Here is a 138,817-nt window from a genome sequence, read left to right as displayed (position 1 = left end):
CAGAGATGGGCAGTATTTCTGTTACATGTATTTGAAATACGCATTTTAATTACTTCTGAGTATTTTGTCATTTGAATTACACTGGGCTGAACTACACTCCAATGTATTTATTGTTTTGCATTTTCAAAATGCTGTGATTAAATTTTTCAAAATATAAAATACTTTTCTATAGCATTTTTTTTTATAGCGGTTCAAATTTTGTGGCCCCCCTTTCACCCTGCATTGGTATCATAAGTCTGATAGCACTATGGTGTGATAAGAGCGTATGCTAAATTAATTAAATATAAATGTAGATGTAAAACTTTTGATAAATACTTTGTTGAGGGAAAATGTACTTGATACGATTGTGATATGTTGTTGTCTCACTTAGCTATCTTAATATGAATTCACATAATTGTAAGTAGCTCTGGATGAGAGTGTCTGCTAAATGACTAAAATGTAAATGCAAATGTAAAAATTAACAATTACAAAGCATGCTGAGTGTTATTCTAATAATCTCCGCCCCCCCCCCCAAACAAGGCCAACAATAATACCCAGTGTGCTTTGCAGTTCATTTTAGTATTTTAATTTTCCATTACATTTACATTTTGGTTATTTAGCAGACACTCTTCTCCAGAGTAACTTGCTCAACTAAAGTAGATAAACAACATATCACAGTCAGCAAGTAAAACGTGTCTGTAACCATTACTGATAATATTTTGGCTGTTCAGGCTGGCTACTTGGCGCATTTATTTTTGTATTTAAAAATACAAAGTACATGTAATTTAATAAAAACAATTAAAAATGTTAAGTATTGTGGAAAAGTACTTTGTAGTTTATTTTGATACATTGATCTTTATGGTGTTTCGTATTTGTATTTTTAAAATGTTTCCCATCCCTGGTCATAGCTACTACACACATCAATGCTCCAAAAATGAGTAGGGAACATAGCGATTGGGCTTCTTTGAGTGGCAAGGCTGAAACAACCGACTGCAGACGAATGGTTTTCCAACAGCAAGGCTCACTGTTTATAACGTTTATTTGTCATGTCGAAATAAACATGTATCCAAACCCCTGATCACACACTCACAAACTGTAAATATATATGTGTGTATCATTTGGGGAGATATAGATTAAAATATCATGAATTTGTACATATCCACTGTATACATATCACAGTCACATCTTTGGTCCCGTTCGTGTGGGTCTAACGGCCTCTGCCAAGTCCCCAACAACCAGATGATCCGATTTCAGGGAAGAAGGAAAGAGAGACTGTGACGCAACTTCCGCACGTGGACATTATCAAAGGCAACAACAAAGACAGTACGGTAGTTTTAGAAACTCTGTGGCGACACTCCATCTTAACTCCTGCTCCTCTACATTTACAGGATTGGTTGAACAGTGCAGAAGAGAACCTCCCCCAACAGTTTTTTTCTCCTTGTCAAGACTAGTATGTAGTTTATTTTACGCATGCTACGTTAGGTTAACGTTGGTCAAACAAAGAAAATCGAATGATTGGCAGACAAATAGTGCCTCCCACAATGCAGACGATGGCTGCAAGTTGCAGCTGGTGAGGAGCAACTGCAGAAATGTTAAATCGACTACAGTCGAAACTTCATGACCTTTGATCAAATGGTTGTTCTAAAGTTCATGCAGTTGACATGTAGGTGCAAGCTGGACAATTTTTATCCCCATAATGCAACATACGTTGAAAGGCTGTGGTCACCGACTTGACAAATGTGATCTACTCCAACGAGCCCAATGATACATACCACTAGTGGCCAAAATGCCTTATAAGCATAGGCAGAGCCATTGAGGGCTTCCACCATTTTAATGTACGTAATCAACTGGGTGGGAATTTCAACTTCATTGGCTGAACCATCCTTTAAAAAAAAAAAATATAATTTTTTAAATTTTTATTAACAACAAATCAATAAGAAAGTACATAACTGAACACAAGTATATATAGATTATAGATAATGGACAATCGAGCTAGGGGGTACAAATATCACATTACAATTACACAAGGACCTTATTAAGGGACATACATACACTTACAATTCTAACAGCTTTTTTGTTAGTAGAGTATTTAATAGTCTTAAAATACAGTTCAATTTCTTTTTGTAGGGTAAGAAAATGTGTTTTTTTGTTAGTACATTTACATTTGTGTATATGAAATTTGGCCAAAAGAATAATGAAATTAATTACATAAAAACGTTTCAGCTTATTTTTATCGTATGTAAAGAATCCAAGCAGTACATCTCTCCACAATAGTGTAAAATCTTCATAAATGTGTTCAATTATAAATCTACTGATGTCTTGCCAGTTTTCTTACATGTATACAATGCCAAAAAAGATGCAACACTGTTTCTGGGTGGTCATTACAAAAGGAGCAATTTGAATTTATGTTTTCCTTAAACTTCTTCATATAGTGGTTGGCAGGGTAATATTTATGAATAATTTTAAAGGAAACGTCCTTAATTTTGTTAACCAGTATTTATGTGTGTGGCAACATCCAAACTTTTTTCCAACAAATATTATCAATAAATCCATTCCAATAAGGCATGAAATAAGGTATAGATACAACATGCTGCTGAAACAAGGTTTGTATCGCTCTGTTGTTGAATGGGCCAAAAGAGAAACAAATCTTTCCTACTGATGAGTCAACAGGGTCAATAGAAGGTAGGCTCTGAGGGTCAGGTCTTGACACGTTCCTGAATAACAGCAACACCTGAGGGAATGGCGCCTAAAACAATTGCAAATCTTTAGGTGTTACAGGGACCTTGTAAAAAGATAAGAATTCCTTATAACTGAGTAAAAGACCCTCTGCATTTACCAGTTGGCTCACCAATAGGATATTATTTTGGAACCAATATTCTAAAAACAAATAACTATTTTTATACAATACATCCCGATTATTCCATATATAATATCTGTGTGGAGAAAAATTGTGTTTATAAATTAAGGACCATGACAAGAAAACCTGCCGATGAAAAGCATAAAGTTTCACTGGAATTTTGTCAATATTATAATTGCACAACAACATGAAGTTAAGGCCACCAAAAGTAGGGAAGACATGATGAGGAATAAAATTCCAGATAGAAGTGGGTTTTCTTAGGAATTGTTTTATCCAATTGATCTTAAAAGTATTATTTAAAGTAGTTAAGTCCAGAAAATTCAGTCCACCATTCTCATAAGTGTTCATTACAACAGCTTTCCTAATGTAATGGGTACGGTTTCTCCAAAGAAAGTTGAAAAGCATCTGGTCTATCTCCTTGCTTATTTTACTGTCAAGATATAAAGATAGAGCGCCATATGTTAGTCTAGAGATACCTTCGGCCTTGGTTATTAGGACTCTACCTTTTAAAGATAAGTCCCTCTGTAGCCATTGATTTAGCTTCTTCTGGGTATTTTTAATAAGAGGGTTAAAATTTAGTAAGCCTCTAGACTTCTGATCCTTTGTAATGGTTATGCCTAAATATGTAAGTTCTTCTTTTACTGGAATACCATAATATGAAGGTGTCACACAATCTTTGACAGCTATGAGTTCACATTTATTAATGTTAAGGTATAGACCAGATGCTTTGGAAAAGGATTGTATCACATTGATCGATATGGGAATTTGGTTAGCGCCTTTCAAAAAAAGTGTAGTATCATCAGCCAGCTGGCTTATAATAATTTCTTTACCAGCTATGGAAATACCCTGTACAGGACTATTTTTTAAAGAATTTGCAAGAAGTTGGGTGATTAATAAAAACAGATACGGGGAGATAGGACAACCTTGCCTAATTCCTCTCTTTAACTCAAATCTAGGTGAGGTGCCATATTTCAATTTGATAGAGCTGTTACCATTTGCACAGAGAGTCTTAATAGCCTTACAGAAAAAATCCCCAAAGCCAAGTCTCTCAAGGGAGTGGAAAAGAAACTGATGCTCTACTGTGTCAAATGTCTTATAAAAATCTAAAAATAATATGAAGCTATCCTCAGTTATTAGGTCTGAGTGGTCAAGTATGTCTAATACTAGTCTGACATTGTTGGCTGAACCCTCCTGTTGACATGGATTCATGTCAAAATTGGTCATCAGGAGGCATCGGCCAATCGTGGCACAGCGGTCTAAGACACTGCCTCCCAGGGCGTCACTGCAGTACCTGGTTCAAATCCAGGCTGCATCACATCTGGCCGTGATTGGGAGTCCCATAGTGCGGCGCACAATTGGCCCAGCGTCGTCCGGGGTAGACCGTCATTGTAAATAAGAATTTGTTCTTAACTGACTTGCCTAGTTAAAAAAAGGTTTAAAAAAAAAAAAAAAAAAAAATCGTGAAGAAGAAAATTGACAATGGGCGCTGCCCATGCTGTCAAAAACACTATACAAAGTTGAGTCCTCTATCTATCTCTATGGTGGGGAAACCCTTCTGAAATCCGATTCGTGATCAGCGAGGTTGATGTGACGTGTACTAATGTAAACTGTCTTGCTAGCAGCCGCCTGTTGAAAATTGTATTGATTATCAAGGTTTCCCACTCGTTTCAAAGGCTTCATTCAATGATGATGGTAAGTACATTGTCTTTGTGGTTAGGCGCCTGTCTAACCACAGCCAGGTCTAGCTACTTAACTCGTTGGTTACTGGTTAGCCTAGCTGTAACCAGCTAACTTAACGTTAACCTGTGGAAGGACTGAACAAATGTCTGATACGGGGCAGCAATCGTATTGTGTAGCTAACTAGTTATATATGTACAACTAGCTATATGTGTACAGCTATCTCGCTAACTCTATTTAAATAGGTAACGTTACTAACTAGCTACCAATGCCTTGACTGGCTGATAATCACGACCTACTCTTTCTGCCAAGAAGCCTCTCCAGTCTCTACAGGCAGGTGTGAGCTGCCCTGATATCCATTATAACTAAGTTCTACCTTATTTAGAGGTGCACTGAACTGTACTGTACACAAACTACCTGTTTCCAGAAGACTAGATCAATTAAGACGACTGGGATGGGAATCACATTTGGAGATGTGATACAGTACAATGCTGCGAAGTCGTTCAGCTCCACCGCATGGATCTGATGGGATCAGACACAGCTGGCACTTGCTGTACTTGTATTTGTTGAAATTTAGTCTAACCAGAACCCCGTGTGCAGTTTCTCTAGTGAGAGCTGAAGAAAATGTAATTGTTTAGAGTTTGTTTTTGCGAGTTGACTGTTTTCTGTAAAATGGCATAGTGGTAGAACAGGGCCATGGCTTGTGAGGTGTAGCCAGAGCCTAGGCTATATATTTGTTCCATTGGATGCCACATGTGAGGCTCTGAAGGGAGGATCATGCTGGATAATTTCGGGGAATAACTGCCTCTAGGCTTCACTTTACAGATGGCAAAACTACAGCAGTAAACCACCAGGCCACAGAAGGAGGATATGGGGGGAAAAATAATTGTTAGGCTTTGCAGGCAATGCTCCACCCAGTTAACAAATAGCAGATGAGCTAATTATTTGCGGAAGTGACTCAACATAACAGAACAATATTGAATTAAGGCAACTTTTCTTTCTTGACATTTGAGAGGACAAAGCAAGGCTACACCTTACTGTGCCTCAGGCAAAAAGAGGGCCTACCTACAAAACCAACCATAGAACAAATAAGGACCAAAATCTAGAATATGAGCGTGAGAGAGATTTGGTATCTTTTTTAATTGTCTCCCTTCTTGTGTGAAAGAGGCCAGCTAAGTGTTTTATGAGAATGGTGTAGTTAGTATCCTGAGACGGACCCCATAATCGCAGTGATCAGAGGATAGGATTACACCCTCCCCTGTCATCCAGCTGGGCCAGAGGAGACACAGGAGAAATGAATGCTGTCCTAAAGGGTGCCTTATTCTCTATACAGCACACTGCTTTTGACCAGGGCCCATAGGGTTTTGATCAAAAGTAGTGCACTGTGTAGAGAATAGGGGGCCATTTGGGAAACGGTGTAACTGCTCACAACAACTTCACTCTCACCTAATGAATAGAGTAGGGTTCGCCATGGAAATGGCCTGTTCTCCCTCACCTGCTTACACAGCCCTGCGATCCAGTTTATAATGCATTGAATGGCCCTCGGTGTGTGAAATTACCCTGATCTCTGTAATGGAGACTACCCTGTTCAGACATGGCCTATTGTGTGTGTGTGTGTGTGTGTGTGTGTGTGTGTGTGTGTGTGTGTGTGTGTGTATATGTGTGTGTGTGTGTGTGTAAGTAGGCTATGTGTTACTCTTGTTCCTTCATGTCTATTTGCTCAAGCTGGCTCTTCTCCCACTCTGTACGGTAATGCAACCCACCTCATACTTCACACCACAGGAGGTCGGTGGCACCTTAATTGGGGAGGACGGGCTCATGGTAATGGCTGGAGTGGAATGATATCAAACAGGTGGTTTCCAGGTGTTAAATGCCATTCCATTCACTCTATTCCAGCCATTATTATGAGCTGTCCTCACGTCAGCAGCTTCCACTGCTTCGTACATCCGCATTTAGTCTACCCTCCAAATGGTTATTGACATGTTTGCTCTGGCAGGAGTGGGTACGGTGGTGCCCCAGCTGGTCTGTGGGATGACTCGATGAGCGTGGCGTAGCGGCGGGGAATGGAACAGCAGAGTGACTGAGTGACGAGAATGGGTAGGAGGGGCTGCAGGCTAGCTGTCTCCACTGGTGTCTCCACTGCAGTCCTCTACGGCTCCCTGGCCCTTTTTGTCTCCATCCTGCACAACGTCTTCCTGCTGTACTATGTGGAGACCTTTGTCTCTGTTTACAAGATCGACAAGCTCTCCTTCTGGGTGGGAGAGGTGAGTGACACTTCCTGCTTTCCATGGGTTATTATAATAGCTGTATTTTGGAAGCTTTCTGCTTTAGACAGTGTGACAATGACTGATACCCTGGCTTTTTTTCTGGGTTAGGGTGTTTAATGCTAGTTTGTTCTACTAACTCCTCCCCCTGTCTCTGCCCACACAGGCAGTTTTTCTGATATGGAACAGCTTGAACGACCCTCTCTTCGGCTGGCTGAGTGACCGCTCCTTCCTCAGCTCCTCACAGTAAGACCTCGTTCTCTTTCCTCTCTTTCTCAAATCAATGGTGCCGCTTTCTCGCCCCCCCCCCCCCCCCCCCTCTCTTTTTAAATATCTTTGTCTTGCTCTCTCTCCCGCTTTCTCGCTCCCTCCCTATTTGTAACTTTCTCTCACTCTATCTTGAAAGCACGGTTGAACGCCACAGTTGGTGAAAAGTGGGAGAAGTTTGTCTTTACCGTTGTACTGAACATTTTTTCCCTTTTCACACTCTTCCATCGTAGGTCTGGCACCCATATCTCCAGCCCAGAGGTGGTACTAAAGCGGTTGGCAGCCCTCTCCCGGAATGGCCCCCTGTTCGCCATCTCGTTCCTGGCCTTTTGGGTGTCATGGGCACGGCCGGGCATCCAGTTCCTAGTGTGCTTGTGCCTGTACGACGGCTTCCTCACCGTGGTGGACCTCAACCACAACGCCCTGCTGGCCGACCTGGCCGTGTCGGCCAACGACCGCACGCGCCTCAACTTCCACAGCTCGCTGTTCAGCGCCCTGGGCTCGCTCTCCGTCTTCCTGTCCTACAGCGTCTGGGACAAGGGCGACTTCCACTCGTTCCGGCTCTTCTGCGTGACGCTGGCGGCCGTCTCGGCACTCGGTTTCGCCACCGTGTCGCGCCTGTTGACGAGGCGATTTGAGAAGGAGGCGCGTCTGAGGCAGGACGAGGCGCTGGCACTCAAAGAGTAGGTGACACGATCATTCATGTGTGCACTTGAGAAACACTCGGTTTACATTATTCACTAACGAGCAAGGGGCAACTGAACAACACCCATATTTTGTGGGTTTGCTTCCAACAACTCACCTTATGGCTTCAAATCAAGCCTTTAATCTTTCTACCCCGTGGTGCCTATGCCAGCCTTGGTCATGGATATTGCTTGCTAATGGTATTTTTAAAGAGACTGTAGTGGAATTTAATTGCGAGTTAATAACATTGCACAGTCTGCACACACTCATACAGTATATCTGTCAGGGAGATGACGGTAACACTTGCTCAGTTTACAGACTCAATCCCCTGGGTAGTGTGTGTTACACTGATTGTCCTTTCACTAATCCCCCCCATCCCCCTCTCTCAGGTTGAGCATTGTCCAGAACCCTCTGACTCAGCAGGAGAAGCCAGTCACTCTAGGAGAGTATCTAAGGCAGCTCTCCAAGCACAGAAACTTTATGTGGTTCGCCTCTATGAACCTGGTCCAGGTGTTTCACTGTCACTTCAACAGCAACTTCTTCCCTCTGTTCCTGGAGCACCTCCTCTCTGACAGCATCTCTGCCTCCACTGGCTCCATTCTGCTGGGTAAGAGACAAGCGTACTACTGCTGGTTATGTTTCATGACCAGGGAAAGGCCTCATTCATAGAATGGGCTTAGTTTCATAGCCTGGTCCCAGATCTATTTGTGCTGTCTTGCCTATTCTATTCTACGTTTGGTCTGACAATGACCATAGGAATAGGCAAAACTGCTCAAACAGATCTAGGACCAGGCTTTTCGTATTGGTGTTATTTTTTTGGGAGGATTAGTTCTTAGAATGTGAGGAAACATTATTATTATCGTTAGTAATTAATATTATTTGTCTACATACTTGTAAACTCAAAAAAAAAAAAAAAGTCCTCTCACTGTCAACTGCGTTTATTTTCAGCAAACTTAACATGTGTAAATATTTGTATGAACATAACAAGACTCCACAACTGATACATAAACTGAACAAGTTCCACAGACATGTGACTAACAGAAATGGAATAATGTGTCCCTGAACAAAGAGCGGGGTCAAAATCAAAAGTAACAGACAGTATCTTGTGTGGCCACCAGCTGCATTAAGTACTACAGTGCATCTACTCCTCATGGACTGCACAATATTTTCCTGTTCTTGCTGTGAGATGTCACCCCACTTTTCCACCAAGGCACCTGCAAGTTCCCAGACATTTTGGGGGGGAATGGCACTAGCCCTCACCCTCCGATCCAACAGGTCCCAGACGTGCTCAATGGGATTGAGATCCGGGCTCTTTGCTGGCCATGGCACAACGCTGACATTCCTGTCTTGCAGAAAATCACTCACAGAACGAGCAGTATGGCTGGTGGCATTGTCATGTTGGAGGGTCATGTCAGGTTGAGCCTGCAGGAAGGGTACCACATAAGAGAGGAGGATGTCTTCCCTGTAACGCACAGCGTTGAGATTTCCTGCAATGACAACAAGCTCAGTCCGGTGATGCACTGCCCCAGACCATGACGGACCTTCCACCTCCAAATCGATCCCGCTGCAGAGTACAGGCCTCGGTGTAACGCTCATTCCTTTGATGATAAACGCAAATCCAACCATCACCCCTCGATCAGCTGTCCGTCCTGTCTCCCTCTAGCGCTGTCTTAGGCGTCTCACAGTACAGACATTGCAATTTATTGCCCTGACCACATCTGCAGTCCTCATGCCTCCTTGCAGCATGCCTAAGGCACGTTCACGCAGATGAGCAGGGACCCTGGGCATCTTTCTTTTGGTGTTTTTCAGAGTCAGTAGAAAGGCCTCTTTGGTGCCCTAAGTTTTCATAACTGTGACCTTAAATGCCTACCATCTTTAAGTTGTTAGTGTCTTAATGACCGTTCAACAGGTGTATGTTCATTAATTGTTTATGGTTCATTGAACAAGCATGGGAAACGGTGTTTAAACCCTTTACAATGAAAATCTGTGAAGTTATTTGGATTTTTATGATTTCTTTGAAAGATAGGGTCCTGAAAAAGGGGTGTTTCTTTTTTTGCTGAGTTTATTTACTGTCCACTAACAGTTGCTCTCAACTCCTCACAGGGATCTCCTACATAGCGCCCCACCTGAACAACCTGTATTTCCTGACCCTGTGCCAGCGTTACGGGGTGTACACGGTCATCCGCTGGCTGTTCCTGGTCAAACTAGCCCTCAGTGTGGCCATGCTGCTGGCCGGGGCCGACCAGGTCTACCTGCTGTGCATCTTCATTGCCAGGTACTCACACACACAGTTTAGATATCAAGGTCATGGAAGTTATTTTCATATCAAGGATCCAGTGGGTTTTTCCAATACTTGTTTTGTGTGGCTCTGTTTGCATTGGATCTGGCTGAGTGTTGTCAGCCAAGACGACCAATCCCTTTATCAACATGAGGCTGGCAGTGGCTGGGCGCAGCCTACCACTTCTCCTCTTGGCACAGTGCCATTGTTTTCATAGTGTACTCTGAGATAAAGTCGGAGTGGGGGAGAGGCTCTTGGTTTCGGACTTCATATAAATGCCTTGACCCGTATTATTATCTTTAAACATTATTATTTTTAAACTCCCGCTCAGGAAAATCTGATGCAGAATCCACATCATTGTATATTAGCAGTTGGAAACAGTGACAACACATCAGTAACGGCTCGGAAATATCCTTTTCCCTCAGTAACCGAGTGTTTACGGAGGGCACCTGCAAGCTGTTGAACCTGGTTATCACGGACTTGGTGGACGAGGACTTTGTGGTGAACCGGCGCCAGCAGGCGGCGTCGGCGCTGCTCTTCGGCATGGTGGCCCTAGTGACCAAGCCTGGCCAGACCTTCGCCCCTCTCATCGGCACCTGGCTGCTGTGTGTCTACACAGGTATACTTTATATGGACAGTGGAGGGCAAAAGCCTGTTTTAATGAAGGCTCCTTGGTGATGGAAATGTAGAAATCCGCCACTGTGAATGAACTAGAATCAAACCAATTTCACTAACCTTACTCTAGGTGGATTCCCACAAATTCATGCCTGTTATTTATTCTAATCTGTCTATTTCTTTCCAGGCTACGATATCTTTGAGAGAAACTCCGTACAGGACTCTGCGGCAGCGCCCCCTGTCTTGGACCTAGCGAGCTCCACTGTTCCTTTGCGCCAGGGCTGTTTCTACTTGCTGGTGTTTGTGCCCATCTCATGCGCCCTGCTGCAGCTAATGGCCTGGTCCCGCTTCACCCTCCACGGCCGCAGACTGCAGGGCGTCAAGGCCCAGAGGCAGGGAGCCCAGCACAGCCACCTCATGGACGTCAAGGCTATCTGATATGAGGCCAGCTCGTCTGCACCTTCGCTCAACTGCGTAATGCTATACCACCCTCTGCCATTGGGGTCAGCAGAGAGGGACGTAGACTGGAGAACTGTCTAGCCAGGGACAAAAATATTTTGGGGGTGTGAAACATGCCTTATTTTGATATTAAGAGGACAAAGACTATATTTATGTATGAACTGATGACCAAATGATACCGCAGAGCCAAGCTCATGCCCCTCTCTGGGGTAGGGCAAAGGCACGACGCCTCCTGTTTATCCAGCGAGTAGACATCATCCTAGGTTGAGGCGTAGCCTGGTATGCATTTCTATCCCCAAAGGAACACACATAATCACTAACCTTGCTATTACAGTGTGGTTAACCAAATCGAGAGTTTGCATAGCTAGGTAAATACCCATCTTTCTGATGTGTGTGTGTGTGTGTGTGTGTGTGTGTGTGTGTGAAGGGAAATATTAAGTACTGAGAACAGGTATGTGTGTGCGGATACATGAGCATAACATCTAAATCCTGATTTGCTGATTTGCTCTTGAAATTGAAATAAGGTTTGACCATCACCATGCTATTGTCTTCATGAAGTACTTCTAGTACTAATCTGTATTTTCAAAAGTCTAACAAATGTTTTTCTATTTGTTTTACTGTGACCGGTACTAAAATAACTGCCATCGCCAATATTCAACTCCGGTGTCTCCTATGTTTTCTCACGCATGATGTTTTAACCTGACACGTGGAAGCATTTAGGTGACGATTACAAAACAAGGCCCTTAAACAACCTCTGTTTACATTTGTACCCCAGAGTCAGGAAAGAAATCCATTTTTTTTATAGACCATGAAGAGAATTGAGAAACAGATTTGACTGGAAACATGAAACTATTGCGTCATGATGACCTGATGTATGATAATCGTGGAGAATACGTTCTGTACTTTTTTTCAAAGTCATTTTTATTACTGCTGCTACATGAGTTGTCTGAGTGTTAAGGAGTCTTAAATTCCATGATCAATTTATAACTCTAAACAAAAGTATTCTCGTAATTTGTCAAATACTGAAGACACCTTCATGGAAGTGTTTGAGTGACTCAGGAATTACAGTTTCAGCACAATGGGATTTAAGTAACCAGAAGGAAAGCAGAGGTTATATCTTTCAAGACAGCCTTACAGCAGAGATGCCTGTATTTGCCAGTTGTGTTACAAAATACTGTACAATGTTTGTCTGGTTGTACAACTGCTCATTGTAGCATCTGCCATTTTCTGACCATCTTTGTGACTTATTAAAGTGATCTCACTACTTGAGCGCTTGTGGAATGTGTCTTGTTGCCCCTTTTCACATATGTTTTCTGCTCTGTCAGGACAAGTCTAGCAGCCTTGCACCAAACCCAGAAGCTCATGTCTGCCTCTGATCGACCTTCATTTCCTCAACTGGGACACGTGAAGTTTCTCACCTCAGGCCTCTTCTGGAACACTAATTACAAAATACAGAATGTTACCATGATGCATTTTTTTTTTGTACCAGGCAAAACATAGGTGCTCTCACTGCACAGCATACACAATGATGTGTAAAACAGAAATCCATGAACATGGTTTCTGCAGATATTTTGTTGCCTAGTTATGTGGATATTAATTGTGTATTTTGCTCAGATTAGTAGAGGGTTCAATGTAGCATTCTACGCTGACTGCAGGAATGTCCACTAGAGCTGTTGCCAGAGAATGTCATGTTAATTTCTCTACCATAAGCCACCTCCATTTGTTTTAGAGAATATGGCAGTACATCCAACCAGCATCACAACAGAAGACCATGTGTAACCACATCAGCCCAGGACCTCTGCATCTAGCTTATTCACCTGCGGGATCTTCTGAGACCAGCCACCCGGACAGCTGATGAAACTGGGTTTTCACAACCGAATAATTTCTGCACAAACTGTCAGAAACTGTCTCAGGGAAGGTCATCTGCGTGATCGTCGTCCTCACCAGGGTCTTGACCTGACTGCAGTTAGGTGGCGTAACCAACTTCAGTGGGCAAATGCACAATTGCATTTTATCGATGGCAATTTGAATCCACAGAGATACCGTGACGAGATCCTGAGGCCCATTTTCGTGCCATTCATTCACCACCATCACCTCATGTTTCAGCATGATAATGCACAGCCACATGTCGCAAGGATCTGTACACAATGTCAAATGTCCCAGTTCTTCCGTTGCCTGCATACTCACCAGCTATATCACCCACTGAGCATGTTTGGGATGCTCTGGATCGACATGTATGACAGCGTGTTCCAGTTCCCGCCAATATCCAGCAACTTCGCACAGCCATTGAAGAAGAGTGGAACAACATTCCACAATCAACAGCCTGATTTAGTGGATTTGGCTATTTCAGCACACCTGTTGCTGACAGGGGTATAAAATTGAGCACAGAGACATACAATTTCCATAGACAAACATTGTCAGTAGAATGGCACATACTGAAGAGCTCAGTGACTTTCAACGTAGCACCGTCATAGGATGACACTGTTCCAACAAGTCAGTTTGTCAAATTTCTGCCCTGCTAGAGCTGCCCCTGTCAACTGTAACTGCTGTTATGGTAGGCCACACAAGCTCACAGAACGGTTCCGCCGACTGCTGAAGTGCGTAGCGTGTACAAATCGTCTGTCCTCGGTTGCAACACTCACTACCGAGTTCCAAACTGCTTCTGGAAGCAACGTTGGCACAAGAACTGTTCGTCGGGAGCTTCATGAAATGCGTTTCCATGGCCGAGCAGCTGCACACAAGCCTAAGATCACCATGCGCAATGCCAAGCGTCGGCTAGAGTGGTGTAAAGCTCGCCGCCATTGGACTCTGGAGAAGCGGAAACGCGTTCTCTGGAGTGATGAATCGCTTTCACCATCTGGCAGTAATACGGAAGAATCTGGGTAAACCTGGTCAAGAACTACAGGAAACGTATGATCTCTGTAATTTCAAGCAAAGGTTTCTGTACCAAATATTAAGTTCTGCTTTTCTGATGTATCAAATACTTATGTCATGCAATAAAATGCAAATTAGTTACTTAAAAATCATACAATGTGATTTTCTAGATTCCGTCTCTCACAGTTGAAGTGTACCTATGATAAAAAATTACAGACCTCTACATGCTTTGTAAGTAGGAAAACCTGCAAAATTGGCAGTGTGTCAAATACTTGTTCTCCCCACTGTATGTGTGTATTCCCAGTCATGTGAAATCCATAGATCCTAATTAATTAATTTCAAGTGACTGATTTACTTATATGAATTGTAACTCAGTAAAATCTTAGAAATTGTTGAATGTTGCATTTATATTTTTGTTCAGTGTAAACATGTGCTGCACGGAATCATGATCAGACAGGTAGAGAAATTACATTCCTCCATAATCTCTGTCATTAAAGGTTATCATGGTAAACATTCTAAGATCTTGGTGGGGATAATTCTACTTTACCTAAGATAAAATGACCCAGTTGTTTATTTCATTTTACATTATAATTTTTCTCTTTGGAACTGAAGCTGGGTTTCAATGATACGTGGTTGATTTCAGAACCTCTGGCAGCCTCTAACGCACCGCGAAATCAGCACAAGAGTGCCACCGTTAAGCAAGTGCAAATCCAACTGCGCATGCGTTTATCGTTACCCATGATGCACTTCATGTGAAATGGTTTTTGTTTTCCACTGTAATATATTAAAACAGGCATATTTTTTTACGATCCTAATGTTATGCATTACATAGTCGTGACTGTACATGTTGAACAGGGCACGAGATGTGTTTCTGGATCGCGAGATTAGTATTACCGGAATAGGAAAAGGGAAGTCCTTGAATCCCGTCCCAATGTTACGTTGGAGTTGTCAGTAAACTCTGGTTTCTCCTCAGATCGCATAAATCTTTCGCCTTTTACTAAAGATTTCCGTGGAGAGGAACATTATGAGTATCAACAAATTTTTTGATGCCCTGCTTTACTGCGGGGCTTCCTTCAGATTGTGAAGTGTAATCTCAGACGTGTGCAGTTAGGTATTAACATTTAGGATATGAATATTTTTTGTAAACACTATATCAATAAACGAAACCTGGTGGACTCGAGGCTTGGTGGTGCATTTACAAGTTAGATGATGAGCGTATTACTTTCTGCAGCTTTGCTACTCTATTACTACTCTAATTATTTTCAGTCGCTATAATATTTATACATGTCATGTAGAGTTATTGTACAGTGCATTCGGAAAGTATTCAGACCCCATGACTGTTTCCACATTTTGTTACATTACATTCTTATTATAAAACGGATTATATAAACATTATTTGCAAATGTATAAACATTTTTTTTGTTGAAATATCGCATTTACATAAGTTTTCAGACCCTCAAGCTCTGTCAGGTTGGATGGGGAGCGTCATTCAGAGACTTGTGCTAAAGCCACTCCTGCTTTGTCTTGGCTGTGTGCTTAGGGTCGTTGTGCTGTTGGAAAGTGAACCTTCGCTCCAGTCTGAGGTCATGAGCGCACTGGAGTAGGTTTTCTTCAAGGATTTCTCTGTACTTTGCTCCGTTCATCTTTCCCTCGATCCTGACTAGTTTCCCAGTCCCTGACGCTGAAAAATATGCTGCCACCACCATGCTTCACGGTAGGGATGGTGCCAGGTTTCCTCCAGGCGTGATGCTTGGCATTCCGGCTGAAGAGTTCAATTTTGGTTTCATCAGACCAGAGAATCTGGTTTCTCATGCTCTGAAAGTTGTTCAGGTGCCTTTTGACATACTCCAAGCTGGCTATCATGTGCTTTTTACTAAGGAGTGGCTTCCATCTGGCCACTCTACCATAAAGGCCTGATTGGTGGAGTGCTGCGGAGATGGTTGTCCTTCTGGAAGGTTCTACCATCTCCACAGAGGAACTCTGGAGCTCTGTCAGAGTGACCATCAGGTTCTTGGTCACCTCACTGACCAAGGTCCTTCTCCCCTGATTGCTCAGTTTGGCCAGGAGGACTGCTCTAGGAAGAGTCTTGGTGATTCCAAACTTCTTCCATTTAAAGAATGGGTGAAAGGGGGATACCTAGTTGGTTGTCCAACTAAATGTATTCAACTGAAATCTGTCTTCCGCGTTTAACCCAACCCCTCTGAATCAGAGAGGTGCAGGGGGGCTGCCTTAATCGACATCCACGGCGCCCGGGGAACAGTGGATTAGCTGCCTTGCTCAGGGGCAGAATGATAGATTTGTACCTTGTCAGGTCGGGGATTCAATCCAGCAACCTTCCGGTTACTGGCCCAACGCACTAACCACTAGGCTACCTGCTGCCGGAGGCCACTGTGTTCTTGGGGACCGTCAATGCTGCAGAAATGTTTTGGTACCCTTCCCCAGATCTGTGCCTCGACACAATCCTTGTCTCGGAGCTCTACGGACAGCTCCTTCGACCTCATGGCTTAGTTTTTGCTCTGACATGCACTGTTAACTGTGTGACCTTATATAGACAGGTGTGTGCCTTTCCAAAGAATGTTCAATCTATTGAATTTACCACAGGTGGACTGCAATCAAGTTGTAGAAACATCTCAAGGAGGATCAATGGAAACAGGATGCACCTGAGCTCAATTTCGAGTCTTATAGCAAAGGTTCTGAATACTTATGTAAATAAGGTACTTCTGTTTTTTATTTGTAATAAATGTACAAAAATGTCTCGAAACCTGTTTTCGCTTTGTCATTATTTGGTATTGTGTGTTAATTGATGAGGAAGAAAATACATGTAATCAATTTTAGAATAAAAAAGTCAATGGGTCTGAATACTTTCTAAATGTACTGTATATTACAAGTGATGAACTTTGTTTCTTTCATATTATCATTTTTCTATTATCATTTAATTACAGAAATATATACATTAATGATTGACAGTAGGCTATTTCCTCCTCTTTGGTATAAGCCCTTTTGACAGCTTGTCTCGTAATTCAGTTTTAGTGCCAATTGCCACAACCTGATCTGTTTCACCTGTCTTTGTGATTGTCTCCACCCCCCTCCAGGTGTCACCCATCTCCCTCATTATCCCCAGGCTATTTATACCTGTGTTCTGTTTTTTACCTTTATTTAACTAGGCAAGTCTTAAGAACAAAATCTTATTTTCAATGACGACCAAGGAACAGTGGGTTAACTGCCTTGTTCAGGGGCAGAATGATAGATTTTTAGCTTGTCAGCTCGGGGATTCAATCTTGCAACCTTTCGGTTACTAGTCCAATACTCTAGCCACTAGATTACCTAGTGGCTATCTACTGTCTGTTGCCAGTTCGTTCAACAGGACAAAAAACCTACCAGCGTTTTCCCTGTGCTTCTGTCTTTCTCTAGTTCCTGTTTTCTAGCTTTCCCGGTTTTGACAATTCTGCCTGCCCTGACCCTGAGCCTGCCTGCCATTCTGTACCTTGTCACACCACCCTGGATTACTGACCTCTGCCTGCCCTGACCCTGAGCTTGCCTGCCGTTCTGTACCTTGTCACACCACCCTGGATTACTGACCTCTGCCTGCCCTGACCCTGACCCTGAGCCTGAGCCTGCCTGCCGTTCTGTACCTTTCTGACTCTGTTCTGGATTACTGACCTCTGCCTGCCATTGACCTGTCGTTTGCTTGCCCCCCAATTTTTGTAATAAACTTTTGTTACTTTGAAACTGTCTGCATCTGGGTCTTCTCCTGAGCCTTGATAGTACAAACTGGCCATGACGGACCCAGCAGATAGGACCAGCTCTGCAAAGCAGTCTCCTCCCACGGAGACACCATTGGAAGGCACGAGGAGTTGCTTCGTGGTCTTTTGGAAGGGTTCCAGTCAAATCAAATCAAATGTATTTATATAGCCCTTCTTACATCAGCTGATATCTCAAAGTGCTGTACAGAAACCCAGCCTAAAACGCCAAACAGCAAGCAATGCAGGTGTAGAAGCACGGTGGCTAGGAAAAACTCCCTAGAAAGGCCAAAACCTAGGAAGAAACCTAGAGAGGAACCAGGCTATGATGGGTGGCCAGTCCTCTTTTGGCTGTGCCGGGTGGAGATTATAACAGAACATGGCCAAGATGTTCAAATGTTCATAAATGACCGGCATGGTCAAATAATAATAATCACAGTGGTTGTCGAGGGTGAAACAAGTCAGAACCTCAGGAGTAAATGTCAGTTGGCTTTTCATAGCCGATCATTGAGAGTATCTCTACCGCTCCTGCTGTCTCTAGAGAGTTGAAAACAGCAGGTCTGGGACAGTTAGCATGTCCGGTGAACAGGTCAGGGTTCCATAGCCGCAGGCAGAACAGTTAAAACTGGAGCAGCAGCACGGCCAGGTGGACTGGGGACAGCAAGGAGTCATCATACCAGGTAGTCCTGAGTCATGGTCCTAGGTAGTCCTCCGAGAGAGAGAAAGAAAGAAAGAGTGAATTAGAGAGAGCATACTTAAATTCACACAGGACACCGGATAAGACAGGAGAAGTACTCCAGATATAACAGACTGACTCTAGCCCCCCGACACATAAACTACTGCAGCATAAATACTGGAGGCTGAGACAGGAGGGGTCAGGAGACACTGTGGCCCCATCCGATGATACCCCCGGACAGGGCCAAACAGGCAGGATATAACCCCACCCACTTTGCCAAAGCACAGCCCCCACACCACTAGAGGGGATATCTTCAACCACCAACTTACCATCCTGAGACAAGGCCACAAAGAGTATAGCCCACAAAGATTTCCGCCTCGGCACAACCCAAGGGGGGGCGCCAACCCAAACAGGAAGATCACGTCAGCGACTCAACCCACTTAAGTGACGCACCCCTCCTAGGGACGGCATGGAAGAGCACCAGTAAGCCAGTGACTCAGCCCCTGTAATAGGGTTAGAGGCAGAGAATCCCAGTGGAGAGAGGGGAACCGGCCAGGCAGAGACAGCAAGGGCGGTTCGTTGCTTTAGAGCCTTTCCGTTAACCTTCACACTCCTGGGCCAGACTATACTCAATCATATGACCTACTGAAGAGATAAGTCTTCAGTAAAGACTTGAGACCGAGTCTGTGTCTCTCACATGGGTAGGCAGACCATTCCATAAAAATGGAGCTCTATAGGATAAAGCCCTGCCTCCAGCTGCTTGCTTAGAAATTCTAGGGACAATTAGGGGGCCTGCGTCTTGTGACCGTAGCGTACGTGTAGGTATGTACGGCAGGACCAAATCAGAAAGATAGGTAGGAGCAAGCCCATGTAATGCTTTGTAGGTTAGCAGTAAAACCTTGAAATCAGCCCTTGCCTTAACAGGAAGCCAGTGTAGGGAGGCTAGCACTGGAGTAATATGATCAACTTTTTTGGTTCTAGTCAGGATTCTAGCAGACGTATTTAGCACTAACTGAAGTTTATTTAGTGCTTTATCCGGGTAGCAGGAAAGTAGAGCATTGCAGTAGTCTAACCTAGAAGTAACAAAAGCATGGATACATTTTTCTGCATCATTTTTGGACAGAAATTTTCTGATTTTTGCCATGTTATTTTTGCCATGGAAAAAAGCTGTCCTTGAAACAGTCTTGATATGTTTGTCAAAAGAGAGATCAGGGTCCAGAGTAACGCCAAGGTCCTTCACAGTTTTATTTGAGACGACTGTACAACCATCAAGATTAATTGTCAAATTCAACAGAAGATCTCTTTGTTTCTTGGGACCTAGAACAGGCATCTCTGTTTTGTCTGAGTTTGAAAGTAGAAAGGTTGCAGCCATCCACCACGTCTGAAACACAGGCTTCTAGCGACGGCAATTTTGGGGCTTCACCATGTTTCATTGAATTGTACAGCTGTGTGTCATCCGCATAGCAGTGAAAGTTACCATTATGTTTCGAATGACATCCCCAAGAGGTAAAAGTGAAAACAATAGTGGTCCTAAAACGGAACCTTGAGGAACACCGAAATGTACAGTTGATTTGTCAGAGGACAAACCATTCACAGAGACAAACTGATATCTTTCCGACAGATAAGATCTAAACCAGGCCAGAACTTGTCCGTGTAGACCAATTTGAGTTTCCAATATCTCCAAAAGAATGTGGTGATCGATGGTATCAAAAGCAGCACTAAGGTCTAGGAACACGAGGACAGATGCAGAGCCTCGGTCTGACGCCATTAAAAGGTAATTTACCACCTTCACAAGTTTAGTCTCAGTGCTATGATGGGGTCTAAAACCAGACTGAAGCATTTTGTATACATTGTTTGTCTTCAGGAAGGCAGTGAGTTGCTGCGCAACAGCTTTTTCTAACATTTTTGAGAGGAATGGAAGATTCGATATAGGCCGATAGTTTTTTATATTTTCTGGGTCAAGGTTTGGCTTTTTCAAGAGAGGCTTTATTACTTCCAATTTAGTGAGTTTGGAACACATCCGGTGGATAGAGAGCCATTTATTATGTTCAACATAGGAGGGCCAAGCACAGGAAGCAGCTCTTTCAGTAGTTTAGTTGGAATAGGGTCCAGTATGCAGCTCGAAGGTTTAGAGGCCATGATTATTTTCATCATTGTGTCAAGAGATATAGTACTAAAACACTTGAGTGTCTCTCTTGATCCTAGCTCCTGGCAGAGTTGTGCAGACTCAGGACAACTGAGCTTTGGAGGAATACGCAGATTTAAAGAGGAGTCCGTAATTTGCTTTCTAATGATCATGATCTTTTCCTCAAAGAAGTTCATGAATTTATTACTGCTGAAGTGAAAGCCATCCTCTCTTGGGGAATGCTGCTTTTTAGTTAGCTTTGCGACAGTATCAAAAAGAAATTTCGGATTGTTCTTATTTTCCTCAATTAAGTTGGAAAAATAGGATGATCGAGCAGCAGTGAGGGCTCTTCGATACTGCACGGTACTGTCTTTCCAAGCTAGTCGGAAGACTTCCAGATTGGTGTGGCGCCATTTCCGTTCCAATTTTCTGGAAGCTTGCTTCAGAGCTCGGGTATTTTCTGTATACCAGGGAGCTAGTTTCTTATGACAAATGTGTTTCGTTTTTAGGGGTGCAACTGCATCTAGGGTATTGCGCAAGGTTAAATTGAGTTCCTCAGTTAGGTGGTTAACTGATTTTTGTCCTCTGACATCCTTGGGTAGGCAGAGGGAGTCTGGAAGGGCATCAAGGAATCTTTGGGTTATCTGAGAATTTATAGCACTACTTTTGATGCTCCTTGGTTGGGGTCTGAGCAGATTATTTGTTGCGATTGCAAACGTAATAAAATCCTTGGCCGAACACCTTGACTGAGCGTTGAACACATTGCTGGAGCAATTCCGCGGGTTGTCTGTCAGGCAGCCTACCAAGGCCGTAACCTCCCAGCCCCTCAGTAACCCGGCTGTTAGCAACGCGGCCTCCCCGGTTTCCAGAGAACCCTGTTAACCTTCGCCAGAATGCTTCGCTGGAGAGTCGGAAACCTGTCGGCCGTTTCTCGCGCACTGTTCTCTCATCATTGAGCTGCAGCCCTCCTCCTTCCCCTCGGACTGCTCGAGTCGGCCGACAGCACATTGGCAGCGGAGAGTGCCTGAAACCCGTAATCGCTGTTCGACACATTCCTGTACGGATTATCGGAGGAAGTGAAGGACGAGCTAGTAGCCCGGATCTACCGACAGATTTCGACTCGCTCATTGCCTCGATCATCCGGATCGATGGGAGGCTAAGGGAACGTAGGAAGGAGAGGAGGTCCGATTCCACTCGCCCACCCAAGGATTCCACCTTACCTCCGAGGCTTCCTGGAAGTTCCCGACGTCTCCGTGGCCGAGAAGACCCAAGGCTACCCGAGTTCCCCTGAGAGTCTGTATTGCGGGACTACTGGTCATTTCGTGTCCTCCTGTCCACTAAAAGACCAGGGTCGACAGTAGGGGTGAGTACTCTGGTGGGCCATACAGAGAACTTTTCCTCTCCCCTTACTTGCAAAGACTTGTTCAATCATCTCTGTCAGAAAAGTGACTATGACCAGGAGGACCCTACTCAGTATTTACATCTTTACCATGCCCCAATTGAGAAAAACAGAGAGATGGATTCTCTACTAAGAGACTCAAATGAACAGATTGAAACAATGTCGGATGAAGAGAGCTATGGAGAAACAGAACCAACATCCAGCTACTACTGTTTCGCAGCTCAGGATGTAAGACCTGAATGGATGGAGAATGGAGGACAAAGCTCCCATAAGATCAAGTGTGTCAGGAAGTCTATGACCCAGCTGAAGTCGACCGGTCAAGGTCATGCTGGTCCTAGTTGTAAGGTGTGTTGAAAGTCTTTTAACAAAATGGGTTCATTGATTAAAACATGTGCAAGCGCATAAAGGGGATGAATAACATTTTTTTGCGGTATGTGCGGAGAAAGATTTGAGTCCACATAAAGTTTGATCAATCACTTTAAAATTCACATTGGAGCACAGTTTTGTCATGTTTGTGAATGACAATTTCAACTAGAGTACTAAAATGAAGAGACATATGAGGACTCACACAGGGGAGGATCCTTATCAGTGTGGCAAAGTGTTCAATCAGAGTGGAAATCCGCAATTGCACATGAGGAGCCACACAGGGGAGAAAGCTTTGTGTGCACAGTATGTGACGAATGTTTTAGCGACAGAAATATATTAACCAAGCATCTGACAATTCACACTATGGAACACACTAACGTCAAACCCATGAGGAGAATGCCCAAGAGGAAGAAAACATGACCGTTTCCTGTGTGGCAAAAAGGTATCTTTAGTTCCCTGATCAGTGATCTATAAATAAAGAGAGGCTGTACTCACAGTACACACACAGGGCTATGTCTTCCTTGACTATTTCTGGTGTCATCTTCTATCTAGTGCACTTTCTTTACTTGCACATGTTGGAGATACACAAACGTGTCTAAATTGGACTGTTTTTGTACATTACTTTTTGTACAACTCCTACCTGGAAGCAACCTGTCAGTGTTTTGCAGATCTGCTAAAGTTAATGTTCCATTTGTTTAGATTTAGCCTGTGGCATTCTTTATTTCCACATGTAAATTGTACATGTAATATGGAGTAGTATAGTAATAAAATTGAGAAAAAACTTGGCACATCATTGAGATGCAAAATTTGCTTGTTTACTGTCAGTGGTTGAACCCGGAGAGATTTCAACTGGTTCCCAACATCAGGATGGAATGGAAAGGGGAGATATCAGACAGCAGTTCTTGAAGTTGCTTTTTGTCCTGACTTGTTGACTGACTGAGCTCTTGTTTCCCTCTAATCTGTGAGGGCTCTGGGTCTTTCTAGTCCAGACACCCCGACTCGTGAGCCACAAGCAGCTCAGGGCGAATATCCACAGCAGCAGACCGAGTGAGTAGCTAGGGGTCTAGACAGATGGAAGGAGAAAGGATTAGACAAACAGGTCGGCTAGGCCTATTGAAAACCTATGCGTGATGTATGCTATGTATTTTAGCAAGATATGTATCTGTATTACTATTAGCTAAACGTTTGAACTGGTCTAGCTGGGTTCTTCACCTGCGGGATCGTCTGAGACCAGCCACCCAGACAGCTGATGAAACTGTGGGTTTTCACAATCGGAACGGCAGAAATGTTCTCAGAGAAGCTCATCTGCGTGCTCGTCGTCTTCACCAGGGTCTTGACCTGACTGCAGTTAGGCGGTGTAACCGACTGCCCCCCTTCGATGTTCACTGGAACGCTGGAGAAGTATGCTCTTCTCGGATGAATCCAGGTTTCAACTGAATGGGAAGACGGCGTGTATGGCGTTGTGTGGGTGAGAGATTTGCTGATGTCAACAAAGTGCCCCATGGTGGCGGTGGGGTTATGGTATGGGCAGGCATAAGCTACAAACAGCGAAAACAATTGCATTTTATCAATGGTAATTTTAAATGCACAGCGATACCGTGACGAGATCCTGAGGCCCATTGTCGTGCCATTAATTTTCTGCCATCACCTCATGTTTCAGCATGATAGTACAAGGCCACATAACGCAAGGATCTGTACACAATAACTGGAAGAAATATTTTTTCCCAGTTCTTCCATGGCCTACAGAGTCACCAGACATGTCACCCATTGAGCATGTTTGGGATGCTCTGGATTGACGTGTACGACAGCGTGTTCAGGTTCTTAACACTGACACGGTCAACTGTAAGTGCTGTTATTGTGAAGTGTAAACGTCTCGGAGCAAGTACGGCTCAGCCGTGAAGTGGTAGGCCACGCTAGCTCACAGAACGGGATCGCCGAGTGCTGAAGAGCATATGCATAGAGCCAACTGTAAAGTTTGATGGAGGAGGAATAATGATCTGGGGCTGTTTTTCATGTTTCAGTGAAGGGAAATCTTAACGCCACAGCATACAATGACATTTTAGACGATTCTGTGCTTCCAGTTTTGTGGAAACAGTTTGGGGAAGGCCCCTTTCCTATTTCATCATGACAATGCCCGTGCACAAAATGAGGTCCATACAGAAATGGTTTGTTGAGATCGGTTTGGAAGAACTTGATTGGCCTGCACAGAACCCTGATCTCAACCCCATCGAACACCTTTGGGATGAATTGGAACTCCAACTGCGAGCAAGGCCTAATTGCTCAACATCAATGCCGGACCTCACTCTTGTCGCAGAATGGAGTCAAATCCTGGCAGAAATGTTCCAACATATAGTGAAAAGCCTTCACAGAAGAGTGGAGACTGTTATAGCAGCAACGAGGGGACCAACTCCATATTAATGCCCATGATTTTGGAATGAGATGTTTGACGAGCAGGTGTCCACATACTTTTGTCCATGTGGTGTATCTGTGACCAGCAGATGCATATGTGTATTCCCAGTCATGTGAAATCCATAGATTAAGGCCTAATTAATTAATTTCACGTGACTGATTTACTTATATGAATTGTAACTCAGTAAAATCTTTGACATTTTTGAATGTTGCATTTATATTTTTGTTCAGTGTAAATATGTGCTGCACGGAATCATGATCAGACAGGTAGAGAAATAAATTCATTTCGGTTGCCTATCCTCCATAATCTCTGTCATTAAAAGTTATCATGGTAAACATTCTAACATAAACATTCTAAGATCTTGGTGGGGACACTTCGACTTTACCTAAGATAAAATGACCCAGTTGTTGTTTATTTAATTTTACATTATATTTTTTCTCTTTGGAACTAAAGCTGGGTTTCAATGATACGTGGTTGATTTCAGAACCTGACAGCCTCAAACGCACGGTGAAATCAGCACAAGAGTGCCACCTGCCGTTAAGCAAGTGAAAATCCAACTGCGCATGCGTTTGTAGTTACCCATCATGCACGTCGTGTAAAATCATTTTGTTTTCCACTGTAATATATTAAAACAGGAATATATTTTTTACTATCCTAATGTTATGCATTACATAGTTATGACTGTACACATTGAACATGGCACGAAATTTGTTTCTGGGCAGCGAGATTCGTATAGTATTACCGCAATAGGAAAAGGGAAATCCTTGAATCCCGTCCCAATGTTAGGCGTACGCTTTTTTTTCTCTTCAAGTCGCGTGAATCTTTCGCCTTTTACTAATGTGTTCCGTGGAGAGGAACAATACGAGTATCAATAACTTTTTTTGACACCTTGCTTTACTACGGGGCTTACTTTGATTTTGAAATTAAATTGCAGTAGTATTCTGTTGGGTATATTGAATATCTTAATGTAAACAATACACCAGTAAGCATTTGCACACACAGTATATAGACTATATTGATTGTATGTTTGTTAATTCCACGTGTTACTCTGTGTTGTTTGTGTCGAACTGCTTTGCTTTATCTTGGCCAGGTCGCAGTTGTAAATGAGAACTTGTTCTCAACTAGCCTACCTGGTTAAATAAAGGTGAAATAAATTACAAATTAAAAAGAGAAACCAGGTGAACACGAGGCTAGGTGGTACATTTACCAGTTAGTTGTGGGTTTAATGCACGTATTACCTTCTGCACCATTACTATATTACTACTATAATTGTTTTCAGATGCTATCACTTTTCTACATCTCATCTAGAGTAGGCCTACTTATTGTGTATTACAAGTGAAATAGTGATTGATTGATTTAATATCAACATGTTTATATTATCAATAAATTACACAATATACACCGAGTGTACGAAACAGAAAAAACGGAAATGACATACACTCGCCTTGATGTTATTGGGGGTGCACGACTTTATCGCCACCTGTTGGACTGGAGTGCGACACGGTCGGTTTAGAACTGTATGTTGATGAGGCATTGTAGGCTTTTTTTGATGCAGTATACTTTGCTGGACACTACTTCAATCTGATGAAAGCAATGAAAATTCTAAAATAATACAGTGATGGAAAAGTACCCAATTGTCATACTTGAGTAAATGCATAGATAGCTTAATAGAAAGTTAAAGTCACCCAGTAAAATACTAATTGAATAAAAGTCTAAAAGTATTTGGTTCTAAATGTACTTAATAAGTATCAAAAGTAAATATAATTGCTAAAATACACTTAAGTATCAAAAGTAAAAGTAGAAGTCATTTCAAATTCCTTATATTAAGCAAAGCAGACAGCACATTTTCTTGTTTTTAAAATTTACGGATAGCCAGGAGTATACACTCTAACACTCCGACGTGATTTACAAACGATGCATTTGTTTAGTGAGTCTGCCAGATCAGAGGCAGTATGGATGACCAGGTGTCCTCTTGATAAGTGCATGATTTGGACCATTTTCCTGTCCTGCTAAGCATTCATCACGTACAGTCGGAAGTTTACATACAATTAGGTTGGAGTCATTAACTCGTTTTTCAACCACTCCACAAATTTCTTGTTAACAAACTATAGTTTTGGCAAGTCGGTTAGGTCACCTACTTTGTGCATGACACAAGTAATTTTTCAAACAATTGTTTACAGACAGATTATTTCACCTATAATTCACTGTATCATAATTTCAGTGGGTCAGAAGTTTACATACACTAAATTGACTGTGCCTTTTAACAGCTTGGAAAATTCCAGAAAATGTCATGGCTTTAGAAGCTTCTGATAGGCTAATTGACATCATTAGAGTCAATTGGAGGTGTACCTGTGGATGTATTTGAAAGGCCTCAATCCTGTAGAAAATTTGTGGGCAGAACTGAACAAAAACATGTGCGAGCAAGGAGGCCAACAAACCTGACTCAGTTACACCAGCTCTGTCAGGAGGAATGGGCCAAAATTCACCCAATTTATTGTGGGAAGCTTGTGGAAGGTGACCCAAAACGTTTGACCCAAGTAAAACAATTTAAAGGCAATGCTACCAAATATTAATTGAGTGTATGTAAACTTCTGAAACACTGGGAATGTGATGAAAGAAATAAAAGCTCAAATAAATCATTCTATTATTCTGACATTTCACATTCTTAAAATAAAGCGGTGATTCTAACTGACCTAAGACAGGGAATTTTTACTTGGATTAAATGTCAGGAATTGTGAAAACCTGAGTTTAAATGAATTTGGCTAAGGTGCATGTAAACTTCCGACTTCAACTGTAGCTAATACTTTTGGGTGTCAGGGAAAATGTATGGAGTAAAAAGTACATAATTTTCTTTAGGAATGTAGTGAAGTAAAATAGTAAAATACAGACACTCAAAAAATGACTTAAGTAGTACTTTGAAGTATTTTTACTTAAGTACTTTACACCACTGGTAGTACAATAGTACACACTTTCTACACAAACTATTTTGGAAAATGTGAATGATGCAATGGAACTACAAAGCGAACGATAACTAGATAGTCTTTATTCTTATGTTGATCATAATATAATAATTAGCATTTATAAAATGACCACACAAATAGAGACCTTAACACCAAGAACAGTCCCCATCGGAAGCTGTCAAGACTAGAGACTTCATGCCCTATTTTTTGCTTCAACTTTTTTCTTTCTTCTTTGTCTGTATACTGCAATTCAGCTTTTAGCTGTGAATGTGTACATGTCAGTCTAAATACTAATTAAACCTTGATATGTCATAAACACATGGAGAAAAAGAGATGTAATGATATTCTGGCACCTCGTGAGTAACCATTGGAGCCCAGTGTGGCATAGTGTAACATAATTCCAGGACTCTGCTTTCAGTATGTAATTCTGCTTTACACATCGTCTTACATGATCTCGGCATCAGATATCAGGAAAGCCATCCGTTTCCTTCAGTTAACATTTAAAATAATGACATCTTCTCACAATGGTTGAATGGTAAAAGCATTCCCACACAAAATTATACATTAAATAATTATAAAGGCCATATACCCTTTGAAAGAATCATGATTTCTCTGGGAGGATAACTGGCTGAAACTATTGAATAAAAATAACTACAGGATAAACAGTCATACCAATGTGTTAAGGTGCAAGTATGAAAAATTATTTAGAATATCCTGAAACATTGAGAAGTTCAGATACGAAGCAAGAACATTAACGAACCAACAGTCACTCTACAAAGCTGCTTTTTGGTTTTGCTGAAACATAGCATTTTTTGTTATGCTAATTAACATTCTGTTATTTCGTATGGCTTATCATACTGGTAGGATACCACAATGGGTGGGGAACAAATTTCTCAAGACTATAAGCTTCTTTTCAATGTTAGCCTGGAACTGATATTTTGCAGCAAAAGGGTTTCAGGGTAAAGTGGAGAATAAATCCTAACCCAATGCATCTAATTAATGACTAGCTATTATAACTTGGGCAGAATAATGTTTCTTTATGTGGTCAGAACATATCAGATGGTGATAACATCAAGGCATTAATTAAGAAATTCCCATTCTGAATTAATGGATTTGTATCAAGATTCAAGTACTCACAAATGTTGACATTTGGCAACTAACATTCAATAATGACAATCTACGCTTTGACCCTACAGTACCTAAAATCGCCCGTTTCTTAATGTTCTGTTTGTGTCACAACTTCAGTGATGTTGGATGATGCACAATTCTACAATCAATGTAACATTACGTTTTTGAGTGTAAAAGTTAAAAATCAAAATGAAGGCACGATCTAAGTTTGAGAACGTTTTCAAGTGCAGGTGTATATATGTATCTCGTCTTGTGGAACTGGAAGCAGTTTAATATTTATTTTATGAGTGACTTGCTCCTTTGAGCTTCCCAGAAAGTTCTGTACAAATTTACAGCGAGCATTTCCTGTAAACATGAAATAACTAGGTAACAAAACACCACAAGCCCCCAAACACTGACAACGTCAATGTATAAATGTCATAGAAATTCCATCAAGGAGATTCTTGGCATCATCCTTTACTGGATTATATTGTTCCTATGATTCCTTGGCTTGGACACTCAAGACGTAGAGCTACAGAACATATCAGCTTGCTTCACCTTGTCAATCATGTCAATAGCAGAAACCTCTCTATGTTAGTGCAAGTTGACGAATAGCTCCTGGCTCTACCACCATCCAGTTCGGTTGATCACGTTTGGTCTGTGGTCGGTCCAGTCACACTTCCTAATTGCACTTGAGGTTAGTTCATGTAGAAAAAAAGAAACTAGAAGCAGGATGTCAATGTCTGTTCTTATCGTTTGTTATTTCATAGGTCTCTGCAGCTATGGGAAGCCCACTGGGTCACAAAGAGCATTCCTGCAGGGTTGCCGGTTAGTCCTGCAGATCTCTCTCGAGGTACCTCTGAAGACGCAGGCATCGTGGACAGGAAGGCGACTTGGCCTTGCAGGTTGCGTGAAACACGGCCTTACACTCTTTACACCTGTGTGGGAGACAGAGGGAGAGTATGTGAGGGGGGGGGGGGGGGTCAGTGAGTGATCCAATTTCAGTGTATTGAAGTGATAAATGGCCAGGGCCCTACCTGGTGGTAGTGTCGAACTGGAAGGGGAAGATGATGTCACTGGCGTGACAGATCTGGCAGATGAAGCCCCTCTGGGTACAAAGGTCACAGTGGTGGACGTGGTTGGAGGCAAACTGGATCAAAGTGTTCAGGTAGGCCACATACATTCCCTCCGCTATCTAAACACACACAGACACACACGAGAGAAAAAGCTAATTCAAACTTTTTACCAACATCTACTTGGTTTCTGGTGGTGTAGTTTTACAGGTAAATAATGTGCATTATTTCATTTAAAAGTGAATTGACTAACAGGGATAATTAAGTAATGACTGTATTGATACCTGTCGTAAGTCCATGACACTGTAGAGATGGCTTGATTCTAATAAGTATGTCCTTGGACCCAGTCTTGAGAGAAAAATAACAACACAATAGTTAAACAATAAAGGTTTACTGGTATGTGGAAATCATTAATCTATTGCCGTTTGGCCCAAGTCCAGATAACCTGAAGAATGACCTAGATGACCCGAGTTCTCAGGAAGCAGGATCAATATGTTAACCAGCTCACTTTGATAAACTTTCATTTTGCAATACTTAAAGATGCACTATGCAGAAATCGCTCCGGCCATTTCCTGGTTGCTAAAATTCAAATAGTTTGCTTAATTTCAGTTTGTGACAAAACAAGCAGGCATAGTTTAGAGAATCATTGTACCATCTAAACCGCTGTGAAATATATTTTCCATATCCCAAACTATTTTATTTTCAGCTGGTATTCAAAACCGAAAGTAAAAGACGCAAAAACGCAACTTAAGGGTATCATATAAATAGCGCACATAGAACAGATCTACCACTTCTTAGACTTGCTTTCAATGAGAATGACAGTTCTATAGCATACATATCTATGTGTATTTGGTCAGGTCATCCAAAAAGTGACATATTGCAGCTTTAAACAAAAAATACAAACATACAAAAGTGCATCACACCTGGTCTGGATGTTCTTGCATGCTCCGCTGCGGCAGATGAGAAGGTAGTCTCCTAGGAGACGCAGCCTCTGTCTGAGGCTCTGTGCCTGGGCCATGGCCTCGGCATGCTCCCACAGGTCAGAGTTCAAAAGGTCAAGGTTCAGCAGGGGCTCATGTTCAATCTGAGCCAGCAGCTTAAGTGCACGCCTGGAGACCTACATTTACACAACCAGGGCAAAGGATGCAAACAAGAGCATCTTAACAACAAACACAAATAATATTAAGGACAACACTACTGGTTGACATTGTGGTTCAATGTCAAAGGTAAAAGAAAAAAAGTTATGCAAGGAGGAAGTTACGGTATGTTTCCATTATGATTATGTTGGGCAAAATTATTTTTTTATTGACCATGGATATACTTTGGCACAAATAGTATGTGTGTGTGTGTGTGGTCCATAGACCCTTGAGACTCACCTCCCGAGGTGTGAGGTCCCAGTTGTGCACCATGCGGGAGGGTATGACGATGGTGTCGCCCTGGTGACAAGCGTCGCAGTAGTACTGCCCTGAGAACTCACACAGTCTGGCTTTCCCTCGGGAAACGCCCATCACCTTTGGACAACCTGCAGATAAGAGAGGAGTTAATACAGTTGAAGTCGGAACTGTACATACACCTAAGCCAAATACATTTAAAAACTCAGTTTTTTACAATTCCTGACATTTGATCCCTGTTTAAGGTCAGTTAGGATCACCACTTTATTTTAAGAATGTGAAATGTCAGAATGATAGAGATAATTATTTATTTCAGCTTTTATTTCTTTCATCACATTCCAGAAGGGTCCGAAGTTTACATACACTCAATTAGTATTTGGTAGTATTGCCTTTAAATTGTTTAACTTGGGTCAAACGTTTCGGGTAGCCTTCCACAAGCTTCCCACAATAAGTTGGGTGAATTTTGGCCCCTTCCTCCTGACAAAGCTGGTGTAACTGAGTCAGGTTTGTAGGCCTCCTTGCTCGCACACGTTTATTTCAGTTCTGCCCACACATTTTCTATAGGATTGGAGTCAGGGCTTTGTGATGGCCACTCCAATACCTTGACTTTGTTGTCCTTAAGCCATTTTGCCACAACTTTGGAAGTATGCTTGGGGTCATTGTCCATTTGAAAGACCCATTTGCGACCAAGCTTTAACTTCCTGACTGATGCCTTGAAATGTTGCTTCAATATAACCACAATTTTCCTCCTCATGATGCCATCTATTTTGTGAAGTACACCAGTCCCTCCTGCAGCAAAGCACCCCTACAACATGATGCTGCCACCCCCGTGCTTCACGGTTGGGTTGGTGTTCTTCGGCTTGCAAGCCTCCTCCTTTTTCCTCCAAACATAATGGTGGTCATTATGGCCAAACAGTTCTATTTTTGTTTCATCAGACCAGAGGAAATTTCTACAAAAAGTACGATCCTTGTCCCCATGTGCAGCTGCAAACCGTAGTCTGGCTTTTTTATGGCGGTTTTGGAGCAGTGGCTTCTTCATTGCTGAACCACCTTTCAGGTTATGTCGCTATTAGACTCGTTTGACTGTGGATATAGATGCTTTTGTACCTGTTTCCTCCAGCATCTTCACAAGATCCTTTGCTGTCATTCTGGGATTGATTTGCACTTTTCGCACCAAAGTACGTTCATCTCTAGGAGACAGAACGCGTTTCCTTCCTGAGCAGTATGACGGCTGTGTGGTCCCATGGTGTTTATACTTGCGTACCATTGTTTGTACAGATGAACGTGGTACCTTCAGGCGTTTGGAAATTGCTCCCAAGGATGAACCAGACTTGTGGAGGTGCAGTATTTCTTTTCTGAGGTCTTAGCTGATTTTTAAATTTTTTCCCATGATATTAAGCAAAGAGGCACTGAGTTTGAGGGTAGGCCTTGAAATCATCCAAGGGTACACCTCCAATTGACTCAAATGATGTCAATTAGCCTATCAGAAGCTTCTAAAGCCATGACATCATTTTCTGGAATTTTCCAAGCTGTTTAACTTCTCATGGCTGGGGGCAGTATTGAGTAGCTTGGATGAATAAGGTGCCCAGAGTAAACTGCCTGCTACTCAGTCCCAGAAGCTAAGATATGCATATTATTAGTAGATTTGGATAGAAAACACTCTGAAGTTTCTAACACTGTTTGAATGATGTCTGTGAGTATAACAGAACTCATATGGCAGGCAAAAACCCAACCAGGAAGTGGGAAATCTGAGGTTTGTAGGTTTGCCTATCTAATATACAGTGTCTTTGAGGTCATATTGCACTTCCTAATGCTTCCACTTGATGTCAACAGTCTTTAGAACCTTGTTTGATGCTTCTACTGTGAAGAATGAGGGAAGGAGAGCTCTTTGAGTCAGGTGTCTGGCATGAGCTGACCACTCGCGCTCCAGTGAGAGCGACCTGCGTTCCATTGCATTTCTGAAGACAAAGGAATTCTCCGGTTGAAACATTATTGAAGATTTATGTTAAAAACATCCTAAAGATTGATTCTATGCATTGTTTGACATGTTTCTACGAACTGTAATGGAATTTTTTGACTTTGTCTGACCTGCTCGTCATCAATTTGGATTTTGGAACTAAACACGCAAACAAAGGAAGGTATTTGGACATAAATTATGGACGTTATCGAACAAAACAAACATGTATTGTGGAACTGGGATTCCTGGGAGTGCATTCTGATGAAGATCATCAAAGGTAAGTGAATATTGATAATACTATTTCTGACTTCTGTTGACTCCACAACATGGCGGATATCTGTTATGGCTTGTTTGGGCTCTGAACTCAGATTATAGCATGGTGCGTTTTTTCCGTAAAGTGTTTCTGAAATCTGACACAGCGGTTGCATTAAGGAGAAGTTTATCTAAAGTTCCATGTATATCTTTCATCTATGTTTATTATGAGTATTTCTGTTAATTTTATGTGGCTCTCTGCAAAATCACCGGATGTTTTGGAGGCAAAACATTACTGAACATAACGCGCCAATGTAAACTAAGATTTTTGGATATAAATATGAACTTTATCGAAGAAAACATACATGTATTGTGTAACATGAAGTCCTATGAGTGTCATTTGATGAAGATCATCAAAAGGTTAGTGATTAATTTTATCTCTATTTCTGCTTTTTGTGACTCCTCTCTTTGGCTGGAAAAATGGCTGTGTTTTTCTGTGACTAGGTACTGACCTAACATAATCGTTTGGTGTGCTTTCGTCGTAAAGCCCTTTTGAAATCGGACTATGCGGCTGGATTTACAACAAGTTTATCTTTAAAATGTTGTACAATACTTGTATGTTTGAGGAATTTTAATTATGAGATTTCTGTTGTTTGAATTTGGCGCCCTGCACTTTCACTGGCTGTTGTCATATCGATCCCGTTAACGGGATCTCAGCCATAAGAAGTTAGGCACAATCAACTTAGTGTATGTAAACTTCTGACCCACTGGAATTGTGATACAGTGAATTATAAGTGAAATAATCTGTCTGTAAACAATTGTTGGAAAAATTACTTGTGTCATGCACAAAGTAGATGTCCTAACCGACTTGCCAAAACTATAGTTTGTTAACAAGAAATTTGTGGAGTGGTTGAAAAACGAGTTTTGATGACTCCAACCTAAGTGTATGTAAACTTCCGACTTCAACTGTACATACACGGTCTCTCCCATTAACGGCATGGTAAGGGTAACTTAATGGAAACTAAAGTGTTGCCTGGTTAAGGACAATTCCACGGTAACAGATTGACACAGACTAAGATTTGTCACTTTAAAAAATAATTATGATTGCAAAGTTAAACAAACCATACAACTCTATGGACAAGGTCCACTTTTAGCAATTTCCACTGAAAATTTTACAAAAAACACTTGAAAAACAGTGCAGATGCAAGTTTGGTAACAGAATGACAGTTTGTGCCGGCATCCTGTTACCAAACTTTGCATTTGCATTGTTTGCAATCCTTTGTTTTTGCTTGACTTAGATTTTAAAATGAAAAATCTGAGCATCAGTGCCACTGTTACTGTGGTATTGCCTGTATCAATCCTAAGGTTGATGAGATTTAGAGCTACCTGCACACTTGAAGCCCTGAAGGTCCAGCCCCTTCTCTGTGGGCACTGTGCATAGATGGGCCAGCAGCACCCCGTCCCCCTTCAGTCTATGCTGCACCAGTCTGTGGATGTTCCCTCCCGCCCCATGTGCCACCCCGGGGCTCTCAGGCTCCCAGTCTTCTCCACTCTCCAGGTAGGAGTCCAGGGCTCCCCTGATGAGGCCCCTCCAGACACGTGCCTCCTCAGAGCTCTTGGCCCTCAGCTTGAGCGTATCCCTGGCCGTTACGACCCTAAAGAAGGCTGGTCCACCCAGAGAAACGTCTGGGACCACGTCCCGGATGCCCTCGATTGGGTGGGAGAAGCGCAGCACCTTCTGCCCGTCTTGCATCCGGAAGCCCTTGAGAGTCTCTAAGGAGAGGGAGAAGACGAGAGGAGTCCAGTTGCGTGCCTCGGAGTCCTGGCAGAAGTACAGCACCGCTTCCTTAATGGCGTCTGACTCTGGGTCTGTGGGACGCGTCCAGTCCAGCTCCAGCTGTTGCTCCTGCTCAACCACAGTCCCCCCTCGCTCGGGACTGGTGGGTACGGAGGAGGCGGATGAAGGGGAAGATTTTGGGAATTCATCCGGGGTTACACTGCTGTCAGAGAGCTGCAGCACCTCCCACTGGTCATCGATGAGGTTAAGCGGGCGGCACTTGTTGACGGCTTCAGCGATGCGGTCCACCCAGTCCTCGGCCTCATCGCGGTTGGCCGCCCGCATGAGGAGCCTTTTCCCGGGGAAGGAAAGGTCGAAGCGGCCCTCGGCCGAGGTGACGCGGGCGTCCTCGCAACGCAGCAGGGAGCAATTGTCGCAGCAGGTACGCTCCTCTGCATTCTGGTAGAGTCGGAATTCGAAGGGCGAGAGCTCGCAGTAGTAGTCGCGCCACATGCCCACCGTGCCCCGCCGCTCCAGGTGGCCCAGCTTCAGCAGTCCGCGGAAAGGGTTGGAGAGGCCTGAAGGACAGAGAGAAAGAATGAAAGAGAAGAGGGAGAGAAAGAATGAGTTAAGTCAACAAGGATGCTATAGAAAAACTGCACAACAGATCTCTAAAGTGCGTGGGTCTAATCTGTCTATCTGTCCAGATAAAAATTTGCATGCCACCAATTTTTCTTTCTTTTTAATGACCCTAAACCGGTATAACCGGTTTTATCTGAACATGAAACCACCGGGCAAAAATGATATTCAACACTGAGGTTCAAACATACCATAAGGAGGAAGTACCAATAATTCTGTGAAGTTGTCAGCAAAAACGAGGAAGCACGATCATATACCAAAAAGGTAAGAGAATTCATTAACATTATTGGTAGGACTAAAAAGTTCTTCCTGGTTTGAGCCTAGATATTTGTTTCACAATTGACCCTTTGCTAAGCCCCGCCCCATAATTTTGAGCAACCAATCGCAGTGCTCCAATGGACACATTGGACAAGCTCACGTTTCAAACGCATTAAAGCCACTGAAAGCTATGGAAAAACAGAGAGCTTTCATGAAAAAGAAGATAAATGGTTTACATGGCTGAATAACAGTGCACCAGGGGTACCTGAAATGTAGAGCCTGTTGGGAGTATTTTTCTAATCCGAAATTGTACTTTTGTTACATTGTTTGCTAGCTCAGTCTCATTGACCACCAAACGTTGCTAACGCTTGCTAGCTAGCCAGTTAATATAACTTGTTTTCTTGAAATGTACAGTATGTTAGCTATATTATGAATAGAACTACAACATCATCTGTTGTTGACATCAGGATAGGACTTGCGGGAACTAGTTAGCTCCAAAAGTGGTTAGTAGTAGCTTTGTCTACCTGACAGCGCATTCAGAGCCATTCAGTGGCTAGCTAGCCACATTAAACTTACTTGTACCAGGTTCCTGTGAAGGAATTGTAATGACAGTCCACCATAACATACTCAACAGTCTCCTGGTTAGCAAGGGGTTGTCTGTGTTGAATTTTATTATATATAAAAAACACAGTTTGAGATCATTGTGTAGGGTTTCTGAATGAGGAACGGAGCTTCCTGGGAATATTTTGGCCGAGGTTGCAATAGTACGCTTAGCAAAGTGTAAATTATGGAAGTTGTGGACTGTCCAATGACTCACAAACCCTGCCATTGAACAAACAAGTCTTTGGTTCGTCTTCATTTCCTTGAACTAAAGTGTGACAAAGACCAGAACAACATGTGCTGAAAACTAGGAACAATCCTTTGGCATACTGTCACCTCATGACCAAGGCCATTCGTATGGTGGTTACAACAGACTGCATCACAAGGTGTTCTGTGTACTAGAAGAGTTGGTGTCCCTGGTTTTGGGAGCTTACCTATCTGCCTGCGGTGAACCACGCTGGGGGGAGACTGGGGGGTCTCGGGCTCTGGAGGGGGAGAGGTAAATCCATTCACACAAGCTGGGCCAGACCCTAGCAAAGAGTCATCGGGGTCAGCCACTTCCTCAAGGTGTGGCTTATAGATGTCATCCTCAGAGATCCAGGAGTGGGAATGCTAAGAAAGGGTAAATGGGTCTTAGTGGTAATTGGTTACTAATTTAGCAAATCTGGAAATAATTGTTTCAGCTTGTAACCATATAAGCCCACAGATGCTTTACTATTTAGCAAAGCTTTGCACAATATCAATTATACTAATGCAGCCTAGACTACAGTGGAAAATATATCATTATATCATTATCTAGGGCAAAGGTCAAGCAGAACTCAAATAACTTAGGAGCGACTGAACACGCCGATTGGCACGTTTTTTCTGTTACTCATTAGACAAATTAGACACGGTAGACGTGGAAGCCTATTTTACTTCCTTAAAATCCCCAGAATGAATCTAAGACAACTCAAGAAATCGATAATTAATTTAGATGTTTTTGTCGAAGATGTTTTAGTTGCACAATTATACAAAACTAACTAAAGGATGTTTGGTGCAGTACTTCTTAAGTTAACAAAATGTGCAACATGTTTTATGTAAACAAAGTCAGAGCTGCTGGGCAGGTCTCTCTCACTGTCTATGCTTTTGGATAGAGAGCAATCACCGCAGCTGTTCACCCCATGCTAAAGGCAAATGGACATCATCAAAACCAAACGGTAACTTACCTGTTATACGCACGGATGCTACAAACTCCGTTATAGGCTAGACTGACTTTATGACCAAAATTATCATACTTACACTTCGTCGTCAATTTTGACACGATAATAACTGTTTCTGACTCATATCGATGCCACATGGGCCATTTTCAAAGGGATTCGTTGCTATTAAAAGGCAGTCGCTCTTTAAGGTAAATCACATGACGAGTGAGTAAGACAGAGGGATGGGAGGGAATAAGAGAGAGATTAAATTTACTGCGACTGAGTCTGTAGACACCGTCCGACTGAGCACGCTGGTAGTGCGGTGTAGGTTCATGTGGGCTGAAGGCTCCGAGGCAGAATATTCAGTTTTTTTCTCCTGTGGCGTCTCAGTGACAGGCAGTTGAGGAGTTGTCGATGTGCTCTCTACACAGTCACTGAGACTGGAGGGCCCTTCAATGTGCGAGTACACGTTGGAGGGGACGTGGGTCTTAGTGGAAGGCTCCTCCTGGTCTGACCCCAGTGAAGCAGGGTTACAGGGGCCAGTGAGATGTGTGACATGCCCCTGGGTCTCGCTGTCGGAGCCACTGAAGGCAGTGTTCTCAGAGAGGTGGTCTGCGCCTGGGGTGGACACGTACGAATCCTCGCGCATGGAGTCCTGACTGGAATGGGCACTCTCCCTGAAGTCTGCCAGAACACTGCATGGTTACAGAAAATAGGAGATGTCAGAGGTCGTCAGAAATCACCAAATGAAACAAGGGACAACATGTTAGACAGTTCCTTTAAATATTTAATACATTTCTTCAAACATTGTTCGTCGAATCCTGTTGCTTGCATCATCATAATTGCGGTGGGTTTCATTCTTGCATGAGTATGCCTACAGGCATTGAGCTCAAGTTTCTTTGGATAAAAGCATTTGCTAAATGCAGAAATTATTTGGGGCCATGTCTTGTACTGCTTTGGTGATCTGCCAAGGACCTCATGTATTAGCACAGGTACACTAACAACACCCACACATTACTTACTCTTTGAGAGGCCTCTTGGCATTGCCATTCTTCTCCATGTTGGAGATTTCCAGGTCACATGGCCAGGTCTCCTTGTCTGGGCTCTTGGGATCGTGACCTTGAAGCAGACTGTCAGAGCTCAGACTGGAGGAGAGCTGAGACGACCCTGTGGTGTCCAGGCTCAAATTGGATGAATTTAGTGGGGTCTTAAACCCTGAGACCCCCCCAATCCCCTTCCCCAGTACCCCTGGCCCCCCTCGCTGCACTTCAACCGTATCCGACCCGCCGGACGACTGTGACACCGTATCCCAGGATTCCTTGCGATTGGTGAGAAAGGGGAGGTCGAGCGCTTCAGCCTGGGCGGCAGGGCAGAGGCCAGCCAGAGCCAGAGGGGTGGTGGTCCACTCGTTGAGCACGGCCGATTTGTAAGAGAGGTTGAAGGTGAGGGAGGCCAGGCCCTGGATGTAACTGAGCAGCACCTCACGCTCCTCAGGGTCCAGAAGCAGGGCGGAGGGCTGGTAGTGGGCCTGCAGTTTGGAGCCCTCGCGGAAGAGGGAGGCCAGGTAGCACTCCATCAGGCCGTGGTTGAGGGCCAGCCGCAGCCAGGCCCGGCAGCGACCCGTGTCCGTACCCACGAAGCTCAGCTTCTCCAGCTCCGTGATCACATCACTGAGGGCACCAGGAGGAGACATTACATAATTTATCATTACAGAGAATTATTTCATGTACAGTATACACTACACATATTGAAACAAGCTACACCATCTGATCTGAAACCTTTACTATTGTCATTCTGCTTAACTTGTGTAAATAAATAGCATTCTGCTTAACCACTGTAAATAAACATTCTGCTTAACTACTGTAAATAAATAGCATTCTGCTTTACTACTGTAATTGAATAACATTCTGTGATTTGTTATACACACTTATTGCAACATAAGAGGATAGAAACATCCCATTATCTGAACTTCAACTTCTCTAGCACACTAAAGTGATTGAGGGTGGAGACACTGCACGAGAGGTGCCTGTAGGGCCATCTATAGGGGAAGTGGGATTATCATTGTACAGCTTCAGGCATCCACCCACCCGTGAGTGACCGTCTTGAGCAGGCTCCAGAACTCAGGTTGGGGTAGGGGTCCCCGGGACCCCCCTTTCCTGCCGCGTCCCCCGGCCTCGGAGCGAACATATTTGCTCTTGATGCCATGGATAAAGATGGCCTCCAGTGCGCAGCACAGCAGGTTGGCGTCACCATCCTCGCTGGTCACCACGACATCGGTTGTCACGTAGCGCTTCTGCAACGCCTTGAGTGACCACGCCAACTTCTCCTTAATCCACTAAAGAAATTGTAAGATTGGGTTAAATCACATAGCCCAACAGCTGAAACATTTCCAAATGTCTTCAACTGTTTGAAGTGACACAATTTCACAATGCACTTCCCCAGATATTGGAAACAAAATGATGGCAGAAAAGATGTGTCATCACTTCGAGATGGGTCATTAGCCATGTGAATATGAAACACCCTGACACACATACTAGTCGCCTGATGTCAGCTGACACTGGCAAAAGGGCCAGAGAAAATCAATTTTATGCCATAACCTACTTACCTTGCATGAGCAGAAGTTCTACCAACCCGACTACAAATAGGAACAATTTGTATCTTTATTTCCCCCAGAAAACAGGAACAGTGGACACTAGCCTACAATTTGAATTAATAAAACAAACCTTTGCCTCATTGACGTTGTCGGTAAAACTTGACAATGACAGCATATTATTGATTATCTATGATATTTATCCCACAGACTACATTGCACAACATCTGACATAAATCAAACATCAACAGAGTTCAGTTAATTACAGATCATTGGGACTAGAGGTCGACCGATTATGATTTTTCAACGCCGATACAGATACCGATTATTGGAGGACAAAAAAAGCCGATACTGATTAATCGGACGATATAAAACATTTATTTAAAAAAAGTATATATATATATATATATATATATATATATAATACAATTGCAACAATACTGAATGAACAATGAACACTTATTTTAACTTAATATAATACATAAATAAAATCAATTTAGTCTCAAATAACATGAGAACATATGTTAAAACGAACCACCAGCTTTCATGGGTCTTCAATATTCCCAGTTAAGAAGTTTTAGGTTGTAGTGCAGAAAGCAGAGCTTATCTGCATGGTCCCCTGTCAGTCTGCTCCTCCGCGAAACACAGACCTTATTTGAAGTAGATAAAGACATTCTCTATGGAAGACATGAACGGTAAAATAACGAAGGAACCCCTTTCAAGTTCAGCCGCAAGTTATTACAGGAATTATAACGCGTCGACTATTTCTCTCTAAACCATTATCCTTTGACTAATCCGGAAACTATCACCTCGAAAAAAAAACGTTTATTCCGTTCCGTATTTGATCTAACGGGTGGCATCCATGAGTCTAAATGTTCTTGTTACATTGCACAACCTTCAAAGTTATGTCATAATTACGTAAAATTCGGGCAAATTAGTTCGCAAAGAGCAAACTGTTGCATATACCCTGACTCTGCGTGAAATGAACGCAAGAGAAATGACAATTTCACCTGGTTGATATTGCCTGCTAACCTGGATTTCTTTTAGCTAAATATGCAGGTTTAAAAATATATACTTGGACTAGTTAACTGTAAGGTTGCAAGATTGGATCCCCCGAGCTGAAAAGGTTAAAAATCTGTCGTTCTGCCCCTGAAGGCAGAAGGTTCCTAGGCCGTCATTGAAAATAAGAATGTGTTCTTAACTGACTTGCCTAGTTAAATTAAGATTAAATAAAGGTGTACAAATAAAATTTAAAATCGGCGCCCAAAAATACCGATTTCCGATTGTTATGAAAACTTGAAATCGGCCCTAATTAAATCGGCTATTACGATTAATCGGTCGACCTCTAAATTGGGACGCTAGCGTCCCATCTCGACAACATCCGGTGAAATTGCAGAGCGCGAAATTCAAATGACAGAAATCGTAATATTAAACATTCATGAGAATACAAGTGTCACACATCATTTAAAAGCTTAACTTCTTGTTAATCGAGCCGCTTTGTCAGATTTCAAAAAGGCTTTATGGCGAAAGCACACCATGCGATTATCTGAGGACAGCGCCCCGCACACAACAGCATTACATACATTTTCCAACCAAGCAGAGGCATCACGAAAGTCAGAAATACCAATAAAATAAATCACTTACCTTTGCAACCAGATGAAGATCTTCAATCACAAGGGTCCAAGCTACATAACAAGTGGTCCTTTTGTTCAATAAAGTCCTTCTTTATATCCCAAAAAAGTATGTTTCATTGGCGTGCTTGACTCAGTAATCCACCGGTTTCCCTCGTTCAAAATGCATACAAATGAATCCCATAAGTTACCAATAAACTTCTTCCAAACATATCAAACACCGTTCCTAATCAATTCTCAGGTACCCTAATATGTAAATAAACAATAAAATTTAAGACGGAGAATACCGGAGACCATTACTGGAGATAAATAACGAAGTGCACGCCCTCACCGGAACGCGCAACAAACACTACAGCCAAAATGGGAGCCATTTAGGAAAACTTCAAATTCTAGCTCATTTTTCAAAAACAAGCCTGAAACTCTTTCTAAAGACTGTTGACATCTAGTGGAAGCCTTAGGAACTGCAATCTGGGAGGTCTTCCTTTTATATTCCCATTCCCAGCCATTCTAATCAGTGGTGAGCTGAAGAAAAAAAGATTCTAGATGGATTGTCCTCGGGTTTTCGCCTGTAATATCAGTTGTTATACTCACAGACATTATTTTAACAGTTTTGGAAACTTGAGTGTTTTCTATCCAATACTACCAATTATATGAATATCCTAGCTTCTGGGCCTGAGTAACAGGCAGTTTATTTGGGCACCTCATTCATCCAAACTTCCGAATACTGCCCCCTAGCCCGAAGAAGTTAAAGGAAAACTCCACCCAAAAACTATCTTTCAGTATTTGATTCATAGCCCATTATTGATATAGGCCCAAATAGTTTTGCATGTCAGTAATCAAGTTTTCAAGATGTATAACTTTAAAAATACAGAAACAAAGGCGGTATGAGACATTTTGCATCATATAATGGTGTGTTTTGCAGTCTATTACTAGAACAGCAAAGATAGCCTACACCACTTAAACAAACATAAAATCAATATCTGAAACTTATTTTAGTCACTTAGTTTAAACCGTCTGTTATAAAGTAGTGCAATCACAAACTGTGACATAAAAACGCCACTACATCAGGGGCCGCATTAAAGCAGAATTCTGTTTTTTCACGCAAAAAAAGGATAAAAAACGAATAAGAAATATCTTGTTGCGTTTAGTGAACGCAGATCTAAAATGCTTCTTATTGTAATTTCTGCTGTGCATCAGACTAATTTTGTGCTTCAGTTGCACTTCACTTGGATGAAAATTCATGAACGGGCATTCTATCAGCAGACAGGGCTCTGACTGATGCGTCGCTACTTTTCTCCTGTACTTTTCTCCAGTAAAATGCAAGATTAACTTCAAACAAAACATTAAGAAATGTAGCTGGCTGCATTTTTCTATGATAAACATTCTAAAGATCTGGCCATGCATTGTTTTTGCCAAAAATACCTTGCTTTTTTCATTGTAAGCTCATTTACTTGTGACTATTAGCCAAATAGTGTTGCACTTCTATTGTCATCTGATGAAAATGAAGCCATTTTCTGTCGAATAAGTTGCACTAATGTATTTTCTGCAAAGGAAAACTATAGTTGCAAACACCTGATGACTCTATTGAAGCAAAAAAACACTGTTTTCTTTCAATATAAAACGCTGGTGAACTGGTTTAAAACACAGATTTTTTGATGGTCTGCATTTTGAAAATGCAAAGTTTTGAATTTTAACGCAACCCCAGCTACTTGTCCACACGGTCACTAACGTGAATAACTATGCCATGTCATATAGGCTAAGGTGTTTGACATAGTAACCTGGACTTCAATGACTGTAAGAACTGGAAATCAGGGCATCCCAGTAAGCAATAAATATTCACTTAGGCCTATTGAACTTCTTCTGGCTGCAAGCCCGACGTCGGTACACTTATGACAACAGCCAGCTCAAGTGCAGGGCGCGAAATTCAAAATATATATATTTTTTAATATTTAACTTTCACACATTAACAAGTCCAATACAGCAAATGAAAGGTACATATCTTGTGAATCCAGACAACATGTCCGATTTTTAAAATGTTTTACAGCGAAAACAGCACGTATATTTATGTTAGCTCACCACCAAATACAAAAAAAGGACAGACATTTTTCACAGCACATGTAGCATGCACAAAGCCAACCTAACTAACCAAGAACCAACCAACAAACAACTTCATCAGATGACAGTCTTATAACATGTTATACAATAAATCTATGTTTTGTTCGAAAAATGTGCATATTTCAGGTATAAATCATAGTTTACATTGCAGCTACAATCAGAAATTGCACCGAAAGCAGCCATAATAATTACAGACACCAATGTCAAATACCTAATTACTCATCATAAAACATTTCTGAAAAATACATAGTGTACAGCAAATGAAAGACAGGCATCTTGTGATTCCAGCCAATATTTCCGATTTATTAAGTGTTTTACAGCGAAAACACAATATAGCGTTATATTAGCTTACCACAATAGCCAGAAACACAAGCCATTTCCCAGTAGCAAAGGTTAGCGATCGTAACAAACCAGTAAAAGATATATAATTTTTGACTAACCTTGATATTCTTCATCAGATGACAGTTCTATAACATCAGGTTATACATACACTTATGTTTTGTTCGAAAATGTGCATATTTAGAGCTGAAATCAGTGGTATACATTGTGCTATCGTAGCTACTTTTTCCACAACGTACGGATATTTTTCTTACACTTTTTCTGACACACATATTCTGACCAAATAGCTATTCATAAACATAACAGAAAAATACATGTTGTATAGGAAATGATAGATCCATTAGTTCTTAATGAAATCGCCGTGTTAGAATTCTAAAAATAACTTCATTACAACATCCAGCTTCGGTATAGCTAGAGTACCCAAAAGCTGGGCGCCGACGACTAGTTCACATGTACGACAGATATATGAAATAGCATCATAAAATGTTTCTTACTTTTGCTGATCTTTCATCAGAATGTTGGACAAGGGGTCCTTTGTCGGGAACAATCGTTGTTTGGATTTAGAACGGCCTCTTTCCCTCTCGATTTAGCAAGCACACTAGCCAAGTGGCACGAATCTCTCCATCGTCAACAAACTCAGAGAACGGAACACAGCAAAACTCCCGAAAAAATTTCAATAATCTGATTAAACAATATTGAAAAAACATACTTTACGATGATATGGTCACATGTATCAAATAAAATCAAAGCCGGAGATATTAGTCGTCCATAACGGCAGCTAAACAGAAGGCAAATCCAGGTGCCTCCTCGCGCTCTCCAGAAAACAGGAAATGGGTGACACGTCATACAAAGAGCTTGTATTCCACTTCAGACCAAGATAAACACTCAATTTCTTCTCTCACCGCCTCTTGACATCCAGGGGAAGGTCTATGAAGTGCATGTATACTAATACGTATCATGCCCATTTATAGGCAGGAAGTAGAACAGAGCCTCGATTTCAGACTTTCCACTTCCTGGTCAGGAAGTTTGTGCCAAATTAGTTCTGTTTTACTCACAGATATAATTCAAACGGTTTTAGAAACTAGAGAGTGTTTTCTATCCAATAGTAATAATAATATGCATATTGAACGAGCAAGAATTGAGTACGAGGCCGTTTGAAATGGGCACATTTTATCTGGCTACTCAATACTGCCCCTGCAGCCCAAACAGGTTAAAATACTAACATTGCTCACGCATAGACAGGGTCGATGTGTCACTAAAGCAGTATCTGTGAGACAGATCTGATCACCTTTTCAGAGTCACATGGAAGTGGTTTATGGGATTGGGTGGGCCATTAACAGTAAAAAAGGTTTAGCCTACCTGCTTGACGTCTTTTGCCTCTGGCCCTGTATCTGGGGTCTGTGTGGCTAACATCTCGCCTCCAGGGATGAGAGTTACTCCCACATGACACGCTGTGACATACACATAAGATATCTCAGGTGGTTATGCTGACAACAACAAGCTGAACAAACAACCCCATGAAAAACACATTGTTACAGGGCTCTACAGTGTGACCATTTTACTTGCATATAAATATTTTGCTGTACTTAAAATGATATTTTAGGAGCACCAGTGCGTCTAGAAAAATGTACGATTCTAGCTTTATTACCTCAAATATTTGTCCTTGTGCTCCTAAATGTATTTGTGTGAGACTACATTTTTCAATTTAGGCGCACATGTGCTCCTTGTAGTTCTGAAATTGCCAGCCCCCTTTATTATCCATTTAGGTGGCATTTGACATAATTTAAGTAAACAAACACATCAAGGGCTGTCAGTACAATATTCTAGTGATAGTGACATTCATTGACAGAAGAGAGACTGACTAAAAGAGTATTTCCACATCCTGCCGAGTCACACAATTTAGAGATCACAAGACTGTTTTAGCTTACATCTACATTTATGGTGTGTTGACACCAGCTCAGAAATCAATCACAGGGTCTACTGAGGTTTTGTTGACAGTAAGACAAATTGCCACAGAGGAAAAAATGATACCAGTGAGGAATAGAACTTCCTGGAAGAATGGAACGTACAGTGAGTGCTCACGAGAGCATTAACATGTGTTTGTCAAAAGCTTTGTCTTGATCACTGGAGCCCATCCCTTTATCCCAATTTGTATGACACTTATCTAACGGCTGTGTCTATCTAGTGGACAAAAACAACATACCTTTAAAAACATATATATAATTCCTAAACCCTAATTCCCAATAACAATGTTAACGTCTACAAATCAGCTGATTGAAAACCCCCGGTACTGTCGTAAAGAGATGCTCTTAATAGAAGGCTAAATAAACAATATAGTTACATAAATACAAAAATGCATGTATAGATGACAAGAAATACAAAGAAAAACACAAGGAACATTGCATTACTAACAAGCTAGCTAGATACATACCGTGTTATTGTTGGGCCAACGTCCGTAACTAGCTAGTTAGCGATATCCAAAACAAGCGATATTACAGGATTTTTTCCCGCTGCTTTGTCGTTCTTGTTTGACTCCTACTTGGACAGCAACATTGTATCGCATGATGCCATTTCACAGAATCGTTTCTTTCACATGTACATTCCTGAATCGGAGACAGGAAGAAAAGTCCAATCGAATGTGTCTGCAACCTTTAGCTCAGCTTCAGGCAGAGATGTTCGAGAAAGTAGGAGATCGGAATCCCATTGGACCAGGATTTAGGTATAAGCCTCCACCCAGCAGCCTGTCGACCACTCGCGTTAATGTTGTTATTTTGCGTCACACGGTTGCTAAACTAATCGTCACGCAATCCCTTCTCAAAGTCCGGGTATGAGTCGAGAAACCTGCTATTTTCCTCAAAAGTACGCAACGTTACGATTCCAAAGCCATACGATATTACATGGAACAAGCTAAGTATCTCACATAACGGAAAATATTTGCAATGTTGTACTTCTTGTTCACGAAAGGCATGCTAATGTTGGGTTTTTGAGCTAGCGCCCAATTGACTCCCATTTACTCCTTGAAGGAGAGCTCTCCTTGTCCCAGAATAGCCCAGAATAGGCTGCGCGGCCCATTGACAACGTATGGGTAAAGTATACAATTCCATCTCCTCAAAAGTGTCTCTGGTTCAGGTTCAGCTCAGCTGAGGGGACAAATGCATCATGCGATATGTCTGGCTCTACATTCCTTCAGAACATACGGGCTTGTAGCAAAGTTATATGTGCGCTTACACGCAACCAGATGGGATCACCTACTGTGCCCCACTACGTCCCCAAAATATGTCAGCTTCAAGTAAAAAGTAAAATGATTCTCATCCTGTTCAGTGACGTTTTGTTGGATAAATAGTGTGGCTGCAGAAGTCTTCCAGAACCAGGTATGCTCTGGTATTTTAATTTAGCAATATAGGACAACATTCCGCTCTAGCATACCTTTACCCCTATATTCTGTATAGGCTATTGCTGTCTGTCATATAGGCCTAGGGCCCTATGCTATGTTTGTCCATTAATAAAAGGTTTCACTTTTCCACATGATCGTTTCTTTGAATTCTTTGGCGGTTTGCCCAATGCTTTGGATTTGGTCATGCTATTAGGTCTACTGATTTGTGTTTGTTTTATGTAGTGTGTTGTCCTAGTTTTTTCTAAAGCATTTATATGTGTGTGTTTTCTTCTCTTCTTTTTTTAAATATAGGATGTGTGTGTGCACAGTTCAGCAATAGAAAATTAGAAAAGTAAAAAAGCATATATATAGAAATAAATTAGATTGATTGAATTCAAGTGATTACTGTAACATACCATAGCTTTTTTCAAATCTGTTCATAATCAGTATTCCCGGAAATGTTGCACAGCACTACGAGTTATTTTCTCTCTCGCTTTAGGTTTCTGCTGAGTAGGAATGATTGTGCCATGGTATTTACTGGTTGATTGAAATACACTATCAGTGTATAGACAGTTTCTATTTCGCAATAATACTAATCTCTTATATTGATGAAAGACATTTACCACAAACAATGGTCCAGAGACCAATATCAAATAGAGGCCAAGCAGTAGCAGCTAATGTATTTATTTATCCTTTGATGAGCAGTGATCTGAATAACAGATAGGCTTGTTACCATATAGACTCTATTTTTACATAGATAATGCAATAATCCATTTAATCATCACTGATATGTCTGCTTTGGTTTTCGACATGAGACAACACATAGTTATCCCATAGTACAGACAGCTTTAAAACTCACATCAATTTATGTAAACTAGTAGAACTGTAAAATAGTCATACAAATTAGAAGGAAACAAAGACTTAGAAATATATTCGAGATCTATAACCCACATGTGACAGAAAGTGTTAGCAAAGATGGCAGATAAATTAAGATAGTTCAATCAGGCCGTTTACCATTGAAAAAATGACTTTTCTTGTTAAAGTGATATCCCAAGTATTAATACAGTAAAGTACACACACTAAAGGGTAATTATTATTATTATTATTATTGTTTCTTCTGTAAAATAGTGTTTTTAGACACAATTGCAAACTTCAAGGAGTAGGGCATTCAAGGCTTTGGTTTGATGGCAAGTCGTAATGTCATAGGCCTCCCTTTGCTTGAAGAACAATATAATGTTTCTTCAGAGAAAATATATTTGCAGTGATGATGATTTGTAGTTTTTGTTGTGGTTTTTGTAGTGGTGATGTTTTTTTGTTATTGTATTGGAATTTGAAATGTAATAAAATAAAAATGATAATAATAATAAAGAGGCGAAGCGAGGGACAACTGGGACAAAAATCTATCTTCTCCCAAAAATGAAAACAAAAGAGGGGAAATATAGAACAAAAGAGGGTAGGCCCACCCCCACAATTGTGCTATTTCATGATTTACAAGCATTTCTCTACACCCGCAATAACATCTGCTAAACACGTGTATGTGACCAATACAATTTGATTTGAATTTATCTGGACCAGCGATTGAGATGTGCCTTTTGATAAGTAGATCAGATGTTAAATTAGTTGAAAATAAGACTGGCGTGCCACCCATACAGTGCCACCCAGTGGAGACAGTACCACATGTGACATTACACAGAGGTTTCAAACGGAAGTGTGTTGTACCGAAAATGTGGCGCGAGACATAGCCAATGTTGTGTGTACATACACGTTTTTTTTTAAGTAAAAACTTAATCTAAAACAGTTCCATCCACTGCATTTATTATACAATTTGGGAACTACGTTGTTTTATGAGACGGGCGGCATAGGAACCGGCGTTCATCAAGGCAAATATGCCCCGTAGACGACAGGTACGAAACATGTAGGTCGGAAGCTAACGTTACGGCGTTAGCTAGCTGGATAAGCTAACTTGACTAGCTATGCTGCTAGCATAACGTTGCTAAAATGTTAGCTAGTTGTTAGCCAGTGGTCTCTATTATGCATTCGAAAGTATGTATCTTTCTTAACTATTTAGGTAACTTAATGCTAAATATCTAGTTAGCTACTGCAGGTAACGGAAGTTAGTAAGCTAAAATGGCCTCTTTTACGCTTTCAAGGTAGATTGCTAGCTAATGCTACAATGGTGTTTTGCTAATGTTGCGTTGCCTATTTGGCTATCTAATGTTAACTGACTAGCTAGCTAGCTATAAAGGCTGTGTTTACATTCAGATTTATAGAGTAATTAGCTAGCTGTATATCTCATTCATGAGAAATGGATACATTTGAAGGAGCGAACGTTAGCAACAATTCTATAACCTAGTTAGAGCCATCACAAGTAAATAGTTAACGTTAGCAAGCTAGATATCGTCTAGTTACCTGGCTAACGCGTTACCCCTACTAGTCTTACTTTTTTTTCATTCTATCACAGAGTGTGCATTTGGGGAGCGGCTCTGATGGGACTGAAGATTCAGACTCTTCTGCAGAGAGAGAACAGACAAACAGCTCAGAGAGTGATGGAAACATGCCCAAGAGAACACGCCTCACAAGAGCATCTCTACGCCTCAGCCAAAGCTCACAAGGTAAAGAAAGCCATGGGATGGATGCTTTAGTTGTGAATCAAAATCTACATTGCAACTGTAGTAGTTAGGTTAGCGAACAATGAGTCAATCACCTGTATAGGAGAACTTGAGGTCTAACAATTGCTAGAAGATTTCATTATTTTATCCTACATTGTCAGTGTAGTTGAATGTTGTGCTGTTTCTCCCACATGCCAATGTAGACACACCAGATGTGAAGCGAGTCGGCGACCATGACGAGTCTCCCCCATTGACGCCCACAGGCAACGCCCCATCGTCTGAGTCTGAGCTGGACATCTCCAGCCCCAACGCCTCCCATGATGAGAGTGTGGCCAAAGACCCCGCCCTCAGAGACTCAGACAAGGACCTCTCCCACCGGCCCAAGCGCCGCCGCTGCCATGAGACCTACAATTTTAATATGAAGTGTCCCACACCGGGATGCAACTCACTGGGTAAGACAAGTGACCATTTGGTTAGTGGGACCACTGCTAGTTTAGTGGATGCTCAACAAGACTTGTCATGATTCTTGTTAAGATTCTTATTATGAAATATCTCTGGTCAATTAATTTAATTATATGTAAACTTATTGCTTTTCTGTCTCTCATGTTCCTTGCAGGACATCTTACAGGGAAACATGAACGCCATTTTGCGGTTTCAGGATGCCCTCTTTACCATAACCTCTCAGCGGACGAATGCAAGGTAAATATGTCATTAAAATATTTGGCATTGCTTATTGAGGTACATTAACTTCATTGTCTCGTCCAATGAGAGCTACAGAGAACCAAATGCCCAATACGTTTATTCATCCTTTTTATTGACAGGTGAAAGCAACCACTCGTGAGAAACACGAAGATGAATCAAAGGTGCAGGAGGAAAGTAACAGACACGCCACACGACATCAGGTAAAATTAATTACATTAATATTGAATACTTTTTAAGGTGATTAATTTGATAATGTAAAAGTAAATAAAGGGCCTCCCGAGTGATGCAGTGGTCTAGGGCACTGTCTCACAACCGGCCGTGGTCGGGAGTTCCATAGGGTGGCGCACAATTGGCCCAGCGTCGCCCGGATCAAGGAAGGGTTTGGCCCGGGTGGGGCTTCAATTGGCTCACCACGCTCTAGCAACTCCTTCTGGCTGGCCGGGCGCCTGCAGGCTGACCTCGGTTGTCAGGTGAACAGTGTTTCCTCCGACACATTGGTGCCGGCTGGCTTCCGGGTTAAGCAGGCGAGTATTAAGAAGTGTGGTTTGGCTGGTCACGTTTCGGAGGACGCATGATTCGACCTTCGCCTCCCGAGCCCGTTGGGGAGTTGCAGCGATGAGACAAGATCAAAAAAGGGGGTCAAATATATATATTTTTTGCTAAAATCACAATGAATTCCTGTTGTGTCCACCAGATGCCCACATCAAAACAGACAAGATACAAAGAGCAGGTGACGGAGATGAGAAAGGGGAGGAACTCTGGGCTTCCCAAGGAGCAGAAGGAGAAATACATGGTGAGACACAGGATAGATCTCCCCCATTCAAATGACTAGAGGGAGAATCATGTTTGCTATGGGGATCCTCTGGCCACTTTGCCCTCCCACCCCTACGGAAGGGCGGCTCCCGATCAGCCCAGTGAAAGCTCTTCTCTGTCTTGGCACCCCAATGGTGGAACAAGCTTACCCCTAATGTCAGGACAGCGGAGTCCCTGCCCATTTTCCGAAAAAGTCTGAAACGCTACCTCTTTAAAGAGTATATTCAATAAAGCCCATTTATTGACACAATCAGCACTCCGTCACCCAACTCTTTTTCTTTCCATCTCGTCTACAGGAGCATCGACAGAGCCACGGCAACACCAGAGAACCTCTTCTGGAGAACATCACTAGTGAATATGACCTGGAGCTTTTCAGAAAAGCCCAGGCACGCGCATCTGAAGATCTGGTAAGACAAAAACCTCAGTGCACCTTCCTCCTTCATGCATAATAAACCAATAGTGATTTAGATTGTATTGTAGATAAGATGTTCTTGGTAGTTTAGAAGAATTTCATATTTCTCCTCTCTTGTTTCGCGCTTATTGAAAACGCCACAGGAGAAGCTGCGGATCCAGGGACAGATCACGGAGGGCAGCAACATGATCAAGACCATTCTGTTTGGACGCTACGAGCTGGACACGTGGTACCACTCGCCCTACCCCGAGGAGTACGCCCGCCTGGGACGTCTCTACGTCTGCGAGTTCTGCCTCAAGTACATGAAGAGCCAGACCATTCTGAGACGACACATGGTAAGATATACAGTGCCTTCAGAAATACCCCTCGACTTAGTTATTCCACATTTTGTTGTTACAGCCCGAATTCAAAATAGATTAAATATTTATTTTTTTCACTCACCCGTCTACACACAATACCCCATAATGATAAAGTGAAAACATGTATTGAAAATGAATTACAGAAATATCTCATTTACATAGGTATTCTCACCCCTTTGCTATGCCACCCAAAATGTAGCTCCGGTGCATCCAATTTCCTTTGATCATCCTTGAGATGTCACTACAACTTGATTGGAGTTCACCTGTGGCCAATTCAGTTGTTTGGACATGATTTAGAAAGAAACACACCTGTCTATATAAAAGGCCCCATAGTTGACCGTGGATGTCAGAGCAGAAACTTCTCAACTCCAAAGAACTGTCTGTAGATCTCCGAGATAGAATTGTTGTGAGGCTTGTGTCTGGGGAAGGGTATAAAACCGTTTCTAGTGTTAATAGTTTTGAAGAGAGCAGTGGTCTCCATCATTGGCAAATTAAAAAAATATGAAACTGCCTAGATCTGGCTGTCAGACCGAACTGGGTAAGAAGGATCTTGGTCATGGAAGTGACCTAGACAGAACTACAGAATTCCTTGGCTGAGATGGGAGAACCTGCCACAAGGACAACGGTCTCTACAGCACTTCACCAATCTGGGCTTTATGGGAGAGTGGTCAGACGGAAGCCACTCCTGAGAAAAAGGCACATGACAGCATGCATAAGGCAAAATATTCTGTGGTCTGATGAGACAAATGTAACTCTTTAGCCTGAATGCAAAGCGCTATGTCTGGAGAAAAGCAAGCACAGCTCATCACCCAACGGGGAAGAATCATGCTATGTAGGATGCTTTTAGCGTCAGGGACTGGGAGACTGGTAAGGATAGAGGGAAAAATGCTTGGAGCCAAATACAGAAAATTCTTGATGAGAACCTGCTACTTCAGAGTGCAAACGTACTTAAACTGGGGCATAGATTTCACGTTCCAACAGGACAATGACCCCAAAAATACAGCCAAAACGCTGCTGGATTGGCTTCAGAACAAGAATGTGAATGTCGTTGTGTGTTCCAGCCAAAGCCAAAATTTAAATCCCATTGAAAATCTGTGGATAGACTTGGGAGAGGCGATGAACAGCAATCTAGCTTAACAGAGCTTTGAGAAAATCTGCAGATGTTCAAAGATTCTTCCAAATGGTCTACGGTACAACTCCCGGTACAACTCCTTTTGAGGAAAAGTATTTTCTTTTTTTATCCCGACAAATGTTGACTCTCCTGAACACCAACACCGGAGTACAATGTTAATGATATAGGGTCCTATCATGGTACAAAAATAAACATTGTTCTAAGCTCATAGACATACCCAAGACGACTCAAAGCTGGGCTTTATAAATACATTTGATTGAATCGCCACCAAAGGTGCTTTTACCAAGTATTGACTCAGAGGTTTGAATACTTATGTAAATTAGATTTCTGTGTTTCATTTTCAATGCATTTGCAAACATTTCTAAAAACATGTTTTCATTTTGTCGTCATGGGTTATTGTGTATGGATAGGTAAGGGGAACAAAATCGATTTAATCCATTGTGAATTCAGGCTGTAATACAACAAAATGCGGATTAAGTCGAGGGGTATGAATACTTCCTGAAGGCACTGTAGAAAATCCAGTCCTATCGCCTCTTAAGATGGGGTTACATGAATCAACTTTCACACAATGTTTGTTGCAAGTGACACCCTCTCAAGCAACTTTTGCTGATACTCGAAGCAACTCAAATGTGATTGAAATAGCATGCAACAGCCAATCAAATGTTAAGCTGCTTTTGTCATGTTTGGGAATTCTAAACTCACCCAATGTCTTCAATTTCAGCTGAAACTGTTCAGAGAGGCCTTTTTAATGGGGTTTGAATGAGCAAATCAATAGTGTTGTCTCCCTGTGTGTTTGTTAGGCCAAGTGTGTGTGGAAGCATCCGCCCGGAGATGAGGTCTACAGGAAGGGAGCCATCTCTGTCTTTGAGGTGGACGGCAAGAAGAACAAGGTGAGGGGGCCTATACACTTGAACTAACCCTGGACTCGTACACAACAAATGCTTTTTTTCCTGTCTCCATTTTATTCTCCGATCTAAAGAACAAAGAAATAATCATGGTTGAGTTATTACCTTTCGCTTTTGTCATATCTCACATTTCTTCAGGGACCCTAACCCCAGGGGGGCCTTGCACTCCTATAAAAAAAGCTACATGGAATATAAATATATGGTTTTATTGTCACATACACTGGATAGGTGCAGTGAAATGTGTTGTTTTACAGGGTCGGCCATAGTAGTACGGCACGACCTTTCGCCCCCTACAATTTAAATACATTTAAATGGTGTGTGGTTTCCTTTTCCAGATCTACTGCCAGAACCTGTGTCTACTCGCCAAGCTCTTCCTGGATCACAAGACGCTGTACTACGACGTGGAACCCTTTCTGTTCTACGTTATGACCGAGGCAGACAACACAGGCTGCCATCTTGTGGGATACTTCTCTAAGGTACCCATCCATTATACTTCGTTCACATTGATAGTGTCTACCATAACTTTTTGATATGGTTTATAACGGAGCTTTTTTTATTTATTATTAGGGACGTCTCTGTCATTACTTTAGTTTTAAAGATGCGATTCAGACGCATGTCCTCTGTTCTTTCAGGAGAAGAACTCTTTCCTCAACTACAACGTCTCCTGCATCCTGACAATGCCTCAGTACATGAGGCAGGGCTTTGGGAAGATGCTGATTGACTTCAGTAAGTATAGACTAACTCTGTTTTCCCCTTGTTAGATTGGCTACTGAAACTACAGCCAGGTGGCATTTCGAGATGCTGCTTTATTTTGTTAAGCCTCTCCGGAATGACAAAAATGCTGGTCAAAAATGGCTTTTAATGTCCTGAAAGCGACTTCTTTATGTGTTGTCATTACGTGGTTATTGCAGTAGAAACTACAGTTCGTTTAGCAGTTTTTATGCTTTTCTCCACCAGGTCTCATTGCTATGTAAGTGCAGTCCATTTCATTACTTATTAGAACTGCTAGTGACCACCCTGCCGGCTCTCCTCTTTCTGTAGGCTACCTGCTGTCCAAGGTGGAGGAGAAGGTGGGCTCCCCAGAGCGGCCCCTCTCGGACCTGGGCCTCATCAGCTACCGTAGCTACTGGAAAGAGGTGCTGCTGCGTTACATGTACAACTTCCAGGGCAAGGAGATCTCCATCAAAGGTGACAGAGGACTTTACAAAGAACTGATGACTACATTTTTGCAAATATGTTTTGGTGCTTAATGTCGCTATTGACTGTTGTTTCAAAATATTTTCTCAATCTGCAATTAGTTTAGGGTCAAAGGTGAGTGTTTAAAATTACCCTGGTAAATTATGTAGCTTGTTCCGGTCACACACACACCAGACACTCACACACAATGTCCAAAGTGTCCTCTTTAAATTTCTCCCATGGTTAAGCATACACATTTTTTCCCCATTTCTAAACATTTTAATTTGGGCCTGTCCATATAGGCTAATTTATCCTCTCATAATTAATTAGCCCATAGGTGGAGCATCAAACTGCTTAACGAACATGCACTAAGCATTAAACCTGAGAAGGCTACCCTTGATTTATCACTATTTGTCATGTATTCGCTGTAGCTTGTGTGTTTACAGCCCTATCAATCTGTTTTATGGTTGTCAAGTCTGTAAGTGATGATGATTTAATGTTGTTAATTATTTAGCTACTTCAGGTTAGCTCTCAGTTTCACTTGAACATGTGAGATGATTTTTCTACCAAGCATTTGAATGATTAGGAACAGCGCGATTCAGTATTTTGAATGAGTGTGTGAAGAGCTGTGTGTTGTACTCGTGTGTGTTCAGAGATCAGCCAGGAGACCGCGGTGAACCCAGTGGACATTGTCAGCACCCTGCAGTCCCTGCAGATGCTTAAGTACTGGAAGGGAAAGCACCTCGTCTTGAAGAGACAGGTAAGTGTCCCCTTCATGAAGGTGTGTGTCATGACAATATCAACATAGGTTAACCCTTTAGAATCTGATCCCATGTACGGGATCAGAAATGGGAAGTTTGGTCGTTAATAAGAGATTAAATTGGAACGCGGAGGCTGTACAGTAACATATTATATACATTACATCAGAACTCTGGGTGTCCGCTTTACGGTGTATAGCTTTCAACTGACAGGTGTTCTAAAAGGGACTACCACCATCTAGCTACAACTGTGCTCTGTTCAGTTCCTCCAAAGGCACAGCCAGGAAAGCAAAAAAATAACTAATAGTTGAAAGCTCTACCGCCCGAGTCCTACGTGTATTGAGATGACTGTGCACACTTTGGAGTGGCCACTTGAAGACACCAGACAGACCTCTAACTCAAACCCCTGTAATGTTATCTTATTTTGTATCTGCCCCAGATTTTGCAAGAATATTCTTATATATTATTGAATCTATTCAGTGTTTTTTAGTATTGCTCGGTTTTCTGGTAGCGAAAAAAGTCTGCAAAAAGTACAGTGACAGTAAACTGCACATAAAATCAACAGTGTACTGTTTGAATTTGGTTCCTGTCTCAGGTGAACTGTTTGTTCAGATAATTCTCCAAAGTGTTCCTTTTCAATTGAAAAAAGTGATTATGCATATCCTTAAAACATTTTTTGGGGGGGCATTTCAGTTGGGGCATATCACCCATCACGTTCCCAACAGTGTGTGACATCACAATATCCCATTCAGGCCAGTTTGTCAGTTAATACCCTAGACTAGGCACCTAAAATCTGTGAAGGAGGAGTTCTGTGAACATGAGATATCCTTGATTTTGCACTGTATGTCATGTATTTACTGTAGCTTGTGTGTATGTAGCCCTGTCCATCTGTTTTATGTGGTTGTCATCTGCAGTGGGTATCATAAGTATTCACCCCCTTGGATTTCTTCACATTTTGTGTTGCAAAGTGTGATGTAATTGTAAAAAAAAATAAAAGTAGACGATTTACACAATGCTAATGTCAGTGGAAGAACATTTTTATATATACACTACCGGTCAAAAGTTTTAGAACACCTACGCATTCAAGGGTTTTTCTTTATTTTGACTATTTTCTACGCTGTAGAATAATAGTGAAGACATCAAAACTATGAAATAACACATATGGAATCATGTAGTAACCAAAAAAGTGTTAAACAAATCAAAATATATTTTATATTTGAGATTATTCAAATAGCCACCCTTTGTCTTGATGACAGCTTTGCACACTCTTGGCATTCTCTCAACCTGCTTCATGAGGTAGTCGCCTGAAATGCATTTCAATTAACAGGTGTGCCTTCTTAATTTGTGGAATTTCTTTCCTGCTTAATGTGTTTGAGCCAATCAGTTGTGTTGTGACAAGATAGCAGTATTTGGTAAAAGACCATGTCCATATTATGGCAAGAACTGCTCAAATAAGAAAAGAGAAATGACAGTCCATTACTTCAAGACATGAAGGTTAGGCAATCCGGAAAATTTCAAGAAGTTTCTTCAAGTGCAGTCGCAAAAACCATCAAGCTCCATGATGAAACTGGCTCTCATGAGGACCGCCACAGGAAAGGAAGACCCAGAGTTACCTCTGCTGCAGAGGACAAGTTCATTAGAGTTAACTGTACCTCTGATTGCAGCCCAAATAAATGTTCAGAGTTCAAGTAACAAACACATCTCTCCACATCAACTGTTCAGAGGAGACTGTGAAAAAGGGCTTTATGGTTGAATTGCTTCAAAGAAACCACCACTAAAGGACACCAATAAGAAGAAGAGACTTGCTTGGGCCAAGAAACACGAGCAATGGACATTAGACCGGTGGAAATCTGTCCTTTGGTCTGATGAGTCCAAATTTGAGATTTTTGGTTCCAACCGCCATGTCTTTGTGAGATGCAGAGTAGTTAAATGGAGGATCTCCACATGTGTGGTTCCCACTGTGAAGCATGGAGAAAGAGGTATGGTGGTGCTTTGCTGGTGACGCGCTGTGATTTATTTAGAATTCAATGCACACTTAACCAGCATGGCTACCACAGCATTCTGCAGTGATACGCCATCCCATCTGGTTTGTTCTTAGTGGGACTATCATTTGTTTTTCAACAAGACAATGACCCAAAACACACCTCCAGGCTGTGTAAGGGCTATTTGACCAAGAACGAGAGTGATGGAGTGCTGCATCAGATGATCTGGCCTCCACAATCACCCGACCTCAACCCAGTTGAGATGGTTTGGGATGAGTCGGACCGCAGAGTGAAGGAAAAGCAGCCAACAAGTGCTCAGCATATGTGGGAACTCCAAGACTGTTGGAAAAACATTCCTCATGAAGCTGGTTGAGACAATGCCAAGAGTGTGCAAAGCTGTCATCAAGGCAAAGGGTGGCTACTTTGAAGATTCTCATATTTTGATTTGTTTAACACTTTTTTTGGTTACTTCATGATTCCATGTGCTATTTCATAGTTTACGATGTAGAAAAAAGTACAAATAAAGATTATAACCTTCAATGAGTAGGTGTCCACACTTTTTTTTCTCTTTTTAATTTTTAACCCCTTTTCCCCCCAATTTTCGTGGTATCCAATCGCTAGTAATTACTATCTTGTCTCATCGCTACAACTCCCGTACGGGCTCGGGAGAGACGTAGGTCGAAAGCCATGCGTCCTCCGAGGCACAACCCAACCAAGCCGCACTGCTTCTTTAACACAGCGCGCCTCCAACCCGGAAGCCAGCCGCACCAATGTGTCGGAGGAAACACCATGCACCTGGCCCCCTTGGTTAGCGCGCACTGCGCCCAGCCCGCCACAGGAGTCGCTGGAGCGCGATGAGACAAGGAAATCCCTACCGGCCTAACCCGGACGACGCTAGCCCAATTGTGCGTCGCCCCACGGACCTCCCGGTCGCGGCCGGCTGCGACAGAGCCTGGGGGCGAACCCAGAGACTCTGGTTGGGCAGTGCCCTAGACCACTGCGCCACCCGGGAGGCCCTGTGTCCACACTTTTGACTGGTACTGTATATATTTTTTTTAGATTAACGAAGAATAAAACACTAATATACTGTACCCTTTTAAGTATTGAACCCCCTGAGTCAATTCACGTTAGTAACACCTTTGGCAGCGATTTATAGCTGTGTGTCTTCTTGGGTCAGTCTCTAAGAGCTTTGCACACCTGGATTGTGCAATATTTGCCCACTTATTATTTTTAATTCTTCGTGCTGTGTCAACTGTAACTTGGCCACTCAAGAACATTCACTGTCTTCATGGTAAGCAACTCTAGTATATATTTTGCCTTGTGTTGTAGGTTTAGGTTATTGTCCTGCTGAAAGGTGAATTCCTCTCCCAGTGTCTGGTGTAAAGCAGACTGAAGCGGGTTCTCTTCTAGGATATTGCCTGTGCTTAGCTCCATCCCATTTCTTTTTTCCCAAAAACCTCCCCAGTCTTTGCCGATTTCAAGAATACCCATAACATGATGCAGCGGCCACCATGCTTGAAAATAAGGAGGCAGTTACTTAGTGACGTGTTGGATTGGCCCCAAACACAAGGCTTTGGATTTAGGCCAAAAAGTATATTCCTTTGCCGTATTACTTTATTGTATTGTTGCATATAGGATGCATGTTTTGTAATATTTTTGTTCTGTATATTTGTGTTCTTCTTTTCACTGTCATGTAGGTCATTATTGTGGAGTCAGTACAATGTTGTTGATCCATCCTCAGTTTTCTCCCATCACAGCCATTGAACCCCGTAGCTGTTTTAAAATCACCAATGTCCTCATGGTGACATCAGCAGTTTCCTTCCTGTTCTGTTGCTCAATTCAGAAGGACGATTATCTTTGTTTCTGGGTGGCTTAATACATCATCCACAGCATAATTATTAACGTGACCATGCTTAAAGTGATATTCAATGTCTGATTTGTTATTGTTACCCATCTACCAATCACGGCCCTTCTTTGAAGCTTTCGAAATGCTCACTGGTCTTTGTAGTTAAATCTCTGCTTTAAATTCAATACGTGACTAAGAGACCTAACACATGGGACAGTGGAAGGGGTAGTCATTCCAAAATAATTTCAACCCCTTGTGATTTGTTAAGCCAAGTTTTACTCCTGAACTAATTTAGGCTTGCCTAAAGAGGTGAATACTTGACCTATATTTTATTTTGTACATTTATATATTTATTTTTTTACTTTGACATTGTGGATTGTTTTGTGTAGGTCACTAACAAAATCACAATTCAATCTATTCCATTCCCACATTGTAACGCAACAAAATGTGAAAAAATCCAAGGGGGGTGAATACTTATGATACCCACTGTATGTTATATCTGTAAATGTTGATAATTTGATCTCTTTGACTCGGTGCTCTTGAATGCGAGGCAAATTCCTCAAGGGCCAATAAATGAATTGAACTGAACTCTCCCTCACAGGACCTGATCGATGAGTGGAAAGCCAAGGAGACCAAAAGAGGCAGCAACAACAAAACCATCGACCCCAGCTCGCTTAAATGGACCCCACCCAAAGGGACATAGGCTATAGGCTCACAAGTTAGCCACTTAATAAACTTGACTTTCTTCTACCACACCTGCCGGGATAGGAGTCCTATCAATACCACAGTGATCTTTCTTCTACCACACCTGCTGGGGTAGGAGTCCTATCAATACCACAGTGATCTTTCTTCTACCACACCTGCCGGGATAGGAGTCCTATCAATACCACAGTGATCTTTCTTCTACCACACCTGCTGGGGTAGGAGTCCTATCAATACCACAGTGATCTTTCTTCTGCCGGGATAGGATTCCTATTAATACCACAGTGAAATTTCTTCTACCACACCTGCCGGGATAGTAGTCCTATCAATACCACAGTGATCTTCTAGCCCTAAACCCATCCTGTAGCTGCCCCTTACTTGTTTTTTTGTGTCTGGAAGATCTCCCTTCCCTTTTTACATTTCAACCTGTATTTATATTTTAGTAATATGTCACCATGTCACCATTCAATCAATTCTTGGCTGAAATATTGTTAAACAATGAAGGTTACAGAATTTGAGTTGATGACTTGTTTTAAAAGATCGACTTAAAGATGAGCTATGAATGTAGATGCATCTCGTCTGAGCTCTGACACTAGTGGATCACATGAGTGTTTTTGCTTCTTTGTCCACAAAAGAATATATAGCTCTGACCGGCTGCAGCGTTCCTGGCTATTTTATTTCATTCAACACAGTTGCGGTTGTTTGCGGAGACGAGTACATTTTTTGGGATAGAATATACAATAATCATCAGCATGAACTTTGATACCTTAGATATAGCATTTTGTTTCTTACAAGTATGAGATACAGTTTCGTTTTGTATGGTAGTTCTTTTTGAGTCGATATCAAAATTGTATAGGTCATGAAAACAACATTTTTTTTTCTAGCTTTAGTAATATTGGAGTTGGTCCCATTCCTCTTGTGAATCTGCCAAATGAAGAAATAAAAATATTACATACAAGTTCAAATGTTTGATTTGCATTTAGTCAACACGAATACAAGTTTTGCATGTATGTTTTTAAATTGCACAGTAAAACTTGTATTACATTTTACAAACTGTACATTACAATGTTACAAAGTGCTCTCTGGTTTTAACCGTAACATCAATGTATACGACAGACCTGGTTGTGTGTCTGATCCCTCAGCGACATCGACCGCAGTGCTTGGAGCATCTGGAATGATCCTCGTGAACGATTCTGCAGCGCAAAACATTGAATTTGGTTATGACACACGACTGCAATTGTTGATACCTGTTTTAAATTTGACATCACTCTGTGTGTTTTGTCCAAAAAACTGAATGCCTTGATTTCAAATAATATAAATCATGCCATTTAGCAGACACTGGGGGCGTCCCGGGAATTGAACCCACACTGCAAGAGCCATACTCTACCAACTGAGCTACAGAGGATTTTATTTGAAGTGTAATAATTCTTACCCCCACTTAGTGCTCTTCTTCCCATAAGTCCAACAAACATATCCCCTTTGTTTCCTGTTGAAGACATCCCCAGGAAAGAGTCATTTAAAAGGAGATGTGTATTTTTTCCTCATGTTAAATGTAAGACATGTTTTAAATCCATATAATGCAGAAAATTTGCTCGTTGTGTTATGATTGTTGATACTGAATAATCTATATAGTATATGGACCAGAGTGTACTGTACAGGCTACCACTATTCTAAAAAGTATATTTTTTGGTAGTCCAGTGTGCTATACTCACGTTTTCTATCCACTTTAATAGGCTGCGGCTGATCGTCTGTAATTAAAGGGATCTGATAAGCACTTATGTATTTGAGTTCAAAATATTTGCTTTTCTTGTCAATTAGATATAATACGTACTCAACATGCAGTACGCATCATACAATTTTGTATTCTAGTCTACCTCCTTCAAGATCCCTTTCAAGTCTTTCATTCTTGTTATGGACAGGCAGAACGTTGTAGTGCTTACCTGAGCGTTTGCCCATGAGCCCGTAGAACTGACGGGCTTTGGATCTCTTTATCAGACTAGCCACTTGGCTGGACAACCTCTCTTCCAGTGGCTCATCCTGGGGAAAGGATTAAAGAGATTTATTTTTCACAACATTTTTTCCCTTGATTTATTTGTGAAAAAGAAGTGTTCAATTGTGACAATTATTACTCGCAAATGTTTTTTGTTCTTGGTTCAAATCAGGATACTAATTATACAAAAGCATCTTGATAATAGAAATCCAAATGTTCCACTTACCTGCCAGTCTTTGGATACCCAGTGTTCCTTGTCAACACTAAACGACAATCCTTGACATGTATACACCAGTGCAAACAGGGTAACTATTACCAGCTGGAATTTCAAGATATCCATTGAATGTAATGATACTAGGCAAAACTATATTCAAATAAGACTTTTTTCTTCTTTTCTTTTACTTCAGAAGTATATATCTGCACGAAATAATGATAGTTGGCTGCTGAGTGAGCTCAGAGAAGGTCTGCTATCTTCTCTGATGGATTGTGGACTGAGTCTATTCCCTGTCGGTCTGATCCTGCACTGAATACAACATTCATTTTATAATGCAGTACCCCATACAACCTCATGTTCCCTCCCCCCTGGACGCCATCAAATCATCAAGCTCATACTATTATTATGCAACGTTTAACAAATATGACGTGTTTTTCACATCATGCAGAGAGATGCATGAAATATATTTTTGGGTACTTGTAGTATACAGGTACATCATTAAGTAAACAAAATATAGGTGAGGTGAATGCAACAAGCTGTAGTCCAGTTTGAGCACTTGGGCTGATGATATCTGCATAATGCCCAATATCCAATTTACAGAAAGGGCCATTGTGCTTGTACTTTATAATCCTTGGTTTGCTTTAAAGGTTTAACCTGGTGCTCACCTCGTTTCCTTGGGTTTGATTGGGATCTGAGTTTAATTTGTGTAAGTGATTTGCCTTATATTTCCTAGAATGTGCTGTGTGGAAAGCACTATCTGATCTGTATGTATGTGATTCACAGTTAAATATTAGCATTTTTTTTATTTGGTTCTGTAATTTCCATGTTTGTCAAACCTACAACGAGATCTCTATATTTGCCAGAAACGTGAGTCAGCAGCCTCATGTTTGACCTTCTGATCTTTGATGCGAGGGCGCTTAAACTGCCGCCTGACATCTTTGAACAATGTCTTGTTAATAATGGCTTCTATTGCGCAGTCAGTGTTTGCCTGTTCATCAATTGACTCAGTAAATCATACCTAGGACAGGTCAGCCCAATATAGACCTCATAAGGTTAAAAAAACAACATAAAAACAAACCAAGTGGATAGCTAAATGGCTCGTTCAATCATCTGAACTTGAAGCTGTATGTCTTGAGAAAGCAGTGTGCACCATGGTATAGTATCGTGAGTGATCGTGTTGGATACCGCTCTGGGACCGTGTCTCATGTCAGCCAAAGTGGGTTCAGCTGAGATGAACAGAGCACCAGAGAATCGGACGCTCTCATATGGGTTCTACACTTCAATAATAAGCCACATTTTAGTGACCTACTTCAGGCTTTTCTTGAGAGAGATGGCTATAGCGAGCAGATGGTTTTTCCTTACAGCACTGAGGGTAGTGTGATGTCCAGCTGAGAGCGACGCTCTCGAACCACAATGTCATGTTGTGCTGGAACAGCTGAAATGTTTTTATATATATTTCTTTTTGAGACACAAATCGACTAATAATTGTTTTAAAAAAGCCATCCATTTATCTCTAGAGGATAATTAGTGTAACAAAGCCTTTTATATGATATTTGGTTGCTTAGTCCATAGACGTTAATAACTGCTTAGTCATTCAAATGCTTGCGGTTTTACTTCAATCATATAACCTTTTCATTATGAGCAATACATTTTTTTCCAGTATAATCCGGCTACAAAATGTTTTCAAGGAGCAATTACTTGTCAATCGGGTGTTCTAAGGATGTCCTCTTGAAATGTGGGCAACACACACATCAAATGCTTGGAACTCTGCACAGGTGCTCCACAAAGCAAGGAAAACAGGGCAATTTGAGCTGAAAGGCAATTACACCAGAACAACCCTCGTGTCCTGTTCCCACAGACGCGACGGCTAACGCTGAGTGGCAAATCAAAAGGAATCCGAGGACCTTCATTTGCATGTGAAATGGCTTCCTACTTCCTATGATGACTTGGCCGTTATATTTCCATGATACACAGAGTGAACCAGTGGCAGTCGAACAATCCCAGCCTTCCACTGGGGATTGATTTTGACTTGACATGGATCACTGCATTCCTTCTATTCACGCTTTTTTAAAAGAAATCGTGTCATTACAATTTCGGAAACTCAATGGGATGTCGACATGGTAATTCACCCGTTTGCTGCGTTGCCTCTGTGTCATTTGAATGTCTTCTCATCTAACGGTAAGGGTGACATTTTCCGTCAGGCGCACCGCTGCACTACTCTATGAACATGGCCACGTCATGCTACTTCAAAGTCCAATCATGTCCCTACAATAACCATGTTCAGAATGTCCTGGGTACAGTACTCTCCAACAGAAAGTCAACGGGAGGCTGCTATCTTCACTACGTTCATAGCTGGCGAACTTCTCAATGAAAAGGGAGGGATGCAGTGCTATTGGACTTTGCTCCGTAGAGAAAGGATCCGATTTCAAGTATAATGTATTTCCTTGGAACCCCTTGAACCCAGTTACTTAGCTGCAAAACTGTTACTTTTGCCTCGAAAGACTTTCTTGGTGGTCTGAGACTCGCCCAATACTAGAGATATTCTGACATCTTTACACGCCTGAAATATGGGAGGATTCTTCAGTGCCTGTGTTGATATGAAGTATATCTGCTTTGACAAGTACAGTAGGAACAGTCTGTGCTCTCTTGGAATTGGTTCTCTTTCAAAGATTTTTGTTCTTGATTGGTTGCATCCTTCACCATGTACATGGACTAAGTAATGGGACATGCCAAATTGATTTGTACCCGGTAATGGCCTCCAGAGTCCTCTGGAAGTAGGCTATTATTACATTTGAGCCCTCTTTGCAAAAATGTGACTTGTGCGTTCCTGACTTCATTCGAACTTATTGCTTTCTTTTGATCATGTGGGGGTTGTACATTCAATGATTACTTTGAGAATTGATTTTTAACCAACCAGTGGAATAGTCCCAGAATGGCAAACTCTGCTCAACCTGCACGCTGGCCAACCCATATGGGTAGACCAAGGTATCATATACTAAACCTGTACTTATGTCACAGGTGTGACTCATTTGCAATGTTTAATCTAACAAGTATTTTTATTGGTTCATTGCCTGGCCATGTGACTTGCGCTGCATGTATTTAAACCCACCTGTTTTGTGCTTCTCAGTGGCTGTCAACAGGAAGTGATGCAGTCTGTAGGCATGCTGGAAATTTTGAGAAGAGCATGTAATGGCTTTGTTTAGTGAGAGAAGATGGCTAAAATGGAGTATGATAAAATAGAATGTATGAAGAAATGGTTGCCTGCATGCTGGACTGTGTCACTTCCTCTGCCTCTTTTTGTTTGGTTTGTGTTGGTTTGTTGTATTTTAAATAGCATGGTTTGTAAAGCTAAAAGAATAAGAAAATGACACCAAGTGTGGACATGATTTATGGAACTGGAATGTGAACTGAGAACGTGTCTGAACTTTGATTTCAACTTGTGGAGAAAACTATGCCTTAAGGAAATAAATGTTAACTTCCCTTTTTTGTTGTCTGCCTCTGCTTCCACTCTTCTTGCTCAACCCAGACCTAGAAACTGTCACGTTCGACCCCGTGACACTTGCATCTAGAAGGCGCTGTACATTCTCCAAAACAGAGGCCTCTACCAACCAACCTGTGATATACGACACCAAATGTCTGAGTTGTGGCCTGTAATCTGGTGTTGACAAGTACTGTGTGTTATCAGATGGGCAGGCTGCCACAGATCGTAACATGTGAGTTTAGTCAGGACGCAGCCTATCCTCACCTCCCATTGGTTTGACAGAGCTGCTTTAATGGCCCCTAAGGCTCGTTGTCTTTATTCCTCATTGATTATCTTAGCACAATCCGGGGTTCATCTTAACAGGAACAAATGAGTAGGGATGGCTTAGTGGACTACTGAGGTGAGAAATGTTTATGAATGGATTTTAACTAGTGTTACTTATATCACACTGTGTTCAAATATTGTTCTATGTAACAAACTGACAATCTAGACTGCTTTGTGTATTTCAAGACTAGACAACTTTTTTTTCTGTGCTAGCTAGTTAACAGATCAAATCCTGATTAAATGACGACACCCGCTTGCCTGTTTCGTTTTCAAAATGCGGCAGGGTTACAACTTGTCACGCTGGCTCTTGTGGAATGTAGCCTTCTGTTCAGTAGGCCTGACATTATTTCAAGTGGTCTTGGATAAAGTTCCTGTTTTAGTGGGGTAAATTATTAGGTTTAGGTTTTAATCAAATCAAACTTTATTTGTCACATGCGCCGAATACAAAAAGTGTAGACTTTACTGTGAAATGCTTACTCGCAAGCCTTTAACCAACAGTGCAATTCAAGAAGAGTTAAGAAAATATTTACCAAGTAGACTAAAATAAAAAGTAACACAATAAGAATAACAATAATGAGGCTATATACAGGGGGCACCGGTACCGGGTCAGTGTGCGGGGGTACAGGTTAGTTGAGGTAATTTGTACATGTAGGTCGGGGTGAAGTGACTATGCATAGATAATAAACAGCGAGTAGCAGCAGTGTACAAAAGGGAGGAGGGGGGGTCAATGTAAATAGTACGGTGGCGATTTTAGCTGTTGAGGAGCATCTTGGTCCTAGACTTGGCGCTCTGATACAGCTTGCCGTGCGGGAGCAGAGAAAACAGTCTATAACTTGGGAGAATGGAATGGACAATTTTATGGGCTTGGATGGCAGGAAGCTTGGTCCCAGTGATGTACTGGGCCGTTTGCACTACCCTCTGTAGCGCCTTACGGTCAGAGTCCGAGCAGTTGCAATACCAGGCGGTGATGCAACCGGTCAGGATGCTCTCGATGGTGCAGCTGTAGAACCTTTTGAAGATCTGGGGACACATGCCAAATCTTTTCAGTCTCCTGAGGGGGAATAGGTTTTCTTGTGCCCTCTTCATGACTATCTTGGTATGTTTGGACCATGATAGTTCGTTGGTGATGTGGAAACCAAGGAACTTGAAACTCTCGACCCGCTCCACTACAGCCCCGTTGATGTTAATGTGGGCCTGTTCGGCCCGCCTTTTCCTGTAGTCCACGATCAGCTCCTTAGTCTTGCTCACATTGAGGGAGAGGTTGTTGTCCTGGCACCACACTACCAGTTCTGTGACCTCCTCCCTCTAGGCTGGCTCATCGTTGTTGGTGATCAGGCCTACCGCTGCTTTATCGTCAGCAAACTTAGTGATGGTTTAATAGTCACATGTACAGGGTTGCAGATGTAACTATATGGTACAGTGAAATTAAGCTCAGAGTTCCAACAATGCAGGACAAAGTGAAATAATAAAACAAACAGTGAGAGTGCCAAACTGACCTTGGATCAGCATAAAAACACATCTTCCATGCGCATTATAACCAAAAACATCTCACAAAAACAATATGTATAATAATAACTTTGGTCCGGCTTATATTCTCTGATATCATTTTTTTTAAGATAACATGTTGCAGAATTGTTGTAATTGTTAGCTTGGGCAATAACTTCCAATCAACAAACATACACTATAGTTAGGCCTATATGATGGTTCAATCTCGTTAACAGACATTGTGCATTTTCAAATCGATCTGGATTCTTGAACCGTCAGAACGCACCCTGACACGAATGTACAATACCACTGTGATTCCCTGTCAATAAAAAGGCTCAATAAAAAAAATCAATGTGAGATTAGTGGGGACAAAAATAGCTGGGAAGTTGAGTTGCTCCGTATTTGATTTGACGGCTCAGAAAGGAAGCAGAGAAAGGGAATGACGTAGCTAACCTGTTAAGAGACTTAGGTACAGTATAAATGAAGTGGAAATGTATAGTTAGTGAGCTCTTTTGTCTAACATAGCCACAAGCTCATTTTGACATTCTCATTGATCTTTTATGTCAAAATGTTTTCCTCATTGCAATGGGCACTTCCTGTTTTCTGTGGCAGCCCAAACTTAATTCAGAATGAGGGACCTTGAACATCAGGCTTCCAGCGATTTGACCAAAAACCTCAGTCAACCACCAACCTTAGCCATCGATACTATTGATCTCTCCAACCGGGCAAGTCACATTCACTCTCTTTGTTACAGCTCCTTGCTCTATACCCTGATGCTACAGTATGTGAAATGACTAGTGCAGGGACCTCTTCCTTCTCTCTGGCTCGTATCTTTTAGCAACCCTGAGGTCTGCAACGAGGTCGTAAGAATTCTGACGAGCATTTCCCAGAGCTTAACCTTCCATCCTTACTCCAAGCTGTGCTGTTCCTCTAATGTGGTGGTGAACATCTTGTCGAGGCTGCTTCAGGCCCTGTGGCCCTACCAGATGAAAAGGCCCCTGTGACTGGCCCTGAGTGATCTGGCTGTCACCATGGTGAAGGCAGTGGTGGAGAACTTCTAACAGGTCTGAAGGCCCTTCCTGCACCTCAGGTCTATTACTCCCGTTCCACTGGTGTCAGGATGGTCCACTCACTCAACCATAAGATCCAGCGCCTAGGCAGCCCAGAGAACCTGAAGAGGACTCTTTTCATCCAAAGTCTCTCTCTGATCAGCACCGACATTGTAGCTGTGACCACTAAAGTCCAGAGACTGTTTGAAGCGCCCACTGATTATATTACATTCAGCTCTATTCATGGTTGGTTATCAGAGGCCAAAGCAGTGGCCAATTGGAACGAGGTTCCTCCAAAGTGCCCTGACCAGCTGGTGATCCCATCAGAGCTCCTGAGGACCAGCTTTGGTCTGACAACCATCCTAATCTATGGTGGGACACTGGAGAAAGGCATCATCAACCTTCATGACCGGCCCCTCACAGATGACATCATCAACCAGCTTTTGCTGTGTGGGGGGTCAGTTATGAAGAAGAAGCGGAAAGCCAACTGGCATCTGGGCTGGGACCAGATCCTTGAGATGACAAACATCCATACCGACCTTCACTATGGTGGCACAGAGAAGATCTTAAAGTTTGCCACAACTTACAGCACCACCATGCTAACGAGGCACATGGTTCATCTTGTGGTTGAAGAAATTAAGAAGGCCAAGGACTCTTCGAACAACAAAAAAGTTGGTAATGATGAATACCATGGAGGTGAGCTTGGTCATGTACACTGTATGTATGCCCGGCACTGCGCCCTCCACCAGGCTTTGCCCCCGGCACGGGCCGTTCTGAAGCAAATTTTCGTCCGATTCCTGGAGAAGCTCTCTCCTCCTGCACCAAACGACAAAGTGTCAACGTCCTTCCCTTTGGCCAAGCAGTTCTGCACGCTGGTTCAGACAGTCATTGACAGATCCCACAGTCATTGACAGATCCACAGAGCTGGAGAAGTGTACTGACTCTGACAGTAAGAGCTACTGGGAGTACCTGAAGTGTGTCAACTATCACCCACTGGGCCTCCCGGGTGGCGCAGTGGTCTAGGGCACTGCATCGCAGTGCTAACTGCGCCACCAGAGTCTCTGGGTTCGCGCCCAGGCTCTGTCGCAGCCGGCCGCGACCGGGAGGTCCGTGGGGCGACGCACAATTGGCATAGCGTCGTCCGGGGTAGGGAGGGTTTGGCCGGTAGGGATATCCTTGTCTCATCGCGCTCCAGCGACTCCTGTGGCGGGCCGGGCGCAGTGCGCGCCAACCAAGGGGGCCAGGTACACGGTGTTTCCTCCGACACATTGGTGCGGCTGGCTTCCGGGTAGTACGGCTGGTTGGGTTGTGCTTCGGAGGACGCATGGCTTTCGACCTTCGTCTCTCCCGAGCCCGTACGGGAGTTGTAGCGATGAGACAAGGTAGTAATTACTAGCGATTGGATACCATGAAAATTGGGGAGAAAATGGGATAAAAAAAAAATAATAAAAACTATCACCCACTCCAGTGGTCTGGGGATTGAAGCCTTCTCTGGGGATGAGGAGAGATGTTTAATGGTGGCCAACACGATGGTCGAGAAACGTCTGGCTGACATCGAGCCCCAGCTGTGACACTTTGATCTGAACCCATCCAGTAAGAGACAGAAGGAGAGCAAGGTGATTGAATCGAACACCAGCTCCAAAGACCATTGAGGTGAGCAACACAACTTTTTTGAGTTCTCAAACTTTTATAGAAATGATCACTATTAGTAAATTGGTTGTAAAAAATGGTATTGTGTATTTTCTGCTTTCAGTCTGTTGTGCGCGTGAATACTCCTGTGTCAACTAACCTGTTGACAACACCACCTGAGACTCCTGGGTCAACTCCGCTGAGCACGGCCTCTATACACTGAGAAATGAATGAGGTAACAGCTGACCTCCAGTCAGGTAAGTTTGCACAGAGTCCCTTGTCATTAAGTCTTTTCACGCTGTGCTATACCTCATCTACTTGCCCGTGTTCGATTCTTTCGCAAGGTTAGTGTGTATGAGACATTGATCCTCTGTGTAATTTCCAGGAGATGTGGTCAAGTTGAAGAAGAGCAGAGTCAATCGTTTCCTCCGTAGACTTCTGTGCTGCTGCATCTAGTAAAAGATGTAGTGAACCTGACCTTCTGTTCACCTGCTTTTCACATGCCCTGCTCACCCCGCTCATCTCAGTTTAGATGGGATTTTTTTTGTGTGTTTTAGAATTTGACTGATTACTGTAGCGCCACCTAGGGGCCAATCAATGCCACTTTTGGCATGCCAGTTACTCTTTCAGGGTTTCACCTTCATGCCAAATGTTACAACCTTTTACAAATTGGTTGTTGAGTTATTGTCTGAAAATAAAGAAATAACTGAATAATCGGGAACACTAACAAAAAATAGGACTTCGTGCACTTTTACTGCTAGGAGCCCTAAAAGAAAAACTATGTTTAGATAAGATTGAATACATTAAATAAATTGCAGCGTTTTCATTCGTTTTTTTTGAAAATACAGTATTGATAAATGGATTGATTAATAATTGTAAATGTAAGTGACGGACAATTCATGGTCCAACAACACTTTGAATGTGTGTTTAGATTGAGCTTGTTGGCCAGTCTTTCCATGAATTTGTATTTCTTCAGTTCTCCAGAAGAGGGCAGTCTTGTCTAACATTTAAACCTATAAAATACTACGACCCGACATTTGAATTCATACTTCTAAAACAAGCCTGTTTGTCTTGACGGTAGTTGTTTAAATAGGTCTTAGTCTGTGTGTCTTTCATTCATGGTCATGTATTCTTAAAAATTGAACACAACATTATTCCCATACAGGCTACAAACCAATTTGAAACTTTCTTCTGTATGTGGCTAAACTTTGAATAGGAAGGAGAGATGAGTAAGAATGAGGCATGTATTATTACTTTTGTTTGTTTGTGGTTGTGACCCTTTTTGGAGATCTCTGTGACATCATACTGTCGGCATATTTCCATCTCTTCTTATATCAGCCTCTTATTTCAGAGCTTTACAAAACAGACATTTCTCAAGTTCAAACACTATGGCTACTATCATGATTTCAAGTTTATGGAGACAATTGAACTGTTTTCTTGCTTTTCCAATCACTTAATGACTGTTGCATTATGACAACACAAACCACATATATATTTGTAATATTTACTGTGCCCTCAATTAAAGGTGTGCATTACCTCTGATGCTGCCACTACACATTCATTGCTTTGTTGTTGTCTAACAATCTTACACAGACTGACATTTTCAAGAAAAACTCTCATCCTTCACAATGGTAGGCTTTGGAATGAGTCTGCTTTCTGACTATAAATGATCATCTTAGTTTTCACTGTTGGAGTTGGCCTAAATGCCTCACTCGGTTCTCTTGTTCCTCAAGTTGTTTTTCTCGTTTGGTGCCCTGTGGCACTTCTGTGTGGTTCCTCCAGAGAGCCATAAATTTGGACTTTGAGGCTCTCTGTGTCAGGGTAAAGACCAACTGTCTGACACTGCAGGCTGGGCCAATTTGGTTCTTTGTGATTGCTCCTGCTCCCATGTTGCGTAGGAGGAACTGCTCTGGGAAGCTGTGGTTCTAGGTACAGAACTAGGATCAGTTGACCCACCCCAAAGCCATTAGGATATAAAGTGCCAAACTGGCCTGAGGTCAGTGTCTATTGTGTACGACTTCATTCTACCCTGTACCAGTAGACACTTGACCGCTGCAGGCGTACTGCTCTTACAGAAAGTTTAGTGCTATCTGGGATCCTTATGACGACCCTACTGTAAAACCTAAGCCTAACCCTTACCCTAACCATAACTCTTACCCTAACCATAACTCTTACCTAACCCTAAACATAACTCTTACCTAACCCTAACCTTTATCTTAACCCTTACCTTTACCAGTTTATATTTCATTTTCAATGGGGGTAGGGAATTCCCAAGGATTCCAGATAGCAAGGACCCTTACAGAAAGGGCTACAGAACCGTTGGTAAAACATTCTGGAATGGCTGTGTTGGTGTATGCTAGAGAGAGTATTATTTTCACAAGTTTATTACAACATGTTACAGATGTAGTATCTTAGGTTGATCACTGTGTTGCAGGAGAAATATAAATTGTGTAGTGTATTTGAGGTTTAAAAACACTTCTGAAGTTTTTAATTTCCACTTTGAAATTCCAGATTTGATTTTCAACCCCTACAAAAATGTCCGTTAGTTATAATCGACATAATAATTCACATTTCCTGTTTCTGCTATTTATATTTTGGCTGTAGCAAATTGGCTCAAATTAAGATCCTACATCTGTACATACTTTTGTTGGCCTTACTTTGCTCTGTTGACATCTCAGACACCCTGGACCCATTCCAATTCGCATACCGCCCCAACAGATCCACAGATGACGCAATCTCTATTGCACTTCCCACATGAACAAGAGGAACACTTACTCTATGTGACAATGCTGTTTGTTGACTACAACTCAGCGTTCAACACCGTAGCGCCCTCAAATCTCATCACTAAGCTCAGGACCCTGAAACTAAACACTTTCTTCTGCAACTGGATCCTGGGCTTGCTGACGGGCCGCCCCCAGGTGGGAAGGGTAGGCAACTACACATCCACCGTGCTGACCCTCAACATGGGTGCCCCTCAGGCGTGAGTACTTAGTCCCCTCCTGTACTGCCTGTTTACCGACAACTACGTGGCCGCGCAGGACCACCAAATATGCTGATGACACAAAGGTGTGGTAGGCCTAATCACCGACGACGATTAGAGAGCCTATAGGGAGGAGGTCAGAGAGCGACGACAACCTCTCCCTCAACGTCTGCAAGACAGAGGAGCTGATTGTGGACTACAGGAAACGGACGGCTGCGCACGCCACCATACGCATCGACGGGGCTGTAGTGGAGCGAGTGTAGAACTTCAAGTTCCTAGGTGACCACATCACTAAGGAATTAACGTGTTCCACACACACCAACACAATTGTGAAGAGGGCACGACGATGGCTGAAAAGATTTGGCATTGTCCCTTAGATCCTCAAAAAGTTCTACAGCTGCACCATCGAGTGCATCTTGACTGGCTGGATCACGTTTGGTATGGCAACTGCTTGGCATTCGGGTAGTGTGTATGGCCCTGTACATCACTGGGACCGAGTTCCCTGCCATCCAGGACCTCTATACCAAGTGGTGTCAGAGGAAGGCCCAAAAAATTGTCAAAAACCCCAGCCACCCAAGTCATAGACTGTTGGGTTAACTATTGAACTATCTGCATTGACCCTTATGGCACTAACGTTTTTTGACTCATCACATACGCTGCTGCTACTGTTTATTGCCTATCCTGTTGCCATATGTACATATCTAAGTCAATTACCTTGTACCCCTGCACATCGACTCGGTTCTGATACCCCGTGTACAGTATATAAGCATTTCACTGTCAGTCTACACGTGTTGTTTAATATAATTTGGTTGATTTGATTCTCTTGAGGAGATACCGGTGTTTTCGCTATGCTTTACGGTCCTATTTCGCACAACTAAGACAATTAGCAGCTTCCAAACCAGTCAAACTGAAAGCACCTGTCATCACCAAGCAGTAGACGGTGAAGGTGACCCCTGGCAACACACTCAGACAGGAGCTGGTCGTGTGGACGCCTTATCTCCTCAGTTACGCTGTATGACGGTGCGTGCAGCTCCATTGGAGCGACACAAACACAACAAACCCTCCTAACACAACAGTATCCTCGGTGACGGATTTGGAGCGCTCTGTCAGAGGCCAGCGAAGTATAGATGACCTACAGGCTTTGAAGTTGTCCAAGTATTTGGAGACGCTTTAGGCTTGTTTGTCTCACTGAATGCCCATAGGCCTACATAACGCTGTCATGGGAGTGAGAGTTTAAGAGGCAGCCAACAAACAGTTGCTTGGAAATGCTTATTTATTTATTTTTAACTTGAGGTAATATCAATGTGGAGCGCTTCAATGTATGAAACCGTTCTACTCATGAACTTGAACCTAGATTCAGAATAGTTCAGTCAGGTCAATTTCATATTAGCAGCTGTAAGCTAGTTATTTCATCGGCTCTCTCATCTGTTTGAGTCATCTGTGTACATGTTCTTTTTGCCTGATTTAAGTAGTATGTCTAATTGCTTGGTAAGCACCACTTGGTCCCCAGGGCCTATAATCGGACCAGTCAGAGATGTGCTTATTGCTTGTCACGCCTGCTCCCGCTCTACCTCTCTGGCGCTCGAGGGCGCCAGGCTGCCCTTCATTACGTACACCTGTCACCATCATTACGCGCAGCAGCGCTCACTGGACTCACCTGGACTCCTTCCCGTTGTTGATTGCCCAGTCTATAACTGTCTGTTCCTCCGTTGGTTCCCCATGTCGCCATTATTGTCATTTCCGTTTCCCCTGTCCGGATGCTGTCCGTATTATGTTCCTGTCCGTGGTTATTAAATGTTCACTCCCTGTACTTGATTCTCGTCTCCAGTGTCTGTCCTTACATTGCTAGGTCATAATTGGACCAGTCAGAGATGTGCTTGTTGCCAAATCTCGTGGCGTCGTCGTCTCGCAGGCAGCGGATAGCTCAGCTTCATTTGGTCAAAATGTGCTCGTCTCTGACCCAATTACTCATTTGTTCATTCATTCAGAAACCCTCAGGAGATTAAAAGCCAAGTGCATGATTATGCCTTAAATCAATCTGCACATTTAGTGGTCTTCAAGCAGCAATCAGTTGGCCCAGAGTCATCAATTCACCATGAATGGCCATCTACTGTAGGCATTTAAAGTCACAGAAAGTTCTGTATCTTGGGGAAAATTGCTAACTGGAACAGATACAGAATGTGACAGAGATTTAAGTCACATGAATTCTACATTGGAGGATCAGTGCGATCTATTCCATTTCCTCAACCTTTATGGGTATCATCCTTGTCTTTGTGGTTGTGATGGGGTCTAGGGCCACACAGACAGTGTCCTAGTGTCTCTTCATTTTACCAGTGTGTGGGTGGGTGTATGAGACTTAGCTGACTTCAGTCAGCCGCTGCGTGTCTGTTTGAGAGAGAGACAGGCAGTGTGGTTGGGGCAGTGACACTTAATAACAGCTCTCGTCTCTCTCCTCTCTGCACTCACCTTAATAACAGACAGCTCTCGTCTCTCTCCTCTCTGCTCTAACCTTAATAACAAACAGCTCTCGTCTCTCTCCTCTCTGCTCTCACCTTAATAACAGACAGCTCTCGTCTCTCTCCTCTCACCTTAACAGACAGCTCTCGTCTCTCTCCTCTCACCTTAATAACAGACAGCTCGTCTCTCTCCTCTCTCCTCTCACCTTAATAACAGACAGCTCTCGTCTCTCTGCTCTCACCTTAATAACAGACAGCTCGTCTCTCTCCTCTCTGCTCTCACCTTAATAACAGACAGCTCTCGTCTCTCTGCTCTCAACTTAATAACAGACAGTTCTTGTCTCGCTTCTCTCTGCTCTCACCTTAATAACAGACAGCTCTCGTCTCTCTGCTCTCAACTTAATAACAGACAGTTCTTGTCTCGCTTCTCTCTGCTCTCACCTTAATAACAGACAGCTCTCATCTCTCTGCTCTCACCTTAATAACAGACAGCTTCTATCCACACACGTTGATGGCCTTGGCTTTAGTACACATCGTCTCTCTCTTTCTCTCACTCCTTCCCTTCCCCCTCCTCTCCCTGCTATATTTGCAGGCAGCTTTAGCGCCAGACACCCTGAGGCAGCAGTAGCGCCAGTGAGTCTTCCCACCTCTGTTTTTGTGGTGGGAGATGACATGTGGAAGCTTTGAAGGGCAGGAGGAGGGCGGGAGAGCGGAGGAACACATCACTCTGCAGCAGAGGGACTGAAATGTCATGTGGCCTGCAGTCCGCCCAGATTCCCTGGCTGTCTATGTGGGCAGTGAGGAATGGCGACAGGAAGAACCCCCCCCCCCACCTCATCCTCCTTCCCTCGTTCTCTCACTCCTTCTCCGGTCTCCCCCCTTTTCCCTCCCACCATACTCTCTCTCTCCTCTCTCTCCCTCTCAGATTCGGGCCACATTTTAACTGTGTGTGAAATCCGATTTTAGACGAATGGTTGCAAAAGTCGTTTTTCCCCCCCCCTCTGTTTTCTCCTGGGCGTGACGACCTGTCTCTCATAGCTCAATGGTGTGTGAATGGGCAGGTGTGAATGAGCAGAACAGACCGAACATGTTGAATGCAGACCCTCAGGCATTACACACCCCTGAAGAAGAGTGAGGAAATCAACAGTACTTTTCCAAAAGTGGAGCAGGTTTGTGTTTGTAGTCATGTACGGAGCTGGACACACCACCTGACACTGAGGCCATTGTTGACGAATTATCAAAAACAAATGTCTGTGAGAAAAAAAGCTTGCTATTGACATTTTTGGGGGGGAAACCCAAGCTTGTCAAAATGTATGCAAAACCGTATTAGGCTACATCTCTGTGTTGTGCCTATAAAAGAGTAGGGATTACAGAGGCCAACAAACCCTCCAGACAATTGCTACTCTGTTAGCATTATGGGGGCTTGAACAGTTTACACACTATAAAGGCAGTAGAAACACCTTGATATCTCCCAGTCATGGAAATAAAAGGATGAAAGGGAAATGAAAGTCTGTTGAGGGTTTGGTCTACTTTGATTGCCGCCTCTGATGGAACAGTAGTTGTTTCATGTTACTTCTTCAACCTTACCTGGATGTTTTACTGTGGGTTATGTTATGTTTTGCCCTGGGTGTTACTCTACAAACCATCGTTGGAAAGTAACATCCAGAACATCACTACCCATTGTTATTAGGTGAATGTCAGTTGGCGGAGTGACTGAAGAGAGATCTTAACAGGACTCAGTTTGTCTGTGTTGATGCATTGCAATTAGTATGTGAATGAGTGAGAGTGTGTGTCGGTTTGCCTATCTTTTACTAAAACCTTCTCCGGGGCAAACATCCAACAAGGTCGATTCCCACGCCGCCATCAAAGGGTAGCTTCGAGAGAAACCTAGGAACCTGACTTTCTAAGAATGCATCATACCAGTTATCGACTGAAGTGGCTGTCCAGACTCTCCACCCATCTCATGCCTACAGTGGGGTTTGTTGCGTCACTGATACCATCGTAGCCTGGTTTGATATGATAGCCGTTACCACAGACACATTGGGGAGAGATTACAGGGTAAAGCAGTCATTACACAAACCATTAGTGCGACAAGGTGTTATTATGCAGTAGTCGTCAGGTGAGATGTCAGACCCGGGCTTTCCGAGACCAGCGCTCTCATCACAGAGGGGATAGCCTTGTGTTCTCGGACTGAATTCTCATGGGAATTCACAATGGCGTTTCATGTTAGACTGTCAAAATAGGACTTTTCATGGTACTTTCTCATCAGATGTAATGAGACGGTTAATGTTACACTTGCAGCGCCGATAGTTCGCTACGTACAGAGAAATCCAGCGCTTGTTTTGAAACATGAAACAGTATTGAATTGTCTAAAAATAATGTTGAAATAATGTTGTTGTTTTTCTTCACTTTTCTATGTCGAAGCCCCTAGCAACTCTTCCCTAAAGCGTGTTAGAAGCATCAGGAAAATGCTCACTGTAACAAACGTGAATAAGAACATAAATTACACCAGCGTTCCCCCCCCCCCCTCATCTAGTTGCATCTACATTTTCCGCGGCTGGCCTCCCAACTGCTGAGAGTGCTGTTCCTTGAAGCCGCAGTGTATTTTGAAACGAGCTTGAGAGATCCAGCGGCTCCAAAAGCAGGCACAAGGCTGCCAGTGTTCCAGTGTTCAGCCTGGGGCTTGGCACTCACCCTGACCAGAGGGGTCCAGCCAATGGCGGCACTCGCTGTGTGTGTGGGAAAGAAAGAATGAGAGTTTGTGAAGAGGTGCGTGTGTGTTTGTGTGTGCATGTGCTGATGTAGAAACACCCTTCTACAAGTAGAGCTCTTCCTCAGAGCCTAGGTGAGTCAGGGAGTCTCATGTTTGGTAGTTTGCGGTTTTGTCCGTTTTTTGGGGTAATAAGCTCTCTCCCCCTCCAACCCCTATGGTGGAGTCTGCTTGTTACTGAGCTGGAGGCGGGCCAAGATGTGCACCGCAGGAATTGGACCAATCCACACAGTAGAAGACAGGGGGAGCATTGCTAAATTGGTTCCATACCTTGGCTGACAGTGGTTAGGTTTTTGAGCTCTGAGAAGAATGGCCTACACTGGTGATAGATAGTGAGCTGGTGACAATGACACAGCCGTCCCCAAATTCCATCATTATAGTTTCAACGCAACGTTCCCGCTGGTCACCTACATCAGTTCAACGTCTATTCTTGAATTACATTTGGTTTAGTTGTCAACTAACATGACTTCAACGTGAAATCAAAAATAAAATTCACCATGTCATTGGATTTAGGTTAAAAGTTTGGTGAAAAAAAGACAAAATGCCCTTACGTTGATGACTTTTTTTCGAAACCAATCAGTTTTCCACGTTGATTCAACGTCATCACATCGATTTTTTTGTTGTTGCGGGTTTGGTTGAAATGACGTGGAAACAACGTTGATTTAACCAGTTTGAGCCCAGTGGGATGTAATGAACTGTAATTGATGTCGGGCCTACATCGGATCGGTAGAGGGGGACGACACATAAAACCCAGAGTCGTACTGTTTACACACATGGGTATGACATTAGTCCGGAAAGCTCTATGAGTATGTCAGTCAGAGTGTTCATCTGTCTTCATCCTCCGTCGGAATATCCTCCCGGGGTCTGGAAGTCTAGAACTCAAAACACGCAAAACCGCCACAGAAATCTAAATAAATGGCTGTATTTCTTCTTCTTTTGTCTGGTCAGGATACTCTGCTGTGGCGTTGCCAAGTTGAGCATCTACATTTGGGTTTGGCTGTTCCCTCCTCCCGTCTGCTCGGTCGCCCCATAAACCACAGGAAAGGGAAGCCGGAACCCTCCGAAAGCTCCGAAAATATTGTCCTGGGTAAAAATGGCCACTTGAATGGCAACATTCAGCCCCCATCCACTACAAACAAAAGGACTTTGACAGAGAGAGAAAGAGATGTGCAGTTTCATTTTTGTTTCTGCTTTTCTAGCTACAGTTACACTTTCATTTTCTCTTTTATTTAACAGTTAATGTGAATACAGTGTATGATTCATATACTGTATCTACTGCAACGACACTTTTTTTAATACGTTGTTTGTTTACTTGTGTTTGTATTCCATCGTCACTTGTCTGCTGGTAGTTGCATTTGTGGATTTATAGGGAAAGAGAAACTTCATTCATAATGAGGTCAGGTCTGTCACGCTCTAGCTGTTATAGTAATGCCTAGCCATGAAAGTGACTTGAAATGTGGTGGAACTGTAGTCAAAGTCTCCGCATTGCCATCTTTTTCCATCCCACTACTATGGAACTTTATCTCCAACAAACACAAATACAGATGCAGGATCTTAATTGGAGCCAGTTTGGAAAGTAATCCTGCAGAAACAGGAAATGTGGATTTGAATTAATGGGTTTGTAGGGGTTGATATTTTTGGAGGGGTAAAGGAAAATCAAGTCTGAAATTTCAAAGTGGAAATTACAAATTTCAAAAGCCTTTTTAAACCTAAAATACACTAAAATGTCCTGCCTGCATTGCAGGAAAGTTCTCCTACAACAGGGTGATCAAACTAAGATCTTACATCTGTAAACACACACTCACATAAAACCTCCAATGCCACCCAACACACACAGACACACACATCCTGGCACTCAAATGCAATCACTCACTCACTCACACACATACAAACAAACACACAAACAGCCCCCCCACACACATTATCCTGGTGTCTTTGATGGAAGCTAAAGCGTGGTCTATATGGGTGGTGTGTGTGTTTTATATTTGTGTGTGCATTAGTGTCGGTGTCCTCCCTAAGTGGGGAGGGCCATCTGGTCACCCCGCCATCGCTGTCCGTGGTCCCTGTGAAGTGCTGTCAGCGTAGCCGCTGCGGTCGACTGTGGCGACTGAATGCTTGCTGCACAGCAACATCCAGGCTGGGCTCTCACCTCAGAAAAGGAGATTTGGGTTTTCTCAAATGGAGGGGTTGCTCCTGAGCTATTTACAGAGCCTTGTACCGGTCCAGTGCCACCCACGATATTCCATATGAGAACCAGTGTGTGTTGTGTGGTGGGAAGGGGGTTTGAGGTGGGGGGGGGGGGGGGGGGGGGGGGGTGTGTGCTTGCGCATGCACTTGTGTGCACAATCTCTGAGTGCATAATGTAAATGTTTGAAATGAATGGAATGTTCCATAGAATGACCTATTATCTTATCACGTCATCCATTATCATCCACACTTCGCTTCTTTCTTGTCGACCATTTTAATTGAAAACAATCACAGTACGGTACTTATTTGTAACCCAGAGATGATTTGATATTGAGATAAAAACAGCCGCATTGGGTCTTTAAGATTTAATTGAGAAGGTTTTTGGGAAAGCCTTTTCGTTTCTATCAGAAAGTTATCATTAGCATCCTTGCTAACCGCACACATGCACAGACAGGGAGGGTTATTCCTGTGCCGTTTCAGAAAGCTGATGCATTTTGTTCATGTCTTATGATTAACTCGGGCAAATTCCTGAATTTCCTAATAAGTTCAGCACATTTCGTTGATCTCCCACTAAGTTCAACTTATTTTATTTTGTTGAATTACATTTTAATGTCGCGATTCCGTGATTCTATCCGCGTTCTCGGCAACACAGATTTTATATGGACCTAGGTATGGGGTAAATTGAGCGTTATATAGACAGGGTAAGTTGAGCCGCTTTGGGGTACATTTCTGTACTGAATGAAATATTACCACCACCTTTTTAAAACCATGTATGTCTTTATTTCACAAACACAGTTCAACACAATCACAATATTTTTTCCCCCTGCTACTCTATCGTAGCCTCTCTTTCGCACAGGTACATGTTCATTTTCTTTTTTGTCAATGTACCTCTTCAGTGTCTTGATTTCTTTGTTTTTCATCCCTTGCTGCAGCTCAAATTAATTTCTTCCCTTCTCTCACTTCCTTGGCTGCTCTTTCAAGAACTTCAAGGTGGGCCAGACCCCTGCTTGTTTTACGTTTGTATACACGGGGCATGATGTCTGCTCTGTAACAATAAAAATGCACTATCTTGAGTTCATATGCATATTATGCATAAAACTGACAGCATGTAGTCATCATTCGTATGGGGTATGTTGAGCCGTTGGCTCAACTTGCCCCTGGCTAAATGGCATAATTTACTACAAAGCAACCATTTTGACTATATTAGCCCACACCGCTACAAGGATGCACTTTCATGCTAGGTGCATGACCTCATACATCAGTTGGGGTCTCTATAAGCTATAGTATAACACAGTCTTAAAACGACCTACTTTGGTTTAGATAAAAGCATCATGAAACCTATAACACAATACATTCATTTGACTTTGTGAAAATAATTTTTGGGGATCTAACTTCCTTACAACTTTTTCCAACTGGTCTCTTCCTTCTTCCTGCACTTTGTGAAATAATGACCTCATCCTAAATATTTGGTCAATCAGTCACTTAACAGATTTTTTTTCTGCCAAATATACTTAAACTGTAAATTAAAATGTAATTTTACTCATCTACAGTACTCTAGCTGAAATAATACCTCCTCCCCTGAATGCCTATCCAAGACGAAAGCAACCAAATAAACTCCCAAACGCCTACACGTTAAACACGCATACCACCCAAGTGTGTACGACCTCCCGCAACTCCAAAGAAGTCTCTCCGGGTTGTGAATATTAGGTTTAAGGTTATTTTCGGCAACCACTGCCTTGCTCCAGGAGAAAATTACAGCACAGAGACGAGAAAAGAAAAAGAAAATCAGAAGTGGTCCGTTCCACCGTATAATTTTCCTGTTTCTATTTTCAAAGAATGAGGTATTCCTCGAGGAAGCTGTGTTCAATTTATGAGCCCTCTGGTCAGATAGTTGACCTCAAATCAATGGGATGGGGCTCGTGCCGCTCCTCTCAAAGGGCTGATGTGACATGTCCGTGGAGCTTCTCGGTCTATCGTCTGAAAGAGCAGTTACCCTTACAGGACAAGACTAACTACTCAGCTTTATGGTACCGGTTGATCTCAGAAGTTATAGGGACGTTATCAAACAGAACAGGTATCCGTAAGTTTCAAAACAAAATTAGTGCAGTGAGACTATTAAAATCCCTTGAGATTTTGTTATCAGGGGGCCTTGAATAGACATTAAACTAAAGCAATGTCAACATTTTAAACTAAACTGGCAATGAATCAAATAAAGCTTTCTTGCTACCTGCTTCGTGGAATGAATGTTATACACTGAGTGTAAAAAACATTAAGGACAACTTCCTAATATTGAGTTGCCCCCCCTCCCCCCCCTTTCCCTCAGAAAAACCTCAATTCGTCCGGGCATGGACTCTACAAGGTGTCGAAAGCATCCCACAGGGATGCTGGCCCATGTTGACTCCATTGTTACCCACAGTTGTGTCGAGTTGGCTGGATGTCCTTTGGGCGGTGGACCATTCTTGATACACATGGTAAACTGTTGAGCGTGAAAAACCCAGCAGCGTTGCATTTCTTGACGCAAACTATTGCGCCTGGCACCTACTACCATACCCCATTCAAAGACACTTAAATATTTTGTCTTGCCCATTCACCCTCTGAGCTAAGGCTCAATTGTGTTTTAAAAATCCTTTAAAAAAAACAATGCCATCTATCTCCTCCATCTACACCAGGTATTCGCAAACTGGGGTACGCGTACCCCTACGCACAATGCCGTCGGGGGTACGCCAGTTAAAAATGTGATTCACACAAAAATGTCTTTTTTTTCTCTTCACATTTTCAAACAGTCCATTTTTATTTTCCAACGGGGCTAAACATTTGGGTGAGTTTTCTTTCTTTCTCGCCTGAGTAGCCTCGTTTCGCTGCCAAAAATAAAATTAAACTATCTAGTGTTCAGCGAAATAACAACACAATGTCAAATACAGGTAGCCTAGTCAAATAATTAACATTCAATTAACCGCTACTCTCTGCGGGAAACCTTCACTCTTGCGCAGACATTTAGAAACGAAACATGACAATTTGAAAAAAATAAACCACGGGAGTTTTTTCAGCAAGAATAAAGACGACTTTCGAGTAGTAAGACAGATACTATTAATAAGAAAGGGCTAGAAGCGTCTTATATGGTGAGCTACCGAGTGGCTAAGACAGGCAAGCCCCATACTATTGTGGAGGACTTAATTCTTCCTGCTGCTGCGGATATGGCTGGGACAATGCTGGGGGAAAAGGCCCAAAAAACTATACAGACAATGTCTTCATCAAACAACACTGTTTCACAACGCATCTGCGACATGGCAGGAGATGTTTTGAAACAATTACTGCGTCGCATACAGGTCAGTGAATTATATGCGTTACAGCTGGATGAGTCAACAGACGTGGTGGGCCTGGCACAGCTCCTGGTATATGTCCGTTACGTTTATGGGGGGTCAATTAAGGAAGACATCCTCTTCTGGAAACCAGGACAACATGAGAGGATATTTTTAAAGCACTGGACAGCTTTGTGACAATGGGCAGCGACCATGTAATGCTTTTACAACATACAGAAGTGCGCTGGTTATCAAGGGGCAAAGTGTTGACACGTTTTTATTAAGTGAGAGATGAGTTTAATAAAGTTTTCTTTACTGACCATCATTTTCTTGTCTGACCGCTTGCATGATGACGAGTTTCTCACACGACTGGCATATCTGGGTGATGTTTTTTTCTCACCTGAATGATCTGAATCTAGGATTACAGGGACTCTCCGTAACTATATTCAATGTGCGGGACAAAATTGAGGCTATGATTAAGAAGTTGGAGCTCTTTTCTGTCTACATTAACATGGACAACACACAGGTCTTTCCATCATTGTATGATTTTTGTGTGCAAATGAACTCAAGCTTACGGACAATGTCAAATATGATATAGCGAAGCACCTGAGTGAGTTGGGTGCGCAATTAGGCAGGTACTTTCTCGAAACGGACTAAACAAACAACTGGATTCGTTATCCCTTTCATGCCCCACCTCCAGTCCACTTACTGATATCTGAACAAGAGAGCCTCCTTGAAATTTCAACAAGCGGTTCTGTGAAATCTGAATTTAATCAGAAGCCACTGTCAGATTTCTGGATAGGGCTGCTCTCAGAGTTTCTTGCCTTGGCAAATCACACTGTCAAGACACTGCTGCCCTTTGCAACCACGTACGTATGTGAGAGTGGATTCTCAGCCCTAACTAGCATGAAAACTATATACAGGCACAGACTGTGTGTGGGAAATGATTTAAGACGTAGACTCTCTCCAATACAACCCAACATTGCAGAGTTATGTGCATCCTTTCAAGCACACCCTTCTCATTAACCTGTGGTGAGTTATTCCAAATTTTTGATGAACAAATAAGGTTTTAAATGTAAGATGTCTAAATAAATAGCAAAATTATTGATTTATTATTTGTGCCCTGGTCCTATAAGAGCTCTTTGCCATTTCCCACGAGCCGGTTTGTGACAAAAACTCATTCGTATGTTTAATAAATGTATGGTGTGTGTGTGTGTTTGTGGCAGGCTTACAATGATGGCAAAAAACAACATTTGAGAGCGCACTGACCCTGGTGCTAGAGGGGGTACGCAGCTGGAGGTTGAATGTTTGAAGGGGTACCGGACTATAAAAAGTTTGGGAACCACGGCCTTAAAAGAATGATGATGATCACTGCTTACTCCTGCTGTGTTTACAGCATCAGATGTCTGCTGCTGTGCCATAATTATGCCAGTGGTGGAGAATCAAAGGTAAACCTGCCATTACTTTTGATACACACAGACAAGCGCCTGTACCTCTTCACAGACAGACACACACACATGTACAAACGCATGCACGGCGAACAAACACGCACACACGCACACGCACAGTCTTGTACAGCTAACCTTGTGGGGGGGACACAATTCTACACACACACACACACACACACACACTTTCCTCTCCCATCCATGCTTGTGAGTTCATAAAGTCCCTCAGAAAAACGTTTAGTTTTATACTGTCTTTGATCTCGACCCAAAAAGCACCACTCGCTATAATTACATACTTAATGTCACATGCTAAAATACGACCCGGCAATTCATTACACTTGAAAGTAGCAGACGTGGTGTGTTGACATACGATGCTGCTGATGCGTATGCTTATACCACTCGCCACATATTCATCATCAATACAGTTGAATGATAATACAAATCATGCATCATGTTCCCTGGAGGCATATCAACGATGTTGTATATCAGCGATTGCGATCTCATGAACAGTGGGCCACGCTCTTTCCGCTTCCCGTCCCGGGGCCCTTGCCCGCAAAATAGTGAGAGGAGAAAGGGGGGACTGGAGCTGTGCTCTCTTTGCCGTACTGTGCTGGTTAATTATGGGTCTAAGTCGGTAGCTGTAGTTTTGCTCTGCTGGCCTGGCTGGGCGGGTAGTTGGAGCCAGTGGGTCTGGCACAGGGAGGTCTGGCCACAGACCCCGGCGGTGACGGCATGAAGTCTGGGACGAGTCAGAACACCAACTCCAGGGGTTTGGAGCATTCCTCGAATTCCCCTCCCTCCCTCCTACCATGGCTTCCTGCCTCCTCACTAGGCTAGAGTCTCCCCTGCATAGGCAAAAAGAGAGAGAGAGCAATGGCTTCCCTGTGTGTGTGTGTGTGTGTGTGTCACATAACATTTAAATTTGTCACATGCTTCGTAAACAACAGGTGTAGACGAACAGAGAAATGCTTACTTACAGCCCTTCCCAACAATGCATAAAGAAAGATAACACGGGCCTCCCGGGTGGCGCAGTGGTCTAGGGCACTGCATCGCAGTGCTAACTGCGCCACCAGAGTCTCTGGGTTCGCGCCCAGGCTCTGTCGCAGCCGGCCGCGACCGGGAGGTCCGTGGGGCGACGCACAATTGGCATGGCGTCGTCCGGGGTAGGGAGGGTTTGGCCGGTAGGGATATCCTTGTCTCATCGCGCTCCAGCGACTCCTGTGGCGGGCCGGGCGCAGTGCGCGCCAACCAAGGGGGGCCAGGTACACGGTGTTTCCTCCGACACATTGGTGCGGCTGGCTTCCGGGTTGGAGGGGCGCTGTGTTAAGAAGCAGTACGGCTGGTTGGGTTGTGCTTCGGAGGACGCATGGCTTTCGACCTTCGTCTCTCCCGTGCCCGTACGGGAGTTGTAGCGATGAGACAAGGTAGTAATTACTAGCGATTGGATACCACGAAAATTGGGGAGAAAATGGGATAAAAAAAAAAAAAAGAAAAAAAAAGAAAGATAACACAAGGAATAAATACACAATGAGTAATGATAACTTGGCTATATACACAGGGTACCAGTACTGAGTCGATGTGCAGGGGTACGAGGTAATTGGGCTATATATGTACATGTAAGTAGGGATAAAGTGACTAGTCAACAAGATAGATAATAAGCAGCAGCGTATGTGATGTGTCAAAATGGGGTCAATTCAGATAGTCCTGGTTGCTATTTGGTTAACTATTTAGCAGTCTTATGGCTCGGGGGTAGAAGCTGTTCAGGGTCCTGTTGGTTCCAGACTTGGTGCATTGGTACCGCTTGTCGTGCGGTAACTGAGAGAACAGTCTATGACTTGGGTGGCTGGAGTTTAGAAGGGCCTTCCTGACACCGCCTGGCATAAAGGTCCTGGATGGCAGGGAGCTTGACCCCGGTGATGTTCTGGGCCATATGCTCTACCCGCTACAGCGCCTTGCGGTCGGATGCCAAACAGTTGCCATACCAAGCAGTGCTGCAGCCAGTCAAGATGCTCTCAATGTGTGTGTGAATGCGTGTGTGTGTGAGAGAGACTCAGCGTGTGTGATAATGAGCATGCGGTTGGGTAATGCAAATAATTTACAGTAAGGCTTGGATGCAGGACAGTATCTATCCAGCTTAATCAAAACATACTGTGTCCCTGGTTGATGTGCAAGCGTCTGTTGGCCAAGATTTCTCTCAGGGAGTGTGTTTGATGGTGTGTAGGATAGCTGAGTGTTTGCGGAATGAAAAAGAGGCACCGCGTGTCAATAAGAAAATATTTCCCATGACAAGTTTCCCATGGAATGTTTACCCTCTAATGACTAATGTACTTGCTATCTAGGGCCAAATCCTATGGCGATACACACATGCATTTCTTTAATAGGATGTCATGGTAAGTTCTACAAATGAAGGTAAGGAATGTCAAGACAAAGTGATATATGTTGATATGAGGTGTCTTGATATGTGGCTGATTGCTCAAATGGCAGAGTGTGCGTTTCCCTAGCAGGTGCCCTGTAGGGTGAATGTCGTGTGTGTGTTTTCGAGGCGAGACATGCTGCAGACACTGACAGGTGTGTGGGCTGCTGGGGAACTAGAGGCGTGGTTACTGTGGACACGGTAATAACATAGATCAAAGCAGGTTGTGTGTCAAATGGCTCCAGTGTGTACGCAGCCCAGGGTCATCTTTACAAACCTCTATCACCATGACAAAACAATAAGGCATTTTCCACTGTCGTTATGGAGACTAAAACATGGAATACATGTCAGCATAAAAGAGTTGAACAACCTTTGCTGTTGTTAGAAGGCTTGTAGCTTGTAGCATGATAGTGTGACATGGGGAACCTTTTAGATTTCCACCACGATGGGGCACTTTAAGTTAAATCAAATAATTACCTGCTATCACTGTTAAAAGGCAACTGCAATCAGGCATGTTGAGAAACTACTATGGGGCCTACAGCAGGTGGCCATGTCAGTTTGGTTTCCATTGTTTGAAAGCATAATTTCATTTCAAATGAGTAATAATATTGAAATTGTTTGAATATATTTATCATGTAAATGTCATTGCGCTGCACGTTGGTAGATATGGCGCATGCAACGTCAGGATAGTCGGTTCGATTCCCTGGACCGCCCATACATAAAATGTATGTGCGCATGTAACTTTGGATCGAAGGTGCTAAATGGCATATTATTATATTATAAAAGAGTAGAATAACTACCTTTGCTTTTAGTTGTTTGTTTTGCTAGTTTGTTGGAGGTCCTCCATCTTTTTTTACTTCTCTTAACCTAATGTCAATACTCAAATGGCTGAAGACCTTCACCAATTCACTGCATATAGACACATGCTATAGTTATACCATATTTAAAGCTACACTGTTTCAGGATATTGGTAGAACCCGGCCAAAAATAGGCACCAAAGTGGAGGAGAGGGTATTTCTTCTCTCCATGCATAAGCTTCACTTTGACCAGGCTGGGAGAAGTGGGTATTTATATCGAGCTGTGTGCTGTGGCTTCGCCACAATTACAGACTGTGGCTCCCTAGACTCAGAGGTGTGCTGGAGGTTTTTAAGAGAGGGGGGACCGAGTGGGGACTAGCCCTCTAGCAACTAACAACCTGACAGGCATGCCTCTCACCAAATATTCATACGCACCGCCATATCCTACTCTCATAGACATCCCAGGGGGAAAAGATTGTGTGAACATGCAAAAGGATGTTTAGTTTTGGAATGATGCTTGGATGAATTACAAATTTATGAGGAGATGATGGCAGAAATATTGCAGTTGTGTCCTATTGGGCCGTTTTTGGCTCATTTGGTTGTGTTCTGTGTATTTTGATGTATATTCCTTGTGTAGACATAGCGTTGGCATTCAAGATCGTCTTCATGGATCTATATTGACGTTAGGATATAAACAAGGAGTTTCTAAGCCCTTCGTACACAACCTCTGTGAGCCACGTAGAACAGAACAGTGGGAGTTTATGTTTGTTTCTTGGATATTCTGTTGACTCTGGCACTGGTCGCAGAGGCGAGTTGAGGGGGGAACCGGGGTTTGTGGGTATGTGGGGCTGCTTGGAAGTCAGTCAGGGGCGGTGGCTGAACCACCTTGCCTCCACAACCCAACATCCACCCCACCCTTAACACACATACCACCCTACTCGTTCTCCCAACTACACCCCGCTATACACTTGCACACTTGCACACCACACACCACACACCCTGATCCATCTCAACTTCTCCCCTGCAGCCAGAACGGTATAGTATATCAGGACTTACAGGATGGTGTCGTGCCGAGCAACAGGAAATACTAGACAGCCTTGTTTATGAGGACAGCGTGTGATGCCATTCCACGCTTACCAGAAAGACCGGTGCCACAAGCCTAGAATTCATTAAACGCCTCGCTGTCAATGTCCAAAAACACAAGGCATACTGCTAACTACCAGGCATACTGCTAAACTACCAGGCATACTGCTAAACTACCAGGCATACTGCTAAACTACCAGGCATACTGCTAAACTACCAGGCATACTGCTAAACTACCAGGCATACTGCTAAACTACCAGGCATACTGCTAAACTACCAGGCATACTGCTAAACTACCAGGCATACTGCTAAACTACCAGGCATACTGCTAAACTACCAGGCATACTGTGACATTCTGCGACACCAGTGAAGTTTACTTGCATTTAGACATAGAAAATTATATTTAAGACTAGATATTGCTACATTACATAAAACATATCTCCAGTATTGACTTGGAAACGTATAGCTTATGTCTTATGGGGTGTAACTGGTTGTCTGACAGATAGCTGACAATTGAAAACAAAAAAGAAAGGTTGTTGATGGAACTTCACATACTTCCCCTGAGGATGAAGAGTCTGGCATAGCTTCTGTGGTGAAAACCTGTGTTGGCACTTGTACTACTACAGTGCTACAGGACATCTTTTGTAATTGCAAACCCTTTTTCCTCATTACTTCACCCACGACTGTACTTGTCCATGTGTCCTAGGTATCAACTCTCCCTCCGTCACCATAGCTGCATAACAAATAGTAGTCCGTATGCACTCCAAAAACTGGTCTGAATAAAAATGACAAGCAACCGCAAAAATGCCTCTTCCGGCCGTACGGGAGTAAATTAAGATAGTTGTTCAGTGATACTCCATATTTGGTGAGTAATGAACGTACACTGCATGGTCAAAAGTATGTGGACACCTGCTTGTCGAGCATCTCATTCCAAAAGCTAGGGCATTAATATGGAGTTGGTCCGCTCTTTAGTTGCTATAACAGCCTTCTGGGAAGGCTTTCCACTAGATGTTCGGACATTGCTGCGGGGATTTGCTTCAGCCACAAGAGCATTAGTGAGGTCGTCGCTGATGTTGAGCCATTAGGCCTGGCTCGCAGTCTGTGTTGCAATTCATCCCAAAGGTGTTTGATGGGGTTGAGGTCAGAGCTCTGTGCAGGCTAGTCAAGTTCTTCCACACCGATCTCAACAAACCATTTTTGTATGGACCTTGCTTTGTGCACGGGGGTATTGTCATGCTGAAACAGGAAAAGGCCTTCCCCAAACTGTTGCCACAAAGTTGGAAGCACAGAATCATATAGAATGTCATTGTATGCTGTAGCGTTAAGATTTCCCTTCACTGGAACTAAGAGGCATAGCCCGAAATGATGAAAAACAGCCCCAGACCATTATTCCTCCACCAAACTTTACAGTTGGCACTATGCATTCAGGCAGGTAGTGTTCTCCTGGCATCCGCCAAACCCAGATTTGTCCGTCGGACTGCCAGATGGTGAAGCGTGATTCATCACTCCAAAGAAAGAATTTCCACTGCTCCAAAGTCCAATGGCGGTGAGCTTTACACTACTCCAGCCAACGCTTTGCATTGGGGATGGCTGGTGATTGGTGATCTTAGGCTTGTGCTCGGCCATGGAAACCCATTTCATGAAGCTCCCGATGAACAGTTCTTGTGCTGATGTTGCTTCCAGAGACAGTTTGAAACTCGGTAGTGAGTGTTGAAACCGAGGACAGATGATATTTACGAGCTAGGTGCTTCAGCACTCGGCAGTCCCATTCTGTGAGCTTGTGTTGCCTACCACCTCGCGAAAGAGCCGTTGTTGTTCCTAGACGTTTCCACTTCACAATAACAGCACTTACAGTTGCCCAGGGCAGCTCTAACAGGGCTTGCTGGAAAGGTGGCATCCTATAACGGTGCCACTTTGAAAGTCACTGAGCTCTTCAGTAAGGCAATTCAACTGCCAATGTTTGTCTATGGAGATCGCATGGTTGTGTGCTCGATTTTATACACCTGTCAGCAGTGGGTGTGGCTGAAATAGCAGAATCCACTAATTTGAAGACATGTCCGCATGTAGTGTATTTTGAAATTATAATGCTTGCAGAGCTGTCTAATTAATGGGAGTTTGAATCGGAGATTCCTGGGGGTTAGAGAGGAGACACGTCATACTCATCGTCGACATCTCTAACGCACAGATACTGCCTCATACTCTTCTCTGCCCACTGTTAAGTTACCAGGATTTGTTCGATAACGGGCTGTGTCGCAGCCGGCCGCGACCGGGAGACCCATGAGGCGACGCACAATTGCACCCAGCGTCGTTTGGGTTAAGGGAGGGTTTGGCCGGCCTAGGATGTACTTGTTCCATCTCGATCTGGCGACTCTTGTGGCGGGCTGGGAACATGCACATTGACACGGTTGCCAGGTGTACGGTGTTTCCTCCAACACATTGGTGCAGCTGGCTTCCGGGTTAAGTGAGCAGTGTGTCAAGAAGCAGTGCGGCTTGGCGGTGTTGTGCTTCGGAGGATGCATGGCTCTCGACCTTCGCCTCTCCCGAGTCCGTACGGGAGTTGCAGCGATGGGACAAGACTGTAACTACCAATTGGATACCACAAAATTGGGGAGAAAAAGGGGGTACATTTGTTTATTTTTTAAATACAAGGTACCAGGGTTTCAGACTGGTTGACACTCATGTGCATTGAAATGGACACAATATGGTTTTGAAAAGACAAACAGCTGAAATACATGGCAGTAATTTGTTCCGATGTCAGTGCCAATGATGCAACCATACACAACTTACAACTAAGAAAAGCTATGATGGTGGTCAACCTTTACGCTACTTTTTACACACAAATCAATGTCATGTCCAGAGTTATTATTTATTGCCTAGGTATCTACTGTAAAGCAATATTTCTCTCCTACTAATCCTTTTAAGGCAGGCCTGTCACCTGTGACATAAATCTGCATGACAGAATTTTCTTAGCCTCTTCCTGCTCTCTCTGCACTCTTTTGCAGATCAAATGACTGCTGCTCCAGTCACCTGCCAGTGGAATGCTCCTGCTCTCGCCATCCATCAGCCACTCTTCTCCCACAGCAGGCATGGCTGAGGCCGGGGCAGCACAATACAACACAGAGCCTCACTGACTGGTGGTGTGACTTCTACTAACAGAGGTGTGTTTGTGTCTGTGCGCGCATTCATGCTCGTTCGTTAGGTTCCAATCAAGTGATGCCACCAACCACGTGACCCAACAAGTCTCGCTTTGCTCCGGATCGGTCGGCATGTTTGTCTGATGTCTGCAGTGGAGACAGGGCGTTTCTCCGTGTCTCACTGCGTTCACGAGAATCCGACCTGACTGCGGCAGAGAAAGAAAGAGAGGGATTTGGCATGTTTCAACAGGCATACCTGTAACCTGGGAGCTCTCCCATCCAGGCACCTAGTGATTTTCTCATGATTGTTACGGCCAGACGCAGACGACAGGCCTTGCAAAAGTATACTCCTCAGCAGAACTGGGGTGGCTTAGTATGGCGTCAGCCAGAAACACTATCACATTAGGAGATGCTTTTAGTGTGCAGTTGGTGTTGGGGGAGCGATGTGTAAGTCAGAATGACTGTTTTTGTTGTGGCCACTGCGGGACGGTGGTGGCATGGTGGTGAATAGGGATGGAACACGTATTTGTGTGAGATGTTTGTGTGTGTTCTCAGCCTACCCATGAGAACCAAAGCAGACGTCAGGGAAATAGAATAGACAGGGCTTAGGACTGGCCCCAAAAACAAACACTTTACTGTGTCTGTCGCTTCGGCTGCTGTGTACCGAAAAACAAGAGCTTTAGTGCATGGTATTTCTCATTGTTTTGACTCCTTTTCTCCTCATATGGGGTTTATACCCCCATTAAGTGGCTTTCTTCCACTCCCTTACAAGACTATACTTTAACTTGTGTTTCTTTTGGTTTTTATTCATGTTGAAATGTTTCTATATCATTCAAAAATCTCTTTCTATCCCATTACACATTTTTTTTCTTCTTTTCACTAGTTATCTAGTGGCTTAAATTCAAGGTTGGGTACTTGAAGGTATTATTTATCACGGTCTCCGTGACAACACCGAGACAAAAGGAGGGTTTGGTTGTGTGAAAGTACAGGGGTCGTAACGTTGAACCTTGGCGGTGCGTGTCAAACAATGGCCATGATTGTCGTCGGCTGTCAAGAAACAGAACATGAAAGGTTGCTCAAGATCGATGAAGACAGAGCCAGAGAGTTGACTCCTACCTACACCCACATTTTTACCAACACACCATAACAGCCACTGTGTGGCTGACTGTCTGCTGTTTATTTGTCATTACTGTTGCACTGACTAGGGTTACAACAGAGAGATCCTTACATTCCTTACTATCAAAAGGTGCCAATCAGATAGCCCACAGAGGGAAATAGAACTAGGAAGAAAGTGTGTTTGTTTGTGTGTGTGGTAAGGGTTACAGGTTGCATATTCATTGACCTCATAATAGCAGTCATTATCTTGTAATTACCTGTTTTTCACTTGTCAATAATTTACATTAGCCGCCCCATAGAGGCATGGTCTAAGGCTATTCAGCTAATTGAGGTGATAGATGACATGATCATTAAGATAAGCTGGTGGTAGCTCCTACACCCTGGGGTGACTACTACTGCTAACATAGCGGTGTTGTGTAATAATAGCAGGCTCTTTCAGGACTCACTGCAGATAGCAACGGAATCTCTAATTGCCCTCAATTATCAACGACAGGAGACCTGCTTCATTACATTCCACTGAGTGGTTAGCAGAGTGCGTTAGCTAATGCTAATGGTTTTGAGTATTATGATTAATATGGCATTAGCTAGTTATTAGCAACCGCGGCTAAGCTAATAACAGATATTCCCAACCCCAACCAAACCCTCTCACAGATAGTGAACCAGGTCATGTGGTTTTTGTAAGATGTATTTTTTTTTTGATTGACAACTTTCTATTAAAAGAAAAGGCAAATGTTCTTATATCCCCAAGCCATAAGACTGCTAAATAGCTAACTACATAGCTAACTACATAGCTAACAAAATGGCTTCATGGACTATCTGTACGGACCCTTGTATTTTATTTTTGCACTGTCTCTATGCACACTCACAGGTCCCTACACACGTATGCACACTAACACTCCAATACACACAAACACTGAATACATAATTTCCTCACACACACACACATAATATGCACATACATTTATACTGACTCTACACACACGCACGCCCACACACATTCAATCATCACATACGCTGCTGCTACTCTGTTTATCATATATTCTGATGCCTAGTCACTATAGCACTATATATGTCTACCTCTATAACTCCAGTATCCCTGCACATTGCAAACATGGTAATGGAACTGACAGAGTTTTAGTATTACATTGTTATTCATTAGTGCATTGTTGGGTTTAGAGCTTGCAAGAAAAGCATTGCCCTGCACTTGTGCACGTGACATTAAAACTTTAAAGCGAATCAAGCAGATTGTTTACAATATGCGCTTACACAAATATAGCTGATGCATGATCAAATTTCCAAAGGCGTTTCTGTGGTCTGAGCGGGTGTGACATTTATGTCATGAGTCTTGTCCTGGAGGCAGCACTGAGCGATTTCCTCTTGGATAAGCCAGCTGCAAAGTCAAAATTGTCTATATTGTAAAAAAATTATAAAAAACAAATTTTGCTTTTTGGTCTTAATTTAAGGTTAGGGTTAGGCATTAGGGTTATCAGTGTGGTTAGGGTTAATGCTCGGCTTAAAATAGTTTAAAACAGATTTTTGGACTTTGTGGCTGTGCCAGCTAGTGACCGCTCCGCAGAGCTGCCTCCAGAACAAGATTCATGACAAAAAATGCTATCCTGCGTCATAGACCAGTAGGAAGAGGCCTCACTTGCCATGCTGCCAATAACGGAATGGATGGGAACATACTGTACTATTTGCCTGTCCTTAGAGTTACTCTGAATCTTTGAGTTCTCATTAAGGGTTCTTCTCTTGTTTGGTGTTTTAGGCTAGAGTTTTGTGTGTTGTATTGCCAAGTCATTACCAAACATTTTCTTAACGTAACTTGTTCAACCACCTGGTTAAATCAAATGTGTGAAAGGCCACTGTTGCACGCACGCATTCGTCACACATGTAACAGGGTTGGTTATGTTTCCACTTGCCACAGCAGGAATACGTATTTTGATGTTTTCGATCGGTTGGTTCAATCTAGACGTCAATAAGGTGTATTGTCATTGGCTACACTTGCAGATTGAGGGAGATCGTGAACGTCTATTCTTCCCGGTCTGATATATACATGCAAGAGACGAATCTCGAATCCCTAGCCTTGTGTCCTGTATATCTAATGTGCTTCCTTGTGTCTATTGTCAGGATAAACACCAATCACCTGGCAACGCTGGCTGGACATTCATTTTTGGTAAACACAACGCAAGGGAGTTACCTAGTATTTGTGATGCACCCACACACAAACACACACCTAGGACATTCCCCTCCGGCGCTTTTCTTGCCGATTTAGCTACTACTACGTAGAGTAGGGAGGGCCAGGACATAGACGGCTAATGCTAGGGCTAAGCCTTAGCCTCTCGTGACAAGATGTGTCGTCCTGGAATTAGTCACGCTCTAAGGTGCCGCTGGGACATCTATTATTCATCAGTAGCTCCCCTCCCCAGTCCTGTCACGTCATGTCCCCTGATCTCTGCCAGGAACAACGATTTATGCACCAGCAGATAGTCTAGCTGCGGGACGCTAGGAGACAAGCACACACGGCTTAATAATTAAGGAAATGGAGACAAAATGCGCATGGAAGCAAATTGACTCGTTGACCCCGCTTACTGACTGACACCCGCACATTACACACATCTCCTACCGTGCGTTCTATCACCTTTGATCGTTTGATCACTTTGCATCTATTTACTGTACTTTGAGGTCTTTGTTTGGAGGGATATGCCATTGACTCGATCGGCTATCCCCTATCTATGGGGCTAGGTTAGCAATACTAGCTATAAGCTAGCCCCATTTCTCTACCATGTAGAGAGTTAATAACTTGCGGGGTAGAGTAGCAGAGCCTAAGCATACTCCCTCCAGGTTGCAATGGAAAATCCCATGCTGCCCTACAGAGTGTATTTCTCTTCCAGTGAGCTCATCTTGTCAACCTAACACAACACAGCCACACTCCCTCAGGCATCAACTCTCCCAGCCATATGTTGTTCAGTGTTTTAACACTTGGTGGGAGTGTTGAGCCAGTAAAGACCTACAGTATGTATAGGATGTATCGATAGATCCGAGTAATGCAAAGCACAAGGAAAGGAGAGGAATATGCCTATGTGGATTATCAACATATAGAAGATTGTATCTAGCCCAAACATAATTGGGCCATCACATATTGGAACAAAGAAACATAAACAATATGTATTTGTTTTCTCTCCAGACAATCTCAAGGCACTACATACTGGTAGTGGTAGACATGACGTTTTTCCAAAAGAGGATGCCGCTGGGGTCAAAATGTATTCTTAACCCAATAACCACCTGCATCTTAGGTGTAAATGCGCTCAAAGAATACAGAATACCCCCCCCCCCCGGGTCGTACCACCTTGCCCCCTATTATACCTGAGTGACCCCATTGTTCCCTAAGTGCCCAGCACCCACAGAGACTAGAGGCATTGTCCCCTGACCAGTGACCAGCTGTGCTGTGGCCAGGGGATTCACCTGTCTGTCACCATCCCAGGGAAATGAAGCCACGTCTCCTCTTTGTCAGTGGTGACGGCATTGGGGGACACTTTCAAGACAACCGAGTGGAAGCCTGTTTGAACGGTCAGATGGTCATTGAATGACCCAGTTTGGATTCACTGGTGTCGATGGTCGACATCATCATGTCTCTGAAGGGCAGTCCTAGTGGTTAGAAGTAGTGTCTGTGGCTGAAGAATAGAGCAACCTTTTGTTATTGCCCTTCATAAGTACTGCATGAGAGTGAAGGAGTCATAATATGCTGATAATGAATGCTTGACGCATATATACTCATTTACACAACTTGTCTACTAAAAATAGTTTAATTCAGGTCACTTGGTTAATGTCCATTCATTGTTTTTTTTTAAGTCAGAGCCCTCAGTAGTGGACAGTGAACACTTCCTGTAAACTTCTATCAGTCGGCTGCAGCCTGCAGTGGTGACATGCCATCTCCTTCCTTAATGGCCCTTTGTTCCACCTGCTGGCTCTAGAGGTCAGGGGTCAACCACACCTGAGGCCGGTTCCCACAGACAAAGGTCCTGTGTGTGTCATGGCATCGGGCCACCACTTGACTGCTACGTCCACACACCAGGCAGGCATGCAGAGTGGACGGAGGAACACAAAGACAGGTCCATTCACCCGGCACACTCTGACACCTCCGCTGAATTTAGTCTCCTTTTTGGCTGAATATTTCCATAGGACTGTAAGATGGATGGTGGATGCTTTCTAGCAATGTATGTGCATCATGCAAAACTGAAGTTATTTCTGTTTTGATCATATACTATGTTCATTATCACATTACTATGTACTATGTGGAAGGACACCCTTTTTTAATATACAGATCTTAATTTGATCACCCTGTTGCAGGAGAACATTCCTTCAATGCAGGAAATGTAAAACTTGTAGTGTATTTGAGGTTTAAAAGGGCTTCAGAAGTTTGTAATTTCCACTGTGAAATTTAAGACTTGATTTTCCCTTACAAAAAATGTGTCAAACCCTACAAAAATGTTCATTAATTATAATCCACATAATTAATATTTCCTGTTACTGCATGATTATTTTCCTGCTGTAGCAAACTGGCTCAAATTAAGATCCTACATCTGTAGGAAAATCAATGAATACTCAGACGCGTGGAAAGGTACAGTGTCGCCACTCGCCACACTGAAATGAATGTAAAAGTATTCAAATCCACACAGTGGGTGTAGAGAGAGAGACCATGAAGTGTGAATACATCTGTATTCTGTACTAAATGCATTCCCTGTATTTCTTCCAGCACTTCCCAGCTCCTCTGGCAGCTAGTCAAGGCCGGCAGATGGGAACCTTTAAGTCTGCCATCATGTTCCTGTGTGTGAGGAGACGTTGGCCCCTGTATAGCTGAAAGAGTACTGGTGTGTGTGTGTGTGTGTGGTTGTGGGTGTGTGTGTAGGTGGGCAGCTACCTGTCCAGACATGAGTGAAACAGGTGAGCCCCACTGTCCCTGTGGCCCGACAGGGCTTGGAGCCAGACTCGTTCCCCCTGGCTGCACACTCCCCTTGGTCTCCCCATGCTGTCCCCCACCACACCCACAGCCAACCCTCCTCCACCTGTCACTACTGGGTTGGGAACCAGATGGGTCTCTCTTTCTCGCCCACTTTCCCTCCCCAACCTTCAGTTTGATAATACCCCTTCTGCCTCCCTATTTTAAACTCTAAATCTATTCCTTATCCAGGAAGATTGTGAGTGGAATGAGACTTTTAATTCACCTTATTGACCTCTATCAGATAGAAAAATAAATAGTCTATGCAGGGAATTAAGTCAGCCTATACTGACTTCTCACCTCTCCTTTAAACAAGATGGCCGACTCTAGTTTGGTCCAGGACTCCAATTCCCAGGTGATTAACTTCTTTCCTTACTCAGGCCCATTTCTCTGCACGGAGCCTAGGCTACTGAGGACTGTTCTCCATGGCACCCTGTTGTGGTCGTTAAAGACAACATTCAGTATATGAGTCACCAGCGTCCAGTATGGCGGTTCAACCCAGCAGTGATGATGTGACGATGATGGTGTGAGGCACTCCCATGCTGTTTAGCCTAACTTGACTGACTGACTGACAACCATTGAACTGCACTGCGAATCAGTTGCTGTAAGTGACAAGAGGGTGAGGCAATTTTGAACCACACATGGGAACTGTCATACTCAAAGTTTTACACAATGGGATTTATGTGTGAAATATCACACCGCGGCAGCCCAAAAGCTTACCAGTAAACTCTAGTGTTGAACTGGGCTGCCCATCATTGTAATCCACCAAGTTGTATATCTACCTTTAGGTTGGGCTGTTTTACATGGCTTTTTACTGGTCCTCCGCTGTTGAAATAGGTTAGCTCCCTGCACACAGTCTGCTGCTATTTCCCTTAGGCAGGACAGAAACCTTTTGAATATGTACTCACACTCCCTATCTAGTCACGCAACCTCATCAGAGCAGGCATGCAGCCACACACACACACATATGCGCAGTACACACACACATACACAGTATATGAGTCAGAGGAGGCTCTGGATAAACTGTGTTGTGTAATGTGATTTCATCATATTGTCGGGTGATGTTTATACTGTAGTTTAATGTATGTTCTGTGTTGGTTAATATGTTGGTTATTTGTAGCCTCTAGATATTGCAGTTGGATCTAACTTATCTTGTCTCTATTCAATTATAAGTAAAATCCTTTCAAGTCCGCAGAGTGAAACAACACACCTCTGCATAGCAGAAGCCTGAGTTTGAATTCCAAATGGATATCAATGTCATCACAATGTTCTTCAAACGTTGAAATGATAGAAACTCCCAGATACTAAATGATTGAATAGAGCCACACCAGTGACTCTGGGCGGGAGCTAGGGAGTGGAGATAGGAGGGCCTGGGTATGAAGGGCCGCATACACACACAGGCAGCCAGCCCCAGTCAGTCTGACAGGCTGGGAACAGGCTGCAGGGCATTGCTGACTGACTGATAGGAGAGGCGTTAACCTTTTCAACAGCGCTGCGGTGACACACATACTTATGCGCACACAAATGCCACATGCGTTACACACACAAACATTATGCATAAACACACGCAGGCATGGAGGCACACACACACACACACACACGCACACACCTTTTGCCTGTTGTAACCCTTTCAACCGATCTCCAAATATTGATTTACAGAGCGTTCCCAAGTTTCACTCCCAAGTCTGTCTCGGGTTAGTTTTGAGACAGATATTGCTGTGAACATTCAGCTCAATAGTTCCCATCCCAATAGGCCCATGTAAACGTTACCATGAAAATAAACACATCCACAACAATTCAGGTTAATCACGTGGAGACAAAAGCGGTTTTCTTTAGCTCTCATCGCCCATCCCCCCCAACAGGCACACAACAGGCTTGCCATTTGCCAACTGCCAACGCCAGCCTGTGTGGTATGGGGCGTGGCAATGGTGATGGACTGCCTTTGTTGTTCCTGGCAAGGAGTCAACATAAGTCAGCGTGTCATGTCAGCTCTGTTCTTCCATGGCCTTTGGCTGGCACTGCGATAACAGCGACTAAACTGGGATTGTGTCTGGGGGTGAGGGACATGGTCTGTTCATTTAACCCCAAAAGGCCTTAGCTCTAGCCCCCATTTCATCTGCCAGGTGTGGGGTAGTCTCCCCGAGCGGTTCCTACCCTGCGTAAGTGCTCTCATATGCTTGTGGCAATTTGGGTAGTGCCATTGGTCTTGGACATCCTGTGTGGGGCAGTGTGTCAGTGTGGATTCTTGGTGGGGGTCGGCTGAAAACTCCAATCCTTTGTGAGGCAACAAGACTTTTGTAACTTTGACAGAATTTTTCAGTTATAAAACCACAACAAGCCAGCTATGGTGGGAACCAGTCCCATAGGGCATGGCAGATGCACATTACTGTAAGCTCTCATAAGTTACTACAAGCTGGTTTATTGTAAGTCAGTGTCCTCCTTGTCAGCCAAAGAAAGCTTCTTTGGATTTATATACATACTACACATGCAATTATTCATTAATTGTATACAGGTGGACTATAATCACAATGAAGCTGAATGAAATCTCTCAACAAGCCCAAGCCCAGATGGAGAACCACCAGAGCACTATTTAGATACAGCCACACCTCCTGTCGTCATCGTGATCCCACTGAGTTCCCCTCTTACCGTCCTCATACGGGGGCAGTATAGTGAGATTCTAAGATGGCCGCCCCTCCTCCTTCCTCTCCCCTGTGGCATGGTGCTGCAGTTCATGTACAGTGTGCGGGAAGTGATTAACAGTAAGAGATGAAAGGCGGTGGACAGGATAAACATTCCTCGCCCCCCCTCCTCCCCTCCCTGGGTCTGAGTCGGCCTCCTCCAGGCTACAGCAGCCCTCCCTCCCGCTCTTCCTCCACTTCCTCCACTTCCTCCTTTTACAGACTTCCACCACAGCACAGCAACACATTGTCCCCACATGAGGCACGACCGACCAACGGGCACGGACAATTCAGTATGGGGGTGTTGGGGAGATGTGTGTGTGTGTGTGTTTGCGCGTGTGTGTGCGTGCGTACTGTGATCGGTTAGTGGAGTTAAAAAGTATGGCATGGCATCAGGAGTCAACACTTGACACATTATGCGTGGACTGTCCCTGTCTCTCCAAATACAGTGGATTTGGAGCCCATGCTAATGCAGGGTTTCATGGTTGACAGTATATACAGTGGGGCAAAAAAGTATTTAGTCAGCCACCAATTGTGCAAGTTCTCCCACTTAAAAAGATGAGAGAGGCCTGTAATTTTCATCATAGGTACACTTCAACTATGACAGACAAAATGAGAAAGAAAATCACATTGTAGGATTTTTTATGAATTTATTTGCAAATTATGGTGGAAAATAAGTATTTGGTCAATAACAAAAGTTTATCTCAATACTTTGTTATATACCCTTTGTTGGCAATGACAGAGGTCAAACGTTTTCTGTAAGTCTTCACAAGGTTTTCACACACTGTTGCTGGTATTTTGGCCCATTCCTCCATGCAGATCTCCTCTAGAGCAGTGATGTTTTGGGGCTGTTGCTGGGCAACACCGACTTTCAACTCCCTCCAAAGATTTTCTATGAGGTTGAGATCTGGAGACTGGCTAGGCCCCTCCAGGACCTTGAAATGCTTCTTACGAAGCCACTCCTTCGTTGCCCGGGCGGTGTGTTTGGGATCATTGTCATGCTGAAAGACCCAGCCACGTTTAATCTTCAATGCCCTTGATGATGGAAGGAGGTTTTCACTCAAAATCTCACGATACATGGCCCCATGCATTCTTTCCTTTACACGGATCAGTCGTCCTGGTCCCTTTGCAGAAAAACAGCCCCAAAGCATGATGTTTCCACCACCATTCTTCACAGTAGGTATGGTGTTCTTTGGATGGAACTCCGCATTCTTTGTCCTCCAAACACAACGAGTTGAGTTTTTACCAAAAAGTTATATTTTAGTTTCATCTGACCATATAACATTCTCCCAATCTTCTTCTGGATCATCCAAATGCTCTCTAGCAAACTTCAGACGGGCCTAGACATGTACTGGCTTAAGCAGGGGGACACGTCTGGCACTGCAGGATTTGAGTCCATGGCGGCGTAGTGTGTTACTGATGGTAGGCTTTGTTACTTTGGTCCCAGCTCTCTGTAGGTCATTCACTAGGTCCCCCCGTGTGGTTCTGGGAGTTTTGCTCACCGTTCTTGTGATCATTTTCACCCCACGGGGTGAGATCTTGCGTGGAGCCCCAGATCGAGGGAGATTATCAGTGATCTTGTATGTCTTCCATTTCCTAATAATTGCTCCCACAGTTGATTTCTTCAAACCAAGCTGCTTACCTATTGCAGATTCAGTCTTTCCAGCCTGGTGCAGGTCTACAATTTTGTTTCTGGTGTCCTTTGACAGCTCTTTGGTCTTGGCCATAGTGGAGTTTGGAGTGTGACTGTTTGAGGTTGTGGACAGGTGTCTTTTATACTGATAACAAGTTCAAACAGGTGCCATTAATACAGGTAACGAGTGGAGGACAGAGGAGCCTCTTAAAGAAGAAGTTACAGGTCTGTGAGAGCTAGAAATCTTGCTTGTTTGTAGGTGACCAAATACTTATTTTCCACCATAATTTGCAAATAAATTCATTAAAAATCCTACAATGTCATTTTCTGGATTTTTTTTCTCATTTTGTCTGTCATAGTTGAAGTGTACCTATGATGAAAATTACAGGCCTCTCTCATCTTTTTAAGTGGGAGAACTTGCACAATTGGTGGCTGACTAAATACTTTTTTGCCCCACTGTACTTCAGACATGAATCCATCTGTTTGTTTGGGACTTCTACATTCTGTTACAGGGTGTTACAGTGTGCTGATGTCAGTAGGTTTAAAGTACCTTGGCTAATTCTCTGATTGGTGGTGCAGCCCACAGCTGGCGGGTTAACTGACTCTCGTTGGGAGTCTATTATCTGTCCAGTGGCAGGTGTGGAGGAGGATGGGGAGAGGAAATGCAGGAAGGGAACCCTCTCGTCTCTAGCTCACTAACGTCAACCAGGCTGGATGTAAATTTTAACACAAGCCATTTCCACTGTGTGTGTGTGTGTGTGTGTGTGTGTGTGTGTGTGTGTGTGTGTGTGTGTGTGTGTGTGTGTGTGTGTGTGTGTGTGTGTGTGTGTGTGTGTGTGTGTGTGTGTGTGTGTGTGTGTGTGTTTGACAAGAGCATATTTAGCATACTATCGTTTGAACTTCAATGACGTGAAATATGCTACGATCTGAATGAGCTGAACTCTGTTGAACCCGCTGATGTTGGACTGTCAGATGTTGCACTGTCAGTCAGTGACTGAGACTACATAATGAAACTCCCAACTCTAAACTCTCTAGTTTAACCTTGACCTCTGACATTAGATCAACATATTGACATTACTAAATCAAGTCTAAATTGACAGCTTTTAATCTGTACTCTTTGTGTCTTTATTAATCTAACACTATCCAACCCTGCTCCCCAAACAGACTTGTTGCCTCCTTCAGGCTCAATGGATGGGAGATCACAGAGCCCTAGGATCTAAAAGAGACAATTATCCTCAATTGGGGCATGCCAGGAAGAACAAACGTTTAATAAGTGGCATGGGAGTCTGCTAGTCTTCAGAGAGTCAATGGACAGGGTCCACACACGGGGGCGAGTGAGTGAACATGTCACCCCATGCCCAGGATGCAGGTTCCCCCTGTAACCTCCTGTAACCCTCAGCCCCTTCCCCAAATAATTGGACTATGCCTGGGTGATCATAGGTAAGATCGGTGGTGTGTGTGTGCCTTTTGTGTCGTGTATGTGTGTGGGTGTGTGTGTGTGTCCGGGTGGGGGTGTGTGTTTGGGTGTATGTGTGGGTGTGTGTGTGTGTGATTGTGGGGGGGGGGGGGGTGAGACGGGTACCTGAGCTTTTTGTAATTAAGACACACAATTATCTCTACTTGCTGAGTGCATAGTCCTAACAATACCAGTCTGGCAAGAAGGTGTCTACTAGATTTAGTTCATTCAGAACTATAAATACAGAACTTGACCTTGGTGCTCCTTTGAAGCCTCAGCTAGCCTCAGCTACATGAAAACCTCTTTGTGTTGGGTTGGATGAGGGCTCCAACGGCCTTTGCTGTGGCTTGCGCCAAGCTCTCCGAGTTGAAAATAGCTATACATTTTGGATATGTGGTTTTGCTCTTGCTAGTTCTTCTGGAGGCCTGAGGTCAGAACATATTGCTCATAATCCGCTTCATGTGCCACATGACATTATATAATTTATTGTCTTTCTAGGTTACGGGGGAATTCACGTTGTAAATGAACAATTCTGTTACGTGCTCTGACTCCATTGAGTTTGTGGTCAGGCAACACTGACAATATGAAATATAACATTTGGTTTCTGGACCAACAAACAACACTATTTCCTCATGTTGGCCCTGCTTCGCCGGAGCTTAACCCTCCATTCAAAGACTGGCTACAAATTAATCTCATAATGATCAGAAAAATGCACATATGGCTTTCTTTCCAGCAAGGCCCACATTTGGTCCCTGCCATTAAATAACATTTCATCTGATAGAATCATTTGTCTTTGTGTCTGGGCCAGGCAAATCCAAGGGCAGCGTTGAGTCCCATGATTGGCGGACGGATACATTGACATCCCCAGAGGTGAGAGGTCAATCTAGGACAACCTTGCACGTTTTTCGGTGCCACGTTCTGTATTGAGAGTTGCCAGGTGTGAAAGGATCTCCTTGTTGTTCTTGGGCTTATTTGAACATCTGTGCCGGACCACTGGCCAGCTCAGTGGAATAGATTCAAGATGAATTTGGCTGCAAATTCCAGCCAGACAAGGAGGGTAATTTAGCAAAAGTACGCTTTTTGGGGTGGGGCTGGGAATTGGGGAATTGAATGTCTCAGAGTTATAACTTGAAGGTTTTCGGTTCCTAATGCAACCTTACTATATGAAAAATGTCTAATTTTCCTACCGTGTTTTTCATACAACTTGATATGCTGTTGGAGACGCACCAAAAAGTTCAGGAAACACATTTCTTATTTGGAGGATGATATTTCATGGCAAACCACCAAGGCACCTATGTTCCTTCCCAGCCAACTGCAAAGGCCTCCTGCAAACTCTGAAGGTTCCAGCAATGCACCTTGAGGTAAATGATTTCCAAGTATACTACCCCCACTGGGCAAAAAATTGTTAAATCAACGTTGTTTCCACGTCATTTCAACCCAAAAAATCTATGTGATGACGTTGAATCAACGTGGGAAACGGATTGGATTTGAAAAAAGTCATAAACGTGAGGGATTTTTTATTTTTTTCACACAACTTTTAACCTTAATCAAATGACAGGGGAATTTTTTATTTCATTTCACGTTAGTTGACAACTCAACCAAATGTAAATCAAAACTAGACATTGAACTGACGTCTGTGCCCAGTTGAACGTTTCGATCTTTAGATGTGAATAGAAACTTGCGATAGCTTTCCTTACTATGCCTTGACCCCTAGCGTAAACACAACATGGATCCATTCCCCTGCGACTGGGTCCTAGTTGGGGGCAGGTGGTCCACACGGACACCTCTATGGGGCTCTTACCCAAAGGTCAAAGATCGGACCCCTAAAATCACAGGCTTCCTCGCCGCCCCCTAATTGCCTGTTTATTTTTAGTCCAAACAGGGCAATGTGGAGCTATTAAAAGAAACATGAACATGACGACTGTATTCTAATTACCACTGGCCAGGCACACCCTCTCGCTTCTTTCCCTCGGATTGTTACCACATGCTACCAAAGAGAGAGAGTCTCCCCTGTCACCTCCACTGTCTTCCACTTACTTCATGTGGACTCGACTCACTATCTGGGGTGGCTCTTGGGAGAGAAGTTTGTGGAGTTTGTGCACTTCTGCTATCAATTTTATCAGTTTGCTGACAAAAGAATATTACCTTTGGGAAAGTGTTGTAACCCAGAAAACACTGAAACAGGTGAATTGAAAATCATTTTCAGTCATTGTCTGAAATTTGAAACATGGCCTATGGGAGAACGAGGGTGAGCTCTGATGATTTTCATAAACGTCCCAAAATCCAAAACGAAACGTCCAAACGCTGATATAAAACATTTTCTTCAAAATGAATTGAAATCTCTGCAGATCACATGTAGATGTGGCTGAACAGGAAGACAAGGAGATAAACAAACAAAACAAACAAATGTCCATTGTTGGGGAGTATCAGTGAATTTAGTTAGAGCGCTTAAGGAAGCAATAAGTATTTGGGCCTATTTGTGGTCAGAGACGGTGGAGGGGTTTGAAATAAAGCAGCGAGGTGGTGGCGGCCATGTTTGCCTGATTTACAGAGGTTTGATTGGAGTAGGAAGCCACTTGAGGATTAACGAATGGGGTCTGCATTGAACGTATGCACGGCTCTGTTTAGTCTTAGAGTGTTAGCGGTGCTATGGACATTTGATCGGGACAATTAGAGATCTCCCACTCACTGGACCAATCAGGACACTGGAGAATCTATGGTGCTTGGTTGTCCATCCTTCATTTGCATTGTATTGATGGCCCTTTTCTGGCTGTTAAAGTACATCTTGCTGATTTAACTTTCGTTTCTGCGTAGATCTATATTAGTCATTTTTTTCCTCTTTCAATTTTCTCATATTTCTGGAACCCCTTAGATAATGTGCTCTTTTTCCATTTATTTTTCAAACTATTACTCAAACCAGATCTGTCTAATGCTTGTTCTTTTTGTATGCCTCCTGTGTGCTCTCTCCTATCTTGTGTTGTTGGTGACACGTGTGTGTCAGTAGAGAAGCCACGGCTTCTGTCAGGCAGGCTTCTGGTAATCGTCAGACACCTCGAGCCCACCCGCCTAGCTAGCAGCTAACACTGACCTGATGGATTGGGTTTCCTCCCTCCCTACCTACAGATGTAGGATCTTCATTTTGATCACCCTGTTGCAGGAAAACTTTAACTTGTAGTGTATTTGAGGTTTAAAAAGTCTTCCGAAGTTTGTAATCACTTTGAAAAATCTATCAACCCATACAAAAATGTCCATTAACTATAATCCACATAGCAATTCACATTTCCTGTTGCTGCAGGATTTTTTTCCTGCTGTTGAAAACTGCCTCAAATTAAGATCCTACATCTGTAGCAGAGCAGCAACCATCCTAAATCTTCCTTCGTAGAATAGTCCCTACATCTTCAAGAATAACTAGCTTTGGAGAAAATAGACAATAGACCATCACATTAAAGCAATGAATTGATGCTGTTTAGGCAACAGATGAATGCACAAACTGTAAGTCGCTCAGGATAAGAGTGTCTGCTTCATGACCAAAATAGAAATAGAAATGCAACGAGGCAGGTCATAAAAAAATGCAGCTGCATTCAATCTTGTCATCACTTTTGGTCAGGGTTTTTGTTTTCCCAATATGCAACATAAAAACTGGAGATTTGCAGTTCTGCCAAAATGATTTTGACACTCTTGTTCATAATAAATCATGTCTTTATGAGGGTGGTCACAGTGGCTTGGATCCTGCCACCTCCCAAAACATTCCATAAATATGTTTCTCATGATGCAGTTTCCTTTACTTATTTTAAAGAGACACTGGAAAAACATACTATGCATTAACAATGTTTTCTTAATATTTAATCAAAGGATGTGCTGAGTTCTTCTCTAACCATTGTATGCATATTAACCAGAGGAGGCTGGTGGAGGAGCTATAGGAGGACAGGCTCATTTTAATGCCTGCATTTGGTGCTTTTTTATTTAACTAGGCAAGTCAGTTAAGAACAAATTCTTATTTACAATGACAGCCTAGGAACAGTGGGTTCACTGCCTTGTTCAGGGGCAGAACAACAGATTTTTACAGATTTTTACCTTGTCAGCTCGGGGATTCGATCTAGCAACCTTTCGGTTACTGGCACAACACTCTAACCACTAGGCTACCTGCCGCCCCCTACCATTCCATCCATTACAATGAGCCCTTCCTCCTATATCTTATCCCACCAGCCTCCACTGATATAAACATAGCTACCACACCACAGGAAAATGCCCCACTTCATACACCTTTAAATCCAGATCCCTGTCCACAGTGTCATGTTGTCTATGTACAGCTGTAGGTCATGTGTAAGGAGAGACACTGTATGGCCTGTTTAAATACTTAGTTAAGTATTACAGTAGTGGTTCACGAGACCGGCTCTCCAGTGGACAAGCAACTAATTACCCCGGCAAAGTCTTTCTTGTCCACATGAATAATTCAAGTGTTTTTACACGGGATTGTGGCATTGACTGGTAACTGACAGCTAAAACTACAGGAATCCTATTGTTTTGAGCGTTTTAATATCGACATTGGTCAAATCTTCTAAATTCAGTTTTAGATTATGCACCGGGAGGTAGAAGAGAAAAATCTATCACTATCCCCCTCTCAAGCTTGGTCGATTGAAAAATTACTTTTTATTCAAACCCATCCCTTGTTCATTCATTAGTCCTCTTTCCTGATGGACTAAGACATGGGGCCTCTGGATGCCTTGGTGTGATTTGGGGAGTTTTGAGTGATGGAGGGGTGAAGGACTGGGGGCTTTAGGCCAGTTATTACCCTGTTATTACTCTGTTATTCCCCTGCCCCGGCCCCCCACCCAACTGTCACTCAGCTTGATACAAACAAGATCCCCTGATAGGTCAGTCACATGTGGCCCCCATTCAACTGTGAGTGACCAGCGTCTCCCACGGGAAGAACATAGATGGTCATTACCCTGTCTTTACTTGAGTTGTTTAAACCTTTTCACCACTGTCAGTTTGCTGTATGCATTTGCAAATAAAGCGACGGCGCGGAAGAAAGACCCTCTTGCAAAGACTCGAGCAATACAGTGTGATTGTCATGTTGAGCATCCATTTGTTAGGTATGTAAACAAAGGGAGGTACAGTAGTTTCTCCTCTAGGCAGATAGAGAGCCTCGGCCACATTGCCAGTCTGTTTACAATGGAAATAGAGTGAACTGGGATCAGAGATTAATCTTCTCAAATATTGAACTAGAGCAACACAAGGTTAAATGAGAGTCTAGGATTCCCCCACCAGCAAAATGCATAGTATCCAAAATAGTTGCAATTTTAATTCAAATATTAAAAGTATGAGATAATAAGGCCAAAATCAGTTATCCAAAATGGGTTGGGGTTTAATATTGATTTACTTGGCCATTGAAGGCAATGGAGCATGGGGTAGATAAGCTGAAAAAATTGTGCAAAGATACGATAACCTCTCTCAGTGACCGTGCTATTGAAGCATCTGGTAACATTTTAGAATAATGGTTGTTCACCCTGGTTATCAGGAGTGTGTTTTCCACATATTCCTCTTTTATCTTTGGCTTGGAATTTTAAACTTTCTGCCATTGAAAACCCTTAATTGCGGAAATGTTAAGTTTTTCGTTTGGTTTCGGTCTGGTCTGTTGGAGTTACACCCAAACGCTGCACATGCAGACTGCTTCATTTCCTGTGTGTTTGTGCGCACGGCTGGCATTCTTTGTTGTCACTTTGGTTGTTCTTTTTTGTTTTTCCCTTTGTGACGTGGTTTTTAGACGTTACGATGGTTACAATGGTAAGTGTAATAATTAGAATATGTTGTGTTCTGCACCTGTAGGCATTTGTGGATCAGTTGGTAGAGCATGGCGCTTTAAACACCAAGATAATGGGTTCGATTCCCGGGACCTGTCAAATGAATGACTACAAGTTCCTTTTGATACAAGCGTCTGCTAAATATTATATTACCTACATTATGGTGGACTGCTCCACTTGTTTTTAGCACAGAGACTTTCGTTTGCAAAGACGGTGTGTCTTATGTTCTCCTAAGAGGAATGTGTTCATATTTATAATATACTAATGATTTTATTGGATATTAACAAAACCCATCAAAACACGTACCATTCATAATCACATCTTCTATCAATACAGTAGAAGAAATGTCTTGGCCACAGTATTCAAGAAAGGATTTCAAATCAAATTGTATTTGTCACACGCACCGAATGCAGCAGGTGTAGACCTTACCGTGAAATGCTAAGAAAATATTTACTAAATAAACTAAATAAAAAAATTAAATACAAAAGTTACACAATAAAACCGGTGCAAGGGACAGGTTAGTCAAGCTAATTTGTACATGTAGGTAGGGGTAAAGTGACTATGCATGGATAATAAACAGCGAGTAGCAGCAGTGTGAAATCAAAGTGGCGGAGGGGGATCAATGCAAATAGTCCGGGTGGCCATTTGATTAATTGTTCAGCAGTCTTATGGCTTGGAAGGTAGAAGCTGGGCATATGTAGGAGCATATAAATGTGAAATGCAATATTATTAGCGCATTCAAATGGACTCACCTTTGCCAATAGAAAATGTTGTACTGCTCTCCAAATTCAGTTGTTTTTATTGAACAAACGATAAGCAATTTGCCAAAACGATTAACACAGCCAAACACCTATTAATTCATATGTTTGTGTAAATAGGTTTTCACATGCTCAGACCTAATTTCTATTGATGTCGGTCTTTGTCATACCAACAGTTGATGCTCCCTAGCTCACTGTCACTCTGTGGGCCAATAAAATGTTGTTCATCTTCTTAATTGGTGATGTCACCAGCTGGTGGGACACTGTTACCACCCATACAGTTGTTAGGGATTGGTAGCGTGTCTGGCTGGCACTTAATCATGATCAACACACCTGATGGCACTCCCTGGGTAGAGCTATGGTCCAATGCCACTGGGACAGACACAGGTGAGTGGCATACTGGTTCTGGGCGTCACTCAAATAACATCTCATGGAAATCAACTGGAAGAGAGGGGAGTCCCGAAGACAACTAATAAAGTCATCAATCACATATGACATGTTTGCTGACGGTCTGGAGTTGATGTGTAGTACAGACTTCCTGTATAGGCCTCAATCTGTGTTGAGTTTTTGAGACGTAACCCCCAGTAATATGAAACTGCTGTCACGTCGTCTGGTTTTTACGTTTGAATAATAGCTAGAACAATGAGAAGTTAAAACCCTACAAAGTTTTTGCAATCCGGCATGAAATTCTAGACGAGCCTCCCTTAAAACCAAGCATCTGGTCTTTCTGTCTTGACGTCTCACTGGAATCTTTTCAAACGGGGTTGGAAGGGAGCTACGGATAGCAGCTTGGGACACTCCCCCTATTCCAACTGATAATCTTCCCGAGAAATCTAAGGTGGGACACTGGTTGGGAGAAAGGTCGCTATCCCCTCAGTGTCCCTGAGCATTCCGGAGTCCGCAGGGGGCCAAGGGTTAGGCCGAGATGGAGGGCAGGGTGAAGCATTGAGGTGAGCCAGTAGCATTGTCTGCTGAGTGGAGACCACTCATTTGGGCAGGGCCCATTCCTTTTGTTGATGTGTTTTGTTGTAATTGTCAAATGGGCTTTATACACATTCTATTCTGGCATGTACACTGTAGGGTACACTGGAGCTAGGTAGCTGCAAGGGGGTTGCCAGGGTGGTGGGGTGGTAGGGGAAGGAGAAGAAGTTGGGTTTGTAAATCTCTGAAGCTTTGAGGGAGACAATAGAGGGTTGCCACCTGAGCCATATGGGCCCTTAGAGGCCCTTGGGGCCCCGAGCTGAGCAGTGCATGACAATGAGCCAGTTCCACTGAAAGATTTATTAGACTTGAAGTTTATCCTTCAAGTCTTAAAATGTATTATGACAGCGCAGACAATGATGGAACAATCATTTGCATAAAAAGAGAAAACGAGTCTGAGCTGTTATGCCACGAATATTTACAGCTGCAATGCATCATATTCAAGTGTCGACCTCAGTCCTAGCTTACGATGTCAAGGGGAGAATCAGTGTTTTTACCAAGTCGTTGTGACCATAACTTTCTAGAAACAAGTCCCTTGGTAGCACGTTATAATAACTCCACGTTATAAAGCATTTATAAAGGATTACTAAATCGTTTATTCATAATTTCTTAATCATTACTCCCTCTTTTATAAATGTTAGTAACCTAGTTATTCACACATTTGTAAACAACTTTTAAAGTCTTTAACAATGATTCATAAGATCATTCATAAGATGTTTAATATAAGTCATTTTAAACCATTTACAAATCATTAGTTAAGTATTTTTGTGCAGACTCATCTAAAGTTTGAGCTATTTATACTTTATAAATGCTTTATAAATGTTTTGATTGACCAGTGTAATTGCTCACAAAAAGATGGACATGACATTGGTAGACATTCCAGCAGTACCTGATGCTCCTTAAGGTCTCAAAATGGCCACGAGAACATATCAATGGTTAAACAACAAGGCAACAGTAAACATGTCATCCCCCACAAATGATTCAACGCCCCCCTTGGGCAAATTTGTGTAATTTTGTAAATTCCGGATTTCTATGGCAAGACGCATAATTTACCCACTTTTCATCAGAATCGGGCCAGTGGTGTCTGAGATATCGTGTGACTCATATCCCTGAGCATGTGTGCCAAATTTCATCACTCTGGGTCAAACAGATCAAGTGATAAAACATGTGCCTGTTATAGTGCCACCGTGAGGTCGATGTGGATGTTCTTGCATATGTTGAGTTTCGACATTGTTTGCAACATGTGCACCACATTTTGTTACACTACGAATATCCTATACTGATTTCTATGCATTTACAGTGCATTCGGAAAGTATTCAGACCCCTTCCCTTTTTCCATATTTTGTAATGTTACAACCTTATTATAAAATTGGTTCAAAACAAAAATCCTCATCTACACAAAATACCCTATAATGAGAAAGTGAAAACAGATTTTTTTAAATAGAAATACCTTATTTACATAAGTACTCAGACCCTTTTCTATGAGACTTGAAATTGAGCTCAGGTGCATCCTGTTTCCATTGATCATCCTTGAGATATTTCTACAATTTGATTGGAGTCCATCTGTGGTAAATTCAATTGATTGGAAATTATTTGGAAAGGCACACACCTGTCAATTATTTTATTTTTTTATCAATCAATCAAGTTTATTTTATATAGCCCTTCGTACATCAGCTAATATCTCGAAGTGCTGTACAGAAACCCAGCCTAAAACCCCAAACAGCAAGCAATGCAGGTGTAGAAGCACGGTGGCTAGGAAAAACTCCCTAGAAAGGCCAAAACCTAGGAAGAAACCTAGAGAGGAACCAGGCTATGAGGGGTGGCCAGTCCTCTTCTGGCTGTGCCGGGTGGAGATTATAACAGAACTATGCCAAGATGTTCAAAATGTTCATAAGTGACAAGCATGGTCAAATAATAATCATTAATAATTTTCAGTTGGCTTTTCATAGCCGATCATTAAGAGTTGAAAACAGCAGGTCTGGGACAGGTGGCGGTTCCATAACCGCAGGCAGAACAGTTGAAACTGGAATAGCAGCAAGTACAGGTGGACTGGGGACAGCAAGGAGTCATCATGCCCGGTAGTCCTGACGTATGGTCCTAGGGCTCAGGTCCTCCGAGAGAGAGAAACAAAGAGAGAAGGAGAAAATTAGAGAGAGCCAAGATTTTCAAAATGTTCGTAAATGACAAGCATGGTCAGATAATAATCAGGAATAAATGTCAGTTGGCTTTTCATAGCCGATCATTAAGAGTTGAAAACAGCAGGTCTGGGACAGGTAGGGGTTCCGTAACCGCAGGCAGAACAGTTGAAACATTTTATCCATTATTTCACTAAGCAAGTCAGTTAAGAACAAACTCTTAATTACAATGAGGGCCAAGGAACATTTGATTAACTGCCTTGTTCAGGGACAGAATGACAGATTTTTACCTTGTCAGCTCGGAGATTCAAACCAGCAACCTTTCAGTTACTGGCCCAACACTCTAACCACTAGGCTACCTGCCACCCCACAAAAGGTTCCACAGTTGACAGTGCATGTGAGAGCAAAAACCAAGCCATGAAGGCGAAGTAATTGTCCATAGAGCTCCTAGACAGGTTTGTGTCGAGGCACAGATCTGGAGAAGGGTACCAAAAAATGTCTGCAGCATTGAAGGTCCCAAATAACACAGTAGCCTCCATCATTCTTAAATAGAATTCGTTTTGAACCACCAAGACTCTTCCTAGAGCTGGTCACTCGGCCAAACTGAGCAATCGGGGGAGAAGGGCCTTGGTCAGGGAGGTGACCAAGAACCAGATGGTCACTCTGACAGACCTCCAGAGTTCCTCTGTGGAGACGGGAGAACCTTCCAAAAGGACAACCATCTCTGCAGCAATCCACCAATCAGGCCTTGATGGTAGAGTGACCAGATGGAAGCCACTCCCCAGTAAAGGGCACATGACAGCCCGCTTGGAGTTTGCCAAAAGGAACCTAAAGTACTCTCAGACCATGAGAAACAAGATTCTCTGATCTGATGAAACGAAGATTGAACTCTTTGGCCTGAATGCCAAGTGTCACGTCTGGAGGAAACCTGGCACTATCCCTACGGTGAAGCACGTGGTGGCTGAATCATGCTTTGGAGATGTTTTTCAGAGGCAGGGACTGGGAGATTAGTCTGGATTGAGGGAAAGATGAACGGAGCAAAGTACAGAGATATCCTTGATGAAAACCTGCTGCAGAGCGCTCAGGACCTCAGACTTGGGCGAAGGTTCACCTTCCAACAGGAAAACGACCCTAATTACACAACCAAGACAATGCAGGCGTGGCTTCGGTACATGTCTCTGAAAATCATTGAGGGGCCCAGCCAGAGCCTGGACTTGAACCCGATTTAAACATCTCTGGAGAGATAGCTGTGCAGTGACGCTCCCCATCCAACCTGACAGAGCTTGAGAGGATCTGCAGAGAAGAATGGGATAAACTACCCAAATACAGGTGTGCCAAGCTTGTATCTTCTTACCCAAGAAGATTTGAGTCTGTACTCACTGCCAAAGTGGTTTCAACAAAGCACTCAGTAAAGGGTCAGAATACTTATGTAAATGTAATATTTCAGTCTTTTTACCCCTTTTTCCCCCCTGTTTTTGCTTTGTTATTGTGTGTAGATTGATGAGGGAAAAAACTTTTAAATCATTTTTATAATAAAGCTGTAACAAAATGTGAAATAAGTCAAAGGGTCTGAATACTGTGTTCACTGTATGTGCCAGACCACGCCCTGTGAATGTTTATTGGTCAATAACGGCTATGTTGTTTTAGGTACAAGTCTGGAAAATATTGTGTTGAGACCTTTGTCATAGATGCCCCATATCAAGTTTCGTGCAGATCGGTCAAAATTCATCCAAGTTTCGTCAACAATCGCGTGTGACTAAGGTACAAACGAACTAACGTTGTCACGCCTGCTCTCCCTCTCTGACTGCCTTTCAGACTGCCTTCATTACGCACACCTGTCACCATCGTTACACGCGTTACATGCGCTTCATCACTGGTCATCATCACGCGCAGCAGCGCGTTATTGGACTCACCTGGACTCCTTTAATTTGTTGATTGCCTGCCCTATTTATGTCTGCTGCCCTGTGTGTTCCTTGTATCAGCATTGTTGTCGTTTCCCCTGTCCAGACGCTCTCCGTATTCTGTTTCTGTTCTGTTTCATGTCCGTTATTCATTAAATGTTCACTCCCTGTACCCGCTTCTCGTCCCCGGCATCTGTCCTTACAAACGTACTAACAAACTAACGGACGGAGACAGATCCACAATCCCCTCCCCAATTTCATCATGGGCGACAATAAGCACACAATACAGAGGATGTTTAAGAAAGTATATTGAAAATTGCATTCCAAAACAGTCACACTGTTGTAATAGTGTGATGTGTAACTTCAGACAAACTCTATGCTGAGTAAAATAGTCTGAAAAAATGCTAACATAAGCGTTTCTTGGCAGTGACTTTTCTACCAAAACGAAAGTGTGGATTGTAGTCACTCCTTAGAGTAGTCTAATATCGGTTAAGCCAAAACTAAAATAGTGCCTAATTTGGTCAGCAGCGTGATTAAGTTCTAGGTCAATAGGTATTAGAAATTGGGAGTTCAGGTTTGCAAAGTCTCCACCCTTCGCAGAAGGGAACTCTTAGCCAAAGCCGGAACTCTATTGGAGGAATAGAAATGCCATTCTTCCATGAGAAATTCCATAATTTATTTTTATTTTTATGATGTTGGAAAACACAGTTTCAGGTACCACTCCAGAATCTCCCATAAGTGTTCAGTTGGGTTGATCTGGTGACTGAGACGACCATGGCAAATGGTTTACATTGTTTTCATGCTCATCAAAGCATTCAGTGACAACTAGCGCCCTGTGGATGGGAGCCTTGTCATCCTATGGAGCATAGCCATGGTATCCAAAATAATGTCCTTCCCAGCATTTTTATACATAACCCTACGCATAATTGGATGTTAATTGCTTAATTAACTCAGGAACCACACCTGTGTGTAAGCACCTGCTTTCAATATACTTTGTATATCTCATTTACTTAAGGGTTTCCGTTATTTTGGCAGTTACCTGTATATAACATTTCTACCTTAATCACATATCAGTAGCAATGAAGGAATAAACATCCACTAGAGAAAAACTTGTCGGTCCGGCCAGCTGTTGTGTAAAGGCTACATCTCCCTGTTAAATTTTTTCTTTAATTACATTTTTTAACTAGGCAAGTCAGTTAAGATCAAATTCTTCTTTACAATGACTCCTAGTAACAGTGGGTTAACTGCCTTGTTCAGGCGCAGACCGACAGATTTTTACCTTGTCAGCTCGGGGTTTCGATCTAGCAACCTTGCGTTTGTGAGGTTGACAACATTAGCAAAACATTCACATTACAACTCTTTATCAAGTCCTTGCAACAGTTTCACAACAGTTTTTCTTCATAAAATGTTAGATATATTTCATTTAACATCCTGTGATGTGTGTTTTATTCTTTAACAGCTTCTACCCCCAAGCCATCAGACTGCTGAACAATTAATCAAATGGCTACCCAGACTATTTGCATTGACAACCTCTGGTCAGTTAACACCTATGGTTCACCTATTTACCGTTTTTCTGTCTTTTCTTCTCAGTCACTGACATGGTCTCCCCTGCTAGCTACCTGATTATTCCAGACCACTTCCTCAGACTTCAAATCTTCCCTGTGTCCTCTTGTGCTCCCAGGCTTTTAGCAGATTACAGGTAGGGAAGAGTGAGATAAATTGAGCCACGGGACAGGGTAAGTTAAGCTGCCTACAAAAGGAAATATTACCACTACCTTTTTAAAGCCATGTTTATCTTTATTTCCAAAACACAATTGAACACAATCGCAATTACTTTTCTGTCTTTGAATAATTTTAAGCATCTTTTAACACAGTGAAAGGATGCACTTTCATGCTAGGTTTAGGACTTTATATTGAAACGTAGAGACCCCAACTGATGTATAAAACAATCGTAAAATTATCTACTTTGGTTGAGATACAAGCATCATGGAACATCGAACACAAAAAATGATTTGGACTTGGTGAAAATTCGTTTTTGCAACCTAACTTGCTTACCATTTTTCCCATGTGGTTTCTTCCTTCACAGACTCCATGAAATGAGGACCTCTTCCTAAATATTTGGTCAAATTATTAATTTACTCCACTCTCCGCTAAATGGGTTGTCCCTCCCCTGGAGCCTCTGTCACTGAAATATGGATGTCGTTTGAAGCACTGTAGCTGGCCCCAACACCGCCGACGCAGAGGTAACATGTTCGGGGTATGAGGGAGATCAATCAGTCTGCTAGGGTTATCAACCCAGTCCATCATGTCTGCCAAACCTCCGCCCCGAGTCAGTTGCCCTAGATTGCTATCCTCAGGTCATTACTTGCCTTTTGCTGTCTTTCCTTGTCTTGAAAATGCTGATGCATAACTGTGCACTGGTGCGTTAGCAAATGAATACACAAATAGTATAGTAATAGTTGTAGGTGTAGTCATTCATACATACAGTAAACACAAAAACCACACACACACAATGCCGCAGAAGTTAATAATGACTTGGATGATGTACTGCACATACAGTAGTGCTGTAATACCATCTGAGGGAGCCACTGACTTCAGTCTACATTATTTGTTAACGCCACAGATTTAAGAAGCTATTTCTGACACCGTACACTCAACTTCACAAGAGTGACTTTCTTTTCCGGCCCAGCAGTCAGTGAGGGGAACTGCCAAAAGCTCAGTCAGTCAATCAGATAAAATGTTCTCTTTTTTCCCTTTAGGTCATGCACGTAGTGAGCTTTTCATTCGGCACTACTTTGCAGTTGCCAGGCAGGGTTTTTCAAGCCCGGCCCTGGGGACTAGATGATGACTAATGGGGCCATGTTAAAGTGACCAGAAGAGGCAGCTGGCGAGGATGAGAAGTAGTCAGGCCCTACACATTATCAACCAATCTCTGCTGAGCCAGACTAGGCGGGGGTGACTGGAAGGGACAAACCCACAGGAAATACATCATCATTGACTGACCCTGGTCACGTCCACGACAGCGGCTCGCGCCTTATATGGACATGTTGGAGACGTGATATTGATTGGTGAATAATCGGTGGTGTAAAATAGATTCTTACAATGTATTTTGATTGTTATGTTCACTGAATTTCCATGCAGACTTCAATGTAGCAAAAATGTAGTAAAAATGAAAACCTATGACGTCAAAATGGACTCCAAGTCTCTATTTCCATAAGTATTACTGTTGATTTCAATATGCTATTGGGGATTGGGAGCCTCCAGATTGAACAGAGAAGCAGGGGTTTTCATTTGCCACAATTGATGTTGCTAGGTAGAGCAAACCTGCCCCCACGTTTTATCTACAATGTTTAATATACAGCCAGCCACTTTTCCAGCTGTGGCTCTGTCCCCCTGAGTGCTGATTTTGTTTTCCCCTCCTGCTTGCCTTATTGAACCCCCTGTTGTCATCGCTGACAGGCAGATCTAAGTCATTAGTAATTGTTTTGTGGTTCCCTCTGCCGATTATTATGCTTCCCTGACAATAATTTCTGTGAGTGATTTCAACACTTGCTCCCACTAGGTAAGCCATCAAGGCTAATTGCAACTTGGGGAGCCTGGTTGCTCTCCCTCTCTTAGGACTTACTGGTGGTTTCCTATGGGTTTGGTGTTGTGGCTTTGTGGGATGTTTCATTAAGGGCATTACCATGGTATCTCCCTTTTGTAATGATTGTTCTGATGGACATATTTCTAAACTATATATACAAAAGTATGTGGACACCCCTTGACATTAGTGGATTTGGCTATTTCAGCCACATCCGTTGCTGACAGGTGTATAAAATCGAGCACACAGCCATGCAATATCCATAGACAAACATTGGCAGTAGAATAGCCATACCAAAGAGCTGTGCTTGTGATTCTGACAATGAACAAAGCGAGGTCCGTCCAGAAATGGTTTGTCGAGGTTGGTGTGGAAGAACTCAACTGGCCTGCACAGAGCCCTGACCTCAACTCCATCGAACACTAATGCTCTTATGGCTGAATGGAAGCAAGTCCCCGCAGCAATGTTCCAACATCTAGTGGAAAGCCTTTCCAGAAGAGTGGAGGCTGTTATAGCAGCAAAGAGGGGACCAAACTCTATATTAATGCCCATGATTTTGGAATGAGATGTCCGACGAGTAGGTGTCCACATACTTTTGATCATGTAGTTTATCTTTATATATTTACATACAACTTGTGAGGGAAATAATGTATATTTTCATATTTTAAAATCAAAACATTTACTAAAGAGTAAAAGCTTCTCAATCTGAATACAGAAGTCCCTTCAACAGCTCAACCGTGTTATGTCTCGATTTAAAATAAACTGCCATGTTTGATTTTGTTCACATGAAAAACAAGCCCAGTCCCACAGTCACAGCCTTTACCTGCCTTCCTCCCCAGCGGAAGTCACAGACGGCCATTCATAGTGACTTGGTGAGAACGGCAGGTGTGGGAATCATTTAGATTTTAGAAACCCTCCCAGTTTGCCTGGGCCCTTATTCAACATTAGTCTGCCCAAGCTGCTACCCATTGTGCCTCCCTCGTGGCGGACAGCTGAGCAGAGGAGCATGGGAGCAGGGTGATTATAGCATTAAAAACCGGTGACTGAGCAGAACATAAGTTCCAGCTGGTGAGAAAGACCGGGCTGGATAGAAGGAAGGGGGAACCAGAGGCTGTACTGTTCCCACAGGAAAAAGCAATCCAGTACAGAGAGACCTGTCAGACCACACTGTGGCTCCCATCTGTTCCTCATCTCCTCCCTTCGCAACTTCTCTGTCGCTCCTCCTATGGGATATAGTTGTCTGTGGGGAGGCTTTCTCAGTGCCACTGTGTTTTGGGGTTTGGGGGACTACCTTGGTGCTAGCCAGTTATTTCTGATGCAGGTTAACTTTCATGGCATGGAAAAGAACAGAAATGCACTACTGTTACTGGATGCTTGGAAAATGTTGACGTCATGTCGAAGGCTCCACCGAACTCACGACAGGTCTACACTAGGAATGATTGTTGAAAATCTGCCATGTGCTTCATACTATAATATTGTTTTGTTTAATACATTCCTGACATTCCAAAGTGATATACTCTGCCCCCCCTTTTAGTTCCACTGTCCAGGTGTACGGCTCTCTGCGTCTATCTGCGTCAATGCCACATACTCCAAACCTGGCCACTCTAAGATCAAAGCTCAGGGGGTGTTCCCACTCAGGGTTGGGTATCATGGGAGAATGACCCTGAGGACAGCGTGGATCCACCTGAGAGAATAGGAGTGATCAGTCAGTGCATTCTACAGTCCAGTCCCCACTGTAAAGACTGACCACAGTGGACGGGACTGGACAGACCGTGTCTGACGGCTCGACTCCCAGTCACACCTGAGCTGCTGACCGTAGCTGGGTCTCTGGGTCTGCATAGTGGGGGGCTCCAACGGGTGGAGGTAGCATGCCATGTAAATGACTCAGTTGTCATATTTTATATGAATGTATAGGGGAAGTTGGCAATATAGTAGTTTGCATTATTTCTGTTTCACACAGTGCATCATTTTTGGAGCTCAGGTGCCCTTGCTATTGCTAATGACGCTCATTACTTTCCCACTGACAATATTTCTGGTGGAGTGGGTCTTGGCAGAGTTGTTACTAACAACTGCCATCACAAGTGTGCAAAACACTATTGGAGAACTGGTCCATCTCTGGAAGCTGAAACGTCTTCGGAGGGGTCAGCGTGTCTGCCTTACCCTCTGCTCTGTCCAGTTGAACACAGTACCTAAACTGAGGGTGCAGGCAATAAAGTGGAAACTCCTTTGATGTGATGCCCCACCCAGGGGCTTCTTCTCGCTCTCAGCAGACAATACATTCATTCATTACTGGACCCTGTCTGTCCCTTCTCTTCTACGCAGTAGCAGGCACTAGACTCTGCATGGGAAACTCTAATCTCAGGTCCTAGACATGCCTTTAAACTCCCACTCACCCCCTGGGGTGCTGAGGTGGTGGTTTGGATAGTCCAAATGAGTCACAGTAGCCTGCACATAGCCCTGCCTCCTCAGTGCCTGGAGCACCACGCCTGTCCCCTTCAGGTGAGTGGGTGGTTGGATTGTTGTGTGTGGGCTTGTCCTCATTCCTCTGCCCACCTCCTGCCATGGGAAAGGTGGATTTTGGGGGAATGTTGAGGACATTAGTGTGAAATTTTGCATCCTCTGTGTTGGTATTTGGTGTTGGTATTATCAATTCAGAAAATGTCTGATCATGCCCCTATTCTAATACATCTTAAAAATGTGACTAAATGAAAAAAGTTATATTAAACATATGGAAATATAAAACATTGCTGGATGTATTTATCAACTATCCGGAGAAGGTGTAATTCAACTAAAATGACCACTATCATGGGTCATAAAACCCCAAACTTGCAACCAATTATTGGGATTGTATTCAAAGCAGTTTATCATCAGACACTAGGGCTTTGTTGTATCTTTATATAATCCCTTGTTAAGGCCTGAAGTGGAAAGAAAGGCTGGTTGGGAGCTAAGGAGCCCGTTGACCCACTTGACTAATGGTAGGGAGACAACAGTGAGGTTAAGGGACTTCTTAGCAGAGATGTTCATTAAGATATCCTTGTATGCATAACTTACTCACAACACGTTCCAGACTGTTTCTTTGGCTTGTCACTTTGATACCCACTAACTGTGATTATTTTCAAAAGTCCAAATAATCAGAAAGCGGATTTGCATTCTCTCTCTGTGTTAAATCTATTCACTATGGTACATGCAGAGGCGTAAAATTCAAATTACTTTGAAGACTTTGATCTCTTTATCAATTCACTGAAGTAGTTCTGTCCTCGAGCTGTTCTTGTCTATTAATGTTCTGTATTATGTCATTTTTCATGTTTTTTGTGGACACCAGAAAGAGTAGCTGATGCTTTTGCAACAGCTAATGAGGATCCTAATAAAATACCAAATACCACTTACAATAGACATGAGAGATATGCTTTTATATCATGTGATATCTTGTAGAATTGCTCAAGTCCTGGAGATAGAAAGACTAAAGTCCCCGACAGACCTTCATATTTCAACTTCTTCTCATCTTTCCCACTCTCTCTCTGCCACCAGGCCTGTTTACCTACCACTTGCCAAGTCTGAAGTCAGACCCACTGCACACACAGAGTCCCTGTGCGAGTGTACAGTTTCTGTTTTGACACCCACCCCTAATTACAGATGTAAATGATTGATCACCTGGATTTGGCTGCAGAGGATGGATTGTTGTGGAGCCCTTTTACCTGTCACATGACAGTTGTGTCCAAGTTCACGGAACCAAGCAGGGGGAAGAAAACAGATACCTACAAGACCCGCGAGCTGTTGGAGATGAAGTTCTCACCACCTGCCAATTGGACCAAAGGCTCTCGCCTATTAGTGGTCTTCCAACCCCTAGCTGCACGGGTGTCGAGGGATATCTGTGGCTCTTTGTTAGGCCTAATCCCGCGCCATTCTTCGACCGAAGCCCACGGCCTCCAGGTCTAAGCCAGGGTCTTTCACACCCGAAGAAGCAGGCTAGTGGAAGGTGAACTCAATGTACTTTTGTGAAATGTGATTTGGCTAATTGAGTTTGGAGTGGCTGGTCTGAGTGCCTGGGGAGAGGCTCAGATGGATTGCGATTGAAGGTGGTGGTGGTGGTGGTGGTGGTGGTGGTGGTGGGGAACCACTGCTTTCTCTCAAAGGGCAATACAGGTGGTAAAACCAGCCCTGGTCTGAATCTCCAGGTGTTTTCCCTTCTCAGCTCCAATTAAGATGTTTACTGAGGGGCCTGGTCACGAATACATCTTGATTAATACAAAACACAGTCGTCTTTGCTCGAATGGTTAAGAAAACAAATACAGCTGTGGTTCCCCTCCCCCCAATCTGAGGGTGAGGGGAGGGTTAACCCCAATCTTCTCCTCTGCTCTGTCTGCCTGGGCCTGGCACATATGGGGTTGTGCAGCTGCAGCATGAGCCTCCATTGATCGTGGCTGGCTGGCTGGAGGGAGATAGATTGGAGGGGAAATGGCTTAATTTCCCTCACTCTCACTGCTGGAATGCGAATAGCTCTCCACTACTACTACAGGAGAGCCCCATACCAAAGAACCTGAAACTCCCTATTTTTTGTGCTACAATAGGAAGCTTGGTGTCAGTGTTGTGGTGTATGAGGTGGCCTCCTGTCCTATTATCCTATGGTCTGTCTTGTCTCTACATTGAACTGAGTATAGAACCTGCAAATGTGATTTGAATTCTCAACATATAAGGTGGCTGTTTCTACCCCTGTACATCAAACGCTGCGATGGCATTTTAACCTACCGGTGCCTTCTCCACTGGTCGTCAACCGATGGTCAATCAGATCAACAACGAAGGGTCGTGACTCAACATAGATGGGCTGAGATGAAAGAGTTAAACGGTGAGGCGTACGTCTCCTGCGGTACTTTGATCTCTCCCTCAGGTAACTCTTTCATACCCATCAATCTAGACTTGGAGTTGATGGCTGGGCTGCTCTGTCAGAAAAGGCTTGTTCAGACCTAGAACACACCCCCCCCCCCCCCACTTCCCTCTTTGAAGGAACAGTAAGGTGAGGTGATATGTTCTGAATCCTCTGAACTAGCACGTTTTATTTTATTTGTATTTATTTATTTAACCTTTTATTTAACAACAAATGGTGTTGATCTCAAGTAAATAGATTGATAATCAGATGCAATTTAGCTGTTAGTCATGCTTTTCGTGGGAGAGAATGTTTTAGACTGCTCTGGACTCTCCCCCAAAAAATGGGTTTGTGAGAGCTTGTTCAAAAGATAATAAAGTACACACTTTGCTTCAAGCCCACTATGTCAATTAAGAACATAGTACCGGCCTACAATAGTGAACATCATGAAAGAAAAACAACAACTGACGTAGGTCAAGAATGCAGGAAGGGAAAACGAGAGGGCGTGTTTTTGAGGTTCAAAGATGGTACAAGCGAATGACTGAGCCTTTGATGTCTTCTGGCAGCTAGACCTCAGACAGACCGACTTAGACAATCTGAGCACCACAGCCCTTTTAAATCTCTCTATCGTCCTGGCCCGAGTAGTCTCTCCCCTCCAGTGACAAGCACTTTAATATGACAAGGTTAAACACCTGAAGCAGTTCAGCAAAATGGCTGCTGCGGAGCAAGGGTTAGAGGTCAGGAGGGCAGCTTTTAACACTGTGCTCCTTGGCATATCATAATGGCCGTTATGGACCTTTTATGGTCATGGTTCTAAGTGGTTTCACTTTTCATCTATGTGGGGAATATTTGATATCATAAAGTACACAAACACATATGTGCATATAATATAGAGATATTGAGCCATAACTATCAGAATTTCAATATTTGCTCTGTAGTAGATAATTAAGATGATTAGAACATTTTTGTAGTGTATTTCTGGTAGTGCTAGACAGCAGATATCATTCCACCTGTTATTATAATGTTTTTCACCATGGTTATATAACACAGTAGACACGATTGTATCATGGTTTATCATTTATGTTGACCAAAGTGACATTTGGTTCTTGAGTTCACAGTAACTTACCTTCCTGTTGCTTATCACACATACCATATAAGTGGCAATGACATGACTACCATGCAGAAACACTTTCGATATCAGTTTGACACGTTTCCTTGTCTCCTCGCCGGGCAACGCGGTGTGTTATTCAATAGGCAAGGACAGGCCGTGTGCTGTGGGGACTATTGTGTGGAACTTAACACTTGACGTAGCTGGGGCTTCTTGTTAGCAGCGGAACTTGATCCTGTTGGTTTGTTCCCAGTGAAGAGCTATAATTAAGCAATAAGGCCCGAGGAGGTGTGGTATATGGCCAATATACCACAGCTATGGGCTGTTCTTGGATACAGCCCTAAGCCGTGGTACACTATATCTACAAAACTATGTGGACACCTCTTCAAATTAGTGGATTCAGATATTTCAGCCACACCCGTTGCTGACAGTTGTATAAAATCGAGCACACAGCCAAGCAATCTCTATAGACAAATATTGACAGTAGAATAGCCTTGCTTAAGAGCTCAGTGACTTTCAATGTGGCACCGTCATAGGATGCCACCTTTCCAACAAGTCAGTTCGTCAAATTCTGTCCTGCTTTAGCTGCCCCGGTCAACTGTAAGTGCTGTTATTGTGAAGTGGAAATGTCTAGGAGCAACAACGGCTCAGCCGTGATGTGGTAGGCCACACAAGCTCACAGAACGGGACCGGCGAGTGCTGAACCTACCGAGTTCCAAACTGCCTCTGGAACCAACGTCAGCACTAGAACTGTTTGTCGGGAGCTTCATGAAATGGGTTTCCATGGCCGAGCAGCCACAAGCCATGCGCAATGCCAAGCGTCGGCTGGAGTAGTGTAAAGCTATTGGACTCTGGAGCAGTGGAAATGGGTTTGGCAAATGCCAGGAGAACGCTACCTGTTCGAATGCATAGTGCCAACTGTAAAGTTTGGTGGAGGATGAATAATGGACTGGGCTGTTTTTCATTGTTCGGGCTAGGCCCCTTAATTCTAGTGAAGGGAAATCTTAATGCTACACCATACAATAACATTCTAGACGATTCTGTGCTTCCAACAGTTTGGGGAAGGCCTTTTCCTGTTTCAGCATGAAAATGCCCCTGTGCACAAAGCGAGGTCCATACAGAAATGGTTTGTCGAGATCGGTGTGGAAGAACTTGACTGGCCTCAACTCCATCGAACACCTATGGGATGAATTGGAAAGCCGACTGTGAGCCAGGCCTAATCGCCCAACATCAGTGCCCGACCTCACTACTGCTCTTGTGGCTGGATTTCAAGCAAGTCCCTGCAGCAATGTTCCAACATCTAGTGGAAAGCCTTCCCAGAAGAGTGGAGGCTGTTATAGCAGCAAAGGGGGGACCAACTCCATATTAATGCCCATGATTTTGGAATGAGATGTTCGACGAGCAGGTGTCCACATACTTTAGGTCCTTTTGTGGATATTGGCCATATTCCACAAACCCCTGAGTTGTCTTATTGCTATTATAAACTTGTTACAAATGTAATTAGAACAGTAAACCTAATTTTTTTGGTCATACCTGTGGTATACGGTCTGATATACCACAGCTTTCAGCCAATCAGCATTCAGGGCTCGAACCACCCAGATTATAAGAGCGGGATTTGACCCTGGGGGAGTCAGTTAGTCTTCATATCACATTGACTCTAAACACACTGATAGTAATACTGCATATAACTACAGTAAGAAAGATTATCACATGTAGAAGATCTTAAAGAGTTGTCTTGCTAGGCCACTGCATACATCTGTCTTAAACACAGGAAGTGGGAATTCCCAACGTAACTTGATTAAACATCATTTCACATACTATAGTTCTGGATGGCTTGATAGAACTTCATGTATTTGAGGAACATATATTTTTTTCTGGTGCTATCATCCACCCCCATAGCCAGCCTTCCTTGAGGTGAGACAGGTTGACTTGTCCTGTCCTTGTCATCCGGACAGATGTCTTCCTCCATCTTCAAAGACCCCATCACCACAGACGCTTAAACCAACGCTTATGGAACCCCTACTGTTCCCTGTGGACCACAAAGGGGGGCGGTCACATTACCAGTAGCTAGCTAGGTAACCTCAGAAGGATAATCCGTGGACCTGGTAAACCGGTCTTAACAGAGCCTACTGTCTTTACCTGGCAACACAGAGCAACCTCAAGCCGCGCGGGATTGTCTGTTGATTGGGTCTGCACGTGTTCCCCCAGTCCAAGTCCCCTGGGCCATTCATCGTTCTCCAGCTGGAGTGTGTTCATATCCGTCTGTTGTCTCAACTGCTCTGTAACAAGGATACAAATAAGGGGGAATGAAAAATGGGGAAAGTTACAAAATACTGAGTGTTTTAGTGTACAGTATGCTCTGCTTGTGCTACCTAACACCAGTAGCTAAATACTGATATACTGATATAAACCTCTATAATGATATATAACGATTAGTTAAAAACGGTCTGTTGTCCTCTTTGTTTGCCTTCTCATTGTCCTGGAGGACTGGGATTCTTCAGATGTATCTTGTAGGCTGCGTAGATGCCTCCTCGATGTCTATAAACAAACAGTTAACAGACATGCCACCCTTCCTGCTGGCGTGACCTCAGCTGAACCACGTTGCAACCTCAGAGTCACAGAGCCTGGATTGATTCTCAGTTTCTCAGACAGACACCCCACTGATCCAAGCCAGACACCCAGGCCACCACCTCTCCTTATATTCAAATATACCAGCCGCCACTGGCACAGGGTTGGATTTAAGATTTACAGTGGAAAAAGTGTTGAGCTGGTGTGTCTGGAATGTGTGTTGGGTCTGGAGTTTTGCGAGGAGTGTGAGAAAACAACAGAGTGTTGTAAATACTGAGGGTAGTCCCAGCCCCAGATGTGATGCAGGCATTGAGAGAGATGGCTGCTGCAACCCAATCCAGTGCTACTGGGGTCCCAATGGCAGTCCATCACCTCTCTCTCGCGCTCTCTTTCCAGCTCTCCCTCCTCGCTGTTCGGATTTACTGAGACAGACTTCTGACGCTCTGATTTATTACTTCTGATTAATAATTTGTCTCGATTTCACCTTTCTTTTGTATTTGTGGGGGTTATAAAGGCCCTATGATAACATGAAACAAATGACAAAGTCTGGAAAATTCCAATTAATTTGCAATTCTCTGTAGCCTTATTTTACATCATTTAGGGTATTATCTCCGGAAACCGGATTATCTATAGTGTGGCTATTCTATAATACAATTAGTTATTTCATTATGGCTATTCAGTAGATTATAAATTCATTAGATTATGTGCATGCGTTTGTATATGCACTTGTGTATTGTAGATGTTTGGCCTCTGCATGCCATTGTGCCTAACAGAATCCAGAAGGATATTCGGGTAGGCTATAAGCTGCGGGCCTTTACGCAGCCAATCAATTACAAATGTAAATCCGTCAGTGGTGAGGTGCGTTGCTTAAGCGCTCTCCTCCCTCTGTTTTCTGGCAACAATTACTCCAATGATGAATTCAAAGCTTTGGCCAAAAACCAGACGCACATGGTTTTTCCCAGTCACGTAGAGCGGTATTCAGCCACTCGTCAGTCAGTTAGGTTTGTAGGCTAATTATAGGTCTATTTCCCCCTCTTTCTCTCGATGCAGGTGCTTGGTCGGGGATCCTGCTGTTGGTAGCGAGCTCCGAACCGAATCCGTCATGTTGCTGTGTGTAAAATTATGCCATGCTAGGTCTATTTTGTCCATGCCGCATGAGTTAGTCGTTCATGAACAATGGAAGGTTTGATTTATTCGACTTCAACAGGTTACGTTATTCCTTTTGGTCATACATCTCAATAATGTAAAGTTTGAATCATTTACTTAATTAATTCAAATATTCATTAATTAATTGTATTAATCATATCTGGGTACGACTCCTTGATAAAACAAGGCTAAATCAATTTTTTTATATATATATATCTGCAAATAATCAATTTAATATAGCATATTTCTAAAATTAGCCTTTACGTGTTCTGTGTATTTGTTTCTGTCTGGTTATGACTCTTTGTTTCTTTTTGAGATGATTTTCTGCATTTATTATTTTATCTAATGTTTCGTGTTGTATACATGTATATTTGTATAGTATGACTACAAAATAATAACGTTGTATCAAATTAAGGGGGCAATAATTGCACTACTGGAACTACAATAAATCCTTAAATTATGTTTACATGTCTTTTCATTTGCACAGACATTTTACCTTAATTTTGAGTGCACAAAAACTATATGAATATGTGCTTGCGTTCATAATACACAAGTTCTACTGGTTATTACACAAGTTATAGGCTACTATCCCACTGGGCACTGAAGTCAATTCAAAGTCTATTCCACGTTGGTTCAACATTTCATTGAAATGTCGTGGAAACAACATTGATTCAACCAGTGTGTACCCAGTGGGATGCTTACTTTATAGGAATACTTTTTATTAGTTTACCAATGTTTTCTTGAAACCATATATTTTCTAAAATAAATAAAAAATAGTGTTTCCCATAAGCTTGGGCCACTTTTTTTAATCAGCCAAATAATAGTCCTTTCAATTTATGTGTCCAATGAGTCATACTGTAGGTTGTAGTAACATGATATGAGTATGTTAAGTGTTACTTATAAGTGGCTTAGGACTGTGAATGGCTCTGTAAGAGAGAAAGAACAATGCACACCAGAGATATTCATTGTTCACAGAATAGCCCCAGCCCTCAAACAGCCTCAGAGGAAGGACCTTAGAGATAGATAGAGGATCCTAAGGCCCAAAAGCCAGTTTTTGCATGGGCAGTGCCATTGGGGACTTTCACCATTTTGAAGTAGATAACTGGGTGTGACTTCCTATGGGTTAAGGAAGGATGACATAATAATTTTTTAAAAGTATTGTCACATACACTGGAAAGGCGTAGTGAAATGTGTTGTTTTACAGGGTCAGCCATAGTAGTACGGCGCCCCTGAAGCAAATTAAGGTTAAGTGCCTAGCTCAAGGACACATCAACACATTTTTCACCATGTCGGCTCACGTATTCAAACCAGCGACATTTCACTTACTGGCCCAATGCTCTAAACGCTAGGCTACCTGCCAACCAACCAGGTAATCAGGAGGGATCAGCCAATGAAAACATTCCACAACTGCAGGTGGCAGTAAATCGCCAACCATGGCTTTATAACTGTTCAGACAACACACTATAGGTAGCAGTATGCACCCTTTCAGTTTGTTTATTAACTCATTGAAGTAGTAGAAGAAGAAAATGGACTACTTAAAAATGGAGATGGTCTCAATGGCGCTGCCCATGCTCTCAGAGACACCATAATGGGACATATACATACACATGTCTATGGGAAGGACCCGTCAGAAACAACATGGCTGGAATGACAGTGATGGGATAAGCACACAGACATTAGCGTTCTTCTCAGTCAAGGGGTGCCAGAAGGAGAGATTATGGCGTCCATCCTCTGTGGCATAAACTCTTCTTCTGTTTTGTTTTCTTTCCTAGGGCGAGAACATGAATGGAAAATAGCAAATCCACCTGTCTACAGTGGTATGTGCACTGTAATATGTACTGTACAGTATGTCAAATAGTCCAGTTCTGGGATAGACGTTCTGATATCCCTGCCTCAAGTATAACTACAAAAACATAATATTACCTGTTAAAATTAAATCAAATATTTTACATAGATTTTCTATAATTGCAAATGTATTTTGGGTGCCATTTAACCATAGGAGAATATACAAAAAAAGCTTTTATTTGCCACAATGAATTAGCATTTCAACTTCATGTGGAAAACGGATACACGTGACGTGGATAATCTCCATTTTCTTTGTTGCTCTGATCGGATCCCATGCGTCCATGATGTTCTGTCAGGGGCAGTGGAGTGTCAGTCACTCTAACACCAACTAGGCCTCAGTCCTCTAACAGAGCCCTGCTTGTAAAACATGACGTGCCCACGGGGGAGATCACAGCCACAGCATTGCATGAGAACGCGCACTTGATTTTGTAAATGGGCAATGCTGTCACTCTGTATCAGTGCAGCGTGATGGACAAAACGGACTGACACACACACCCATGCCCGCGCGCACCATGTGGGCTAGGAAGACGCCAGTGAGTCTGGGCCTCGCTCAGGAGTATTGTTATTAAAATGTTCCATTGCGTGTATTAAGACAGCCACAGCGAGGACACGTTCCAGTGCTATGACTGCAGGGCTCGCCTTTGTTCTTCTCCCCTAATGCAGACATAATTACAAGCCTTAAAGAGCGTCTACCTTTCCTTTTCTCTCTCTCACACGTCCGCCCCACACCCTGGCCCTCACCCTGCACAATTACGACAGACATTCAGATCAGGGTTTAGCCATTGATTGAGCAACTACGTGCCTTATAAGAAGCGAGGTACATGTCCATAGGCCTTTATTTCCTGTTTCTGTTCATTTGGTCTATTGATCCGTTCATGTGTCAAGCTGTCAGTTTCATGTGCAGGAGTTCCATATTGGTTGTTCTCCTGTTAGGAGAAGCCTGAGTCTAGGAGTAACACATAGTCTAGGAGTAGCACATGCTCATCTATCCAATGTGTACTGATCCCACAATCTATCATTGTCTAGCTATTGCTTTAGTCGCAGGAAAACTTTTGCACTATTTTAATTAACAGATTGAACAGATACTGTAGACAGTTTGCCATGTTATTGCTCCATTTTAGTGATGCCACAGGTCATTCTCAGGTCAATTCACCAAGGTTTCCTATTCGGAGGCCTTGTGTGGAGCTATAGCAGTGCTCGCTAACAAAGCCCCATGAATTTCAGCTTTGCTGTCATTTTTCTGACTTTAATTTTTCTATGATTTAATTTGTGGCTTTGTTCAGGCTGGTTGACTGAAGGATCTCTTCTGTGTCCGAAGGAAAGGAGGAGACAAAGTCATTCCAGCCCTACCCCAGTGGTGGTGTACTCTACTCCAAGTAGGCCTAGGGAGGGATAGCACTGGGTAAGACTTGACCTAAATGAATGGGTCGTACACCAGCTTCACACTATATTTTACCAACATCCTCAGTTAACATTTTGACTATAATTAAGTTGAGGTACAGGCCAAATATCCACTTTTTGTATTGCTGTAATGAAAAAATATATACACCTCTCATCAGCAGGGATTTCTTTTTTAAAACATTGATGAAGCATGTGTTGAAATTTTAACATTGTAAATCTCTCTCGGACAAGGTGACTTTTGCAAATATATTTGCCTGTATTTACCCCCCAAAAAGTACATGCTAATTAGCCAAGCTTCACGTCAATCAGCAGGGCCATGATGATCTGGACGAAACTACAGAATCGAGGAAAAGGTAAGAATCTCTGGATTAACTATCTAATGATAGCTAAATTTGGTAATGAATAAATTGGCTAATTTTGTTTCATTTGACAATTCTGTGAACTGTCTTGGGCAAGTTTAGAAATGTACACAATAGCTGTTATCTAGCTCAGTCGTTCCCAAACTGTGGGGCGAGGGGTCGGCAGGGGGGCCTTGGAGAACTCAGTCCGGCTTTAAACTCGCTCTTGAAAGTTGTAATAGTAGAATGCACAAGGTGCAATTTCGGAATTGGGCAGTGCATTGTCAGTTCATTGCATACCTTAAAGAGCTATTTATAACTTGTCAGAATGTCTAGATCAACTAGCCCATGTCAGCTAATGTTTTTTTGTTTTTTTTGCTCATAGATATTGTTGTCATTTTTTAGTCACTCAAATATCACAAATACACATTAGATATGGCAATATGTATAGAATTGCAAAAAAAATTGCTTTAAAACGGCAACATTTGCTTTGTACTCCATGACAAAATGTGTTGAACTGCAAGATATAAGCTTTAAACCTGAAAGAAAAACTGAACAATTTGTGTCATGAACAGTGCTTGACCCCATAGAATTAGGGGTTAAATTAATTGGTATTCACACATTTGTTTTTGAGGTAGAATTGCTGTCATGTTATTGATTCCACATTACAAACCTTATTTGCTCCTTGTCTCTTCCTGAACCAATGGGTGTGCCGAGTCTTATCACCTCTCAACTAGGTAAGCTGTTTCAACCTGGAACCGTATTCTCCTGCTTTGGTCTGTTTCAGTCATTGCAGTAAGTCTTGAAGATCAGAAGTGTGTGAAGGGTTTTGTCCCAATCCAGCTCTAACACATGACTTAAATAATCAACTTAATGAATCACAACGATAGGCTATGATTTGTTATCGGGTATGAGCTGGGCTGGAACAAAAGCTTAAACACACTCCTGACACTCAGATCTGGATCTAGGGGAGTATTAGATTGTATTGATATATAATGCATGCTCCACTCTCAAGTTAAAATTGAACTTGTTCAAGGTGGCGGCTGCTAAGAAGAAAGGAGCAACAGGCCAGAAGACTGCAGCCAAGGCAGCACTGGTCCACACCTTCCCTGTCTGTTGGGTAAGTGAGTAGTATTGGTTGGTACTGTATGTGCCTTGAGGCTATTGTACTGGCCTGTGTGGTACAGTCTTTCATATGTGTAGTAGTTTGTCGCATTGTACTCCTTAGCGTATTAATTGTGTCAACTTTAAATGTAATCTAAGCCACAGGTTGATCATGTCCTCCATTTTGTACTTGACCTTTATAGATGCAGACCCCGAAGATATTCAAGCAGCACTTTGAGAGCAAGCATCCCAAGTCTCCAATGATCGTTTTACTGGTTGATGTGCAGGCCTACAGCTGCGGTAAGATTCATTCGCACACAGTATAGTGTAAACCACCATGCTGTCAGCAAAATGCTGTCCTCACTGTTTAAATTGTAGTGTGTATGTCTCAATGCTCTGATCACTCATCGTCTTTGATGTTGTGATTCACAGACACACGATGACCACGATTTGAATGCTGCAACTGAGACGGAATGACGTTGAGAGAAACCCTGAGACCCTGAGAATGACTGGACATGGGAGGGCCAGATATTTGTGACAACGACCTAAAATGGGTGCAGAAGCACACCAGAACCCTATTTTATGTTTATGTTATGGCCAACCACCCCTTTAGCTACCCCTTATTCCACACCAGGGGTGCAACTTTCACTGGAGACGGGGGGGGGGATTCCCCCCCACACATTCTGAAATTGCATTTAGCCCCCCCCTGTTTTATAAATGGAATGTGATACAAAATGTATGTGTTACACATCTTATCTCTATAAAGCCACCCTACCCTCATCCATTTTCCCTATGCTGTTTCCTTCAGTTGTTCTTCTCCTGATTTGATAACATCTAGACTCAGTTACACGCTTCTAAGTGTTGTGGTGTGCTGTTTTTGCTACCTTTTTTCCCACCCGTGTAGTGCTGTCCTGCTTATTCTGGGGTTCAGACTGTATGCAGCGGTAAATGTGCTGCTTATAATTGTCAGCAGCAACATGGACCTAAATTGACAAGAAGGGTGTTGATATAGCTGCGTATAGGCATGGCATCCTTGTTTAAAATCTGCTAAGTGTGCATTTCTGTTTCTCATTCTTCTGGAGTTGACCTAGTATTTTGTATTAAACCTACTTTACGCATCCAGTTGACTGTCCATTTGACTGTCCATCACGCACCAAAAAGTTGACTGTCCATCACGCACCAAAAATCACGATATGCTGTTTTACATGTGTTATTTGTGCTGGTCTAATTCATGTAATGGAAAAGCAGAAGAATCTGTGGGCTCTTAGATAGTAGGCTAATAATAGTTAATGTGATGCTCTTCGATGTCCCAGGTTTGTGGCATTGACGAAGAAATCGTTTCATCTTTACTTCAAGTCAGATGTTTATATGTTATGTATATTAGATTTCAAATATGTATTGAAAACAATGCAATTGGTGGAGTTCATGTGTTTGATGTGATTGATGGATGACTAGGTTCATTCTTGTCAAATAAATATTCTTAATAATTTATGATTAAGGAGACATTCTTCAATGAGTTCATCTCTGGCTTTGAATCTGCAACAGAACAAGCGGCTGATTAAAGTGGTTTAATACAGCAATGCATTCTGACACCATGAATTGAAATAGATTTCACCTCTTTCCTATAGTTGGCAGAAATTGTAAAGGATTAAATATTAGACCTCCACCGGCTGAAGGAGAAGAGAATCTGATAAAATAAGGGTATGTCGCTAATATCATCTATGTAGGTAGCTAGTTAGCTAGCTAGCTTCTTTGCAGAAAACTAAACTATTCATTGTAAATATCTGACTGATACAGGTATTCTGTACAAGACACAAAACCAAATAGATAAATAAGCCAACAAATATTAGTTAAATTAAATTAAATATGGAACAGTATATAAAAAAGTGAAATATATATTTCGTTTTGGATCAAGGCAGCTAGTAGCTAGCTAGTTGACAGCACAGTTGTCATGTGGGAGCTTGCAAGGATTTGTAGTCTTGCATGATGTCTACTTTGATGCTAATTAGCATTTTCGAAGCTGAGAGCAAATAGAGCTGACTATATTGATAAAGTTCACCTTGCCAGGGAAAGCCTACACAAAACACAGACCTTGTTTGAAGTGGTTCTAAAATCCCCTATAGGAAAAATGAATGGTGACAAAACGATTGGAACCATTTCCATGTTTGACTACTAGTATGATGACAACAACACTGTGGTACTCTATTAGTCTATGTCATGTTTGTTAGATATTTTGTGTATGTTTGTTATAGCAATGTTGAGATCACACAAAAATGTTTACAGACATCATTATTTTATTCCTTAATATAGTATTGGGGCCAAGCAAACAAAAACAACAACAAATCATGTATGTCGACTTAGATCATTATTTTATTTTTTAATTGCGTGACAATAGGCTACTTCAGAAATCTGGAAATTTCGAGAATAAAGTCGAAAAGTTGTATAGAGAAAGTCAGAATTTCCAAAATAAAGTCAAAATTGTGAGAATGAAGTCGGTTATATTTCAAGATTCAAGTAGGAAATGTTGGTTAATTGCTTGCATCCCTGGCTGCATTATATGACCTGGCTCTAGTGAGAAGGAAATCTTTGCTCTTTTAACACAAATAACCATATTCTTATAAGTATTAGGGTGAAGAGGTTATGCTGCAGATTGGGTCTTTTCAGGAGGGACCACACAGACTTGGATGACGTTTTGGCGTTTGTGCAAAGTGAAATCAACAGTAATGTACGAAATACATATTAGGAACTTAATTATTCCTACTCTTCAGACCTCACCCCTCCCCTAGTCAAGTATCAGCTCTGTGCTAGTCAAGTATCACTACTCCTTTTCAACCATCACCCCTCCCTTAGTCAAGAACACCATTGTAATGGGGTTAGCCCAGATCCAGGAAGTGAAGTGGTTGTGTTTACACGAGTTGAGGGCCAATGACATCCATATTAACTAACAACATTGTCATTGAAATTAATTTAATCATAGCTAATTATGACGATGCCCATTCATAATGGCCAGCTACATTTTCCCAGTCTTGTACCTCCACGTGTTGTTGTTATTGTTAATGTTGTTGTTGTCGGCTCTTAGCATGCATTTCGGCCAATGGAGAAGCTCATTATTGTGAATAAATTAGTGCAAGGGTGGGCGGTGAGAAGAATAACTGACGCTTGACGAGAGCAGGCATGATAACTGACCAATGCAGGAGTGAGGAGGTTTGAAGAGGAGGGGTGCTAACTGATCAATGTAGGGGTGAGGAGGTTTGAAGAGGAGTGGTGACGCTTGACTAGTGCAGGATGATGCTTGACTAAGTGAGGGGTGAGGTCTGAAGGGAAGGAATGACCGAATCCTAACATGTATCCCGTACATCTCTGTAC

The 138,817-nt window shown here is 42.9% G+C and overlaps 5 protein-coding genes and 2 non-coding genes across 11 annotated transcripts; 5 read left to right on the top strand and 2 right to left on the bottom strand.

Annotated features, from left to right (window-relative positions):
* Nucleotides 1-4,305: 4,305 nt before the first annotated feature.
* Nucleotides 4,306-12,349, top strand: LOC129856883 (transmembrane protein 180-like). The gene is made up of 8 exons (XM_055924627.1): nt 4,306-4,528; nt 6,510-6,777; nt 6,944-7,023; nt 7,278-7,727; nt 8,118-8,335; nt 9,832-10,003; nt 10,432-10,625; nt 10,809-12,349. Exons 2-8 carry the CDS (start codon nt 6,607-6,609, stop codon nt 11,057-11,059), a joined length of 1,536 nt encoding a protein of 511 aa, XP_055780602.1. The 5' UTR covers nt 4,306-4,528; nt 6,510-6,606; the 3' UTR covers nt 11,060-12,349.
* Nucleotides 12,350-14,907: 2,558 nt separating this feature from the next.
* LOC129865591 (U5 spliceosomal RNA) lies at nt 14,908-15,023 on the top strand. Its single transcript, XR_008761397.1, has one exon. It is a non-coding gene; the product is annotated as a U5 spliceosomal RNA (small nuclear RNA).
* Nucleotides 15,024-25,460: 10,437 nt separating this feature from the next.
* On the top strand, nt 25,461-25,577 carry LOC129865595 (U5 spliceosomal RNA). The gene has a single exon (XR_008761399.1). It is a non-coding gene; the product is annotated as a U5 spliceosomal RNA (small nuclear RNA).
* A 2,004-nt stretch (nt 25,578-27,581) lies between these two features.
* On the bottom strand, nt 27,582-47,259 carry LOC129856854 (pleckstrin homology domain-containing family M member 1-like). The gene is made up of 12 exons (XM_055924577.1): nt 46,969-47,259; nt 45,897-45,988; nt 39,950-40,197; nt 38,885-39,532; nt 38,137-38,557; nt 37,119-37,296; nt 34,797-35,765; nt 31,187-31,332; nt 30,734-30,927; nt 30,095-30,158; nt 29,775-29,932; nt 27,582-29,675 (listed from the first exon to the last, which is right to left on the bottom strand). The coding sequence occupies exons 2-12, from the start codon at nt 45,948-45,950 to the stop codon at nt 29,567-29,569; spliced, it is 3,189 nt and encodes a 1,062-aa protein (XP_055780552.1). The 5' UTR covers nt 45,951-45,988; nt 46,969-47,259; the 3' UTR covers nt 27,582-29,566.
* Nucleotides 47,260-47,334: 75 nt separating this feature from the next.
* LOC129856858 (histone acetyltransferase KAT7-like) lies at nt 47,335-62,271 on the top strand. Of its 2 annotated transcripts, none has more exons than XM_055924596.1 (14): nt 47,335-49,814; nt 50,372-50,522; nt 50,723-50,971; nt 51,136-51,218; nt 51,341-51,421; nt 51,916-52,014; nt 52,331-52,441; nt 52,590-52,781; nt 54,738-54,827; nt 55,178-55,318; nt 55,475-55,568; nt 55,884-56,030; nt 56,672-56,778; nt 61,206-62,271. In XM_055924596.1, the coding sequence occupies exons 1-14, from the start codon at nt 49,797-49,799 to the stop codon at nt 61,305-61,307; spliced, it is 1,665 nt and encodes a 554-aa protein (XP_055780571.1). In that variant the 5' UTR covers nt 47,335-49,796; the 3' UTR covers nt 61,308-62,271. The 2 variants fall into 2 exon arrangements, with proteins under 2 accessions (XP_055780571.1, XP_055780567.1); XM_055924592.1 differs by having other exon boundaries at nt 47,336-49,814; nt 52,578-52,781.
* LOC129856872 (protachykinin-1-like) lies at nt 61,962-63,839 on the bottom strand. 2 transcript variants are annotated; one of them, XM_055924614.1, is made up of 6 exons: nt 63,523-63,837; nt 63,247-63,343; nt 63,019-63,054; nt 62,739-62,792; nt 62,425-62,499; nt 61,962-62,230 (listed from the first exon to the last, which is right to left on the bottom strand). In XM_055924614.1, exons 1-6 carry the CDS (start codon nt 63,634-63,636, stop codon nt 62,193-62,195), a joined length of 414 nt encoding a protein of 137 aa, XP_055780589.1. In that variant the 5' UTR covers nt 63,637-63,837; the 3' UTR covers nt 61,962-62,192. The 2 variants fall into 2 exon arrangements, with proteins under 2 accessions (XP_055780589.1, XP_055780580.1); XM_055924605.1 differs by lacking the exon at nt 61,962-62,230 and having other exon boundaries at nt 62,304-62,499; nt 63,523-63,839.
* Nucleotides 63,840-69,397: 5,558 nt separating this feature from the next.
* LOC129856842 (uncharacterized) lies at nt 69,398-121,714 on the top strand. 3 transcript variants are annotated; one of them, XR_008759817.1, is made up of 6 exons: nt 69,401-71,502; nt 71,603-71,735; nt 93,911-94,066; nt 119,091-119,199; nt 119,587-119,743; nt 120,260-121,714. XR_008759817.1 is itself a non-coding variant. In XM_055924558.1 (3 exons), exon 1 carries the CDS (start codon nt 69,921-69,923, stop codon nt 70,758-70,760), a length of 840 nt encoding a protein of 279 aa, XP_055780533.1. In that variant the 5' UTR covers nt 69,398-69,920; the 3' UTR covers nt 70,761-71,502; nt 71,603-71,735; nt 71,864-73,342. The 3 variants fall into 3 exon arrangements, 1 of the variants encoding a protein (XP_055780533.1); XR_008759818.1 differs by lacking the exon at nt 93,911-94,066 and having other exon boundaries at nt 69,405-71,502; XM_055924558.1 differs by lacking the exons at nt 93,911-94,066; nt 119,091-119,199; nt 119,587-119,743; nt 120,260-121,714 and adding an exon at nt 71,864-73,342 and having other exon boundaries at nt 69,398-71,502.
* The last annotated feature ends 17,103 nt before the right edge of the window (nt 121,715-138,817 follow it).

Source organism: Salvelinus fontinalis, chromosome 1 (assembly GCF_029448725.1).
Source record: "Salvelinus fontinalis isolate EN_2023a chromosome 1, ASM2944872v1, whole genome shotgun sequence".
Taxonomy (NCBI): Eukaryota; Metazoa; Chordata; class Actinopteri; order Salmoniformes; family Salmonidae; genus Salvelinus; species Salvelinus fontinalis.
Note: the sequence above shows the minus strand (reverse complement) of the source record. Positions and strands in the feature narration are given on the sequence as shown.

Coding starts and splice junctions, on each gene's coding strand:
- LOC129856872 (XM_055924605.1), bottom strand. CDS start 63,636: ATGGATATCTTGAAATTCCAGCTGGTAATAGTTACCCTGTTTGCACTG. Junction 63,055..63,246: donor GCTCATGGGCAAACGCTCAG/GTAAGCACTACA, acceptor CTTTAATTACAG/ACGATCAGCCGCAGCCTATT. Junction 62,793..63,018: donor TATTAAAGTGGATAGAAAAC/GTGAGTATAGCA, acceptor TGTCTTCAACAG/GAAACAAAGGGGATATGTTT.
- LOC129856858 (XM_055924592.1), top strand. Junction 54,828..55,177: donor TGGACGGCAAGAAGAACAAG/GTGAGGGGGCCT, acceptor TTCCTTTTCCAG/ATCTACTGCCAGAACCTGTG. Junction 55,319..55,474: donor TTGTGGGATACTTCTCTAAG/GTACCCATCCAT, acceptor CTGTTCTTTCAG/GAGAAGAACTCTTTCCTCAA.
- LOC129856883 (XM_055924627.1), top strand. CDS start 6,607: ATGGGTAGGAGGGGCTGCAGGCTAGCTGTCTCCACTGGTGTCTCCACT. Junction 7,728..8,117: donor GAGGCGCTGGCACTCAAAGA/GTAGGTGACACG, acceptor CCCCTCTCTCAG/GTTGAGCATTGTCCAGAACC. Junction 10,626..10,808: donor GCTGCTGTGTGTCTACACAG/GTATACTTTATA, acceptor ATTTCTTTCCAG/GCTACGATATCTTTGAGAGA.
- LOC129856842 (XM_055924558.1), top strand. CDS start 69,921: ATGGTCCACTCACTCAACCATAAGATCCAGCGCCTAGGCAGCCCAGAG.
- LOC129856854 (XM_055924577.1), bottom strand. CDS start 45,950: ATGTTAGCCACACAGACCCCAGATACAGGGCCAGAGGCAAAAGACGTC. Junction 35,766..37,118: donor GGTTCACCGCAGGCAGATAG/GTAAGCTCCCAA, acceptor TCTGTCCTTCAG/GCCTCTCCAACCCTTTCCGC. Junction 29,933..30,094: donor GTGTCATGGACTTACGACAG/GTATCAATACAG, acceptor GTGTGTGTTTAG/ATAGCGGAGGGAATGTATGT.